Here is a 140,155-nt window from a genome sequence, read left to right on the forward strand (position 1 = left end):
CTCCTCCTCTGCTCTCTCTCCCGTCCAGGAGTCACGGCAACATTATCCTTTCTCCCCAGAAGTCAGGCTCAGTCCGGCCGGCGCACCGGACGTGTGGCGTTTGGTGGGAAGTGTCTGTGAGACATAATCCTAGAAAATAAAGGGACAGATAATGAGAAGTCAGCCCTTCAGGTCACTGCAAAGCACTGTTGAAACTAAAGGAAACTGTGTATCTGAGCTCTGAAGTGGAAATACAGTCGCCGTGCCCTGAGACGCACAGCATGGCCGATGAGCTCTTTTTCTCCATTAGGAAAACATATCGCCCTGGCTGTTTGGCTCAGTGGTAGAGCATCGGCCTGGCGTGCGGGAGTCCCAGGTTCGATTCCCGGCCAGGGCACACAGGAGAAGCGCCCATCTGCTTCTCCACCCCTCCCCCCTCCTTCTTCTCTGTCTCTCTCTTCCCCTCCCGCAGCCAAGGCTCCATTGAAACAAAGATGGCCCGGGCGCTGGGGATGGCTCTGTGGCCTCTGCCTCAGGCGCTGGAGTGGCTCTGGTTGCAACAGAGCAACGCCCCGGATGGGCAGAGCATCGCCCCCTGGTGGGCGTGCTGGGTGGATCCCGGTTGGGCACATGTGGGAATCTGTCTGCCTCCCCGCTTCCAACTTCAGAAAAATACCAAAAAAAAAAACAAAAAAAAAAAAAAAAAAAAAAAGGAAAACATATCGACAAGGAAGGAAGAAGAATAGGATGAGAAAATATTAAAAGGGTACATATCTATCGGACTGTGAGGAGCCACAGAATGTGCCGTATCTTTAAATAACTCTAACTCACCTGTTGAGAGACAACAAAAACAAACTGATTCCAGACCTTACTAAATTATGACCTGTTTCTCGTCTTACAGACAAAAAAAAAGAGATATCAACTCGCTTAGGATCATTGTCTCACACAACCCGAACAGGATCAGGGAAAGTTCATTAGGATTCGGAAGCGCTGCCTTTTTTTTAAATGGCGCTTTGCTTCCTTGTTGGAGAATCACTTGAGAGAGGGGCTGGTGCGTGTACCAGGACAGGGCGGACTCAGCTGCCAACTTTCCCACAGCCCCCAAGAAGGGGCGAGAGGCGGAACGTTCCGGACCGAAGCCCTCCCTGCTGAGAGCGCAGGAAGCAGGTGCTCAGGAGCTCTGTGACGTGCTGGACCTCACAGGTCCGGACGAGGGGAAGGACGGAAAGGGAGGCACCTCCTTCCAGCTCGAAGGCTGGGGACAAGGGAAACGCAGATCCCACACAGACTGAAAACCTTGTCCCCTGACGTGAAACGAAACCATTCTGTCTCAGTTGAGAAACGTCAGACCCCCCCCCACCCTTCACACGTCAGACTAGTGAACAAAACCATTCCACCCTTCACACGTCGGACCAGTGAGCAAAACCATCTGGGGCGTGTCCAGATTCCGGGCGTGGAGGGGACACATCAAGCCAAACAAAACAATCTCTAACTTCACAGGAAGTCCACAACACACCGTTCATTCTACAGGACATTGAGGGGTGCTATGTGCTGTGAGGAAACTAAAGAAAAGGGGGTGCAGGGGGACGCTTGGGTCGGGGTGGGGTTGTTGCACCTTCCAGAGGGTGAGCAGCGCCAGTCTCAGAGGCGAGATGGCAGCAGGACAGACTTGGAAACAGCTAAGGGGGCGGGCAGGTGACAGTGAGCAGTGAGCTGTCCCTGGTGCTTGAGGACCAGCAAAGCAGAGCGACCTGGCCGGACAACCGTGAGCAAGGGGGCAGTAGCTGGGCGGGAGTCCTGGGGAGACAGGCAGAGGACGAGGGGGACGAGGGGACAACCTCATGTCCTGCCAGGATTTGGGCAGACACTGGGGTGTGCTGGCCGCCCTCCAGCAGACGGCACGATGCTACCTGGATTATTCCTCAGGCTCCCGTGCTGGGAGGCGCAGGGACGGGAGGTGTGCCAGCGAGAGGGGACGTCTGCTCGGACCAGGGTGGTGGCAGCGGAGACCGGCGGAGGCTGGCTTGTGGGGACCCGCTGGGGACTGAGATGGCAGGAGGTCCTGAGGGACTGAGGGGGGCGGAGAGACAGGCGTCCAAGGGCGTCCGAAGTTTCTGGCCTCAGCGGTTTCCAGTGGCTGTTGGAGGAGGCGAAGAAGGCCACCCTGAGGCCGGTGTGAGGGAGAGACCTGGGGTTCAGCTCGGGCACACCGTCAACAGGGGGTCAGAGATCTGGGGTTCAGCTCGGGCACACTGTAGACAGGGGGTCAGAGATCTGGGGTTCAGCTCGGGCACACCGTAGACAGGGGGTCAGAGATCTGGGGTTCAGCTCGGGCACACCGTAGACAGAGGGTCAGAGATCTGGGGTTCAGCTCGGGCACACCGTAGACAGGGGGTCAGAGATCTGGGGTTCAGCTCGGGCACACCGTAGACAGGGGGTCAGAGATCTGGGGTTCAGCTCGGGCACACCGTAGACAGGGGGTCAGAGATCTGGGGTTCAGCTCGGGCACACCATAGACAGGGGTCAGAGATCTGGGGTTCAGCTTGGGCACACCGTAGACAGGGGGTCAAAGATCTGGGGTTCAGCTCGGGCACACCATAGACAGGGGTCAGAGATCTGGGGTTCAGCTTGGGCACACCTAGACAGGGGGTCAGAGATCTGGGGTTCAGCTCGGGCACACTATAGACAGGGGTCAGAGATCTGGGGTTCAGCTTGGGCACAAGTAGACAGGGGGTCAGAGATCTGGGGTTCAGCTCGGGCACACCATAGACAGGGGTCAGAGACCTGGGGTTCAGCTCGGGCACACTGTAGACAGGGGGTCAGAGATCTGGGGTTCAGCTTGGGCACACCGTAGACAGGGGTCAGAGACCTGGGGTTCAGCTCGGGCACACCGTAAACAGGGGGTCAGAGATCTGGGGTTCAGCTCGGGCACACCGTAGACAGGGGGTCAGAGATCTGGGGTTCAGCTCGGGCACACCGTAGACCGGGGGTCAGAGATCTGGGGTTCAGCTCGGGCACACCGTAAACCGGGGGTCAGAGATCTGGGGTTCAGCTCGGGCACACCGTAGACAGGGGGTCAGAGATCTGGGGTTCAGCTCGGACACACCGTAGACAGAGGGTCAGAGATCTGGGGTTCAGCTCGGGCACACCGTAGACAGGGGGTCAGAGATCTGGGGTTCAGCTCGGGCACACCGTAGACAGGGGGTCAGAGATCTGGGGTTCAGCTCGGGCACACCGTAGACAGGGGGTCAGAGATCTGGGGTTCAGCTCGGGCACACCATAGACAGGGGTCAGAGATCTGGGGTTCAGCTTGGGCACACCGTAGACAGGGGGTCAAAGATCTGGGGTTCAGCTCGGGCACACCATAGACAGGGGTCAGAGATCTGGGGTTCAGCTTGGGCACACCTAGACAGGGGGTCAGAGATCTGGGGTTCAGCTCGGGCACACTATAGACAGGGGTCAGAGATCTGGGGTTCAGCTTGGGCACACCGTAGACAGGGGGTCAGAGATCTGGGGTTCAGCTCGGGCACACCATAGACAGGGGTCAGAGACCTGGGGTTCAGCTCGGGCACACTGTAGACAGGGGGTCAGAGATCTGGGGTTCAGCTTGGGCACACCGTAGACAGGGGGTCAGAGATCTGGGGTTCAGCTCGGGCACACTGTAGACAGAGGGTCAGAGATCTGGGGTTCAGCTCGGGCACACCGTAAACCGGGGGTCAGAGATCTGGGGTTCAGCTCGGGCACACCGTAGACAGGGGGTCAGAGATCTGGGGTTCAGCTCGGGCACACCGTAAACCGGGGGTCAGAGATCTGGGGTTCAGCTCGGGCACACCGTAAACCGGGGGTCAGAGATCTGGGGTTCAGCTCGGGCACACCTAGACAGGGGGTCAGAGATCTGGGGTTCAGCTCGGGCACACCGTAAACCGGGGGTCAGAGATCTGGGGTTCAGCTCGGGCACACCTAGACAGGGGGTCAGGCAGACCTCCGGGCAGAGGAGTCGAGGAGGCAGTAAACACACGAGCCTTCATTTCCGACAGAGGTCTGAGTTGCAGACGTCGGGACGTACTGACGACGTGGAAAAGGACGTCCAGGGACTCGTTGGGGGGGGCCCAGCACTGGGACACCGAGAAGGAGCTGCCAGTGACACCGGGGACAACCAGGCCATCGTGGTCTCCTGAGGGGTCGGGGACCTCTTTGGCTGAGAGAGCCATGAACGCCACATACTTTAAATTGTAATCCCGTGAGAGCCGTACAACGACCCGTGTACGTGACGCATTATCCAATAAAAATGTGTTGTTGTCCCGGAGGACAGCTGTGATTGGCTCCAGCCACCCGCAACCATGAACATGAATGGATTGTAATACCTGAGAATGTTTTATATTTTTAATGTTATTATTTTTTTTTATTAAAGATCTGTCTGTGAGCCAGATGCAGCCATCAGAAGAGCCACATCTGGCTCACAAGCCATAGGTTCCCGACCCCTGGTCTACCTACTGACATCCTCAGGCTCAAATGAAATGTCTGTGGAAGTGTTTTTTGTAAACGTTTAAAGCCCTGGATAAATGTTCCTAGAATTCTTGGGACTTTGTGCCAACCTTTGAGGGATGATTCTTCCCCAGATAAAGAAACTGCCCACAGGTGACCCTCGAGCCACCCACGTTTGAACCTCACAGGTCCATCTCGACACGGACTTTTTTCATCTTCTAAACCAATGACATCAATTTACAGTCTTGATTTAAAGACAGTACTGTAAATGCATTTTCTTTCAGTCATGGTTTTTTTGTTTTTTTTAACATTTTATTTTCTCTAGCTCACATTATCGTAAGAATACAGTATGTCCTACCCATAACAGACAGCCTATGTCCTGATGGGCTGGGTATGTCATCGGTGAGGCTCCTAGTCAACGGTAGGTTTTTTGCAGTTAAGTTGTGGGGAGTCAGAAGTCCTATGCAGACTTTCCACTGCCAGGGGGCCAGCGCCCCTGACCCCTTTGTGGTTCAAGAGTCACCCGTCTGTGCAACAAAGTCAAGGTTGCCCCCAACTGGGAATCTGTCAACAGTTCACATGCATGCTGCCGTCTTCCTCATCTGCTCTCGGCTGGATGTCACCATCTGAGAATCTTCCTGGGGAAAGAAGGGAGAGAGAAACAAACACTAATTAGCACGGGTTCCCATTGAAGAATTCTCACATCATCTTGACCTCACCGCCACGCGGCACAATCTACTTCCCTGTTGTAGACACAGATGAGAAGGTGATGCTCAGAGAGGTGAAGTGACTCAACCACGTTCCCACACGGACCTTGTGTGGGCCTGGGACAGACACCCAGATAGTTTGGATGCTTCTGACCACAGAGTCCTACAGCTCGACCCTGTCTCCAAAGCTGCCCTACTGCCTTCCAGGCTGGGCCGGTGAGATGTATGGTTTATCAACATTGCAAAGAGAGAGATGCTGTAACAGTCCAAAAAAACCACCCAGACTAACGCTCTACGCACTTTCCTGGTTGGAAAGCCTGCTCACAATACTCTGTCCCGGATGTGCCGATCTGAAAATCCCTTTATGAAGACTGGTGCGTGCCACCGGGATTGGCGACTTGGTCCGAAGGAGGAGCACACACTTGACAGAGAATCCGGGGAAGGACGTGTCAGGGGAGGGAGACCGCGGAGGGAGCTTAGTTCTCCGCTGGAAAACGGGGCGTCCGCAGGGAGCCCAGCCACCTGACAGCGGACACTTAGTCAGAGCTGGGCGCTAGCCCCGGATGCACGTACACACGCGTGACCCACACCGAGTCCTTCGGATTGACCGTGCCTGAGGCAGGTGCTATTACTGCTGCTGCCGTTATGGCGATTGCTAATGTGATCATCCCCACGTGACAGGAGAGAAACATGAGGCGTGTGGAACCCTGGAACGTGCCGGGCCACCAAGCCCAAACGCTTTGTCACCCAACCTGTGCCCCCAGGCGACTCCCTTGTGTAAAACTGGGACCCCGAATACTGGCCTTGCTGCCTTCTGAGACACGACCGGCCATGTCTGGAAACACTGAGCCCTGCACGGAGCTGGGGTGCTCATTAGAATATTACTGTTAGTCTCTGGTGGCTAATTCTCCCTTTTGAGGAAGAGCTGTTGAGCCCCCACTCCACCCCATGTGTCCTTACTCCGCCCCCCACCCCACGTTCTTCCCACCCCCTCCCCCCCAGGGAGTCCACAGAGCCCTCCCCCACATCTACCACCCACCCCGCAGAGTCCCTCCCTGCATCGCACAGGCCGCCTGTGTGAAGTCGCCACAATGTGTTTCACATCGCAATGCAACTGTTTCTCCTTCGCTCCACTGGAAACCCCTGCGGGGCTCGGTCCCCATCTGGAGACCTCCTGTCTCTGAAACACCACCTGCAACGCTAGACGCTTGACGGATACATGCTCCTTGAATGGATGGACGGATGGATGGATGGATGGATGGATGGATGGACGGACGGACGGATGGATGGATGGACGGATGGATGGATGGACGGATGGACGGATGGATGGATGGATGGACGGATGGACGGATGGATGGATGGATGGATGGACGGATGGATGGATGGATGGATGGACGCATGCCACCAGCCGTTGTGAACCTGCAGGCACGGTGCTCCGACCTCGTCCCTGCACCGCGCAGCCACTGGGCGGCGGAGGCTGGTTCTTCTTGCTCTTCTTTCTTCCCGTCTGCCAGAGTCGGCCAGTGGCCACGGCTCCTTCGCTCACCTGAAACACTTCCAAGGCCTCTTCTTTCTCAGCAAGACATCGTCCCCAAGTCACCGCCTCTGATTCAGCTCATTTTTCAGCCGCCTCTACCCAAACGATGTTGAGACTCCAAGTGTATTTATTCTTCTCACATTCGTTCCAAAGGGAACACAGGGACAGGGTTATCACAGCGTGGCAGGGGTTGGTGACCAGCCACAGCGCATCCTGGAATTCGGGATCTAGAGGCAAGGGCGGGAGTGGTCAGCAGACCGGTGGCATTCTGGCGGGTTTCAAAGCCAGGAGCCAGGAGGCTCCGGACAGGAAGTGGGTGGTCTCCGTCAGGGCTCCGGGGCACAGTCAGCGGACACCCCCGGCCTCCCCGGAGCGCCCGCCAGCCCCTGGGTCCTGCTCCTCTACTTGCAGAACAGGGGAAGCCCGTGGTCAGTCCTGACAGCCAGACCCAAGGAGTGAGCTCCAAGAAGGGTTAAGAACTCTGCCCTGGGCTGGAAACTGTTAATGGTTTTTTTTTGAAACCAGAAGAGGCTTTTCCAGTTGTGAAAACTGGGAAAAGAAACCAAAGGAACAAAGTACTTGTTGCAAAAGTTTCCTCTAAGTCCGGGCGGGGTCTTTCCCCTTATGGCCCTGTTGCTTTTCCAAAGGGACTGATGAGTTCTGGATTTGTTTAACCAAGTAGAACAATAATGGCTACATTTAGAAATAGACTCGCTGTTTCCCAGCCTCAGGGGGGAGAAAAAAGATGCTCATTTTTTTGAAGCTACACAGATTTTTTTTTTTTTTTGTAATGGAAGAAAATGCAATTTTAATCATCACTAGTTATAGATATCATCTCATTCACTTCCACCTAATTCTGTCAACACCGTTGGAAAGGAGGTATGCTCTGCAGATGACCAACCGAAGCTCAGAGAGGTTAAGTAACTTGCCGAGACTCACACAGCTGGTGAGAAACGACTCGATAGACCATGCTGTATCATATCCTCTCAGCCCAGTCTCCGCCAGAAGGGAAGTTCTGGTAGCTTACTATGTGAACTGGTTACCAGGGGGGGAGGGGGTCAAGGGGAGGGCAGTCAAGAGGGACAAATATACGGTGACGGAAAACCATTCCACTCTGGGTGACGGGCACAGAACTCCATCAACAGTTCAGATGCTATGGAGATGTTCACCGGAAACCTTTGTCCTCTTACCGATCAATGTCACACACACCCCCTCCCGTTAAATTAATTTTTTTTTAACTTAAAAAAAATTAAAAGGAAGCTCAGAGTAAGTCGCCTTTGATCAGCTCCACAGGTACTCTTCATCATTTCGGTCACATCCCCTCCCAAGAAGAAAACTTGGTAATTGTAGCAATTATTGTGTCAGTAAACTAAGCTATCCTTGTTACATTTGCTAACCGTAAGGAGACAACAGCGTCTAACGTGTACACATTCCTAAAGGAATCAGATGACTGTCGACCTGTAATTTGTTTTAAAGTAACGCAGATGTTTTCTATTCCCGCTCCCCCCCCCCCATTTGTCTTCCCCTCCGACGTGCTTTTCTCGTTGTTGTTTATTGTGAATCCTCTCTGGGTCCACCCTGTGTGCCCACAAACCCCAGGCTGCAACCTGAGTTCCTTCTGCCCCCTCAACCCCCCCGCCCCCCTCCCCGGGAGCAGGGGTCAGGGGAGTGGGACTCAGAGCCTCACTCGAAGCCCGCTGCCCGTCTCAGCAGATCACGGGTCAGCGTGAGGTCACTAGGCGAGGAATAGTTCCGACTCCCCGAGTCCTCCTCTCCGCTAGGCACGTAGCAAGAGCTTCCAGAGGTGGCCTCTATGATCCACAAACATTCCTGTGAGGTAGCTGATCTCATTGCCACCCTTCTAGAGGTGGGGAAACTGAGGCTCCAAGAGGTGAGGGACCTCGCTCAAGATGATACGGCCCCCACTGTCGGGGCCCTTGTCTCGTGCTCTTCTAAGTTAGGGAGATTTACCGTGGCCGGGCGACCAGGTCTGAGTCCTCGGTCCCCACTGCCAGGAACCATGCACACGTTTAAAGACACACTCCAGGCGGAGGGTGCTGCGAGCCTCCTGGAAACAGAAGGTCCCCCAGTCCCTCTGGGCCTTCTGCGCATCACCTCCCTACATCCTGACCAGAACTCTTTAGGATGCAATGGTATTTATTTCTTTTCTTTTTTTTTTTTTTTTCAGATCAGGACGAGGAGGCCGTGGGCCATTCAATCACTTGCCCAAGGTCGTGCAGGAAAGGGAGGGGTTAGGAATGACATCCCTGAGCCTGTCACGGGGCCCTGTCTCCTCTGGGCTGGGAGCTGGGAGCCAACTCCACTGGGGCCCAGCAGGGTTTCTTTGAGGAGTGATCAGCGGGTATAATGCACGGGTGGCCCGGGAACCATCCGGACAGATGCTGTTTGCATTCATGGAGGGTGGCAGAGATTTCCTGGTGGCACTGGGCAAAGCTGGTCACCGCGGTGCCTGGGCCCGGCCACCAGCAGCCTCGTCAGCCAAGCAGAGCCTCCCCTGACCTCAGTCATCCCTGCCACACTCAGCCGCCCTGCGGGGACAGTTCTGGCATGGCAGCCTCGCCCACTGTCCTCTCCACCTGGGAGACCGGCACACCCTGTCCCCCAGGAGGCCTGCAGCGCCCGGCCTCACTCTCCCCCCAGGAGGGCAGGGAGGCATTCCGCCTTGCCGGGGCGGCCCAGGGGGGCAAGGCTGTCCTGCACACAGGTGCTCCCGCTGGCTTGCATCTCGTGCCTTCTTCTCTGTCCAGCAAGTCCAGAAGGGCATTCATCTCAGTCCCACCCCTGGCGCCTGAGGAGCCTCCGGATAGATTGGTTGAATTCAGGATTATTCCTTTTCTGCTCAGATTGCGCACTTGCCTGGCTCTTGACCGGGTGGAGCCTGGCTCGTCAGACTGATGGGCTCCTGGCAGAGCAGAAGGAGACGCGCCGTCAGAGCGCACCCCCTGCTCTAACCGAGACCCTCCGCGCCCGGCGCGCGCGCTGCGGGCTCGGGGAGGGTGCGTCTGAGGCGCACAGAGCCACGAGCGGGATCGCCGCCGCCGCCACCTCCTCCGCTCCCGCCTTTTCACACCTGCGTGTGCTCACGGGCCAAGATGGAAGGCGCGATCCTAACTTCTGCCGCGAGCAGGTGGGAGGGCAGAGAGCCGAGAGGTATTCCATTGGTTGTCTGGGAAAAGGAAGTGCACCTTCCCTCCCCAGCGGGGGATCAACTCTCCCTCCCCCTCGGGTGGGCACTCAGAACTTGGGGTCGCAGCCAGAACCTGGGAGCCCAGTGGCCCCCGCCCCAGGGCAGTGGAGCAGGGCGGGCAGGGGACACCCTCAGCCACTCCGGAAAGTGCTTCCTGGTATCCCGAGCCCCGCGAGTTCCCCCAGCCGGGCGAGCATGCAGGGCCCGAGAAGAGCGGCCCCAGGCGCCGGGTGGCGGGGCCAGAAAGCGTGCGTCTCTTCCTTCCGCCGCCCCGCATGCGTCGCCCGCGCCGGGCCCCCAAGGGTTAAACGCAGGTCCCGCCGCGCCGCGGGCGATCCCGCCGCCGGCTTCCCGGTGCTGAGCGCCGGCCACCGCCTGCAGCACGGGCCGCGGGGCGATGCGGCGCTGGAACGAGGAAGCGCGGCGGCGAGGGGCGGGCCGGCCGAGGCGAGCGAGGAGGGCGCTAGCAGGTATGGCCCGCGCCGCCGCCGCCCGTGGCCCGAGGGGTCTGGACCCAGCCCGGCGCCGCGACAAAGTTTGTGCGCGCGGCCCCGGAGTTGCGGCCGGGACAGTGGCCGCGCGAGCCAGAGACCCGGCGGCGGGGCGCAGGCGGGGCGTTCGGCTCTGTGCCGCGCTCCGAGTCCCGCTCCGTGTCCCGCTCGGTGCCCCGCGCGTGTCCTGTTCCGTGTTCCCGAGCGAGGGCCGGGGCAGCTGTGGGGCTGGTCGAGCCGGGACCGGCGCGCGCACAGCCCCGAAGTTTGCGGGGCGCGGGGCAGCGGCCGCCTGTGGCTGGGCGCCCAGGGCCAAGTGCGCGGCCCGTGGGCGGCGCTGTGCGCGCGGGCCAGCGGCGGGCCCGCAGCTGGGAAGCCGGGTCCTGGCCGGCGGGGGGGTGGGGAGTGTGGCGGAGAAATGGGGAACAATGTGAGCGAGCAACTCCAGGAAGTCATTGTGAAAGAAAGCAGGGAAGAGCGCGGTGGCTGAGGGCACTCGAACAAGTGCCTGCGCGGCCCGCGCCGGGGCGGCGACTGAAGCGACAGTCCCTGGGTCCCCACGGAGCGCAGTGGAGCCGGCCGACTCGCTGAGCCCCGCAGGGCGGACGGAGCCCCGGCCCCGAGGTTGCTCTTCGAGCCTGAGGATTAATCTTGGCCCCCAAAGTGCGACGCACAAATCCACGTGAGTGTTTTCCATTGAATTTCAAAAAGAAACCTTGGGGTAGCCGGTGGAGGAGAGAGAGAGAAAGGGAGAGAGAGAGAAGGCAGTAAGATTCCTAACCCCTGGTTCCCTCTGGTCAGGTCAGCCTCTCCTTTCTGGGGACAGTGAGAGAGCAGGTGCCTGGCCTGGTCTGCGGGCGGTGGAACAGCTCCGAGCCACCCGCTGTCACCTTGAGGACTGTCTAGCTCCAGTCACGCCTAAATTGACATATATATACTTACACAGCGAGATCAGGAGGTCAGCCGTTATGAAGTCATTCATAAAGAGCTCCTGTGTGTGTTTGTTTTTGTTTTTTTTTCTTAATTTTGGGGTGGGAAATTTTGCTTGTACAGTACAATACACAAGACCCAGTCTGAACTACTTGCTTTCTACCAAAAAGAATACACGTCGTCGGTTAAAAAAGTTAGTAGGACTTCTGCCGTCTGCGATTTTGGCTCTCGGGTTAGGAAAACGCCTGGGCAATCAATCCGGCATCGGGTTACTTGCGACTGAATTTGAAATGTTTTAAAGACAAGACAGACATGTCAGGGATAATTGGTGTTTCCTAAGGAATGTCAGGAAGGTGTGAATTTTTTGTTTGTTTGCTTGTTTGCATCGGGAAGCACGGAGCACTGGCATCTAGGACCTCATAAGGGTCTGATCAGTGTACAGCTTTCCAATTCAGGTGCCAGGCTCTCCCAGGGTACAGCGGCCCAGCGTGAGTCCAGGGCCGAATGCCCTCCCAGGGTGGACACTCCCTTCCCCACCTGGCACCCCTCCGAGTACTTCAGTCCTGAGGTACCTTGTTTTGATCCTGGAGAGGCAAACTGCTGTGGAAGAAAGGCTTCCTTACTAGTCCAATCTTCTTCTGTTCATCAAGGGGAAGAAGAATTTTTTCTTTTTATGGAAGTTGAAAATATTTAATAGGCATGCTGTTTAAACATTGGTGGAAATTGGAGTCATTTTAAAGATTGGTTCACTTTGGTGGGTGAGTTGAGAGTGGGGGGAGCCCTGAAGGGAACGGTTGGAGCCTCTTGAATTTCTTTCTTTTGTTTTAAGCTGTTTGGTGTGGTGAGGTGGATGGAGCTGATCGCCTTTTGCTGAGCTTCTGAAAGTAACAATTGAAGCGTTATTTATATTAAGGGTGTCAGAATTGTTTCAGTGACAAATCAGATTATTTGGTTTGCGGCTTAAAATTTAAAGTGACAAATAGCCGTGACAGGAGGATTACCTGCTTACATCACAGAATATGCAGAACATGTTCAAAAATAACTTGTATACACAGACAGAAATAATGATGTCACATTTTAGAGTCCTGTGCTTTTTCTGGTTTGATACAATGTATCTGATTGCATGTTTATGCCCCCCCCCTTTTTGTTAAAACATGAAAAAGAAAATGTGCTTCCCGATCTAACAGTCTACCACCAGAGCTGATTGCTAACACATTTTATTGAGTTAAATGGTCTTATTTTCTTCCCCTTTTGTTCTATGGCGACACTGGAAGACAGGAGTTTTAGAAACTCCACCATGCCTGTTTGTGTAACTCCTCAGTGTTTTAATCAGAGTGCTACATGTTGAAAAAGGACACACCCTGCAAAATTCAGGAACACTGTAGCAATCCTTAGCCGCCATTCCGGGAAGAGCCCACGTGGTCTGTAAATAAAAGTATGCCTCTGTCACAGCTCGACCCCCTGAGAAGTTGGTTCCTCAGTCTCCTGAGAGAGAAGGTTGACGGTGGCTGTCCTTGCAGACACTTCCCATGTTGAAAAATTAAGATAGCAAATTTCCTGGCCGGAGGTCTGAAGGCCACGAGTGCTGGGGGCCGTCGCTGGCGTCTTCCTCACTTGACTTAAGAGACTCGGAGTTTGATGACGGTATCGTTCTCTAGTTTGGGGATTTTTTTTTTTTCTGCACTTGAGTCGGATTTGTATATTTTGCATTCAGCTTATGTAACAACACATTGTCACCATAAATGACAGGCTTTTGGAATTTGAGAGGACACTATGTGTAAGACTGCCTATTGCATGCCACGGAACACCCACACCCACATCCGTATTGCATGGGAACTTTGAGATTCTGCGTGCATTAATAGATACGGGCTATAGACACGCACACACGTAGGCGCACGCGCACACACGCGCACACACGCGTATGCAGACAGAGGCTGGGGGGGGGCAGGTGGGAAAGAGTGTTAACATCTAATGACCCAACCCGAGTAATGTAGCACCTCCTTTTTTTAATTTTTGGTTTTTTTTGTGGGGTTGTGTTGTTGTTGTTGTTTTTTTAACCTTGTACTAAAACAGATGTCTCTTTCGATCTAGCCTGGTGAGTCTAGTTGTAAATGATGTGAGTGCCTTGGGTGTCGTCTGCCTGACGCCGCTCGGTCATGTAATGTGAGGCAGTGAGCCCAGAATTAGTCACGGGTGACACCGTTCGTTCAGCGACGCCTTCGGCTCTCCTCTCCCCTGGTCTGTGTGGCTGTGAAATGCGGATCGGTTTGGCAGCCTCGCTCCAAGTGAGGGCAGGTCCGTGGCCGTGACAGCCATGCCCGTGACACCCTGGCTGCTTCTCAGACCCACAGCGAGCGCTCAGGGTGTTGTGGCGTCTGCTTCCTGCCCTGGACGCTGTGCTTCCCGCCCCAGCCCTGAGCTTTATTCCCAGCCCCCTCTCGGCCTATCCAGAGCTGCCGGACACGTGGCTCATGGTCCATGTCATGCACGGAGAACACAGAGATGTGAAAGAGACAAGTGACCCATTCCTTGCAAGAACAGAACCAGAACCACTCCCTGGGCCAGGTTACACCTTGAAAATAAAAATATTCTGTTCGGCTCCAAACAAGCACACACACTTTGGGGGGGGGGGAGGGGGAGGGATGCAGGTCCTAGCAAAGCTAGCTTGCAGGGTATCAGCCTTGTGCACACTTTTCAAATTCAGACGAGGAGAGAGGTAGGAATAGCGTCCACCAGGGCTCTGGGAAGCCAAGACCAGACTTTTTATGTATTTATTTTATCGTGCTGGCGCCTCACCGTGCCCACTGTTTCTTTGTGGGGACCTATGGGTGTTCCTGATGTTGCTCTTTGCAACTTAATAAATGACTTCCCACCTGGGCTTATCTTTCTGTAATATAGGTTCACGGCCCTCAATTTCCCATGCTGCGGCTTTCGATAGCTTACGTTTGACGTCGTTTTTTAAATGTTCGGCAATAGTCTAACAAAATATTTTTTTGAGATGTTACGTAATGCTAGGAGTCAAGTGAAACAGCACCCAGATGCCCTGCGGACATTTCTGAGCGGAGAGGGGGCGGCTGGCCCACCCTGTGGTGGCGTGCCTGTCCCTGCCCCTGTCCCCGTGTCCCTGTCCCCGTCCCAGAGGACCTGGAGGGAAGAGGCTGAGGCTGGGGCTGGGGCTGGGGCAGCCGCCCACGGGTCCAGTGGCTGCCTTTCCCTCCTCACATTCACTGTGATAAGTGGGGTGGACGCCCCGGCCCGCCTGCAGGGACCCAGCAGGTAGTAAACTGTTAGGGAGGGTGACAGCCCAGAGCTCTTCCCGCTGCAGGCCTGGCCCCATCTCCCTCCTCCCGTGGCCACTTCTGGGGGAGAACGCGAGATTGATTCCCCGTTGGCTGACGGAGCCCCCCGTCCCACCGCAGCCTGTGAAGTCAGACGACCCAATAATCTCTGAACCCGCCTCGGTCGGGACAGGAAGCCCCGGCTCCCTTCCTGCCTCTGTTTTCCTGACAGAAAACTATCTTCCCTCCTTTTTTGCATATTTGGCACATGGTTCCACCTTTCTCTCCGCCCCGGGGGAGTGTGAAGGCGGCAGTGAGGAGAAGGCCTCCCAGCGGGACAGCAGGGTCCCTCCCGGGTGGCTGAGTAGAGGGCACTGTGTGGTCCAAGGACCCCAGTCGTCCACGTCGGGACGCGTGTGTGGGAGGCACAGGCTCGCTGGTGAGTGCTCCCCTCCCACCCCGGGGCGGGTTGTTCGCTGGGCTCCCCTGGAAAGGGGTGGCCGGTGTCTCCCGTGCCCAGCGCCTGCCCACCCTCCTGGCCGACTGATTGTCTAGGTGAGAGAGGGAGACTCAGGGAGCTCTCTGCTTCCCGGTGGTCCCACGGGCCACCTGCTGAGATCTCTTGGTGCAAGGCCACCGCCTGACGAATGGCTGAAAACAGGCCCTAATTAGTGAGAACGTGGGTTCCATGATTCACTTTCCTGCATCAGCTCAGCTCTCGGCGGCGGAGGGAAATCTTGACTCTCTTCCTGCCCTTTTCGCGCCAGAAGTTGGCTCTAATGGCCAGACAGCGGGTGGCAGAGCTTCTAGGGGTGCTGAGGGAGGCAGGGGGGGGGCCACGCAGGTGGACCCAGCATCACTCTGTGGGCCTTCTCTTCCCTCCCCTCCCCACCCCACCCCCTTTCTTTCCCGTGTGGGGTTCTTGCGGAGACGATTAAAACAACTAGAAATGGCATCGGAGTCTCTTTAAATGGCCTTATACATATTGAAATAGATTTTTACGCTTCATTTCTGAGATCACACACTCAACTCCGACCCTCCAGAGCCTCTTCTGTTCATCGGGAACTGTTTTTAAAATGAACAGCGCGGTGTGGGTGGGAGTCCCTGTCTATAGAGGTAGGGGTTCCACGATGAACGCGGAGTCGTCAGCGTGGGGGTGCGTTTTCTGCGGTTAGATCAGATCAGATTCTCTTCCTGGCCCGTCTTGGAGCAACGAAAGTAAGCCATGAGATTCCCTCTCTGGAACGAATGGGGGAAAAAATGTTAAATTTAGAATCTTTAGGAGAAATGAAAAAGAGGAATTGATCTTTCGTAAGCTTCCTCAGGAGGCCTTCTGAAATGTCCTCAGGGCTTCTGATGGCACCAGAGAGAGCCAGCGACCCCCCTGGCCGCAGCCCACTCCTCCCCGGGAAAAGAGCTGTCTCCTGGCTCCCAGTTTTGCCAGGGGCAGAAGAAAATGAAGGTGATACATTCAGAGAGATCCACAGTGAAAAACATATTGATACACGGAGGATCCCACCTCATTAAATTGAAACCGTGCTGCTCATTATCTCAAGTTGTTAGAGATAAGGCCACTAATTACCATGTGGAAATGATGGGGATCAGTCCAGCTTTTTTTTTTCTTTTTTCTTTTTTTTCCCTTCTTCTGTGTGTGTGTTTTCCTGGTTCTGCCCGGGGTTGTTTGTGTACATTTTCCTGAATGTAAAGAATTTTCAGATTGATTTAGAGCAGACAGGCGTTTGTAGAAGAAGTGTAATTGACTAAAACAAACAAACAAACAAAAAAAACAACTTAAAAGTAGCGCCTTGGAAATAAATAATTTAAGCGGGTGTAAGTAAGGGCCGCGGGGAAATCTGACGACAGAGTTTAAAAGGAGCTTTTCCTCTGTTTTGCTCTCTGAGGGACGTGAACGTTTTCTGCCAGATTATAAATAAAGACGAGCCGGTATTTGTAGCCGTCCACGAATGAGGAAGTTGTACCTTCTCTGAGGCTCCGCTGCTCGCACCCTCACCCCCCACCCCCACCCCAACCCGGGTTTACATGGAGACAGTGTAGGCGAAAGGTTGGGGATTGCAGAACGGGCTCCCGGCGATCCTGCCGGGGCCTGGGACCCACTGGGCGTTGCGTTCCTGCGGACCCGCTCTCTGTTCCGTGGGGGTGGGTGGTCGTCCCCAGAGGCTCTGAGGTTTGGGGGCTAGTGCTGAGCTGTTCACAGACTCAAGCAAGTGGAGCTCTCTGTAAAACTTTTCTTGCTGATTTGATTCAACTCAAGAGCCAGTCAGATCATCAAGCGGATGTCCTTCTCTCATTATTTGATTTCTTGCCCCTAGCAACTCTTGTTGCCAAATAATGGATCAGTGTATCAACTGGTGAGACACTGTAGCGATGGAGATATACTGTATCACCAGTTCCCTCCGCCTCCTCAGACACAGGGTCACTGGACTTGAGCTTAAATGGTGTGAAGCTGGGGTGAACGAGGAGAGTGTTCTGAGTACAAACCGTTGTCCAGACCACGGTGGACCTAGATTTAAAGGGATCTACCCGCATTCTGTCGACTGTGGACGTAACTGAAAATGTGAGCGCAGGTCATTTCTTAAATAATAGTTATGAAAAGTGACCTCAGGTTCACTGATGATCGTTGATCATTTTGTTGTGGGTGTTGTAAAAGAACTGAGCCCAGAATGCAAGCTAGACTCTAAGGAGGATTTTTTTCCATTAGCCCGGAAACCGTGTGGCCTCGACAGTTGGGAGAGAGTCAGACTGTGACCGGAAGGCTGCACCCCTCCTCCTCTCCGGAGCTCCGACAAAAGACTCCGCATCAGAGGTCGAGCCAGGCGGCCTTTTATAGCACAGAGGGCAGGAGGGAAAAGTTACCTGGGTGACGGTGCTCCCCGGGATGTGTTAGCTGTAGAACACCTTCTCCCCTCTGTGTCTGCGTCCAGATGTGCATGTATGTAGGCTTTGTCTCACCACCCGCCGGGCGGTGGAGACGTATCAACACAAAATGAAAAAAAAAAAAAAAATAGAAAAGGTTTTTAAAAAGTTTCTAGTTCCTAAGACGATGTCCTCCGTGGGCAAGTGGGCTTCCCGGTTATTGTTACCAAACACACGTCTGTGAATGTGCCTGGTTGAAGCAACTGGAGATTTCTTGTGAGAATCTGCATGATTTTAACTTCTTTGGGTCTAAAGAACACAGAGCTTTCGCCTGAGAAACTTCTGCAAACACTTCTCTGCGAACGGAAGTCAGATGGCCTTGTGGAAACCTCAGGCTCGGTGACAGGTGCATTCTGGAGAATGTAATGGGTGGGTAAGGACGGCTTCCTACACCCGGCTCAGTTTCCATTTTGAGTTTTAACGTGTCCCCGGAAAAAATCATCTCCTGACGGGTGAAGATAACCTCCCCGCTGAGCAGGCCCCACGAGATCCTGTTCTCTGGGGTGATGGCCCACGGCCTCTCTGAGGAAATACCTTCGTTAAACGGGGAGACTGTATTTATCTAGTTTTAAAATGGGAAAAGAAATTAAAAAAAAAAAATTAAAAACTCTTTGAAAAGAGTCAGAACACCGAATTGTCCGTGTGGGTCCCCTCTGCCTCTTCAGTTTATAAGAATAAATGACACAAAGACATCAGCCCTTGGGGGTAGGCCCATATAAATCATCGTTCAGGGCAGTTGTTTTTTTTAATCATTTTTAAGATGGAGGCCTGTCGCACCACGCTGTTGCTGGCCGCACAGGAAGGCCATCTGAAATTGAGAAGAAGGTGGGAGAAAATCAGTCTAATCTTATTCCTATAATATATATATTATATATATTATTATATATATTATATATTATATATATATTCAACTGAAGTGGTGAAATGTAGAGAGAGCCATTTATATTTGAGGAAGCTACTTAGGAAGTGGGTGAGAATCAGGAAAAGTCCTAAACAGCGTATGTAAATTTTGAGCGCAGTCGCTGTGTAAACAGTAGTTAGGGTGGGTGGTTTGAAGGCCAGGGAGGCAGAAGGTCCCCACCAGGGAGCCTGTCCTGCCCGCCGGAAGGGCCACCATGGGACAGGGGCCCAGGCTCAGGAGGTGCGCGATGCAAGGAAGGGCAGCCCCCCCCCCCCCGCCCCTGACCGCAGCTCTGCACCTGCCCACCTGCCCGCACGGCACTGTGTCCCCAACTCCATTTTCTCTTATCTTTTTAGAATTCTTGCTATAATACCTCGCATCTTGTTGTTGTTATTCCCCCCCCCCCCACCATGTCCCTTTGAGAAAGGCGGCTTCCTCATGGCATTTATAAATGTCTCTGTGTTGTTGTTGTTTTTTTCCTTCTGCACCAAAAAAACCTGTTGCTAAGAACGTTTCCCGACTGCTGGGCTCTTAGCCGTAGTGGAGAGGTCCCCTGGCCCCCTGGCCCCCTCTAGGCTGTTCCTCGTTTGCATTCTCGTTCCTGCCTCAGGGAAAGAAAGGTGAGCCAGGGAAGCAGGTTCACAGCTGAGCAAACCGCCACCGGCAGCATGATCTGTGGCTCGGTTAAATATGGGGGGACCAGGGGGGGTGGGAGAGGGGTAAGAGCCGAATGGGATCCCTGCTGTCCTGTGTGCGTCTTGGTCTTCATTGTTACAACGCCAGCAATCCTCTGTGGAATAATCATGAAAAGGTGTGGATTGGCAGCTCATTTTTGGAAAAAAAAATTGAAAAGCAGCCGAAATGAAATGAGTGCGCTGAAGTTTTCACGTCCTCCCGACCTGCACTGTCAGGTTGTGGGAGAAACCTGCTAGGTTCCCCCCCCACACCACCACCACCACTCGACACAAAAGCCCCACAGACAGACGCAGACGGCCTGGGCCCCTGCCTCCTGCAACATTTCTTCACAGCGATGTGATAGACTGGCAAAAATAAAATCTCCCCGTCGGAAAAGGAAGGGACCTTCTTCCGGGCTGGACGAACGGCTTCTCCGACTCAGGGCTGTGACCTGAGGCATTTGACACAGACTCTGGTCCCGGCCCCTGTCCTTCCCCCCCCCCAAAAAAAACCCCGCCCCCTTCAGAAGAAGCGTCATGGTCACTGAGTGCCTCAGGAAGTCACCCCAAATGTGAGCACCGAGCACCGTCACTGGTCAGGGAGGGAGCTGCAGTCGTGTGCAGTGGAGCAAATAACCAGCGTTTCCATGTAGCGTAGAAGTTCAGGGGTGGGGGCGGGAGGAGGTGTGTGTTCTTTGGGGAGTCCCGTAGAGAACACGGCTGTTTGCTGCTGGGGTGCAGCAAACGCCCCAGGTTTTAAATGTGGGGTGACTGTGCTGGACTTGGAAGTTCTGGTGGGCAGGACAAGTAGAGCAGAGAGGGGTCACCGGTGCATGAACGGTGGGTTCAAATCTCAGCTCTCTTGTCTGTGAGGTGTATACCCTTCGGGCTGGGAACTTCTTTTGTAGCCTCAGTTTTCCCGTATATAAAATGGAAATAGTAAGATGTATTATAGATAATAATAATAATAATAATAATAATAATAAATGTCCTGACTAGGTGGTAGCACAGTGGATAGAGCATTGGACTGGGATGCAGAGGACCCAGTTTCAAAACCCCGAGGTCGCCAGCTTGAGCATGGGTTCATCTGGCTTGAGCATGGGATCCTAGACATGACCTCATGATCGCTGGCTTGAGCCCAGAGGTCGCCGACTTGAAGCCCAAGGTTACTGGCTTGAGCCCAAGGTTGCTGGCTTTAGCAAGGGGTCACTGGCTCTGCTGTAGCCCCCTGGGTCAAAGCACATATGAGAAAGCAATCAATGAACAATTAAGGAGCCGCAACAAAGAATTGATGCTTTTCATCTCTCTCCCTTCCTGTCTGTCTGTCCCTCTCTCTGTCTCTGTCACAAAAATAAATAAATAATAATAATAATAAAATAACATGGCTTAATTTTGAAGATGAAAGACAGACATTTAACAATGGGTGTTGGATACTGGACCTGTGTTGGACACCACACCAGACACGCAAAGGAAATGGTGGGCAAGGGGGGTGATGCTCGTGGTCCTGGGGCCTGAGCCATTTCCCTGGGAAATGCACACCGGTACGTAGTAGGTTGTTTGAACAAAGCTACCTAACACCAGTACCCTCCCCGTGTCCAAGCTCTTCTGACGTATATAAGATAGCCCAGAAATGTCATGAAATACTACTGGGCAGACAATTTCCTAGATGGGATGGGAGAGGGGAAGCAATTGTTTGCAGGTACGTGTGTGTGTATATGTGCATTTATGTGTGTATGTGTGTGCATCTATGTATGTGTGTATGTGCATCTAGTATATGTATATGTGCACCTATGTATGTGTGTGCATCTATGTATATATGTATATATGTGCATCTATGTATGTGTGTATGTGCATCTATGTATATGTGTATATGTGCATCTATGTATGTGTGTATGTGCATCTATGTATATGTATATGTGCACCTATGTATGTGTGTGCATCTATGTATATATGTATATATGTGCATTTATGTGTGTATGTGTGTGCATCTAGTATGTGTATATGTGCATCTATGTATGTGTGTATGTGCATCTATTTATATGTGTATATATGTGCATCTATGTATGTGTGTATGTGCATCTATGTATGTGTATATGTGCACCTATGTATGTGTGTGCATCTATGTATATATGTTTATATGTGCATCTGTGTGTGTATGTGCATCTAGTATATGTGTATATGTGCATCTATGTATGTGTGTATGTGCAACTATGTATGTGTGTGTATATGTGCATTTATGTATGTGTATATGTGCATCTATGTATGTGTGCATATATGTGTATCTATATATGTGTGTATGTGCATGTATGTATGTGGGTATGTGCATCTGTGTATATGTGTGTATGTATGCATCTATGCATGTGTGTATATGCATCTGTGTATATGTGTGTGTGCATCTATGTATATGTGCATCTGTGTATATGTGTGTATATGTGCATCTATGCATGTGTGTATATGCATCTGTGTATATGTGTGTGTGCATCTATGTATATGTGCATCTGTGTATATGTGTGTATATGTGCATCTATGCATGTGTGTATGTGCTTCTATGTGTGTACATGTATATCTATGTATATGTGTGTATATGTATATGTGTGTATGTACATCTATGTATGTATATCTGTGTGTATATGTATGTACCTCTTTTTTGTGTCTTATTATTGAGGCATAATTGACATATAGCATAATATTCCAGGTGCACAATGTAACGACTTATTTATATACTTTTTATGTATTGCAAAATGATTGCCACAACCTGACACCACACAAAGTTGCAAACACCTTTTTTAAAATTATTATTATTCCTTGTGATGAAATTGTTACAGTTTGCTTTCTTAGCAGCTCTTCAGAATATGGTGTATTCACAGGTTTTGACTATGGTCCTTATGCTGTGTGTGGCATTTTGGGGGCAAAAAAAAGATTTGTGTTGTTTGACCCTCAGAAAACTAAGGCTTGAAGCCTGTGGCCGCGCGGCGTGCCCCGTGAGCACTCGTCCCCGTGATGGCTGACGGTTCCTCCCGGACAGCTGGCAGGCTGCGGACTCCACACTTTAAGAGCCTGAGTTTGGGCAGCTTCAAAGGGGATCAAGCTGCCGTCTGTGACAAGCACCTTCTACTTCGACGTCGCGAATTCTGACCCCCGATTGCAGGATTCTGGAAGCCCGGCGACTCAGAGCAAACACTCCCGAGGGAGGTGTTCCCCTGGGGACAAGAGTGGGCCCGAGAGGACCCTGCAGAGGCTCTGAGGACCGCCACCAGCCCTGCCCCTGGCGGGGCCCTCGCCGTCCCTTGTGCTTTGGAGCCGGCTCCTCCTAGGGCCGCGTGGTCACTCTCAGGCAGGAATGAGGACACTCCTCCTGGAGCCGTGCCCAACCCTCTCTTGGAAGCCGCCGCCGCCTGGGGCCCTTGGCTGCTCCTCCCCAGGCGGGAGGCAGCCAGGTTCTAGTCCCTCGTGGTGAGCAAGGAGGAAAGACAGGAAGGTCAGGAGGGTGTTTCCAGAAAGTCTATTTGTCCACGTGGGAAGCTCCTTGGAAGACCCGACGTGAGCCACAAGACCACGTTCCCCTGGTCCGGCCTCTGAGGCAGCAGCGGGGCCGGCCGTGGGCATGGACGCTCCTGCTTCTCAGGGCGTCGGCCTGAAGCTCCACGTCCGCTCAAGTCATCGCAACGCCAACTCTGTCGGCCTGAAGCTGGGAGAGTCTCGTTGGATCCTGTTTACTCAGAAGGACCAGAGAGAGACACAGAGATGGAGAGACAGAGAGAGGGAGAGGGAGGGAGAGACGGAGAGGCTCCCAGATCAGTGACCCCTCCGGATTCGGAGGAGAGGGTGGACGGAGACAGCAGGCTGCATCTCCACGATGGACGGCCGGCCATCTGTCTGCAGCCTCTGTCCCCTTGTCCTTGCACAGTTCCAGTCCTCTGGTTGAGTGTCATCGGCTCCGTCCCACGCCCCTGCCTCCCCATCTGCAGGGGTCCCACCTGCTTGCCCCCAGGAAACCACGGAAGCGTTCACGTTGCCAGCACGACCCAGGTGGGCCGCCCACTGGGCTGCTGCGCTTTCCACCGTTCGGGGGTCGGTCTCTGGCCTGAGGTCGTTTGGGCAGCATCACAGCGTGTTTCTGTGAGGGGGGGGTGACTCCCTGGGGCACCTCCCGTCCCAGGCCCCCAGGTCTCGCGTCCCGTTCAGGTGACGGTTAGCGAAAATAAGCTCTTCGTTTGCTTTTGGGCAAACTCCTCCTCCTGGCTGTCGACTCCTTTCCGGCCGAGGGCGTGTGGAGCCTGAGTCCGGTTTTCTCCCTGATGCTGGGCTTTGCTTCCGTGGGGGGGGGGAGGCTCATTCGGCTCAGAGAGGGTGCTGCCTGAGCTCCGGGGGGTGGGGTGGGGTCTCACTGCCGTCCTGAGATCCCCAGGGCTGCCCTGTGGTCTTGAATGGAGTCCCTTTCCTCTTCCTCAGTTTCCCACTCTTGGATTATTAGCCCTTTGGTCTTTGTCTAAAAGCAAAGTCACCGTTACCAAATAAATAAAAAGAAAGAAAGAAAAAAAAGTACTTTTTTTTTTTTTTATCCCAAGAGATGCACATTTGGAGTTTGGGGACATGTGAGGGAAGGAGGCGGTCACGTCGGCCATGGCGTGATGTCAGGCAGGACGGGCCACAGAGTTTGCGGGGTCCAGAGCCGACAGGACCCCTGTGCGCTGTTCCTCAGTTACTCAGAATGCCAGGTGGTGGGGACATCCAAACACGGGTCCACGCAAGGACCCCCCCCCCCCCCGCAGGCCCAGGACGGCCCTGGCCGCACGCCCCTGGAGCAGCCGTGACGTCCACGCGGGCTGGACGAGCCCGGGGGGGGGGGCGAGGATCTGAGTGAGGCTCATGACGCTGTAAGCTCCGTGTGCCGTGTATTGGGGGGGGCGGTGAGGGAGGCGCGGACATTTAGGGACATGGAAACGGCCCGGTGGCCACAGTTCCAGTCCCCTGGTTGAGTGTCATCGGCTCCGTCCCACGTCCTCGTCCTGAGTGTGTCAGTGTGTGCAGACGGCTGCGGGGGAAGGGCTGTTCCAGGAAGGGGCCCTCACCCGTCCCCCCCCCGGGGGGGGACACTCTGAACACCACGGTGAGGTGACTGCCCAGGGTGAGGGCTTCCCCCACAGAGCAGACTCTGACCTGGGCCTCAGCCTTGGGCACGGAGCTTTGGTTTTCTCTTTCCTGATGTGTCCTCACTTCCGTCCTCCTGGATGATGGATGGATGGATGGATGGATGGATGGATGATGGATGGATGGATGGATGGATGGATGATGGATGGATGGATGGATGGTTGAATGATGGATGGATGGGATGATGGATGGATAGATGGATGGGATGATGGATGGATGGATGGATGGATGGATGATGGATGGATGATGGATGGATGGATGGATGGATGGATGGATGGATGGATGGATGATGGATGGATGGGATGATGGATGGATGGATGGATGGATGATGGATGGATAGATGGATGGATGATGGATGGATGGATGGATGGGATGATGGATGGATAGATGGATGGATGATGGATGAATGGATGGATGGATGGATGATGGATGGATGGGATGATGGATGGATGGATGATGGATGGATGGATGGTTGAATGATGGATGGATGGGATGATGGATGGATAGATGGATGGATGATGGATGGATGGATGGATGGGATGATGGATGGATGGATGGATGATGGATGGATGGATGGATGGATGGATGATGGATGGTTGGATGATGGATGGATGGGATGATGGATGGATGGATGGATGGATGGATGATGGATGATGGTTGGATGGATGGTTGAATGATGGATGGATGGGATGATGGATGGATAGATGGATGGATGATGGATGGATGGATGGATGGATGGTTGGATGATGGATGGATGGGATGATGGATGGATAGATGGATGGATGATGGATGGATGGATGGATGGTTGGATGATGGTGGATGGGATGATGGATGGATAGATGGATGGATGGATGATGGATGGATGGATGAAGGGGACCTCAGTGTTGAACTTGGTGCCAACGTACTCTGCCCCTGAGAGCTAAATTGAAAGCCCCCCCCCCCAGGCACGCTGGCACGTGCGCTGGTGGCAAACCATCAGCTGAGCCTTAGGAAACATATTTTTTTTTTCTTTTAATTAGAAATAACTTGAGTATGCAGTGCAGTGTTGGTTAGATCACTTCCTACTACTGCGTAGCATACAGTCAGTGAGAGGAAGGTGTTGCTGTACGTTTGTAAGATGAAAGAACACGGGTGGTAGTCAGTGGAAAACGGATTCACAACAGTACGTTTGGAACGCGTTTGATACTCTGTTTCCCTCAAAATCTCCGGGTGTGCGTGCGCACGGAAGAAAATAAGGACTCCTTAGTGGTGGATGTTGTGGGCCTCGTCTGGCCTGTATAATAAAAAAAACAAAAACTAATTTGTAAGGAACGTATCACTTACATGTTGGCAAAGCTCAACGTCACCGTCCTCACGGTGCCGTGTTAGAGACCCACTGGTCGCAGAAGGACTGGAGGACTCACGCAGGCCTCAGAGATCAATTCCGGGATGTTCCAGACCCGGGCTGTGACATGCTCTTCTCGTCCTGGGGAATACCAGCCCCTTACCGACAGTCCGTCCGGTTCCTTTGTCCATGTTTTGACACTTACTAAAGGACCATCGATTTTATTTTATTTTATTTATTTGCTTTTCTTTCAGTAGAAGTTTGGGAAGCTTTGGACACACTGCTCTGGAGAGCCCGGTGCTCTGCTGGTGTCCAGCTCGCTTCTGGGGCTGGTGTGTCCAGCTCTGGTGGCTCTGGGACACACCCCCCCTTTCCCGGGGCTGAAGCACTTGTGGGCCACAGAGCCTTGTCCCTTCTGTGGTCACACACTGTGCTCCGAGCCACCCAGCAGCCTTGGGACCTCGTGGCGCCACTCAGATTCCCCTTTGGTGGCTTTCAGAAATAGGTGAAGGCCCCTCCCCACGCAGAACAAGGGACAGTCACTCATGTCTTCACACCCAGCGCTGGTCCCCCCGAGTCAGGAAATAGTATACCCCACGTGCTCCGCGGATGCACGGAGCCTGCACGGGCGTCAGCCCGACCGCGCAGGGAAAGGTCGCCCGAGACGCTCCGCCCGTCCACTCTGCTCGGACCCACACCTCTGAACCAAAGAGACAGGGGTGTCCCTCACCCCCGAGAGAAACGTGACCCCACTCAGATTCCGTGAACAGACCCAGGCTGAGAGCTCTTCCACGGGTTGTCCGGCGAGCACAGGGGAGCAGAAGTGTCGAGGTCACCTTCAGCGTTCATCGGCCGGAGGGCCACCGGACACCTCCCAGGCGCAGGCCAGGACCCTCGGCGCACAGCTGAGCACGCCCTGCTCACCCACGGGCGCCGGCTTCTCCCTGGGGTCCCCCTGGGGTCGGGGTGGCCGGCGGGACCGCCCGAGAGGTCGTTCTGTCGCCTCCCAAGGGCAGCTCTTCCCGGCTGGCTTCCTCTCTTCTCTTCCTTATCGCCCAACCTGAGGAGCCAGACACGGGCCGGCGAAACGGGAAGGTCTGCGCCTCTCCCGGCCTCGTGTGGCCGCGGCGGGCGGTGGCTCCACTTCTCCCCACGCGAAGAGCGCGGCAGAGCCTGAGGCAAGGGCCCCCCCCCACCCCGAGAGCTTGGGGACAGGGACGGGCACGCCCGCGGGGCCCGGCCAGCTGCCAGGCTGGAGGTGCATTTATTATTGATGGACAGAGCACGCCAGCCGCTCAGATCTGCCGCCTGCCCGGGTAAATGAGACATTCTTCAGCAAATTGCTTCGTTTTTTTTTTGATTGCTGATTGTACGCGTGTCACCGGGCTGACTCAAGGTTCATCGATGCATGCTCAGTCAATTAGAAAGAACATAACTATGGATCAGCCAAGAGAATGAATTCTAAGCCTACAATGACCCTGGGCCATTTAATTTTCTGCTTAATTTTGTTGCAGTCAGTTTGCATTTTGGGTTATTATGCAGTAGAAAATTAACAATAAATAACAAATTTGGTCCTCCTGTGCTGGTAATGATATTTTTATAAATCTTTGTGATGCTGGGTTTTTAAAAAAAAAAAAAAAAAAAGTAAAAGGATCGAGGCTCGTGCCCGTCTGATACTCTGGCAGCATGTGCAGAAGAAAACGCTTTATTCTTGGTAGATAACCTTGATGCTGTTAAATACACAGGGCTTCCTTATCTTCTCTCTCTCTCTCTCTTCTCTCTGTCTCTCTATCTCTCACTAGTACATGGCTTTAAACAAAAATCCCTTTTTCTCTTTCTCAGATCACCTGAGGACAATGGATGGTGATGAGAGTCAAGACATGTCCCAAGTTTCAGGTGAGACTCTTGTGAGATCCTGTTCGGGCTCCCTGAGGCCGACGTCCCCTGGCATCCCCTGGGTGCCAGACATCATGGTGGTGTTCATGGGGGGGGGCTGTCGTGCAGAAGAATAAAAACCAAGACCTCAGAGTTTGTGTCCGTGGCCCACGGTGACTCCTGGAGGTGCTCCCCGCTGGAAACCCTGGGTGGGAGGGTCTTCAAGTTAAGATGAGTTTGCTATGACATCTGAGAGCCACTTGGAAAGGGTCCTGGATATGCTGGTGCTCTTGGGGCAGGGGGTGACTGAGGGATCTGCTCTAGACCCCGGACATGTGCCCATGACCTTGTTGACAGAGAGAGACATGGTGATAAGGGAGGGAGGGAGGGTGGGAGAGAGAGAGAGAGAGAGAGAGAAGGGGGAAGGGGGAGGGGGAGAAGAAGGAGGAGGAAGAAGAGGAGGAGGAGGAGGAGGAGGAAGAGGAGGAGGAGGAAGAGGAGGAGGAGGAGGAAGAAGAGGAGGAGGAGGAGGAAGAAGAAGAAGAAGAAGAAGAAGAAGAGGAGGAGGAGGAGGAGGAAGAAAAGGAGGAGGAGGAGGAGGAGGAGGAGGAGGAAGAAGAAGAAGAAAAGGAAGAAGAAGAAAAAGGAGGAGGAGGAGGAGGAGGAGAGAAGAAGTTTCTTACAAAACACTTGGGGGGCACAGTTCAGAATATTGGCTAAGCGTGGAAACAGCATTGCTCCCTTGACTGAGTGTTTGTTTCAAGCCACCTTGGATGTCGCTCTGCTCATCACAGGGCCCCAGGAAGTGGAGGGGTAGGCAGTGGGGGGGGGAGGCCCGTGGGCAGATCACAGACCGTCCCGTTGGGCAACGCTAGCCCAGCCCGCCAGCTCCCAAGTTCCTAGGTGAGGAAACCCCGCTTCTGTCCACGCTGCACTCAGGAGGGGGGGCATGAGGGGTACGCAGCCAAAACAGCCTCCAGGGTTCTTGGGGTTTATCCCTCAGAGCCTCACAGATTCAGGGTCAACCCCAAGTCGGCCTCTAGGGGGAATAGCCTGTCCTGGTCTGCTGGGGGCGTGGCCGACCTGCCCCCTCCGGTTTCCGAGTTTTTATTGATCTCGACCTCTGGGTCTGAGTCAGTCCTCGTGACGGAGGCCAGGCCCGAGGATGTGGGGGCTGCCCGGCCAGGCGGCCGCTCTGAAACGTGCAGGAGGGAAGATTCAAGTCGTGCCACCCGGAGCGTCGTGCCCCCCGCTGCCTGTCCCTGACGAGCGGCTTCCCCTCCTCTGTGCCGGCGGCTCTGGTCACCCGCAGGGTTTGAACTTGGACCGGAGTACGTGTGGACTCCCCACCGTGGCACGTGGGCCCTGGAAGGCTGGTGAGTGCGGAGAAGGGCAGCGCGTGTGGCCTCCTTCGTCTAGACGGGCGTCGTCCCGGAGGACTCGACCCGGGAGAGACACTGTCACAGTGCCCGGGGTGCTCAAGCAGATGCTGCTGGGACGCTGGGACCGACAGTGGAAACCCACGGTCCATCCGTGTGCGTAACCGTGTACACACACCTCTTAGCACCGAGGACGGCGCGAGGGTGCTGCTGGGCTGCGGCCGAGGGACATGTGACCATGTGACCATGTGCGATCTGTGACCCGTTCCTTAACAGTAAACAAGCCACACACACACGCACACGCACACGCACGCACACACGCGCGCACACACACACATACACACGCGCGCACACACACACATACACACACGCTCACACACGCACACGCGCGCGCACACACACGCACACACACGTGCGCAGGGAAATGCTGGAGGATGTCTATTCGTTCTGGGCTTTCTCCTGGGAGATTGACAGCGGAAGGAAGGGTGGGGTTATGGGAAAACCCTGGGCACGCTTCACCTGCTTCTACCTTCCAGCATGATTCGAATTCTTTTCCCTTAAGCACACACTTTATTTGGGGTATTTTTGTGTGATTTTGTTTTTTTTTTAAAGGTTTTATTTATTCATTATAGAGAGGAGAGAGAGAGAGAGAGAGAGAGAGAGAGAGAGAAAGGGGGAGGAGCAGGAAGCATCAACTCCCATATGTGCCTTGACCAGGCAAGCCCAGGGTTTTGAACCGGCAACCTCAGCGTTTCCAGGTTGACGCTTTATCCACTGCGCCACCACAGGTCAGGCCTGCTTTATTTTGTGAATGGAACTACAACCACCACCACAATGCAAGCTGTGTCAGTGAAGACGAGCAGCTTTGAGTTCTCTGTGTGTGTGTGTGGGGGGTCTGGTTCCTGCGGGGGGGGGGTCTGGTTCCTGTGGGGGGGGTCTGGTTCCTGCGGGGGGGGGTAAGCCTGCAGAGAAGAGGATGGGAGGCCCTCCCTCCCTCCCCCACCACCAGGCAGGGTCCCCTCCTCCAGCTGCGGCTGGAGGTGAGGAAGGTGTCAGAGACACAGGATGTTAAAACCCCAGAGGCGAGAAGGCACCCTTTTCATTGCTTCTGCCCCTCCGCCTCCCCTCCCTGCTCCCTCCCGGGGCGGCTTCTAAACTGGGGGTTCGCACAATGGTGCACTTGAAGAGCAGGAGACCCCCCCCCGGGCTCACCCACGCCCCAACTGAGGCTCCAGCGGGGAGGGGGGGGCAGCGTCTCCAGAATGTTCTGTGTGAGGAGCCGCTGGTCAGCATTCCGACCTCGTCTCGGTAACAAAAACAGCAAAACCCTCGTTTCATTTTTCCTCTCCTATTTTTTTCTCACCTGTAACGTTCTGCTAAACACCCCGTTTGTCATGGCGGGGGGTCTGTCTACTTCAAAGGGCGGCTTTCTAGAGGTGCGGGGACTTCAGGACACAGGACTGCCCCGAAGGGGAAACTCTTGGTTGAAAAGGTTTAAGGTCTGGTCTGGAACCTAGTTTGTGTCCCCTGAGCCGAGGAAATACCTCTGAAACAGGAGTACGTAGCCCTGCAGGTTGCGGTTGACCTGGGAGCTTTCCGTCCGGCGGTCACGGCATTTTCACCAAAGATCCGGAGGATGCTTTTCTGGTACTCTTGGCTGGATCTCCAGTTAAACCTCCTGACGCCAACTCTCTCCTCGCTTCGAACACTGAGGGACGTGGCCGTTCGTTACGGAACAAGGGTGGACGTGGAGCCAGACGGCGGTACACGTCCTTGATGTGAAATCCGAGGAAGTTGTTCCAGAATCATCCTCGGGTCCCATAAAGTTACTTCGTGTTCTGTTCCGTCCGCAGGAAAGAGAGAGAGAGAGAGAGAGAGAGAGAGAGAGGTGTTTCTAAGTTGCACCCTGTAAACACTGCTACTCTCATAGGTAAAACAACGTTCTAACAGGTCAACAATTTCAGAGCAATCAACTCAATAGATCTGACTACTCAACAAAACAGGAAATATATATTTTTTTAAAAAACAGAGAAACACTTAACTCTCCTGACTGCCTCCCCGGAGGACGGCCACAGTAAGGAACCGGAGCTGGCTCCCACGGCCCTGAAGTCTACGCTGGATAATTTCTGAGTGGCGATTGCAACATTTGCTGGGACGCAGACGTGAGAAAGGGTCCCGTAGACACACACAACCTCCTTCGGACGCGAGGCTGGTCGCTACGTAAGTGTCGCTAAGGAAAATCAATGACGTTGATTGAATGGACCGACCAGATGTCGTTCATGTTTCGGCCCAAGGAGAACCCAGTGAAGACGGCGCGGGCGCCGTCTTCCACAAGCGGAAAGCTGAGACCCAGAGAAAGAATTTCCAGAACCAAACAGAAGCCCCACAGGGAACCGGACACACGCTGGGGGCGAGCCCCGGTCTGAACCCTGGCCGGGAGGCGTCCCCACTCTTCTGTAGAGCTGAGGGGGCCCACGGTCGGAGTACTCACTTACCTCCAGGAATCGTGGTCAGCTGGGTGATCCTGCGTCATAAAAACTCAAGCATTTGGGAAACCAGACAAAAATCATCAAGACTTCATTGGGTGAAGTAGTCTACTTGAGAAAGCATTTGCCTGCCGCTGATGAGCTAATGATACAATTTTCTCATTTAATTTGCCCCCGAACACTCTTCATAGGTCATGCTTTATGTGACATGGGGCAGGAGGTAGATTAAATAGAGATGAATGACAAGGTTGTTTGTTTGTTTTTTTCTCCCATGTTTCTAGATAAGTGAAATTATATCTCACCTCCTAAATTATTCCTGAAGGAAGTTAAATACTTGATTTCTTGGTGTCCACACTGGGTAGGTGTCTACGTGACGTTTACATGCACTTTGGGGGGCTGTGGATGCTCTCGCTACACATGCCTTGTGTTTCTATGGTTACTGGTTACAAAATAACCCCATACGCTTGGTTAGCATATTAGCATTCACGCACGTGACTGTTACTTCATCCTCACAACCACCCGGCGAGCTAAGCCAAAACCATCAGGTTTGTTTGATTGCTTGTTTGCTTGTTTGTTTGTGTTTTCTGCGTTGGGCCTCATTTTACTCTTGAAAGGCTTTTTTTTTTTTTTTTTTTTTTTTTTTTTTTCATTTTTCTGAAGCTGGAAACAGGGAGAGACAGTCAGATAGACTCCCGCATGCGCCCGACCGGGATCCACCCGGCACGCCCACCATGGGGCGGCGCTCTGCCCACCAGGGGGCCGATGCTCTGCCCATCCTGGGCGTCGCCATATTGCGACCAGAGCCACTCTAGCGCCTGAGGCAGAGGCCACAGAGCCATCCCCAGCGCCCGGGCCATCTTTGCTCCAGTGGAGCCTTGGCTGCGGGAGGGGAAGAGAGAGACAGAGAGGAAAGCGCGGCGGAGGGGTGGAGAAGCAAATGGGCGCTTCTCCTATGTGCCCTGGCCGGGAATCGAACCCGGGTCCTCCGCACGCTAGGCCGACGCTCTACCGCTGAGCCAACCGGCCAGGGCTTGAAAGGCTCTTAAAGAGGTGACTGATCCTAGGTTCCCCTCAGTCTCAGGATTGGTGGAACCAGAACTCTCCCCCAGGTCAGTCAACGTCCAGCCAGGTCAGTCAGCGTCCAGCCAGGTCAGTCAGCGTCCAGCCAGGTCAGTCAGCGTCCAGCCAGGTCAGTCAGCGTCCAGCCAGGTCAGTCAGCGTCCAGCCAGGTCAGTCAACGTCCAGCCAGGTCAGTCAGCATCCAGCCAGGTCAGTCAACATCCAGCCAGGTCAGTCAGCATCCAGCCAGGTCAGTCAACGTCCAGCCAGGTCAGTCAGCGTCCAGCCAGGTCAGTCAGCGTCCAGCCAGGTCAGTCAACGTCCAGCCAGGTCAGTCAGCATCCAGCCAGGTCAGTCAACATCCAGCCAGGTCAGTCAGCGTCCAGCCAGGTCAGTCAACGTCCAGCCACCGTGTGTTGATATTTGGGACGTCTGGGCTTGATTGAAGAACTCTTATCTTTGTATCTCTCGTCTCCCTTCCATGGTTTTGCATTTTAAAGGGTTAACTGGGCCAACGTGTGTAACATCCCCACACAGAGATATTTTTTGCCTGATAATCACGGAGGTTTCACGAAGGGCGAATTTGCACGTCCGTCCGTCCGGCGTGGAAACCCCCTGCCCGGCAGAGAAAGCACCCTGGGTGGCGGAGGACAGGCTCATGGACGTGTGATGGACGTCTCAGCAGCCGCCACTCAAACGCCAGGGGCTTTTAGTCAAATCAGATGGCCTCTTAAAAAGCATCCCCGAGGGAGGGACGGGTGAGGCTGGCTCACAGCAGAGCCCCCCTCCCGAGTGCACGGGAAGCTCTCCCCTCGCTCGACCCCCCCCCCCGTTCTGAGTCCTTTCCACGGCCCCCCCGTGCGTGCTAAACACTTCCCTTCTGTCCTCCCTGCTCCCGGCGGGTGGGCCTTCCTGTGCGTGAGCGCTCCGATCGATCAGCCTGGGCCTTGGTATTTGAGAACCGTGATCCCCGCTGTGTTCATTAACCCTGGGCCTCCCCCACGAAGAACACAGTGACAGCTTGATCTGGAAGGTGAGAAGGTGAGGGGCCCCCGGGGAGCCGGCCCTCAGTGTCCCACCGGAGCCGAGGGGGCATTCTCCATCCGTCCCGGCTGGTCCTGGTCCCCAGGGAGATCGGCGAGGTGTTTTCCAAGGAGCCGCCGGCCAGGGATTATCTGGACCTCGGTGAGCTTGAGCGGTGCACAGACACAACACGCCTTCCTCGGAGAAGGGCTGATGTCTTGTGGCCCCCGCCCATTCCCCCAGCCTCCAGCCCTGGCATCTAAACGAGTCCCCTGAGCATCATGGGGACGAGGGGGTGCCCCAGTGTTCTCTCAGAGAGGAGCGGAATGAGAAAACGATGTCATGAAGAAGTTGAATTTCTCAACTTCCCACTCCCCCGTTCTAAAGGCAACACCCCTCACTCAACAACGTGCATTCCATCGTGGGTCAGTTTGTTAGAGCAGGGAGGGGTCTCCACTCCCAGTCCTGGGGCGGAGGGGGGGCCTTCTGAGCAAGCATGTGGCGAGGACCTCATCCCTCAGACCCCCCCACCCCCACCCTGCAGCGCCCCCACTGTACACAGCAGCCTGGTTTCATTTACCGGAATTCTGTTCTAAGGTTATTATTTGTTCCACATTATAAGAGAAAGCTTACGTGTGTAAGATGATTCTTACCGTAAGATGAAATAAAATAGAAAAAAAAACAAAAAACAAAAAACGATTTCTCTGAGCCCCTCCCCAAAGTTCTCAAAGTTTGAAAGCCATGACTCTGAACAGTCCAAAAGAAATACAAAATGTGGCCTGACCAGGCAGTGGTGCAGTGGATAGAGTGTCAGACTGGGATGCAGAGGACTCAGGTTCGAGACCCCAAGGTTGCCAGCTTGAGCGCGGGCTCATCTGGTTTGAGCAAAGCTCACTAGCTTGGACCCAAGGTCGCTGGCTTGAGCAAGGGGTTACTTGGTCTGCTGAAGGCCCGTGGTCAAGGCACATATGAGAAAGCAATCAATGAACAACTAAGGTGTCGCAACGAAAAACTAATGATTGATGCTTCTCATCTCTCTCTGTTCCTGTCTGTCCCTATCTATCCCTCTCTCTGACTCTCTCTCTGTTCCTGTAAAAAAAAAAAAAAAGGAAAAAGAAATATAAAATGTCAGGTTCACAGACCACCTGCATTCTCATGTTCAGAGAGCTTTCTCCCCTTTTCTGGACTAAGTGAAAAACAACCTGGGTACGTTTAACTCCTGTTACCTTTTTATTTAGGGGCGCTGACGTTATGCACATTCACGGGGCAGCATGAAGGGAGGACAGGAGCCCTTTCGTTCCAATGTCTCTCTGGCCTTTGGCTTTTCCGGGGGAAATTTCCCGTAATCACACCCATCCTCGTTCCTCTATTCCTCTTGTATCGGCGCTCTGAAAATACCGTGTGCCCATCACGCTCTTTCTGACGAGGGGCCCGTCGCAGTCATTGCTGCAGGGCTGGCCTGTTCCACGTCGATGTCCGTTCCCTCGAGAAGGCAGTGCTGGCTGCTCCCCAAAGCGGGTGCCCGGGCAGCGTCCGTGGTAAGGTACCTGGGCACGGCCGGGTCTCACGTGTGAGGGTGCTTGCTGGGGTCTTGCCCGTCCTCGCAAGGGTCAGACAGACAAGGACACTGGACGCTCCTCCCGTCTGTGTGTTCCGGGCCTGTCAACATGTCCCTAATCGTTCGTTCGTGCTGGGCACCCTCCCTCGCCCGTTGGGCCCGGCCGGGTCTCACGTGTGAGGGTGCTTGCTGGGGTCTTGCCTGTCCTCGCAAGGGTCAGACAGACAAGGAGACTGGACGCTGCTCCCATCTGTGTGTTCCGGGCCTGTCAACATGTCCCTAATCGTTCGTTCGTGCTGGGCACCCTCCCTCGCCCGTGGGGCCCGGTGGCCGGTCTGTCTCTGTCCTGTGCCCCTTCCTGTGGGGTCTTGACCTCACCTCCTCTTCTCCCTGACGGTCCTTTCGCATCAACGTGGCACCTCCCTCCCCAGCCGTTCCGAGCCTATGGTTTTTGTCTCCTAAGTCAAGTTAGGTCTGGAAGGTTAGAAGATACAGGGGTCTCTGTGTCAAAGGGAAAAGAGCATTTCTTATGGACCAGGGTCTCCCCGTGTTGGGGTCTGGGAGTGGGAGTGGGTCCCCACAGCTGGGCCCTCGGGCTGAACTTTGTTCTTATCCAGTCGGCATGGATACGTGCAGAACCCATCTCCTGAGATAGAGCCTACTTTGTGCGGATGACGCTTCATGTTCGCGTTTCCAAGCTGAGGATTCGTCCTGGCCGACGCCAGTGTGTGTACGGGGGAGACACTCGGGGACCAGGGCATGGAGCTCCCCGCACACCCCCTTCCCGGGCGCCCCCTTCCCACCGGGTGGAATCAAGTCAGGCAGCCGCCAAGCTGTCCCCTGACAAGGGAAGGGGCAGACCCGGGTAGCGTGGCTCTGAGCAGGGTGCCCAGTCTGCTGACCTTACAGCAAGGTCACGTGAGGGTGTGTGACGCGGGCTTGCAAGAGGGTGACTCGGGACCAGCTGCAGGGACATCAGCATAGTTTACGAAGAGCCTCAGGACAGAACGCGGCTGCCTGTCAACCCAGGGATCGACTTCTGGGGAGTCATTCTTGGCTGAGGGAGGGAGGGAGGGAGGGAGGGAGGGAGGGAAGGAAGGAAGGAAGGAAGGAAGGAAGGAAGGAAGGAAGGAAGGAAGGAAGGAAGGAAGGAAGGAAGGAAGGAAAAAGAAAAAAAAGAAAGAAGGAAAGGAAAGGGAAGGAAAGGGAAGGAAGGAAGGAAGGAAGGAAGGAGAAAAAAGAAAGAAAGAAAGAAGGAAATGGAAGGGAAGGGAAGGGAAAGAAGGAAGGAAGGAAGGAAGGAAGGAAGGAAGGAAGGAAGGAAGGAAAAAGAAAAAAAGAAAGAAAGAAGGAAAGGGAAGGGAAGGAAAGGGAAGGAAGGAAGGAAGGAAGGAAGGAAGGAAGGAAGGAGAAAAAAAGAAAGAAAGAAAGAAGGGAAGGGAAGGGAAAGAAGGAAGGAAGGAAGGAAGGAAGGAAGGAAGGAAAAAGAAAAAAAGAAAGAAGGAAAGGAAAGGGAAGGGAAGGAAAGGGAAGGAAGGAAGGAAGGAAGAAGAAAAAAAGAAAAAAAGAAAGAAAGAAAGAAGGAAAGGGAAGGGAAGGGAAGGGAAGGAAGAAATATGGAAGTCGAAAACACAATGTAAGTTCCAAAAGAGGAGAAGGATTTAAGTCGATCCTCGCGCCCCCCCGTCCAGTGGGGAGGACACAGACAACATGATAATGCCGTGGTCACTAGGCATGGAAAGATGTCCACAACAATGTCTAAAGAAAACAGTGCGTTTTGGTAAAGAACGTGCATCAGGCCCTATTATCTACGATACTCAAGTGTGCAGGCGCGTGTAGACACACGCATGGTGGCAATGGTCATCTCTGGGACGGCAGGTGGTTGATATCTTTGCCTCCTCACGCTCCTCAGAAGCCAAGCCAAGGTAAGGTCCAGGCACCCTGGGCTTCCCTGCTGGCTGGTCCCTGGTGACCGCCGCCCCCAGCGGTGACCTCCGCCCCCAGCAATGACCGCCGCCCCCAGAAACTCATGCTCCTCCCCTTTCTTCTCAGGGAAGGAGAGCCCTCCGGTAAGTGACACCCCAGATGACAGTGACGAGCCCATGCCAGTCCCCGAGGACCTGTCCACCACGTCTGGAGGACAGCAGAACTCCAAGAGTGACAGAGGAGTGGGTGAGTCGGGTCCTTCTGCTGGTCGGTTGTCACTCCGTCTACCCCTGGGAACCTTTGTCCCTCTGTCCTGCCAGAGCCAGGGAAGAGGTGACGTCACGGGAGCCGTTTTCCCCGCTGGTCCCCTCGGCCACCAGGCCTGGGAAGCACAGAATAAAGACCAGGAGGGTGGGGCCCTCTTGTCTAGGGGAGGAGGGGCGCTCACAGGTCCACGCGGTCCCGAGGCCCGCATGCGCAGCAAAGGGCAGCGTTGGGGAGCACCCACCGTGGAGGGGGGGGCACGACACCAGCACTGTCCTCCCCGCGCTGTGGGACCCCCCCATTTTATGGATTGTCGATAATGAAAATGACCCTTGTCACGTGTCGTGACTACAGGGCTATTTATTTGTAGAGTTTGGGGGTCAGAGGGGACGAATCTGGCCGTTCGATGTCATCCTTCTCATCTCTGTTCTTGCGGTGTTCACTTGAGCTGAAAATGGAAAATTTGATACGTAGAACTAACTAAGTGATAGAAACAATGGTGGGTGGTCTCGGCGGGGACCCATTCCTGTACCTATCTGGGCCTTTTCCATGCCAGGTTGGGACCTGCGGTCTCCCCCGGGGTTAACTGGCCTGTCCCTCCTCTTCATCCCAAGAAAACAGACGCAGTCGTCCAGGGACTGGACCGAGCTCAAATATAGCGAAGTCAGAATTAGACTCAGTTTCTGACTCAGAGGCTGGGTTTTGACTCCGCTATGCTCTGTTCTCATACGCTGAATGAGTCAGCAGTTCTTGGAACACCTGTGCTCTTGCTTTTCTAAAGGGAGACAAAACTGGGATAGTGAAGGCCATTTATTTGCACAAAAGAATGTCATAAAGGGTCCTCGGGTAGCCATGACCAGAACAGACCCCCGGGTGGGTCACCTGCCTGCCTGAGCCCCACAGCCAAATTGGGACGTCTGCAGAGGTCTCTTGAAGGGGTAAAATCAGCACAACTATCTTCCTATAGGACGTCCTGACTTAGGAGCTGGGCACATGGCTTCTTGTGTCTTCGCAACCAAGTGGACTTTAGGTATAACTGTCCCTTCTGTTCATTCAAACCATGAATTGTACAAACAGACAAGGGCAGTGACTAAAGCCACTGGGTGTAGGTGAGTCAAGAAGGGAAGGAGTTTAATGATTTCTCTCTCCCTGTGAGAAAAGGGCTACAGGAGGCGACTTTGGGGGGACCTCGCAGTCTGTTCCACACACGTCACACCCGGGCGTCCCGAGGCCGGGTCACAGAAGGGCATGCTTTCGTTGCAAATGATCTACATCTCATGTTGAGATCGTCTACTGTTCATTCCAAGTGATGCTGTTTTTTATCATATACCGTATTGCGACCCGGGTTCCTTTTAGAACACATAGAATAGGTTAAAAAGTCAAATTTAAATAAAGGTAAGCCGCTGAGGGTGCGTCTCCAGGAGACAGGGTCGCAGAGCTGACGTCCGAGTAGCTCCTGCTGGGTGCTGGGGCGGCCCTGCTTGGTCTCGTCTGTTCAGTCCTGGGGACAGTCAGTGGGACAGATCCTGGCCCCTGCACTGTGGACATCAACAGACATGCTGAGAACTCACCCGGGACCCAGGAACAGGGGCTCAGGGACCAAGGACCAGGGATACCGTGTGGCTTCGTACCCGCTAACCGTCGGAATGAACCGAGTGCCCGGACAGGAGAGTTGGTGGCCCCGGGGGTCATGACGTCCCCTGCAGCCTGGCGGTCAGGAGTGGCCGTGACACCCCTCAGGGAGCTGGACGCCCGGCCTGAGTCCCAGGGAGGAGAGGACGGCACACAGGTCCGCGGGGACAGGTGACCACCCCGGTTAGCAACGCCTCCACAAGGCTCTATAAACGCGTCACCCCTTAGGGACAAGCGTCAGGTGGTTGGTGATTTGTCCCCAGTCCGAGGCTCCCCTGGGCCTGGTGGGTGCCCCTGACTGTCCCCAGACTGCGTCCCCTAGGTGAGGGGCTCAGCAGCAGGTCCACACGCACCCCGGCAGGCGTGGCTGCGGAGCGGGAGGGGGCGGGGGCTGGTCTGCCATCGCCCGCTGTCCCCTCCTGGGGCGCCCTGGCTGCGTGGGACATCCTACTTCTCCTTTCCCCGCCAAGTCTATAGAAAGTGAACTTCAGAGTTTAAAACTTGAAACCCCTGAAAACCCTCTGTTGGTCTGGCCCAGCCGACCCTCGGTCATGGCAGGGAAGCCAGAAATGGGAGAAGCAGAGGGGACCCTGGGCCCGCCGTGAGGGGACAGGTGTCCGGAGAGAGGTCGTGGGGGCGAGGACCCGGCGAGCGAGTCCATACTTTCCCAGCATCCACCTTGGTTCCTGACAATGTTGGACGGGAATCGGCGTCCCTGCGTGGAAGCGTGTCACGTGTTTAACGTGCGGGGGGGGGGGGGGGGGGGGTGTCGCAGGAGGCCGGCCGAGTGTGTGAGGGTGTCGGGGGGGGGGGTGTGAGGAGTGTGGGGGGCGGTAGGTGGGGAGCCCCCCCCCCCCAGCTCCCGGGGGCAGGAGTCAAAGAGCAGAGGGTGTCAGGGGACCAACAACAGGAAGCGAGAGGGGCCCCGCCCGGCGCGGAAGGGGCGGGCGCAGCTGGAAGAGGAAGCACCCTGGGGACTGTGGCTGGGACGCGGCGGGACGTGCTGGCGGGCCTGGCAGAGCTGGAGGGCGGAGGGGCGCCCGGACCCCAGGACCGGGGCCGGGTCCTCTGAGCCTCGGTCTCCTCGCTTGACCGGGGCAGGAGCGACAAAATGCATCCCGCCGAACGGCTGCAGGGGGTTCAATGAGAAAATAAAATTTTAAAAAATGGAACGAGCTTCTTGCCGCCGACAGTGTGGCGCAGACACGGCGGGAACAGGACAGCTCGGGGCAGGAGAGACGGCAGCTCACGCCAGAGCGGAGGGCGGAGGAGCCTGACGTGGGGGGGCTTCACTCGAGAGAAGGGGGGCAGGGCCTAGGCCATGCGTGGGAGTGGGAGTGGGAGCCCCCAGCATGGCAGTGACCCACAGAACCGGCAGACTGAAAGCAAGAGGCCGGAAGACAAGGAAGGGGTGACTCAGAACCAGCAAGCCTGAGAGAGAGAGGGAGAGAGGGAGATGGAGGGAGATGGAGGGAGAGAGAGGGAGGGAGGGAGATGGAGGGAGATGGAGGGAGAGAGAGGGAGGGAGGGAGGGAGGAGGAAGGTGCCAGCCGCCTCCACACCCACGTGCAGGTCAGGGGTGCGTGCAGTTTCTGTTGAACGGGCAGGAGAAAGGGCGAGGGGCGGCCAGTGGGAACACGCTTGGGGAGATAATGGACCCTGAGGTGTCTGCTGGAGAAAGAGACAAGGGTTGCTTCCGCCCAGCTGTGAGCTAGAGACCGATCTAATCTCACCCGGAGCAGCCCGTCCTTATGAACTAACTGCTGGGAGAGGGTGAAGCTCAGACCCCCTGAGGTGGGGGAGGCGATGTTCACACGGAAGGGCAGGTCTTCCCCGGAAGCAGAGACCAGAGCAGGGGTTTCTCACCTCCTGCTTCACCCCGTGTGGAAGGAGCATTGACCGGGCTGTGGACATGTGGCTCCCTAGATTCAGAAACAAACTAACTAAAAAACCCACACACGCAGGAGAGCCGGTGCCAGGGAAGGACAGCCGGGTCGGACCCCCTCCGTGGGCGGCGAGGCTTCCCCGGGCTCCGTTTCCTCCTGGGCCTGACCGGGAGGGAGTGAGGACAGGAAGGCAGCTGGGAGGACTTGAGTTAGACACTGAAGGGACCGTCCTCCTGGGCCTGACCGGGAGGGAGTGAGGACGGGAAGGCAGCTGGGAGGACTTGAGTTAGACACTGGAGGGACCGTCCTCCTGGGCCTGACTGGGAGTGAGGACAGGAAGGCAGCTGGGAGGACTTGAGTTAGACACTGGAGGGACCGTCCTCCTGGGCCTGACCGGGAGGGAGCAGGGACAGGAAGGCAGCTGGGAGGACTTGAGTTAGACACTGGAGGGACTGTCCTCCTGGGCCTGACCGGGAGGGAGTGAGGACAGGAAGGCAGCTGGGAGGACTTGAGTTAGACACTGGAGGGACTGTCCTCCTGGGCCTGACCAGGAGGGAGCGAGGACAGGAAGGCAGCTGGGAGGACTTGAGTTAGACACTGAAGGGACCGTCCTCCTGGGCCTGACCGGGAGGGAGTGAGGACGGGAAGGCAGCTGGGAGGACTTGAGTTAGACACTGGAGGGACCGTCCTCCTGGGCCTGACCGGGAGGGAGTGAGGACGGGAAGGCAGCTGGGAGGACTTGAGTTAGACACTGGAGGGACCGTCCTCCTGGGCCTGACCGGGAGGGAGTGAGGACAGGAAGGCAGCTGGGAGGACTTGAGTTAGACACTGGAGGGACCGTCCTCCTGGGCCTGACCGGGAGGGAGTGAGGACAGGAAGGCAGCTGGGAGGACTTGAGTTAGACACTGAAGGGACCGTCCTCCTGGGCCTGACCGGGAGGGAGTGAGGACGGGAAGGCAGCTGGGAGGACTTGAGTTAGACACTGGAGGGACCGTCCCGGCATTTGCACAGCCGTGGCACAGTCTAGCTCATGAGACAATAGCTTGTTCTTCAGAAGTGGTCTCTCTAAAAACGAGAGGAGTCTCACCTCTCTGAAGTGGTTGTGGACGAAACTGCGCGGGGGAGAGGGCGTCCTCAGTGACCCCCCCCCCCCTCCGGCAACCCCACGCCGACGCGGGAGGCCCAGCGTGCGCCTGCGCAGGCAGAGGTGAAAGCCCGTCGGGATCTTCGTCCTGACAGCCGCTGACCGGCTCTCAGGAGTGGTCCGTGGCTGTAGCAATACGTCACGACTGGGTGGATAAAGGACAGACGAGCATTTGGTATTAAAAAAAAAAAAATAGAAATAAAAAAAAAACCCAAAACTAAAAGACGCAGGAATGCGCTGCTTAGATTCAGGAACCCGCCCGTTGATCCCTGACCCACAGCGTGGACTTTGGCCCGTTACTGCCCTGCCCTCCCTTGGTGGTGGGCGTTCCAGGTCCTGACATTGAGCCGGGACCCGGGGTGCCTGGCCCGCTCTGGGAGGAGAGGCCGGGGCTGAGGGCTGGGGCGGAGGAGAGGGGGCGCGGCAGGCAGAGTGAGGATCGGAAGCAGGCACCGAGCAGGCCCTCCAGAGAGAGACGAGCATTTAGAGCAGGGGCGAAAGGGAGACCCTGGCAGAAACCCAGTGACGCAGGGGCCGGGGGGGGTGTCTGACCTGGGAGGGACCCCCTGGGTCTCCGTGGCGGCGACACCAGCCAGCACAGCCCAGCACCTGAGACCCCGGAGGGCTTGGACGGGCCTCAGCAGATGGCGTGTTTGCCTGAGCAGATAATGGGGAGCCCCGTGCAGGGGTGACCCTTCCAGATAATGGGGAGCCCCGTGCAGGGGTGACCCTTCCAGATAATGGGGAGCCCCGTGCAGGGGTGACCCTTCCAGATAATGGGGAGCCCCGTGCAGGGGTGACCCTTCCAGATAATGGGGAGCCCCGTGCAGGGGTGACCCTTCCAGATAATGGGGAGCCCCGTGCAGGGGTGACTCTTCCAGATAATGGGGAGCCCCGTGCAGGGGTGACTCTTCCGCAGAGGCCAGCGGGAGGGTGGGCGCGAGTCTCAGTGAGGGGGCCGGCGGAGACATCTCTGTTGGTCATTCTAGAACGTGCTTTGGCCTCTGCTCACGTAGGTGGCCACTTGCCCAGCTTGGTCACCAGCAGGTCGTGTGAGGACTTCCTCACCGCAGGCCGCAGTCTGCAACTAGGTGAGCTCTCCTGAAGCTGGACCCACTCAGCCGGGGTCCTGCCCGTCGAACGCTTTGACCAGGTTCAGTTCACCCTGGAAAGGACAGGGCTTGGGGAGGGAGGAGTAGGAAAAAAAAAAGTCTTGGTATTTTTTCCCCTTTTGGAATCCATAAAAATGATGAGGTGTGGGAAAACAAATTTTCCTTTCCTGGGGGTGGGGCAGGGCTGCGGGCTCTCCACCGCCTGGGGGTGGGGCAGGGTGGATGGGACAGTTCTCCACCTCGGAAGGAGAAAGGACTGGGTCTGGGTCTGCTGGGAGCCCGGCAGCGGTGGTGTTAGAATACGGATGCTGAGCCTGCTTATCTCATCAGCAGTTAGAGGAAGTTGCTCTTATCTGTGCAATGCATCGCAGCTGAGCTGATAAACCCCCTCAGCTCGGGAGAGCTATTATCTGGCAGCATCTGAGCCGGAGCTGCAGCAGAAGTCCTCTCCCCGCGCGCAGAGGGGACGCTCTGGAGGCCGCCTCCGCGCAGAGCACGGCGCGCCGGACCTCAGGGAGGGCTCGGCCCCGGTATCAGGCTTCTTCTTTTCCTTTGAGGAATAACGGCCGGCTTATCGCTCGGCTGCCTGGGCACCTCCCCAGCGGGGGGCCCTGTTCCCCTTCGGAGCCCAAGGGGGTTGAGCCACGGTTTGGGCAGGGCGCGGTTTTAAAAGCCTTCAGTCCTCCTCTTGCAAGGCGCCGTCTCTCTTTGGGAATGCCGGTGGAGAGAGCAGAAGTCGTCCCCGGGATATGTAGCCGCACCAGGCGAGGCTGGCTGGAGGAAGCCTCGTTCTCCTGACTTTCCAAACACACGAGGCACAGCATGAAAACATATATATATATATATGTATTGCTTTACTTGTACGTCTTCCAACTTTTGAAAACAGAGGTTACGTTGTAACACAGTGGTCCCCAACCCCCCGGGCCACGGTCCGTGGGCCATTTGGTACCGGTCCACAGAGAAAGAATAAATAACTTACATTATTTCCGTGTTATTTATATTTAAGTCTGAACGATGTTTTATTTTTAAAAAATGACCAGATTCCCTCTGTTCCATCCATCTAAGACTCACTCTTGACGCTTGTCTCGGTCACGTGATACATGTATCCGTCCCACACCTTAAAGGCCAGTCCGTGAAAATATTTTCTGATGTTAAACCGGTCCGTGGCCCAAAAACAGGTTGGGGACCACTGATGTAACAGGTTGGCGGCGTCCCCTGTCACAGTCCAGGCTGAGTTTTGTGTTCCTGCCTCTTCGTCCGTCACTGCGAGACATTCAGGAGTCATGGTCTTCGGGGAACACCCCGGCGTGTTGGTGCACCGACATTAAATCAGTGATGGCGGGCGTGTCGGGGAGCTGGCGGGGCCCCTGTGTGGAATGGTCTGGAAGGGACAGTGAGGATGGAGGTGGAGAATGTGTTGTCTCATTTGGGGAAAGGTCTAGAAGGAAAACCACCGGGGAAGCCAGCCCCTGAGGAAGAGGAAGAAGAGGGAGACAGGGTAGGGAGGACAGTCCCGGAGGAAGGGGCCCTCGGAGACCGGTGGTCCGCCTCCTGGGAGCAGCTCCGTAGGGGCGGGGGCCCGGGTTGAACGTGGAAGACGATGGTGAGGGTCGTGGACGGCAGTGCGGGGGGGGGGGCCCAGGGGATGTCCAGGTGTGGGAAGGGGACCGAGAAGCAGCCGGGGCTGGGAGCAGGGTGGCGGGGTGCACAGCCAGGGAGAATTTCCGGGTTTACTTCTGTAAGAGAAGAAGGTTGATGTATGTTTGAAGGCCATTAGGAGGCAGCTGATGGAGAGAAAGGATGAACAGGGAACAGCCCAAGTGGGTCCCCGGAGCTGGCTGCGGTTCTTCCTTGGACCAGAACGCGTTCCCATTGACCACGAGTGTCCACGTGGCCCTCTCCCTCCCTGCATTCAGTCTCCACAGAGAAGTTCCACAGAGAGAGGTCCCCCTGGGTCCCCCGGGCCACGTGGCAGTGCCACCTCCTCGCCCCCCACCCTACAGTCCCCTCCTGGCCACACCTGTCACCACCGGCCCGGGACGCGCTCCTCTGGGACTGGCTCCCTGCTGTCCCGGCATCCAGAAGTGTCCGAGACCCGTGGCCAGAATGAGGGGATGAGTGAGAGAGTGACCGTGGGGGGCGGTGGCCCTCCTGGCTCAGGCAGACAGCGGAGGACGGTCGAGGGGGGCTCCCAGTGGAGGCGAAGGGAAGTAAGCTCGTCGTGCAGGGGGCACTCGGGGCAGAGACCGCCCTTCCCGTGGTGGGGTGTTTAGCCACCCACGTCACCCCTCACCCTGGACACCAGGACCCCACAGACGCCCCACGTCCTTCCCGGGTGAGAACCCAATTCGCGCCCCACGGTTGAACCTCAGCGCCTCTGCCGACCACACGCGGTTCAGCCCGTCTCACGCGGGAGAGCGTTGCACGCGGGGGGGGGGGGGGGACAATTTGTAGCTGATAATTAAGATTTTTTTTTTTTAAATACAGACATTGTGTTCCAAAACCTGACATAGGCATTATATATATATGTGTGTGTGTGTGTGTGTGTGTGTGTGTTTGTATATATATAGATAGATAGATAGATAGATAATATCTGTAGAAAAACTGAGCTCAGAAAAAGTTGGTCAAAGCTCAGATCCTGGCGTTTCTAACTGTACTTCCAGTTTTAACTTCCTGCCTCGGAAGATGTTAACTGAAGAGGTGTTTATTTTTACGCCCAGAAACCAGGGTTCATCTTATCTTCGTTCCATTCTGCCAGCCCGCCTGCGGGGGGTCCCCGGGGCACCTGGCTGGCCGACGGAGGAAGATGCGGACCCTTATATCCCCCCGCCGGGGCCGAGAGGTTAGGCGGGCTGGTCCCGGTGCTCTTTGCTTCCTTTGCTCCATCTGTGTTGAGAGAAGAGTTTAGCGCCCTGTCTAAAGCAACCAACCGACATCATTTCGTTAACTTTCCTTCGACTTGGGGTTTCAGAAAGAAATGGAAAAAAAAAAAAAAAGGTTTTGCGCTGTGGTTGCTGTTTGCCACCTGTCCTATCTGGTTAGGACATTTGGGAAGTGTAAATATAACCCTAGAGAAAAAAAAAAAAGAAAGCTTCCCCTGCTTTTATGCAAAAGCAAAAAAAAAAAAAAAAAAAAAAAAGGTTGAGGCAGAGCCGAGCCGACTGGTGTCCCGCAGTTTCCACAGAACCAGGTCCGTCGGGTGGCATCGTGGTCCAGGGGAAGCTGGCCTCCCAAGAGGCTGCCTGCTGGCTAACCCCCCGTCTGACTAAGGCCAGGCCTGCGCCTTCCAGATAAGCCCGGCAGGAACCACGGTTCACACATCACCGCAGCTCCGGCCCGAGCTGTAAACCCTTCTCCTGTTAGGATTTTTGGGGCAATGACAGAAGGCTTGTCGGGAGCTCAGGACAGGCGTCCAAGTGGGTGGCACGCTCGAGCCAGGGAGGACCAGGGGGGACCGGGACAGATCCAGGGAGGACCAGGGGGGACCAGGGGGGACCGGGACAGATCCAGGGAGGACCAGGGGGGACCGGGACAGATCCAGGGAGGACCAGGGGGGACCAGGGGGGACCGGGACAGATCCAGGGAGGACCAGGGGGGGACCGGGACAGATCCGGGGAGGACCAGGGGGGACCGGGACAGATCCAGAGAGGACTAGGGGGGACCAGGACAGATCCAGGGGGGACCAGGGGGGACCGGGACAGATCCAGGGAGGACCAGGGGGGACCAGGGGGGACCGGGACAGATCCAGGGAGGACCAGGGGGGACCGGGACAGATCCAGGGAGGACCAGGGGGGACCGGGACAGATCCAGGGAGGACCAGGGGGGACCAGGGGGGACCGGGACAGATCCAGGGAGGACCAGGGGGGACCGGGACAGATCCGGGGAGGACCAGGGGGGACCGGGACAGATCCAGAGAGGACTAGGGGGGACCAGGACAGATCCAGGGGGGACCAGGGGGGACCGGGACAGATCCAGGGAGGACCAGGGGGGACCAGGGGGGACCGGGACAGATCCAGGGAGGACCAGGGGGGACCGGGACAGATCCAGAGAGGACTAGGGGGGACCGGGACAGATCCAGGGGGGACCAGGGGGGACCGGGACAGATCCAGGGAGGACCAGGGGGACCAGGGGGGACCGGGACAGATCCAGGGAGGACCAGGGGGGACCGGGACAGATCCAGAGAGGACTAGGGGGGACCGGGACAGATCCAGGGGGGACCAGGGGGGACCGGGACAGATCCAGGGAGGACCAGGGGGGACCAGGGGGGACCAGGACAGATCCAGGGAGGACCAGGGGGGACCGGGACAGATCCAGAGAGGACCAGGGGGGACCGGGACAGATCCAGGGAGGACCAGGGGGGACCGGGACAGATCCAGGGAGGACCAGGGGGGACCGGGACAGATCCAGGGAGGACCAGGGGGGACCGGGACAGATCCAGAGAGGACCAGGGGGGACCGGGACAGATCCAGAGAGGACCAGGGGGGACCGGGACAGATCCAGGGAGGACCAGGGGGGACCGGGACAGATCCAGGGAGGACCAGGGAGGACCAGGACAGATCCAGGGAGGACCAGGGGGACCGGGACAGATCCAGAGAGGACCAGGGGGAACCAGGACAGATCCAGGGAGGACCAGGGGGGACCGGGACAGATCCAGGGAGGACCAGGGGGGACCGGGACAGATCCAGGGAGGACCAGGGAGGACCAGGGGGGACCGGGACAGATCCAGGGAGGACCAGGGGGGACCGGGACAGATCCAGAGAGGACCAGGGGGGACCAGGGGGGACCGGGACAGATCCAGAGAGGACCAGGGGGGACCAGGGGGGACCGGGACAGATCCAGAGAGGACTAGGGGGGACCGGGACAGATCCAGAGAGGACCAGGGGGGACCGGGACAGATCCAGGGAGGACCAGGGGGGACCGGGACAGATCCAGAGAGGACTAGGGGGGACCGGGACAGATCCAGAGAGGACCAGGGGGGACCGGGACAGATCCAGGGAGGACCAGGGGGGACCGGGACAGATCCAGAGAGGCTGGGCTCTGGTTCAGCTGCTGGCGGCTCAAGGCAACTGCGGTTGGAAGAATTTACACCACAGAAAGCGGCAATGGCCGCCATTCAGGGTATTTTTGTTGCTTTGCTTTATGAGAGCTGGTTTGCCCGCCTGCGTGGCACTGGCTTAGGGTCTTGGTGTCTTGACAAAGCTACCACGGAGAGCAGGAATTGTGGGGGTGGGGGAGGGTGTTACCCCAGAGTGAGCCTGTCGGGGAGCCCGTGGAAAGTCAGGCTGTGCACAGGTGGTCCGACGGGAGCTGATCACAGATGACTCTCGGCTGTTATGTCACAAACTGGAAATGTCTAACCAACTAGGCTCTTTTTTTTTTTTTTTTTTTTTTTTTTTTGGTAAACAGAAGACTTCTTGAGCATTTTGGTTTTGTTGCTGGGAAGAGTGTCATTAGAAAAGGATCCGTTGTCCTCATAGTAATACTACCGCTGTTAGTTTGGTGTGAAGAACGTGGCACCATGCAAAACAAGAGCTGTCTGTATTCCGTTAATATGTTCTTTTCCCAGGAAAGGGATTGTTGTTATTATTAGCCTGGTGCTGTTCTTGAAAACGGGATGGGACCTGGTGTTCTCCAAACAATTGGATTTCCTGGGTCTCCACAGAACCCTGGGACGTGTGTCCGGATCTAGGAGAGGCAGCCTCTTTGGTGGTGGCCCCCAGGTCGGCAGTGGCTCTGGCAGGGCACTTTCTCCGCAGGGGCCTAGCGGCACGGAGGTGGCCGGGGGGCCGTCAGAAGCTGGTGACCGTGGGATGGGGACTCTCCACCCGTTCCCGCTCGAGGCAGCTGGCGTCGGCGGCCGTCTCTGCCCTCCTCTCAGGGCTGAGCTCAGCTCGCAGGGATCTCTGGGTGGCAGGTCCCGGGCGTGTCTCTGCGAGACTGCCAGCCAGGGGAGAACTTCCCCCACCAGGGACATGGCTGCAGGCTGTCGATTTCCACTGAAGCCACCCGGGCGTGATTCCTGCGAATCGTGTGTGAAGACGTGTGTCTTTCCCCACTGGGTAGGGGTGATGGAGCCCCGGAATCCAGGGTTCAGGCGGCGGTTACGGCGTGCCAGGCAGGCAAAGGCCCACCGCCGTCTTTTTCAGCATGAAGGACTCTTGTCACACGAAAGGTGAAATCCTGCTAAAATGAGAAAAAGAAGTTTTATAGGGCCCTGCAGGCACCTCTGTGATTATTTTTATGATGCTTAGAATCCAGCAGAATTTTGCTGCTTCTGCCCTACCTCCACACTCCCCAGTTACGCAGGATCGCAATAAAAATAAGACCCTGCCGGCACCCCCAGGGCGCTGTTTGCCTCTGTCCCCCTCATAACGTTAAATCATGACAATTAACTATGAGCTGCTGAAGCCACCCCTTGACTGAAGCTTAGCAGTCCAGTGTCTGCCAGTTTGGGCCAGGCTCAGGCTCCGTGAAGAATGCTGTGGTCATTTCAGTGAAGTGCTTTAAATCCTGAGAAGGCAACAGTTATTTTCTCATTCCAAACCCTGCTGTTGACTCATAACGTTCAAGTAGCGGCCGTTAAAGTAGTGGCTGTTATTACGGATACACAGTCTCAATACTGATTTCTATATTTGACTTTGTAGCCGAGGGTGATAATTACGAACACACAGTCTCAATACTGTTTTCTATATTTGACTTTGTAGCCGAGGGCGATAAAAATTCTGTTCGGGGTTATACTTGTTCATGGGTTTGTTTCTTTCCCATTTCAACAACTGTTTTGTTTGTTTGTTTGCTTGCTTGTGTGTGTGTGTGTGTGTGTCTGTGTGTGTGTGTGTGTGTTTTAAATTACGGACAGATAGCGTGACTTCTGAAACTCACCCGGAAGGCATCCTGCCCTGTGTGTGCAGAGTGTGAAGCCCGGGGCCCTGGGCAGGCAGCCCTCAGGAGACATGGCCACTTCAAACAGCCCTTGTTTGGGAGCGAGGCTTCATGGATGAATGACAGCCCGCATTTCTGTGCTGTGGACTATGTAAACCAAATGCTCTAGGGCAGGGGTCCCCAAACTACGGCCTGTGGGCCGCATGCGGCCCCCTGAGGCCATTTATCCGGCCCCTGCCGCACTTCGGAAGGGGCACCTCTTTCATTGGTGGTCAGTGAGAGGGGCATAGTTCCCATTGAAATACTGGTCAGTTTGTTGATTTAAATTTACTTGTTCTTTATTTAAATATTGTATTTGTTCCCGTTTTGTTTTTTTACTTTAAAATAAGATATGTGCAGTGTGCATAGGGATTTGTTCATAGTTTTTTTTTTATAGTCTGGCCCTCCAACGGTCTGAGGGACAGTGAACTGGCCCCCTGTGAAAAAAGTTTGGGGACCCCTGCTCTAGGGGAGCGCGGTCCCCGGAAAATATAGTAAACCTGCCTAGGCGATTCTCCGTCTTCATGCACCCACATTCCAGAAGAGAAACAGGACAAGTGGGATGAATTTTTTTTTTTTTTTGTATTTTTCTGAAGTTGGAAATGGGGAGGCAGTCAGACAGACTCCCGTATGCGCCCGACCGGGATCCACCCGGCATGCCCACCAGGGGGTGATGCTCTGCCCCTCCGGGGCGTTGCTCTGTTGCAACCAGAGCCATTCTAGCGCCTGAGGCACAGGCCACAGAGCCATCCCCAGCGCCCGGGCCAACTTTGCTCCAATGGATCCTTGGCTGCAGGAGGGGAAGAGAGAGAGAGACAGAGAGGAAGGAGAGGGGGAGGGGTGGAGAAGCAGATGGGTGCTTCTCCTGTGTGCCCTGGCCGGGAATCGAACCCGGGACTCCTGCACGCCAGGCCGACGCTCTACCACTGAGCCAACCGGCCAGGGTCAAGTAGGATGAATTTTCATGTGTTTTATTAACTCAATTAAACATGCAATCGACAGCAACAATCCTTGGGTAGTTTATTCGTTTGGTTTTTTTGGGGGGGGGTGTTTTGTTTTTTGTCTTTGGAACCCAGTGAACCTCTTGCCCTCACAGTGCACCCCAGTTCCACCTGGCCGCACGGCAAGTGCTCGGAAGCTGCCTGCCAGCCGGGTTACCTGTGGAGGCCACATCGTGGGTTGTGGAGAAGAGGGTGTCGTTGTACGAGAGGAAAGGTTTTAAGATGAATCCTTGCTGACGTTTAGCCCAGACCTAGTTGATTTATCAACTCACTAAAGTGGTTTTGTATGTGTGTGTGTTTTTAATCAGTTTCTCTTTAAAAGCGCCTCTCAATTGTCACCACCGATGAATACGAACACTTGTCTTTAGTCCTCCCATTTGCCACCACAGTTGATTTCAAGAAAAATCTAGAGATCCCAATCCCCTCTTCACCTCGTTCGGATCTGTTTTCCGTGGGTCTGCCGGAGCTACAGGTCCGGTCGGCGTTTGAATAATAGCGCAAAGTCGTGAGAGTAGGCGGAATGCTATGGTCTGAGACAGATCAGTTTGCCAAAGCTTCGCAGCTGAGTTGGATACAGAAAGATATTCTAGTCAGTCTAAGATTTCAGCCATTCATATTACTCTGGCACACGGAGACCCTGTGGTCATAGGTGGGGTGGGACATCCCTTTGAGTTTGTGAAACCAGGCGATGGCTCCGTGGATGCAAGTTTCATTCCAGCAGAGGAAGGAAAAGAGGAAGGAAAGAAGGAAGAAAGGAAGGGGGAGAAGAAGAGGTGGTCGGGGAGAGAAAGAGAAAGAGAGAGGGAGAAACATAGAAAGAAGGAAATAAGAAAGGAAAGAAAGAGGAAAAAAAGGGAAGGAAAGAAGAAAGGAGGAGAGGGAATGGGGAGAGATAGAAAAAGAAAATGGGAAGAAAAGAAGGAAAAAAGAAAACAAAGGAGAGAAGGAAGGAAGAAAGGAAAGAAGAAAAGCTGAGAGGGAGAGGGAGGGAGGAAGTCAGGAAGGGGGCAGAAGACAAACAGGAAGGAAACCGTCCCGTGGGTGAAGTTCTCTGCAGAAATATGCAGGATGAAACTCCTTGACAACTTCTTAAAAGACGTTGCTGCAACCTGGTGAAGCAACACATCAGGTGGCCAAAGAGAGGCTCTTTTTAATTTGGGGGGGGAGGGGGGAGCAGCCTGGGCTTCATCTGAGCACCTGTGTCCCGATGGACCAGGCAGGGCACCCCAGCCCCGGCCAAGCTGAGCTGTGCACAGCCCCGCCCCAGCCTTCCTGTGCAGGGGACATCGTGACAGCCCCAGCCCCAGCCTTCCTGTGCAGGGGACACCATGACAGCCCCAGCCCCAGCCTTCCTGTGCAGGGGACACCGTGACAGCCCCAGCCCCAGCCTTCCTGTGCAGGGGACGCCGTGTGCTCATGGGCTGGTGCCCCTGCGTTCCAGGAGACAGTGTGTGCCCATGCGGCTGCTGTTTCCCGAGCACGCTGTGGTCCAGGGTCACACCGGCAGCCCGGGGCACGGCCGCTGCCCACTGCCCATGCTGCTGTGTCTGTGATCCTCTGTCTTCTTCCTGTCTTCCTGTGTGTCTTCTGCCCCCTTCCCGACTTTCTCCCTCCCTCTCCCTCTCAGCTTTCCTTCTTTCCTTTCTTCCTTCCTTTTCTCCTTTGTTTTCTTTTTTCCTTCTTTTCTTCCCATTTTCTTTTTCTATCTCTCCCCATTCCCTCTCCTCCTTTCTTCTTTCCTTCCCTTTTTTCTCTATTTCCTTCTTTCTATGTTTCTCCCTCTCTCTTTCTCTTTCTCTCCTCGTCCACCTCTTCTTTTCCCCCTTCCTTCCTTCCTTCCTTCCTTCTTTCCCTCTTTCCTTCCTTCCTTCCTTCCTTCCTTCCTTCCTTCCTTCCTTCCCTCTTTCCTTCCTTCCTTCCTTCCTCCTTTCCTTCCTTCCTTCCTTCCTTCCTTCCTTCCTTCCTTCCTTCCTTCCCTTTCCTTCCTTCCTTCCTTCCTTCCCTCTTTCCTTCCCTCTTTCCTTCCTTCCCTCTTTCCTTCCTTCCTTCCCTCTTTCCTTCCTTCCTTCCCTCCTTCCTTCCTTCCTTCCTTCCTTCCTTCCTTCCTTCCTTCCTTCCTTCCTTCCCTCTTTCCTTCCTTCTTTCCTTCCTTGCTTCCCTCCCTCCCTGCCTGTGTTTCTTCCTTCCATTCTTTTAAAATTGATCTCAGATACAGTTCCATCAAGGTTCTATTATTTGGCCCAGGAATAAGCCCTTTTAGAAGGCAGAGCGGAAAGGCTGTCCCGGCACCCTCAGGTATGGCTCACCTGCGCAGTTGGTAACCTCGAGTCCCAGGGCGGGTGGCGGAATGAAGAGAGACAGAGTCACACAGATCTCAAGGTCCCTGGCTCTTGCTTTTCGCTGCTTGCTGAGAGCGCTGGACAGGGCTCCCCTGGTGCAGGAGTCGTTGACAAGAACGACGTCTCTGTCCAGAGGGCCGTGCCGGGAAGCGGTTGCTGGCTGTAGCCGTGGAGGATGCAGGTTCCTCCGGGAAGTGTACATGGCGTGTGACGCTGTTCTCGGGACTGGGTTCCAGGACCCACCTCCTGAGAGCGTGGGGGGGCCAGGACTGGTTTGTGGGGGCCGACTTCTCCCATCACTCACCTAATCAGCAGCCCCTCCCTGCTGTGCCCTTCAGAGCCCCGAGCTCACTCTCTCTAGACCACTGGACGCTAGGTTTTCCTTCTCTTTCAGAGACGGTCACCAGTCCATTGGGAATTAGACCTTTACATAAGTCATTGAACTAACCTGGCAGACGCTATCATTGTTTTGTTCAGAAAGAAGTTCTGATTATAAAGTAGGGAGAATGACTTTCTGGGATGACTTATAACTTCACCCTGAAGAGACCCCTGCCCGGGAGGAGTCCGGCCCGCGTGGAGGGTTTGACGCAGCCCCAGGTGTGAGCGGCGGCTGTGGCCCCGCCCTCCGCGCGGCTGGGCCCCAGAGCTCGGCCGCCCCCCCTGCAGAGCCCGCGGAAGGGACCCCCCCTCTCCCCCAAATGTTACCCTCAAACCTCGTTCTTTTGCCTGACCGTGTCGGGAAGGATCGACATTTTTTTTTTTCACGTGTTTTCTGCGAGCGTCTCCTCACGTCCAGACAGACGGACGGGCCACCTCCCTCGTTGACCTCTGCGTTCCTTTCTCTGTCCCTTTCACCCTGGATGTGGTCACTCTGCAGCCTTCCCGAGTCCTTTCTCTCTCCTCATGGCCGGCCCGGGAGGGCCAGCCGTCCGTGTCTCCTCTCGACCTGCTCTTCCCCCTTCCCGCCTCCCACCTGGGTTCACCTGCGCTCACCTGGGAACCTCCCGCTCCGGGGGGCCGGCCCCGGCCGTGCGGCAGCAGCGTTAGACCCCGGGGGCCACGGTGTCACCCCGTCCCTGCGGCCAGACTGCGACATCCTGGCGGGCGGGGGCCCCTCCTCTCCTCGCGGGACGGGTGGTGCCCGCGGACCCTCTCCGGAGGGAGCTGAGGGTCGGGAAGCAGCGTCTCACCCGCCCGTCCGTCCGTCCGGGGGAAACTGAGCAGAGACGGGCAGGGGGCGGCAGCCATTCGCACTAAGGAAGGGAGACGACACGTCGCCCGCCCGTGCAGGGCAGACCTCGCCCGGAGAGTCAGGGAAGAGAGTGTCTGAGGGTCTTCTGCACGGTCAGGACCGGCTCACTGTCTGGAGGCCGTCAGGGCGGCCCTGCTGGTCTTCCCCCTGACTCTGACCCTGACCCTGACCGGGACCCCGACCCCGACCCTGACCCCGACCCCGACCCTGACCCTGACCCTGACCCTGACCCCGACCCCGACCCTGACCCCGACCCCGACCCTGACCCTGACCCCGACCGGGACCCCGACCCAGACCCCGACCCCGACCCGGACCCCGACCCCGACCCTGACCCTGACCCCGACCGGGACCCCGACCCTGACCCTGACCCCGACCCCGACCCCGACCCTGACCCCGACCCCGACCCTGACCTTGACCCCGACCGGGACCCCGACCCAGACCCCGACCCCGACCCGGACCCCGACCCCGACCCCGACCCTGACCGGGACCCCGACCCTGACCAGGACCCCGACCCCGACCCTGACCAGGACCCCGACCCTGACCGGGACCCCGACCCTGACCCTGACCCCGACCCTGACCCCGACCCTGACCCCGACGGGACGGGACGGGCCACCTGAAGTAACAGCATCCCGGGATCTCCGAAGCGATCCCTGCGCCCCGAGGTTGAGTCGCCTTCTTACTAAGCTGTGCCCAGGTGGTTATTCTGACTTTGCTGTATCCTCTCCGGCCTCCAAAGCTGAGGAGAAATCGGAATGCTTATTGACATGGAAATCAAGCCATGGGGTCTTCAAAGAGCAGCCCCTGAGTCCAGTGCCAGCTCCTGGACCAGGGGTCCCGGGAACCACAGCTGATAAGAGCTGGTTCCCTCAGGAAGCTCAGTGAGCTGCCCACACACACGCACACGCATGCATGCACACACACACACGCACACGCATGCACACGCACGCACACGCATGCATGCACGCATGCACACACACGCACACGCACGCACACGCAAGCACGCACACACACACAACGACAGGCGACCCTCCCACTGCTTTCGAGGTGGGTTTGGGGGTCGTCATTCCAGAAGGCAGAGAGCACTTTGAGGGGGGCTGAGCTGACTTAAGGGGGGGTTAATTTGTGACACGGATGCTTGTGAAGGGCCTCCTGTGTCCCAGGCACATTGCTTGGCGTGGGGTGACCAGGAAACGTAAGATTCGGAGGCTCAGAGTTTGCCTTCCGGAGGGAGAGCTGAGCAGAGCGAGAACAACGGCTGGAAAGGGAGAAAACAACGAGGAAAGTTAGACGAAACCCCCTTCCTGGGCCCCCGAGTGTTCTGCCTGGTTCTGAACATCGGCCGGCTGGTTTTCCATTGACCTTTGTAACTCGAGGCGTGGAAGTGCGTGGCTGCCGACACGGAGCACGGTCACCACGGTATGACCCCCCCCTCCCCCCCAGTGAGAGGCTGAATCGTAGCTTCTGTCTGCACGTGAATGAAACAATGTAACAGTTACAACAGCTTCCAGCACCGATTCCTCCGCCGCCCACGCCCCCCACGCAGCCAGCCCCGCCCACGGCTCCTGAGCTCACGGCTGTGTCACTGCGCAGACGATTCCCGCTCCCCTGAGACGTCCCAGACGCACACCGCTGAGCGCTCAGGAGCCCCCGGGCGTGAGTCCCGCAGCCTCCCTGGCAGGTGATGGGCCAGCGCCAGCCGGGGTGGACCCGCCCGTGGGACGCCCTGTGGTGCAGGCTGCAAGAGACACCGATGATCAGAACCTTGGACAACACGTGCTTCTACCCCGAGCCAGCCCTGCAGCCGCTGTGGGGTCCGTGCTTGCTTGTGCGAGCGAGAGCCCTTCTCGCCCCACGCTGGTCCTCTGGACAGTCCCTTCCGCTGGCCGACGCACGTCCGCGCTGTCCCCGGCACAGGGACGTAAGCACGTCTTTACCTTGGCTTTGCCGCTTCTCTCTGTCCTCGCTCTACCTGGGCTTTGCTCAGGGTGCCGGCGTCCTTCCTGAAAACGCACGCCCGGCAGAGAAAGCCCAGCCTGGCCGCACGCAGCCTTCGACGGGGCCGCCTCTGTCCGCACCCCCTTCTGTCCTCGGGGACGGGGGAAATGGCGTGCCCCAGTGATCCTATAATCCTGCCCGTTCACCTGTGTCACCTCTAAAGCACGGGCGGTAAACAGATCTTACGCGCTTTGGAACTTCATCCCCGATTCTGGTCCGAAGGGCGGAGAGCCGAGGGGGACGGGAGCTTCGCTGACCCACGCTGGCCCCACGCAGCACGTGGCCCGCGGGCAGCTGCAGCCTGGCCCCACGGCCACCGTCCACAGAGGACGCGGGTGTCAGCCTCGCAGGGCCGGCCCTGGAGGTGGGTCCCCCCGCCCCCCGTCCTGGGTCTGTGCCTCCGCTGTCTGGACCTCAGGACGGGATCTAACAGTGGTCGCTGCCTCGCGGGCGCCGTGTGTCACTTCACCTGGTTACACTGCGCGCAGCCGGGCGCAGGTGCCGTCGAGAAGGAGAGAACGTCCTCCCTGGAGATGCTGCTGCCCCAGCAACTTTGCAAGGTGCCTGGCTAAAAACATAGGCTTTAAAAAAAAATTCAGATACGTCTGCTATTTTTTTTTTTTTTTTAATGAAATCGGCACACCTGGGCCGTGGAGGCCTCCGCCTGGTCCCTGCACCGATTCCCGGGCTTGCTCTCACTGCGAGTGTGTGTGCAAGTGTGTGTGCGAGTGTGTGTGCGAGTGTGTGTGCCAGTGTGAGCACAAGGAAGCGAGCAGTTCGGAGCAGTCGTCAGCGACCCGGCCGAAGGTCAAAGCCAGGCTTTTGAAACCATTGAACACTCTTTTGCAAGTTCCCTAAAATGAGCAAAACTCACACCGTGCCTCAGAGCGAAAGCAGAAAAATGGGCCGTCGTCCCCGCTGGAATATTTCTCCGTCCCCCTGTGTTCCAGGTGACGCTAGCCAGGCAGGTAGCTGTGTCTGCCGCATTTCTAACTGAGTTTGATGTTTTACTGTTGTAAGCGAAAATATTTCCCTTAAGCAAACCGGCCCTTCCTTACATTCAAAATTTCCGGAGCTCGGTGTCAACGGTCAGCGTAGACCACCTCACATCATGGCCCCTCCGAGTTTCGGAGGGAGGTCCCTGAGGACGCAGAATGGCTCCTGAGACAGCTTCGGGGAACGGGCGCTCGGGAAGGCAGCGTGCTGGGCTGCGAGAGACGGGCGTGTGGGCAGCTCCCCGCGGGGCAGTGTGTGCGGCCCCCCAGAGCTTCCACGACGGGGTTTGTCGAATTCTTAGTCCCGCTTTCCCGAGTCCTCGGACCCGGAAGGCTCCCCTCCCAACATCCACAGAACTAACAGAGGGAGAGACGTTTCACCACAATAGAAATACAAAGTATCTTCTCTCTTTTACTTGGGAAGAAGACAGAACAATCCCAAGATGTTCTTCCCCACCCTGGACCGGGGGTGTTTCGGGAACGCCCATTCCAGAAAGACGCCTCCGGTCAGTGGGTCAGTGGGTCAGTGGGTCAGTGGGTGATGCTTTCCAAAGGGCTCACTCAGAGATAAGGGAAGAGGTTCAACGTTTTCCTGAGTTTGTCAGAAAAACAGATTCTTTGAGGTCTTCCCTGTGCTGCCAGCCCCTCGCCGGCAGGGACGTGTCTGGCGTTTCGGAAGCCATGGGAAGCGCCCGAGTCCTGGCCAAGAAAAACAATAAAATGACTGCTGATAGTGATCTCACGGGAGGGCCCACACACGTGGGCTGTCAACAAAATCCTCACCTCGAGAGGAGAGCACGAGAGCCGGATACCTACGTTGAGCAAGTTATTTTTGGCAGGTCCTTTGAGGTGAGACACCTCTGTGAGGTGCCGCGTCCTGGTTACCACGGCACCGAGATCAGAACCAGCGTCTGGCGGCTTTGAACCCCGTGGACGCCATCGTCATTGCCACAACTGCAGAGGCTCTCTGCCCAGGGGACCCGCGGGCCCGGGTCCCGATTGGTGTCAGGGATGGACCGATGGAACCGCCGGCTTAGATGTGGTTACAGGCAGGCAGCGTTTCTGAAGGTGGACACGCACCCCAGAACTCGAGGCAGCCGGTAGAAAGCAGGTCTATCGCCGCGCTGTTATTTTTATGCGAGAGCGGCTCCCGCCCGTTTAATCAGATGCGCAGGGTCGTGCGCTGAGGATGCTGGGACGCTACGACCGACTGGCGGGGGCGCTGGTCCTGGCGTTCCGTGGGTCCAACCTAGTCCTCACAGAGGAGGACGCTCAGGCCGGCCACGCCCACGCCGTCACACTGCCTGTAGAAATGGCGGCCGGGCTTAGAGTCATAACGCTGCCTTCTTGGGTCCGTGGTTGGTTCTACAGCTCTCGAGGCTAATGGACTCCTCTTCCCATCACACCACCAGCGTGAACCCGCCGTTCTCCATTCTAAACCTGCTGCTCTCTGGGATCTTGGCTGCTCCCGCTTGCTGACGTTAGACCTACGTCTCTGAGCTCTGTCACCGTCCCGAGAGCAATGGCACTGGGAAAGGCTGGCGCTGTCCTCTCGGTGGCGCGAGGCGCTGGCAGGAGACGGGCTCGTGGTGTCCCTGGTGCAGTCTGGCTCTCCACGGGCACTCCTTGTGGGGGACACGACAAAGACAGAGGCTTCCCCGAGGGAGGGCACAGGACACGCAGGTGCTTCACAGGAGGGGTGTCACAGAACAGGCAGGGGACCACGTCGGTTCCGATGAAGCAGTGTCGGCTGTTTAGAGGACATGACCCATCCTGTTCCTTCAAGAAGGGGTAGGATTCTAAGAGATTGGCAGGAGAAGGGGCCAGGTGGCGAGACGTACCCCCGGTCAGAGGAGTGACACAGTAGCTCTGGTTTCTGCGTGGGCCAAGGGGAAGGTCCTGGTCTGACCTCAGAGCAGGCCCCCCCGGTACACACGTCCCCCGGGCAGCCGGGTGTGGCTGTGGAGGCACCGGGTGGGGAACATCGGCGGAGCTCAGCCCCGAGAACACCAGCCGGTCTGTCCGTTCTGGTGACTTCTCCCGAGATCTTGTGGATGTTTCACTCTAACCTTGCTAGAAGTAGGGGCGAGGTCCTCTCTCTTAGGTAACGGGACAGGATCTGTGAGAAGCAAGTTTGGGGCCGAGGGGGAACCCTCCACGCAGAGTTTGAGAAAGGCTTTTATGGAAAAAGAAGGCGGCCTGTCTTGGTGACGCATTCAGCCGGGCTCGGAAATCCCGAGAACCCACGTGGGAACCGAAAGACGTCATCCCCAGCGAGGTCGGCCGAGGTGTTTGAGCTGAGAGGTGCGTGGGGGAGTGGCCCTCAGCAGGCCTGGGTCTGAGTCACCGGGAGTGACCGTGTGGCTGGGAGCCAGGTTGCCCTCCGCCCCAGCGGCCATGTGCCCACAGCTGCTCGCCCGGAGGGGCAGGTGGGGGAGACACTGGGATCCACGCGGAGCTCTGTCTCTCAGGAGGGCGGTGCCACCTCGCCCGTCTCGTGGATGCTCCCCGTGCACACGGCAGGTGGCATTGACAGCCGCTCGCCCAGAGGGGCACGTGGGGGAGACACTGGGCTCCACGCGGGGCTCTGTCTCTCAGGAGGGTGGTGCCACCCTCGCCCGTCTTGGGGGCGCTCTCCGTGCACACGGCAGGTGGCACTGTCGGGCCCCTGGGGGAAGTGACTGATCCAGACGGGTGAGACGGGTAGAGTGTCTGAATCCACCAGCAGCTCCCCTCCCCGAGGGGGAGAGACGGCGTGTGGGCAGGCGACTGACTGCCCCCGGGCGGACACCCCTCTGGCCGGATTCGGAGGCAGACAGACGGAGACAGATCGGGCTCTGCTCTGCTCTGCTCGTGTGCAACGCCAGCCGGTCCCTCGCCGCCTTACCTCCCGCGCCCGACACTGCCTCCCGCTGAACCGGGAGAGACAGGCCACTCAGGTGTGAACGTGTTTGTGCTGCGAGGTTTCCCCTCGGGTCTCGGCTCTCGGTCCCTCTCGTTTGCATCAGTTACTCATCAAGGTAGATTGTCGGTGGGACTGGTGCAGCCACCCCGGGTGTTGATCGGTGCAAGGACATCTCCGGTCAGACCGAGCGGCCGAAGCCTCCCTGTCCCTGCGTGCTGGGGTGCAGCAGTGACCTCGCGCTGGGGTGCAGTAGTGACCTCGCGCTGGGGTGCAGTAGTGACCTCGCGCTGGGGTGCAGTAGTGACCTCGCGCTGGGGTGCAGCAGTGACCTCGCGCTGGGGTGCAGTAGTGACCTCGCGCTGGGGTGCAGCAGTGACCTCGCGCTGGGGTGCAGTAGTGACCTCGCGCTGGGGCGCAGCAGTGACCTCGCGCTGGGGTGCAGTAGTGACCTCGCGCTGGGGTGCAGCAGTGACCTCGCGCTGGGGTGCAGCAGTGACCTCGCGCTGGGGTGCAGCAGTGACCTCGCGCTGGGGTGCAGCAGTGACCTCGCGCTGGGGCGCAGCAGTGACCTCGCGCTGGGGTGCAGTAGTGACCTCGCGCTGGGGTGCAGTAGTGACCTCGCGCTGGGGTGCAGTAGTGACCTCGCGCTGGGGTGCAGCAGTGACCTCGCGCTGGGGCGCAGCAGTGACCTGGACAATGCTGTCCCTTGAGAACCCTGCCGGGGCCACGGAGCCTCCGTGAGCAGAGAACGCAAGGCTGCTGGTTTGCACACTTACGATTGAACACCTGCCTCTGGAGGTCCTAGCTGTCCAGCCTTCTAGTTGTCCAGCCTTCTCACACAAGCGGTTGGTTTTAACACAGCAGTCCCGGTAGTTTAGTGAGTCTCTGAGGGACATCTCTGAACAAGACCCATCGACGACAAACCTTGTGAATTCTGATCTGAGATCGCTGGAGTCCTCAGCACCTCACCATTGTCCACATGGCTCTCTCTCTCTCTCTCTCTCTCTCTCTCTCTCTATCTATCTATCTATCTTTGTTGTTGTCTATTAATAGAAAACACCCAAACATCCAGGTCCTTATAGTTTTATGATACAGGAGGGGAGTGGATGGAACCATTTCATCAGTTGGGTTTTTTGTTTTTCGTTGTTGTTTTTTTTACATTTTAAAAAGTCATTTATCACGAGGAGACATCATCTGTCTTAAGAACCTTGATAAACTCGGCTTTGCATGATCACACCTTGGGGTTGAAACACATTTCATTTCATCATTTCCCAGAAGGGGCACCGAATTCACCCGTTTCCTGTTTTTCGTCTCAGCAGCACACCCTTGGTTTCCTCCCTGTCTGCTCTCCTGCCGGCAGGACCGGGAAGCAGTCGACACCCAAACGCTTCAAGCCGGACCTAAGATGTGTGCCCTGTGCCCGTCGTGGCCGTCGGATCTGCGAGGTCTCCGCAGAGAAGTGGACGTGGGAGGGGCGCGTCGATTGTCCCGATTATGCATGAGACCGCTCACGTGCGGCTGGCCGGTCGGTGAGCCCGGTGGACGCTGGGCCCCACATCAAGGCTCGAGTGCACAGACAGCCCACCTTAGCCAAGGTCTCATCACGTAGCCCTGGGGGGGGGGAAGGGGGCACATTTCTTCACAATGAAACTTTCCAAACTGCGCGTGCCTGCCCCGTTTTATTTTGGGTGGATTTTAATTAACCTCTTTGGATAAGGACTCCTTCTAGAACCTACTAGATACCCTGGGATTCTTTCAAGAATAGCTTAAAAATACTTGGACCTTTTCTTCTTAAGTCAAGTGTACTCTCGTGAGCACCGACTCTGGTGTAATGGAGAGATCGCCCGTGGGCACACACTCGGCACCGGCAGCCCCGTAAGCCGGGAGGGCTGTGTCCTCGTTCCTTTCCCTGGTTCATTCCTTCATTCTCTTGCAAACTTCTCTCCTGCCTCCCATGGAGCTGGGTTTTTCTGTTTCCAGACTTTCCCGTAAGGGTTCAGAGTGCAACTATGTTGCCAGAAAGCACACCCAGCGCTTGTCTGACCAGATGGGTCCTGAACTTAATTTCGGAAAAAGTCATGATGCGTGGAGAGCGTCTCATTGTCCCTCGGGGACCCTGACTTTGAATTCTCTCATCTCATTGGGAGAGTAGCTTCAGCCTCTCTCTCTCTCTCTCTGCTGGGTGTGAGGAGAGAGCCCTTGTGCGCTCTCTGCAGCTGGGCGTCAGGTGAAGACACAGAGCTCCTGTGGAGGTGGGGGGACTCGCCCGTTTTAGCTCAGAGGCCTTTTACTTCTCTTTTCCTGGCTGTCCCCAAAGCCAGACCGGTTTTGCTTTCCTTCTCGTCCTTGACCTGCTGCTGCCACTGCCGGGGGTGCCTGGGGAGCGTCACTTTCGAGTCTGCACAGTGTCACCGGGCGAGACCAGACGGGACACTTGGGAAGAGCTCCGTGTTCCCCAGGTTGCGTGTTCACGTCCTGCAGCTCAGGCGGAGGCCAAGGGTCCCCTCTCCCACCCCTTTGACCACCGGCATGCCTCCCAGGTCGGGCCCCACGGCTGGCTGCCCACTGAGCGGCCTCGGCTGACCTGTTCTGCCTTCTTTGCATTTGAACCTGAGGCCTGACTTCTGCGGGGTTTGTGCCCACGCTGGCGAGGGGGAATGGTACAAGCAGGTGGTCTCCTCCTTGTTGTCTCAGCTCCCGCCAGGAGGGCAGCGGCTCTCTGAAGTCACCAACCAGAGTGACCGACTGCGGAAGCCCGTCTTCCCGTGGGGACACTGAGGCCGGGAGGGTTGGAGCTACGATGTGAGACCAGGCCTTCGGGCCCCAGGGCTGCGGGAAGCCCCATGGCCAGGCTCTCGGGGGGTCTTCCACTGTGTTACGGGTATTGGAGGCCCTCTCTTGTTAGCGAATCTCTAAATCTACCAACAAGTGACTGAAGCTTTCACTGATTGGACCCTGTCAGCGACCCCGTCCCATGTCACTCCCAGGGCTCAGGTCCCAACGTGGGGGACCGTCTGGAGCTGGGAACCGGGACTGTGCCAACACTCCACGGCCCCTGGCGCGTCTTCTCAGGAGAAGCGTCTGTTCAGGTCCTCTGCCTATGTTTTGTTTTGTTTTGTTTTTTTGTATTTTTCTGAAGCTGGAAACGGGGAGGCAGTCAGACAGACTCCTGCATGCGCCCGACCAGGATCCACCCGGCATGTCCACCAGGGGGCGATGCTCTGCCCATCTGGGGTGCCGCTCTGTCGCAACCAGAGTCATTCTAGTGCCTGAGGCAGAGGCCACAGAGCCATCCTCAGCGCCCGGGCCAATTTTGCTCCAATGGAGCCTCGGCTGCGGGAGGGGAAGAGAGAGACAGAGAGGAAGGAGAGGGGGAGACTGCTTATGTTTGATCTGGCTGTGTGTGTGTTTGCTGTTGAGTAGTCTGTATAGGTTTTGGGTAGTAACCCTGGGTCGAGCTGTGGTTTGCAAACAGCTTCTCCCGCTGGGTTGGCTGCACTTGTGGCAAGAGGCTCAAATATACGGTGACGGAGGGAGACTGGACTTGGAGGGCTGGGTGCACTGTGCAGCGTACAGACGGTGTGTCGTAGAATGGCACTCTCGAAAGCTGTATGATCTTATTAACCAGCGTCACCCAATAAACTAAAACAACTCAATAGCAAAAAAAAAAAAAAAAAAAAAAACAATGCAGAGAGAGCAGCACCCCCCCCCGTGCCCCCCCCCCCGAGGTTATCTGTGGTGCAGGTGCTCTGTGTGGAAGAGGCTGGTGCTCCTCCTGGCCTGGGGTCCCTGCCCAGCAGGACACTGTGAGTGGATAGTTCATTTCTTTTAAAAGGTCACCCTCTGAGGGGGCAGGAATGACGGACAGATTCAGAGACGAGAAACTAATTTGCCGAAAGCAAAGAGGGGAGAAATAAACCTCGGAGGTTTGAGAGTCACGGGCCTTGCCCCCCCCCCCGGACCCCACTCGAGCGTGTCTGCTCTTTCCCGGGGATTGGAGAGGATTTTAACAGTCAGGAATGGGTGCCCTTGGCTTCGGGCCTCTGGCCACAGAGGTGGACGCGACAGTCTCAGCAGGCCAGGTGCTTGGGGGAAGCCCGCGAAGCCACCTACAGTCTGTCTCTGGAGGAAATGTCACGTGACTCGGTTTTATGTGTGACGAGAGGCGTCTGCAGCACTGTCCCAGGAAGCCTACGGGTGTGGTCACCCAGTGTGGAAGAAGGCAGGGTCTGTGGTGGGGATGGAGCCCCCTCCCAAGCAGCCCTGACCCTGGGCCTCTGCCCAGCGAAACCTGCCCACCCTCCTGGACCCTGGGGGCCGCGGGGGGGCCGCGGAGAGCTCTCCTCTGGGATCTGTGCCGTCGGTGGGCAGGGGCAGGGGGTTGAAGACACAAGGAGGGGGCAGGGCGCTGTGTGACCACCACCTGGGAGGCCGGACAGACAGCAGGACGGGCGGGTGGACACGCAGGACAGTTCCTCCGGCCCGCAGTCCCACCCCTGAGTGGATTTTGAACCCAAGGGCTTGCAGAGAATAAGTGGAAAGAAATACTTCTGTGAAGGGACCACCCCAATGTCCAGTTTCAGGACACCGTCCGGTGTTTCCCTGGGGCCGCCAGCGAGTCTGGGGGAAAGAGGCAGGAGGGGAGGTTGGGTGTGAATTTGAATCCCGTGCCTGGGAGGGAACTTCCCATCTGAACGGGGAGACCCGGGAGGCTGTGGGGGCCGGCCCCCGCCCCCGCCCCAGGCCCCTGGAAAGGCGAGATAAGGGCCTCTCCCTCCCAGCGACCCCCCGGCGGCTCCGGTGGGAATGCCCGGCCGAGCTCTGCGGCGTCTTATCTCCACACGCAGGACCTGGGCCGACGGTCAGGTCACAGTGTCTGTCTCAGCTTTCCTTAGGCTCCAGGCTTTTCCCGCCTTGCCGGGCCTCACTTTTAGAAACGACATTTAGAGGTCCCCACGGGGGTATCCCTGGGCAGACGCAGATGCTTTTTCTGTCCCCTTTGTCCGAGTTTTGGTTTCAGCCCTAAGATGACATATCTGATGGTGATGCAAGGACAGGTTACCATGTTTCTACTCTGGCTTTTCCAACGCCGGAGGAATAGACCCGAGTGGCTTCCCGGGATGATTGGGGGCTTCTGGAACTGGTGCCGGGCGCGGCCGACGTGCAGGGGACGCGACCTCGTCCCTTCAGCCAGCGGGGTCGCAAAGCCGACGTGTCACTGTCCCTCCACAGCCAGAGCTCGGCCACCAGGCCCCTTTCAGGAGTCAGACTCAGAGGCTGGAAAGGCTGTGTGTGTGTGAGAGAGGGAGAGAGAAAGTGTATCAGTGAGTGCAAGTGTATCATTGCGAGTGTGTATGTCTGGGAAGCAAGTGTGATTACGTGTGTCTGTGAGTATGAGTGTTAATGTGAATGTGTGTGTATTTGAGAGTGTGTCTGAATGTGCATTGTATACTTGAGTGTGTTTGTGTATACTGTCAGTGTGTATACTTGAGTGTGAGTGTGTACTGTGTGTATACTTGAGTGTATGTCTGAGTGTGTACTGTCAGTGTGTATACTTGAGAGTGTGTGTACTGTCAGTGTGTATACTTGAGTGTGAGAGTGTACTGTCAGTGTGTAAACTTGAGTGTGAGTGTGTACTGTGTGTATACTTGAGAGTATGTCTGAGTGTGTACTGTCAGTGTGTATACTTGAGTGTATGTCTGAGTGTGTACTGTCAGTGTGTATACTTGAGAGTGTGTGTACTGTCAGTGTGTATACTTGAGTGTGAGTGTATACTGTGTGTATACTTCAGAGTGTGTCTGAGTGTGTACTGTCAGTGTGTATACTTGAGAGTGTGAGTGTGCAGAGCGAGTCTGAGTACTTGAGTATCTGTCAGTGTGAGTCTGTATACTTGAGAGTATCTGAGTGTATTGTGAATGTGTATCTGAGAGTGTGTCTGAGTGTGCAGTGTGTATACTTGAGTGTGTCTGTGTACTGTGAGTGCGTGTACTTGGGAGTGAGTCTGGTGTGCACTCAGAGTGTGTGTACTTGGGAGTGTGTCTGAGTGTGTACTCTGTGTGTCCATCCTTGGGAGTGAGTCTGAGTGTGCACTCTGTGTGTACTTGGGAGTGTGTCTGAGTGTGTACTATGAGTGTGTGTACTTGGGAGTGAGTCTGAGTGTGCACTCTGAGTGTGTAGACTTGGGGGTGTGTCTAAGTGTGTACTATCAGCGTGTAGACTTGGGAGTGTGTCTGAGTGTGTACTGCGAGTGTGTGTACTTGGGAGTGTATCTGAGTGCACTGTATTTGAGTGAGTGTGCACTGTGAGTGTATTTGAGTATCTGAGTGTGCACTTGTGTATTTGAGTGAGTGTGCACTGAGTGTGTATTTGAGAGTGAGTGTGCACTGAGTGTATGTACTTGGGAGTGTATCTGAGTGTGCACTGTGTATTTGAGAGTGAGTGTGCACTGTGTATTTGAGAGAGTATCTGAGTGTGTACTGTTAGTGTGTATTTGAGAGTATCTGAGTGTGCACTGTGTGTATTTGAGAATGTCTGAGTGTGCACTGTCAGTGTGTATTTGAGAGTGAGTGTGCACTGTATGTACTTGAGTGTGCACTGTGTGTGTACTTGGAAGTGTCTGAGTGTGTACTGTGTGTGTACTTGGGAGTGTCTGAGTGTGCACTGTGAGTGTGTATACTTGAGAGTGTGAGTGTGTACTGTGTGTGTACTTGGGAGTGGCATGAGTGCATTGTGAGTGTGTGTACTTAGGAGTGTCTGAGTGTGTACTGTGTGTGTACTTGGGAGTGGTATGAGTGCACTGTGAGTATATTGGAGAATGAGTGTGCACTGAGTGTGTATTGGAGAGTGTCTGAGTGTGCACTCTGAGTGTGTATTAGAGAGTCTGAGTGTGCACTGTCAGTGTGTATTGGAGAGTGTCTGAGTGTGCACCCTGAGTGTGTACTTGAGAGTGTCTGAGTGTGCACCCTGAGTGTGTATTGGAGAGTGTCTGAGTGTGCACTCTGAGTGTGTACTTGAGAGTGTCTGAGTGTGCACCGTGAGTGTGTATTGGAGAGGGTCTGAGTGTGCACTCTGTGTATTGGAGAGTGAGTGTGCACCCTGAGTGTGTATTGGAGAGTGTCTGAGTGTGCACTCTGAGTGTGCATTGGAGTGTCTGAGTGTGCACTCTGAGTGTGTACTTGAGAGTATCTGAGTGTGCACTCTGAGTGTGTACTTGAGAGTGTCTGAGTGTGCACTGTCAGTGTGTATTGGAGTGTCTGAGTGTGCACCCTGGGTGTGTATCGGAGTGTCTGAGTGTGCACTCTGTGTATTGGAGAGTGTCTGAGTGTGCACCGTGAGTGTGTATTGGAGTGGTATGAGTGTGCATCCTGAGTGTGTATTGGAGAGTGTCTGAGCGTGCACCCTGAGTGTGTATTGGAGAGTGTCTGAGCGTGCACCCTGAGTGTGCATTGGAGAGTGAGCGTGCACTCTGAGTGTGCATTGGAGAGTGTCTGAGTGTGCACTCTGAGTGTGTATTGGAGAGTGTCTGAGTGTGCACCCTGAGTGTGCATTGGAGTGTCTGAGCGTGCACTCTGAGTGTGTATTGGAGAGTGTCTGAGTGTGCACTCTGAGTGTGTATTGGAGAGTGTCTGAGCGTGCACTCTGAGTGTGCATTGGAGAGTGTCTGAGCGTGCACTCTGAGTGTGTGTACTTGGGAGTGGTATGAGTGTGCACCCTGAGTGTGCATTGGAGAGTGAGCGTGCACTCTGAGTGTGCATTGGAGAGTGTCTGAGTGTGCACTCTGAGTGTGTATTGGAGAGTGTCTGAGTGTGCACCCTGAGTGTGCATTGGAGTGTCTGAGCGTGCACTCTGAGTGTGTATTGGAGAGTGGTATGAGTGTGCACTCTGAGTGTGTATTGGAGAGTGGTATGAGTGTGCGCTCTGAGTGTGCATTGGAGAGTGTCTGAGCGTGCACTCTGAGTGTGCATTGGAGAGTGTCTGAGCGTGCACTCTGAGTGTGTGTACTTGGGAGTGGTATGAGTGTGCACCCTGAGTGTGTATTGGAGAGTCTGAGTGTGCACCCTGAGTGTGCATTGGAGAGTGAGTGTGCACCCTGAGTGTGTATTGGAGAGTGAGCGTGCACCCTGAGTGTGTATTGGAGAGTGTCTGAGCGTGCACCCTGAGTGTGTATTGGAGAGTGTCTGAGTGTGCACCCTGTGTATTGGAGAGTGAGTGTGCACTCTGAGTGTGTATTGGAGAGTGTCTGAGCGTGCACCCTGAGTGTGTATTGGAGAGTGTCTGAGCGTGCACCCTGAGTGTGTATTGGAGAGGGTCTAAGCATGCACCCTGAGTGTGTATTGGAGAGGGTCTGAGCGTGCACCCTGAGTGTGTATTGGAGAGTGAGTGTGCACCCTGAGTGTGTATTGGAGAGGGTCTGAGCGTGCACCCTGAGTGTGTATTGGAGAGGGTCTGAGCGTGCACCCTGAGTGTGTATTGGAGAGGGTCTAAGCGTGCACCCTGAGTGTGTATTGGAGAGGGTCTGAGCGTGCACCCTGAGTGTGTATTGGAGAGTGAGCGTGCACTCTGAGTGTGTATTGGAGAGTGTCTGAGTGTGCACCGTGAGTGTGTATTGGAGAGTGTCTGAGTGTGCACTCTGAGTGTGTGTACTTGGGAGTGGTATGAGTGTGCACCCTGAGTGTGTATTGGAGAGTCTGAGTGTGCACCCTGAGTGTGCATTGGAGAGTGAGTGTGCACCCTGAGTGTGTATTGGAGAGTGAGCGTGCACCCTGAGTGTGTATTGGAGAGGGTCTGAGCGTGCACCCTGAGTGTGTATTGGAGAGTGTCTGAGCGTGCACCCTGAGTGTGTATTGGAGAGTGAGTGTGCACTCTGAGTGTGTATTGGAGAGTGTCTGAGTGTGCACCCTGAGTGTGTATTGGAGAGTGAGTGTGCACTCTGAGTGTGTATTGGAGAGTGTCTGAGTGTGCACCCTGAGTGTGTATTGGAGAGTGAGTGTGCACTCTGAGTGTGTATTGGAGAGGGTCTAAGCATGCACCCTGAGTGTGTATTGGAGAGTGTCTGAGCGTGCACCCTGAGTGTGTATTGGAGAGTGAGTGTGCACTCTGAGTGTGTATTGGAGAGTGTCTGAGTGTGCACTCTGAGTGTGTACTGGAGAGTGTCTGAGTGTGCACCGTGAGTGTGTATTGGAGAGTGTCTGAGTGTGCACTCTGAGTGTGTATTGGAGAGGGTCTGAGTGTGCACTCTGAGTGTGTACTGGAGAGTGTCTGAGTGTGCACCCTGAGTGTGTATTGGAGAGGGTCTGAGTGTGTACTGGAGAGTGTCTGAGTGTGCACTCTGAGTGTGCATTGGAGAGTGTCTGAGTGTGCACCGTGAGTGTGTATTGGAGAGTGTCTGAGTGTGCACTCTGAGTGTGCACTCTGAGTGTGTATTGGAGTGTGTCTGAGCGGGCGCATCCCTGCTCCGCTTCCCTCTGTCACTTCTCCGTCCCTCGGCGTTTCGGCTGGGCTGCTGTGGCTTCCCCTTTCCCTGCATCCCTGTATCTCACGACTCGCCTGTTCCTCTTCTGAGCCAGGGGGATGTGGAAACCCAGTTACAGTATGACACAGGCCGGCCATGTCACAATCGCGCTCCGCAGGCCCCCGGGAGGCATCTGGACTAGGGGGGGGGTGGCTGGAGAGGGAAGAGGACAGAATGCGGAAGTTGGGGCCTCGGGAAACCGGGGTCTGGCGAGAGCTGGGACAGGGTTCCTCCAGGCGGGAGGTGGTGGGGTGCCTGTCTGCTTGGGGGGCCCAGAGCCTCACAGGCCCCCTCCCCAGACCACCACCGGCTCCCAGCGCAGGCGGGAGGTGGTGGGGAGCCTGTTCTGCTTGGGGGGCCCAGAGCCTCACAGGCCCCCCTCCCCAGACCACCACCGGCTCCCAGCGCAGGCGGGAGGTGGTGGGGAGCCTGTTCTGCTTGGGGGGCCCAGAGCCTCACAGGCCCCCCTCCCCAGACTGCCACCGGCTCCCAGCGCCCCTTCCTGTCTGCGGGGCGTCGGAATCACCACCTCTGTGTGCCCCCTCCGCCAGCCCTCGCTCTCCTGACGCCTAGCCCGGTTCCCACCATGAGCCCCCCGGGGCTGAGCCGTCCTCTCTGCCTCCCCGGGGGTCTCCAGGCCCCCTGCACCGCCCTGTGCCTGCAGGCCCGTGTGCCTCCTTCCCACCGGGCACTCCCTGCCCCCACCTCTCACCCGCTGTGGCCCCCCTGGGAGGCCAGCCTGTCTTGTCACTTCTCCTGCCCCCCCCCCAGGTAGGGCTGGGGTGAGCCAGGTCTTTCTGCTTCTGCCCCTCACACTCCCTGCACTCAGAGACCGAGTTTTTCTTCGATGCTTTCCTGGGGACGCCTTGGGCTTTGCACCCACAGTTGTGCACAAGCCGGTGATCACAAAACAAGCTGGGTGATCGCTCGTGTGCAAAGTGGGGTCACCTTTTCCACCACGGCTGTGTGAGGAGTGATAGGAGCTGCTGGGGACGGCTTGTGTTTCTGGGATTCGACCCGGGACCTGTCGTGGTCTAAACTGGTTCTTTTCGCTGCCTTTCCCGGGAAACGGTGTTGAATCATCAGACTCCAGAGAGCGGAGCAGGGAGGCCGGCACCACCCTGATTTCAAAGAAAAAGTGGCTCAAGTGAAGGACAGGACTTTTTGACAGACGCTAATCCTAAGAACAGCTGCTACCTTCCAGGAAAACAGAACAGAACAAAACTGTGACATGGGAAGGTTCTTCCCAAGAAGTGTGAGATGTTGACAGACCCGGTGTGACCCGGGGGCTGAGTAATGGGCAATCCCGGAGCAGGCAGGAGGGTGTGGTCCACACTGGCCGGCGTCCCTGCTCTGCGACGGCCACGTAAGGAGATGTGAGCCGGACAGGTGTCCTGGAGGAGGGGGGGACTTGGGGAGACACAGACTCCGGAGTCCTGAAGCCCCTCAGAGGCGCAAGGAGGGGACGATCCTTCCCGACGTCCACCTGCACCGTCCCGCTAGGTGGTCGGAACGGCAGCCCAGAGCCTCCCGGAGGGGGAGGGGGAGGGCGCACGGAGCCCCCTGCGGTCAGCCTCTGCCCCGGCTCGAGCGGACAGTGAGGAAATAACAAGACGGAGGCGAGAGAGGGAAGAGGGAGGAGGAAGCCTTACAGAGTTCTTCTGCTCAGGAGCCGCCAAATGCAAAGTAGCTTGCCTGTCTCTCCCCCAGTGACCACCTTGTATTGTCAGGAAGTCAAGTTTTATTGGAAACCACGATCCCTTCCCCAGAAATCTCTGCCCGAGTGCTCCCCGTTAGGAAGGAGGGATGGGCTTGGTGGTGACTCCTCGGTGCCCTGGGGGCCGGCTCTGAGTCCCCCTCTGCCCCCTGTGGGGGGGAGCAGCTCTGGGGACCGGCTCTGAGTCCCCCTCTGCCCCCTGTGGGGGGGGGAGCAGCTCTGGGGACCGGCTCTGAGTCCCCCTCTGCCCCCTGTGGGGGGGAGCAGCTCTGGGGACCGGCTCTGAGTCCCCCTCTGCCCCCTGCGGGGGGGGAGCAGCTCTGGGGACCGGCTCTGAGTCCCCCTCTGCCCCCTGTGGGGGGGGAGCAGCTCTGGGGACCGGCTCTGAGTCCCCCTCTGCCCCCTGTGGGGGGGGGGAGCAGCTCTGGGGACCGGCTCTGAGTCCTGGGCGTCCCTCTGCCCCCTGTGGGGGGGGGAGCAGCTCTGGGGACTGGGCGTCCCTCTCCCCCTGGGGGGGGGAGCAGCTCTGGGGACCGGCTCTGAGTCCCCCTCTGCCCCCTGTGGGCAGGGCGGGGCCCCAGACGTGTCCAGGGTGGTGGGGAGGGGAGCAGCTCGGGTGCTCAGCGCCCGGGAGACCTCTGTCTATCCGTCTTTACCGCCGTCCTTGCGAGCCACCGTGAGTGACGGGCTCCTGGCCTTGGAGTCTGTGTACGGAGCTGCCGTTGCAAACATGTGAGCAGGGAAAGTGTCCCTTGTGTGCCCTGTACACGTGCATGTACATGCCCACGTGTGCGCCTAGCACACAGGCAGGTGCACCCCACACACACACACGCCCCGGCCACGGCTCCCACCTCAGCCCTGCCCGTCTGCAGACAGAGCGAGGCGTCTTGTACACTCTGCTCCTTCCGACCCCGACCCCCAGCTGGCTGCCCGAGAAACACACCTTGGGGAGGGGAACAGGAAGAAGTGGGAGAGGCAGGGACGAAGGCTTCGTCTCCACAGCCTGTGGTGAAGTCCCCAGCGGCCGGCTGAACGCCACAGAGGTTCCAACACCACGGCTCCCTGACACTTCCCTGAAAACTCAGGGCCGGTCTGAGGACAGGGTGCTGCTCCTATGTGGGTCCTGGGACCAGGGACCAGGAACCAGGGATGCTGAGCTGTGGGTCCCGGGACCAGGGACCAGGGACGCTGAGCTGTGGGTCCCGGGACCAGGGACCAGGGACGCTGAGCTGTGGGTCCCGGGACCAGGGACGCTGAGCTGTGGACCCAGGGACCAGGGACCAGGGACACTGAGCTGTGGGACCAGGGACCAGGGACGCTGAGCTGTGGGACCAGGGACCAGGGACACTGAGCTGTGGGACCAGGGACCAGGGACGCTGAGCTGTGGGACCAGGGACCAGGGACCAGGGACGCTGAGCTGTGGGCCCCGGGACCAGGGACGCTGAGCTGTGGGCTCAGGGACCAGGGACGCTGAGCTGTGGGTCCCGGGACCAGGGACCAGGGACGCTGAGCTGTGGGACCAGGGACCAGGGACACTGAGCTGTGGGACCAGGGACGCTGAGCTGTGGGCCTCGGGACCAGGGACGCTGAGCTGTGGGCTCAGGGACCAGGGACTGTAAGCTGAAGGCTCAGGGACACTGAGACAGGAGTTACTTCTCTTCCTTTGCTGAGTCACCGTTTGCTTGGAATTCTGGCAGGGAACCCCCGTGAGCCTCTGGAAGGGAGGGACAGTGGGGACCCACCCTCTGTGTGACCTGGTGGAGATTACTTTATCTCTGGCCTCCCTGAGCAGGGCCTGGGCTCCTGGAATCTTTAGGGCTTGACCCAGTGCCAGCCGTGGGGACGGGAGGGAAGAGGAGGGGTGCCCACAGAGCCCAGGGCGGGGCGGGACCGCTGGCATCTGGAGGAGGGAGACAGGCCGGTGTGCGGTGTGCGTCCCCACCCCGCCCTCCGCCTCTCTTCCCCATTTCTGTCGGGAGCAGCCTGTCTGGGGCTCCTCTGCCAGGGGCTCCTCTGCCAGGGGTGGGGGGCGAGAAGGCACGGGGGGGGGGCACCCACACAGCATCACACTTGGGGAGCGGGGGCAAGTCCGAAGGGCTCCTTTTGTCCTCAGCGCTTCCTTTGCCAAACTCCTGCTTCCATGCCAGCAGCTCCCCGTTGCCCAGGAAGGCTGTGCCACCCGAGAGCCACCTCTGAGCACGTGCAGTCCCAGCAGCTGGGGCGCCGGCCCCGCTGGGAGGCCCACACTGGGTGCCAACACCAGACGGTGGGCGAGTGTGTGGTCCCACAGCCCTCCGCGGCCCTCCTCCTCCTCCTCCTCCTCCTCCTCCTCCTTCTCCTCCTCCTCCTCCTCCTCCTCCTCCTCCTTCTCCTCCTCCTCCTCCTCCTCCTCCTCCTCCTCCTCCCTCCTCCTCCTCCTCCTCCTCCTCCTCCTCCTCCTTCTCCTCCTCCTCCTCCTCCTCCTCTTCCTCTTCTTCCTTCTTCCTCCTCCTTCTTTTCCTCCTCCTCCTCTTCCTCCTCCTCCTCCTCCTCCTCCTTCTCCTCATCCTCATCCTCCTCCTCTTCCTCTTCTTCCTTCTTCCTCCTCCTTCTTTTCCTCCTCCTCCTCTTCCTCTTCTTCCTTCTTCCTCCTCCTTCTTTTCCTCCTCCTCCTCCTCCTCCTCCTCCTCCTCCTCCTCCTCATCCTCCTCCTCCTCCTCCTCCTTTTCCTCCTTCTTCCTCCTCCTTCTTTTCCTCCTCTTCCTTTCTTCCTCCTCCTTCTTCCTCCTCTTCCTCTTCCTCCTTCTTTTCCTCCTCCTTCTTCCTCCTCCTTCTTTTCCTCCTCTTCCTTTCTTCCTCCTCCTTCTTCCTCCTCCTCCTCTTCCTCCTTCTACTCTTCCTCTTCCTCCTCCTCTTCCTCCTCGTCCTCTTCCTCCTCGTCCTCTTCCTCCTTCTACTCTTCCTCCTCTTCCTCCTCTTCTTCCTCTTCCTCTTCTTCCTCCTTCTCCTCCTCCTCTTCCTCCTCCTCCTCCTCCTCCTCTTCCTCCTCCTCTTCCTCCTCCTCCTCAGTGCCACAAACAAGCATAGCACCGTCACATGGGGACATGCCCGGTCCCCTTCCTGTCCGCACTGCAGGGCCTGCATGTGGCAGGTGGCCTCCACACACCTCTGGCCACCAGAGCCACCAGAGACACCCCACCAGTAAGCACGTCCACACTCCTGTGTGTGCTGACTTGTGTGGTGGGGTTTTCCTCTCTTACTTCTGTGATCAGTATCAATTTCCCTCATCAGAATAAGATTTGGAATAGAAAAGCAAAAAAAAAAAATTCTCTTGTCACTGACGTCCAGGACCTCACACCTCTGCTGGCTCCGGACAAGGCTTTCCTGTCGTGTTGAGTCCTCCTGCCCACAGTTTCTGCCCAGAACGCCTGCTCTCTTTTTATAGCTCAACCGCCCCCCCCCCCACACACACACACACACTCTGTTGTTACAGTATCGGTTTTCATTTTCTCCTCTTCACGCTTCTCCTTAGAGGCTGGGAGTTGGAGGTGAATTTTACAAATTTCACCTTGATTCTTTGGTACACTTGCTGTCTTTAGAACAGATAAATGCTATTTTTTTTTTAATTTGAAGCTGGAAATGGGGAGAGACAGTCAGACAGACTCCCGCATGCGCCCGACCGGGATCCACCTGGCATGCCCACCAGGGGCGAAGCTCTGCCCACCAGGGGGTGATGCTCTGCCCCTCCGGGGCGTCGCTCTGCCGCAACCAGAGCCACTCTAGCGCCTGGGGCAGAGGCCAAGGAGCCATCCCCAGCACCCGGGCCATCTTTGCTCCAATGGAGCCTTGGCTGCGGGAGGGGAAGAGAGAGACAGAGAGGAAGGAGGGGAGGGGGGGTGGAGAAGCAGATGGGCGCTTCTCCTGTGTGCCCTGGCCGGGAATTGAACCTGGGTCCCCCGCACGCCAGGCCGACGCTCTACCACTGAGCCAACCGGCCAGGACCCAGATAAATGCTATTTTTACACACACACACACACACACACACACACACACACACACGCACACAAAGGTAATTTTCCTCCAGAACAATGAAAAAGCAAGGAGACCCCATCCAGGAACTGTCCCTAAGCCTGTTCCTTAGTGTCACCAGGGTGCCATATGTAAGCCTGACTTGTGGGCATGACAGTGCCTATGGGAAGGAGGCATGAGGAAACTGAGGCTCAGAGTAGGTGGTGCTTGACCTGTCCACACCGCCAGCAGGGAGCAGAGCGCATGCCCACACTGCCCTGGGGCCTGCGGCCGCCCCTCCCCCATGCGCCACTGTGACCAGGACAGAAGGAGGAGGCCCGGACAGCAGAGAGCTGGCCACCCGCGGGAGCGCGGTTTCTATAAGACACGACGTGGACGTGCGACCCGCTCCTGGTGCCCCGGTTCCCAGGGGCCTCGCGCGTCTCCGACTTACAGAACAGCGTGCTCCGGGCCCCTGGCTTTACAAACTCTCATTTAATGTCAGTGGGTTTCTGCTGATGCTCAGATAGGACAGTCACCCTCAGAAAGCGGGAGTGAGGGGACTGTGGGGTCCGAGACCCCGTGGCGAGCGCCCGGCATGTGCCAGGAGGGGGGCAGCAGAGTCAAGTGCCCACGGCCTCCCTCTGAACCACATCAAGTCCAGAAAGGGGCCACAGCCGGAGGGCTCTGGAGAGGAGACAGCTGGCCCGGTGCTGGGGGCAGGCAGGCCCCAGTGCTGACTGAACCGCCAGAAACTGCCAGCTGGGACCCTGGGCGTGGGAGGGCCGTGGAGCAGCTCAGCAGGGACTCGGTTTAGGTGTGACGCTCACAGGGACACCCCTGAGCTCCTCTGCCACCTCTTCCCTGCTCCCACGGTGACAGCTTCTAGGACCAGTGACAGGGCTGCTTTGAGGACAGCGTGCAGGGAACCCTATTGGTAAATGCGCCGTAACACGCCCCTGTGTGTGAATGTGAGTGCGTGTGCATGCTGCTGCTGTGACTTGCACACTTGCAGGTGTGATGAGAGAGAAACTCTGCTTCCTGAAGGCCCTCCCTGCATGGGGACAAGGGGCATTGGGAATCTTGACTCTCACCTGTTGATTGGATACGGTCTCGGGTTTGCATATTTACATGCTCACCACCAAGAAGGCAAAATTCCAGAACTTTCCGGGAGCGCCAGTCTCCTCCCTGGGAAATGGGCGGTGTCCCTGCCTCGTAGGACCACGGTGAGGATGGGAGGCAGCTCGCGAGAAGGGCCTCAGGGCTCCCTGGGAATGCCTTCCCCAGGTGCTGGGCCGACCAGAGGACAGGAGAGTCACTGGACAGGGCAGCGCAGGACAGGGCAGCGCAGGACAGGACAGCGCAGGACAGGGCAGCGCCGGACAGGGCAGCGCAGGACAGGGCAGCACCGGACAGGGCAGCGCAGGGCAGGGCAGCACCGGACAGGGCAGCGCAGGACAGGGCAGCGCAGGACAGGGCAGCGCAGGACAGGACAGCACCAGACTGGGCAGCGCAGGACAGGGCAGCGCAGGACAGGGCAGCGCAGGACAGGACAGCACCAGACTGGGCAGCGCAGGACAGGGCAGCGCAGGACAGGACAGCGCAGGACAGGGCAGCACCGGACAGGGCAGCGCAGGACAGGGCAGCGCAGGACAGGACAGCGCAGGACAGGGCAGTGCAGGACAGGGCAGCACTGGACAGGGCAGCACAGGACAGGGCAGCGCAGGACAGGACAGCGCAGGACAGGGCAGCGCAGGACAGGGCAGCACCGGACAGGGCAGCGCAGGACAGGACAGCGCAGGACAGGGCAGCGCAGGACAGGGCAGCACCGGACAGGGCAGCGCAGGACAGGGCAGCGCAGGACAGGACAGCGCAGGACAGGGCAGCGCAGGACAGGGCAGCACCGGACAGGGCAGCGCAGGACAGGGCAGCGCAGGACAGGGCAGCACCGGACAGGGCAGCGCAGGACAGGGCAGCGCAGGACAGGGCAGCACCGGACAGGGCAGCGCAGGACAGGGCAGCACCGGACAGGGCAGCGCCGGACAGGGCAGAGCGAGACACTACAAGTTGTCACATGCTCCTGTGGTTTCAGGCACCCATCCACAAGAACCAGCCTGCCCTTCTGTTAGGAACCCGGGAACCGAAGTGCGTGAGCGTCCGTGGTGCGTGGGCGTCTGTGGTGCGTGGGCGTCCGTGGTGCGTGGGCGCCCGTGGTGCGTGAGCGCGCTTGGTGCGTGAGCGTCCGTGGTGCGTGAGCCCTGCTGGGACGGTAGACGGGCTCGGTAGCTACAGCTATGTTTTGTTTCTTAGACTTTTTTGTTGTAATTTTTAGAGACTCGAGTATTAAGGACAAAAACTTCAGAGTTAATTGGAATGACACTAGGCAAACAAACCGACTCTCTTGAAGAGGGTTCGCACTCGGCATCTAACAGAAGCGTTTGATACCCGTCGTGGTCAATGGTCCTGGGCCCCTGGAAGCGTCCAGACAACATTGGGGACTTAGTTCAAGGGTTACGCTTGGACTGCCCGGGACCCACCCCCAGTCTGCATTTCTCTCGGGGTTGGGAGTTCTCAGATACATTGTGTCAGCTCTCAAACCCTCACCCCCCAACCCCCACCCCCACCCCGCGGCTCCAGTCCAGCAGTGACCGTGAGCTCACCCCTTCCAGACTCAGCATCACACACAAGCCAGGGCCTCGGGGCTGGAGGGATGTGTGAGGACCCTGACTTCCACCTCAAGTCCTAGAACCTGCCTGCAAACTGTGCGTCAGAGGGTTTTATACCCGTTTTGAATCATATCACGCAGTGTGATGTCCTCGTTTTAAAGGGAAGTACTTACCTTAAAACATCTTTGCCTTCCCCCCGCGTCCCCCTGTTATCTGAGATGGCTGTGTGTCCAGGACAGAGAGCCACGAAGGTTCAGGAAGTTGTGTAAAGGGTTAGAGCTCCGTGACAATGACCAATCGCCCAGGCCACGGGCAGTCAGCACCCCACCGATGACCGCCCGTCGGCCATCGAGCATGTAGGCGCCAGGCAGACCACGGGGCGACAGGTCTGTGTGACCGGATGTGTGACGGCGACTCTCTCTGTTAGATTCGGACGCCCAGGGAACAGTGTGAGACGAGAAAGACTAAGCGTTTGTGAGGAAATGACAAAGCTAGCCGGTTCAGGCAGCAGCTTTGGAAGTGCCTCTCAGATGGTGTTTGCCTGGTATCCTGATATTCCAATGAACTTTTCACGGGTGGGGGTTGGGGGTCTGTGGTCAGATACGTCCGGCAAACCCGGGTTTCCGCCAGGTTCTAGAGGTCTGCTTCCCGCGGGACAGCGCGTTCTGGGCTCTGCTGACTCAGCGGACCGTCCAACAAGCTGAATGTGGCAGCTTTTCTGTGCCCTAACGGATGGTCACTGGGCTGGCGCTCTGGGAGAGAGTCTCGGGGGGGGGGGGACAAGATGGGGCTGCTGAGTCTTAAGACACAGGCACCCCTGGGGAAGCTCTGACCCACAGCGCAGGACGAGAACTTGATGAGCTGAGGCGGTGATAATCCTAAGGAGGCCAGCCAATAAGGAATGCCCACAGAAACTTGGTCTCTCTTTTTGAAGTCGGGGAGATCACTAATCCTACAGTCCCCCCCACACACACACACACCGCCTTTCGGCGTGTGGCATGCCCACATCTACTCTCCTGTGGACGCTTTCTAAGCACAAGCTGAATGAAGAACGTCCGCTCGCGTGACCAGCCGGTTCAGGAGCGCGCTGCCCTGGGGAAGATGAGTGATGACCCGGCAGATGCTCGGCTAAGGGGCCAGCATCTCGGAAGGGTCCGGCATCCATCTGGGTTGGGAGTTCTCAGATACATTGTATCAGCTCTCAACCCCCCACCCCCCACCCCCAGGATGTCAGCACGGGTCGGCCCCTCGGTGTTCCTAACGGTTTAGGTTAGACACCCCACCCCGAAACGTCCCACACCAGAGGCGCCTCCCGAACGTGGCCTGTGACATCATCCCGTGAGCCCCGACCCCTGGGAATGGCGGTCCTGTTTCTGAGCAGGACCTTGACTCGTTGTTACTTCTCGCTGTCTGTCTGAGGGGCTCGCAAGGACAGACAGACAGCATGTGGGGAGCAAAGGCATAGTGTTGGGTGATGACACTTTTTTTTTTTTTTTCAAAAGTAACGCTTTCTTTTGAACTCTTACGGCATCTGCTACACGGTATCACAACCCAGCTTTCTCTCTGTGCTTCTCTGTTGCAGTTTCATATGGGGCTGATGGCTTTAGGGATTTTCATGCAATAATTCCCAATGCTTTCTCTCGTAAGTATACACTTTTCTTCTAAAAAAAAACAAACAAAAATGGAAGTGTGTGTTCATGTCATCCTCAGTTCAGTTCCCATGGTGCAGACACTGTGAGTGCATGCTTTTTCTCATCACGTTCCCTCATGCTCGACCTAGTGGGATCAATTAAACCTTGACCACCCTGCTCCCTAAGCAGCTACCATCAGGAACCTCACCGAACCACGCAAAGGACACTGGGACCCATTCGGTGTCTATACAGAGGTGCCACGGAGCGTTACTCTAAGCGGCAGCTGAATAAGGAAGAAGAAAGGGGAGGGGGAGTAGCAGTGGTATCCGTGAACCGTTACTGTATCCGTGCTGGTCAACTGTTTTGTTACCGACCTCTGCTTCTCCCCTTTTACTTGAGCGGAAACAGCCCAGCCTGTGTTCAAGACCATGTTTCCCATTTTTGTAGGACGGGAGGGGGACCCAGGCTACCCTTCGGTGGCTCTGAGGTGCTCATTTCAGAACTGAGAGGAGCCGGGGGCCCCACAGGCTGAGCGGCACATCAGAACCCGCCGCCCCCGGGGAGCCCCTCTTGATCTGAGCTGTCCGACCCCAAGCAGCAGGTGTTCATGGCTTTCCTTTTTAAGTCACGGAGAGACGAGAGATGCTAAGAACATGTGAGCGACACCCTTGACGGTGTATTGTAAGGAATAGAGAGTGCTTTTTAAAAGCTGTAGAGACAGCTGACTATTCGAAGGGATGCAGGTCGGAGGTCCCCTTAGGACCGCAGTGTCGAGAGCCTGTCTGAGTTAAGTCCCCGGATGGTGCGGCATCAGAAGACAGGGCAGGCAGGCTAACAGTCTAGCAAGTACAATGTAACCTAGGCTGTGGCCCCCGCGCTGCCGGGAGCAGGGGAAAGACGGGTTTCTGATCTCCTGGTTATCAGGAGCTCTTCTGATATCTTAAAGGAGTTGGTATCAGTGTCCATGCCCACGTGAGACCCCTTCTCTCGCCGCCTTGGTGGGCTGCCTTTCCGGCTTACAAGGTGATCGAGACCTTTCTCTCACCCGCGTTCCTGAGGTGCCACTTTTAAACACTCGCGTGGCACGTATTTCTGTGGGAGGGAGATGTCTGTTATCGGTAAATGTTCGCGGGTGTCTATCTGCCTCCGTGATTGTGTAAAGCAGGGGGGCACCAGGACAGGGAGCCCATACTCATTCCAAGATGGGCAGTCCCGTTGCTGACGTGTTAAGGAGCCGGGTGCCCTTTGAGGCAAGATCGTATAACCTGAGACGGGCCTCCTGGCCTCTCAGGCCGTATAGACAGGCTCAAGCACCTTGCAGGACTGAAGCAGGCTCCCTGCTGAGGACCTCAGTAGAGAGGAAATGTCTGCATGTAAATGTAACACATGAGACTGGAACTTTGATAGGATGCATGATCCATGTTGCGATGCGTTGCCTGTCTATAAAATAGAGCCGACGGGGATAGTATTTCCCTCTCTCTCTTCCGCCCTCCCCCATGGGCCCAAACGGTCACTCTGTCTCCCTGGTACCAAGGCTGTTGACTTTGATGCCGTCCCCACCTGAATAGCAACCAAACTGCTCTGGGCCGACATCGCCACCCGGTGGTCACAGTGGGGAACTGCCCTCACCCTCACCGCTCGGCACCCACTTTTGCTTCTTCGACGTGAGAACCGTCACCTGTTTGAGCCCCTGCACCTTCCCAGTCCCCCCGGGGTGCGCCCCTCGGTCACCGGAGGAAGTGTCAGTATGCTTGCAACGCACTGTCCTTCCACACTTCCTCTTCTCTCTCTTTCCCCACCTCCTTCCCTTTTAAAGGCCTAACACGTTCAGGTAAGGATGGAAATGTTCCGAGTCACGCACGCTTCTCGACCAGGAAAAGGGAAAGGAAAACCCTGCACTTTAAATGGTGTCCGTTATAGTCAGTGGTTTTGTTCCCCTCGGAGACCACTGCGTAACCCCCCCCCCCATCTCCACGTCTCGCGGGCGTGCCCTCGGTCCAGACCCATCGCAGGGACCATCCTTCTGTCCGGTGGCCAGCGTCGCCGGGGTGTTTCTGTCCTCCGCGTTTTCATTTAGAACACGTCAAGCTCCCGGGGCCTCCACGCGGGCCATCGCGGCCATTGCGGAACAGCTTTTCCGGAGAAAAGTGCAGCCCGGGCAGCAGCCGTTTACCTGACCAGTAAACGTCCAGACAGGTGCTCGAAGGGAGCCGGAGACGAAGAGGAGGCGGAAACCCCTTGTCAGGTGGGGGCTCTGCTCACTCGTGACAGCGCAGGACGCTGGGCCGCAGAGCAGGCCCGGGCCCCACTGACCCGGGGCCCCCTGGACTGTGCAGACTGACCCTGCACTGCTGCCGCGTCTGTGCAGAGTCCACCCGACGTCCGGACGCCCTGGGTCGCTCTCGGCACCTCTGCGGATGACGTAGGAGGCCTGTGACGTAGGAGCCAGAAGATTCTAACTGTTCCCCATCTCAAATAGCCTCTGGGAAGGAAAACAGCTTTGGACTCGGGGCTGAAGGCATCCGCCCTGGATCCGAGCCACGCTTGCGAAGCAAGGAGAGCGAGCTCCCACCCACTGCCTTGCGGGGTCGGCGGACAAGACGTGAAAGGCAGGTTGAGCCGGGGTCCCGCGGGGAAGACACGCCCAGTCCCGGCCCGTGTTCCCGCGGGGAAGACACGCCCAGTCCCGGCCCGTGTTCCCGCGGGGAAGACACGCCCAGTCCCGGCCCGTGGTCCCGCGGGGAAGACACGCCCAGTCCGGCCCGTGTTCCCGCGGTGAAGACACGCCCAGTCCCGGCCCGTGTTCCGGCGGGGAAGACACGCCCAGTCCCGGCCCGTGTTCCGGCGGGGAAGACACGCCCAGTCCCGGCCCGTGTTCCCGCGGGGAAGACACGCCCAGTCCCGGCCCGTGTTCCCGCGGGGAAGACACGCCCAGTCCCGGCCCGTGTTCCCGCGGGGAAGACACGCCCAGTCCGGCCCGTGGTCCCGCGGAGAAGACACGCCCAGTCCGGCCCGTGTTCCCGCGGGGAAGACACGCCCAGTCCCCCAGTCCCTGCCCGTGTTCCCGTGGAGAAGACACGCCCAGTCCGGCCTGTGGTCCCGCGGGGAAGACACGCCCAGTCCGGCCCGTGGTCCCGCGGGGAAGACACGCCCAGTCCGGCCCGTGGTCCGCGGGGAAGACACGCCCAGTCCGGCCCGTGTTCCCGCGGGGAAGACACGCCCAGTCCGGCCCGTGGTCCCGCGGGGAAGACACGCCCAGTCCCGGCCCGTGTTCCCGCGGTGAAGACACGCCCAGTCCGGCCCGTGTTCCCGTGGAGAAGACACGCCCAGTCCCGGCCCGTGGTCCCGCGGGGAAGACACGCCCAGTCCCGGCCCGTGTTCCCGCGGGGAAGACACGCCCAGTCCCGGCCCGTGGTCCGCGGGGAAGACACGCCCAGTCCGGCCCGTGTTCTGTATTGATCAGTTCAGTTCAGCACCTCATGGAGGTCGACATGTCTCTGAGTGGTGGGAGATGGCGTGTCCAACATCAGGGTTACAGTCTGAGCCTGTCACGGGCAGAGGACAGCATGTCCTGCCAGCCACACCGGGAAGTGCCGCAGGTGCGGGGGTTAGGAGGTCAGAGCAGGGTTTGGCTGGCCGGCCTGAGCCAGGTCAGTTTCCAGGCAGACAGCGCCCACACGGCAGACCCGAGGACAGTAAACGCGGTTAGGGAGACCAACTGTGTCCTCGTGGAAACTGGTCACAGTCCCCCGCGGACTCCCTCTGACCATTCCAAGCTGTACTTGTCCTTTGATGGAGGCGGACAGGGGCCTGCTCAGGGCAGGGGACCCCGACCTCGGGTCAGGACCCCAGCTCTGCCCCTGGGGCTCCCTTTTCTCCCGGACATCTCGCTCACCAAGCTTGCCACCAGCTAGACCCCCAAAAGCCTTTTCCGCACTCACACAAATGAAGCCGAGACGCCCCCACCTCGAGCTGGCGCTTCAGCATGTGCGCGTTGACATGTGCACACGTGTCTGCAAGGGATTGGGTCCACGTTTGCCACTTAGTGGGTAGTTTTCTGCCCTGACATCTGTCATCTGCAAAAATAATAAACAAGTTGCCTAAATTCTCGTTCCGGCCGGACGAGAGACCGTTTTCATAGCCGCCATCCTCGGTGGGCAGAGATCGCCCATCTCCTGTGCGGCCAGCAGCGGTCAGCACCTGTCCATCACGGGTGAGAGGACCTTCCCCATTTCAGGGAGGATTCACACGGGCTTGAATGGGACACGGCCCACGGCTGACAGGGTTACCTGCCGTGTTCTCAGCTGTGCCCCCACCCCAGGCTCAGCAGCCACCCTTACCCCGCGCTTAGTCCCCGGAGACGATTCTGGGCACACGGAGGCTGGGACTCGGTCCCCAGAGTGTGAGCGAGCTCGCAGCTCTGACTCCTGCTTCACGACGCGTGTGGCGTTCGCTCAGGCAGACCCCGCCCCTGCCCAGTTCCCACCACTTACGCTTCCTCGTCCTCGGTGGTCTCGGGGTCATTCAGAGGCCGCTCTCGTGCCTGTTAAGCCCCAGTTTGCTTTGTGACGGCTCTCGGACACAGTGTCCCCTGGCACAGTCGTGAGAGAGTCCCTCGCTCATGAGCCCCTGCTCCCCTGGCTTGGGGACCTCTGTGCTGTGACGGGGACGTCCGTGCCTGCTTTTCCTCACGGTCCCCCCCCCCCGTCCTGACACGGGGTCCCCTGCGGCACAGGCAGCCTGTCCCCATCACAGCATGTGCTCCTGGTGTCCGAGACCAGGCGCCCCCCCCACCACTCCCGTGCTGTCCTGCTCTGCTGTGCCCCCCGCTGCCACCAAACACACAAGCCACGGAGCGGAGCACACCATGGGGTGGCCCAGAGCAAGGGGGCGTTTCTGACAGGTGCAACCAGCCCTCTGCCGACGTGGACCCTGGGAAGGCCAGAGTCGGCTCCTTGAACGGGTGGGAGGGGATGAGCCCCCCGCTGTCCGTCCGTGGGCCTCCGTCTCCCGGCCGCAGGTCTGCAGGGTCTCGCCCCGCTTTGGAGAACTGGCTGCACCCACACCCTCCCCTGCTCCGCTGTGCTCTGGGGTCCCCGTCTCAGTTTAAAAGCCACAGATGAGGGTTAGAACCCGTCTCAGGTCTAGGTCAGAGGTCTCAGGTCTAGGTCAGAGGTCTCAGGTCTAGGTCAGAGCTCTCAGGTCTAGGTCAGAGGTCTCAGGTCTAGGTCAGAGGTCTCGGTGCTTTCTGGTCGCGTCCCCCGTGCAGACACCGGCGGGCAGTGAGACCAGGGCATGAGGTCGCTTCCTCCTGGTGAGACTCACGGCACGCGCCCAATGCCAGGGTTTCCAGGCAGCGCGGAGGTCACGGGGCACCGGGAGCGCCCGCGCCTCGTACACGCCATCTCCTGGCCCAGCCCGTCTCCTCACTCGCTGAGCGGGTAGGGCTGGGTCCCTTCTCTGGTGGCTGGGCAGGGTCGGCAGGAGGCAGCAGGGACACAGGGTCCTTCTGAGCCCCGGTCTCTGCAATCGTGCAGACTCCCACCTGCGGAGACTTGGGTGGTGCCAGGATCTCACGGGGAGAGCCACCCCGTTACTTCCGGGGTCTCAGAGTCCCTGTGGCCCATTAGCGGTGGCCGGTCTTCCAGCTGGTTCATCCCACTGGCTGACTGTGCATCTGTCTTCTTCCCCAGAAGCTAATGGAAAGCCAGGTGGGACAGTGGTTAGGGAGCCGGGCATCTGTGGCCCCTGCCAGGGCGGCCACTTGGTAGCTGTGTGACCTTATGCCTCTCTGTGGCTGGGCTTCTTCCCTTGTAAAATAGGACGATGACTGCACCTCCCATACAGGGTTGCTGTGAGGGTCAAAGGCCGCGGTGCAATCACAGGGCTGTGAGTCTGGCGTAGGGAAATGCCGTGACATTACTGGGGTGAGGTGGGGCCCCCCGACACGGTGGCTCTGCTGGGAACATGCTTCCACTGGCCCAGTTACGGTGCTGAGCTCATTTCTCAGATGGTCATCCAGCAGAGCCCCTGGTGTTCCTGCTGGGCCACTACAGTGACCCTGGATGTCAGAGTCAGGGCTCCAGACTTCCAAACCCAGAGGACGCACCTGATAAAATAAACCCGATGCGCCCTGAACTCGGGTGATGGTTGGAAACGGCGGTTCTCAGACTTGAGGGCACATCAGCGGCCCCTGTTGGGTCCAGCCCAGAGCTGCTGGCTCAGTGGGTCTGGGGTGGACCCAAGGACTTGCTGTTCTAACCGGTTCTCAGGGGGGTGTGGGTGCGGCCGGCCCAGGGGCCTCACTCGGAGAACAGCTGATTCTGAACCTGCGCCAAAGACGTTGCCATCATCATCGTCATCATCATCTGTCTCACCAGTTGCGTTCCTCGGCGAAGTTTACCTCCTGCTCGTACGAATCTGGGGAGACGGGTGGAGACAGTGGCTTTCGGGGTGACTGGTCATGACGAGGTTGACGGTCATCCACTCCCCAGCAGTTCATCTCTCAGAAGAATGCAAACAAAAGTCCTCTCAGTTTCTTTACCAAGAAAAACATGTGATGCTTAATTAAAATAGTGACAATAACTACCCAGAACGTGACTGAAAGGGCAGGACAGTTACCGTGTTGATCAACCCCCCCCCCCACACACACACACACACACGTCGATTTCTCTTTGAAACACGAGTGAGTGGCGGTCTCTTCAATTCGCAAGGACCCCCGACGGGCCCTCCAGCCGCCGGGACAGATCTGAGATCGTGGCTCTGCGTTAGCGCTGAGCTCCCATGACCACCGCAGGATAAAGGGCAGTTGGCACGGTCACCTCCCAGGAGAACAAACAGGAGCCCTGTCGGGAGCCTGTGGGCAGAGGTCTGAGCGTGCGCACGTCCGCGGGGTCCCGTCCCCACGCTGACGAATACACGGGACACGGGAAGGCCGCACGAGGGCGGGGGAGGGGCTTCTCAAGCTTGATAAGAATCGGCGCGAGAATCCCCCAAACAGAGTCCCAGCCCCTGGAGAGCTGGTGTTGCGATCAGTACTCACCACGTTGGGGAGAGGGCGCAGGATCAGGCCTCCGGTGACCCCAGAGGTGCCACAGGCTGTCACTGCGGATCCAGGGACCCCCCCCCCCCGTCTGCTTGGAGCGAGCCCCCCCCCCCCCCCCGCTCTAATGCGGGAGTTCAGGAATACCTTCTTCACACACGTGCAGAAAGAGCCAGTGGGACCTGCGGAGAGGGTGGGCGGGTCATCCCCACGCCCCCTGCGGCCCCGGGCGTTGGCGGCGCCCCCTCCCCCAGCCCCGCCCCCGGCAGTGGAAGCCGCTGCTGAGAACCTCTGCCCGGGAGGGCGCTCTGGGCTCCCGCCTGCTGGGTTGCTCTTGCTCTGTTTTCTGCGATGACACTGAGTGGCCCCTGTGTTGTGTCTTTCAGCCGGTAATGTTAAAGTAGAGACTCAGAGTGATGAAGAGAATGGGCGTGCCTGTGAGGTGAATGGGGAAGCATGTGCCCAGGACTTGCGCGTGCTCGGCGCCCCGGGAGAGGACATGAATGGCTCCCACGGTGGCCCGGGCGGCAGAGCTCTGTCGGGAGCTGGCGGCATCCGACTTCCTAACGGCAAACTAAAGTGTGATGTCTGTGGGATCGTTTGCATCGGCCCCAATGTGCTCATGGTCCACAAGAGAAGCCACACCGGTAAGACCCGGCGGCGTGCCTCCCCTGCGGGGGCCTCAGCGGAGGTCCGGGGGCGCAGCAGGAGGACGTGTCCGACCGCTGGGTGGGCGGGGCCGCGGAGGCGCCAGGTCGTTCGGGGCGGGCGGATGGGTGGGCGTGCGTCCTTCTCCAGACACGGACACGGGAAGGGGGCTTCCGGCATGGTGACCACTTCGACCCGAGAGGTCAGGGCAGTCCCCAGGAGAGCGGGCATCCTCAGAGGCAAGGCGGTGCTGTGGACGGCCGGGAGCCGGGGTGGGGGTGGGGGTGGGGGTGGCACCCTCTCCCGGGGGGCAGCGGGTGCTGTTAGGTTGCATGTGCCAAGCGGTTCCCCCAGATAAGCAAGACCAAACCAGACGGGAAGAGATGAACACACCAGCAGGGACACCCCACGCTGCTCACCGAGGCACCCAGAGTCCGCCCTGCGTGGTTTAAATTCACACAGAAAGGGCTGGATTCCTGGAAACATGAGCATGTGGTGGAATACCAGCAAATCGTCATCTTGCAGAAAGAGTTCGAGTCCGGTTTCAGACGGCTGACCCTCCCAACAGAGGACACCCCGGACACGATGACGGGTTGTCAGTGGTTTTTCACGTCAAAATGGGTTTAAAAAAATATTGTACCCCAACGCCCTGTCTGTTGGAGGCTTTGAGGTGTAAGAGAATGTAACAGCCCGTGTCCAAAAGTAGAGAAATGAGGACAGACAGTCCGGTGACCGCGACAAGGTTGTCGCCTTGGGGAGGGAGAGGGAGAGTCTGGGCTCTGCCCCCTGGGTCCTGGGGATCAGCCAGTCACCTGTTTCCACCGGGACTGACCGGTCACCACTAATGGCACCGGACAGTCTACAGAGTCTCCTGCTAATGGGGTGCGTTTTACCTGTGACTGCGTGCATCACCTATTGCTTGAAGAGGAGCTTGATTCTCCTGCCGTAAAGGTCATTACAACAATACGTCACCCACTCTAGTGGCCACCGGAAGGCGGGCAGGCTACACAGAGGGCGGACAGGCTGTGGGGACAGGCAGAGTCCAGCAGGTAACTCAGGGAGGGAGGGAGTCTCTGGAGAGTCCAGCCCATTGAAGAGTCCCGACCGGGAAGGAAGCAGGCATTCTGCACACTCCACGGGCAGCAAAGCAGGGGTCATCAGGACAAGGAGATTTCTGTGGCGTTGTGACGTTTATACTCGAATCAGGGCAGTATCTATTCTAAAACGATGTCTTCCATGTGTAGCAGTGCCTCTGTGGGGGGCGGGGAGAATGTAAGTTATGTTTTATTTTCAATAAGCATTCGTGTTCTGTAAAAAAAAAAAGCCTGACCAGGCAGTGGCGCAGTGGATGGAGCGTCGGACTGGGATGTGGAGGACCCAGGTTCAGGACCCTGAGGTCTCCAGCTTGAGCGCGGGCTCATCTGGTTTGAGCAAGGCTCACCAGCTTGGACCCAAGATCGCTGGCTCCAGTTGGGGGTTACTCGGTCTGCTGAAGCCCCCCGTCAAGGCACATATGAGGGGGTAATCAATGAATAACTAAGATGTTGCAATGTACAACAAAAAACTAATAATTGATGCTTCTCATCTCTCCGTTCCTGTCTGTCCCTGTCTATCCCTCATTCTGACTCTCTCTCTGTCTCTGTAAAAAAAAAAAAAAAAATGTATCTTCTAAAATTGAGCACACTCTGCTCTTCCTGCTGGGCCCCTTCCCCTCAAGTTAGCCAGTGAAATAAACCTGTCCACCCCGCTGTGAGGGAAGCACCCAGACCGTCCACCGCTTTGGAGCGAGGCGGAAATTAACAGTGAAGGTGGGTTCCCTCACGCCAGACACTCCACAGAACACACAGGGACCGTGCCGGGACGCCCCTGAGGCAGGAGGACCCCCCTCAGATGAGTTACCTCCCTGCCGGTACAGCGAGAATCCTCTCAGATCAGTGTACGAGGTACGGATCGAATCCCGGCATGCTAACCCGCCGAAATAGAACGGCTCCTGCCCCGATCAAGGGAATAATTGCACTTCATGAAGAAGCCTGCCCAGTGGGGCTCTGAGGAGCAGGACGGCGGTCAGCTGTCCACCTCCCCCCACAGGCGGGGCGGCAGCGAAGGGCCGAGTCCTTCGCTTGCAGAACAAGACGTGTTCCAGGAACAAGAGCTTGCCTGCCGGCAGTTTTATGGTTCCTGCATTGTCTTTAAAAAAATAAAAGGAAAAAAAGGCTGAAACGGTAAACTCACGGACGGCTGCCACCTGCACAGAGTAGGTTGTCACCGGTAGCGACGGCAATACGTCGGCAAAGCAGGTGTGGTCACGAGACAAGCGAGAAAAGGTTCCCTGCTCCTGGGGCCTGAGTAGAATGTGCTAGAAAAGGCCCTCTTCGCTGGTCACCGGCCCTGCCCTGGATTCTCTAGGTTTGTGCATTTCTAGAGCGGTGCTGGTCCCAGGAGAAGACCCTCGGCGTCACTCAGGGCTCCTGGGAAAATGCGGAGTCTGGTTCAGCCCCAGCGGATGCCCAGGGGCTGCGCGGGGACCCTGAGCCTCCATAGATGGCCGCTGAGGAGCGGACTGTCAATGTGACGGGTCACAGGGCCCTTCATCCGGGAGCCGAGGTGCATGTCCCCCCCCCCCCCCAGGAGCCAGGTCTCACACCTGCCCTTGACCGAGGTGCCCGTGTGCCCAAACGAACTGCCGGTCTCACCGGCTCTCTCCCATGGTCCAGCCTCCACCCGGGTCACTCCGCAGGGCGGCGCCTCGATGCCCCGTCTGTACGGTTTATTGAGACCCGCATGTCACTGCCTGAGTTTTGTTGCTGTTCCAATTTTTTTTAATGCAAGTGTGCAACAGCCATGTCTCCCCTGCAGCACCCCAAGTCCGGGTGAGCATTGGGGGGGCCGAAGGGGGTGGGAGAGACACACAGTGCAGGAGAAGCCCCCAGCCACCCACCCACCTGTACCCAGGCCATGGGGCCGCAAGGTTATTCCACATGGTGGGGTTTTTAACAAGAAGGGTCAAGAAAAGTGCCCAAATTATGTCGACAGCACAGCCTGCGCTCACTCTGTTCCCGGCTGGGGGGGTATCCGGGCGGCCCAGCAGATTTACCTCACTTCCCGCAATTCGGTGTATTTTTTAAATCCGCCTTCTCCTGAGACACTGCAGAGGTTTTATAATGTAGCATCCGGGAGTACCTTCCCTCTCTGTCTCTCTTTTTTTTACCCAGTGAAGTGATTAAAGGGGGCTCAAACATTCTTACAGAAAGTCACTGAGGTGTCAAAGTAACTTTGGAATTACGGATATGAACGTCCTCATCCCGGGGCATGCAGGGAAGCGGGACCTTGGAGAACCCTGAGCTGACTTAGCTTCAGTGAGCAAGCCGTCCACCTGCAGGACACACAGGGCCAACCTGGGCCAGCAGGGCAGCCCACAGACACGGTGCGTGTTCTGTCGGCCGATGCCAGGGCCTGGCCCCTCTCCGCTGACCCCTGCGGAGGGAGAGAGGTGACCTGAAGTCCAGCGCTCTGCGCCGTCACTCTGGGAGTGCGCTCTCCGAGAGGGCCCAGGCCTCGTGCGAGGCGTCCACTCAGTACGGGCGGCCGGGAAGAACTATGTGGATTTCCGGGAAGGCTTGCGTGCGGGCGGGGCTGAGACATCAGCCACGGCAGGCGCCTGAGCTCCGGTGACTCAGATCAGAAGTCAGACTTCACTCGTGAAGAAACGGCCGCCTCTCTCTCCTTCCTGCCCTGTTCCGCAGACAGGGAGACACGGGGTCCGCGGTCCGTCCTTCCTGTCCCCGCCGAGACGCTGGCTCCCCTGCCGGGTCCCACCTGGCCTTGCCCCTTGCGCCCTGCAGACTTCCCGAGCTCTGGGGCCTCCTCCGCTGCCAGGGGCTCTGGCTTGGGGACATGCACACACACGCGTGTCACCAGGTGTGTCCCACGTCCGTGTCACAAGCATTTCTGTAGCATGAGACCTCCCTACGGACTGGCTTTCAGAACCCCCAATCTCAGGGCCACCCCCGCCTCTCTCTCCTGGGAGTCGAACACGTACATTCCCACGCGCGTGTAAGAGGAGGGCCCGGGGGTGTTTCTAACGGGCCACGGGGTGGGCTCTTCCTCGTGGGCGCGCCTCTCGCTGCCCGGCCACCCCCCTTTTCCCCGCCTCGTGGGCTGGTGACCGGACGCTCTGAGCAGTTCGCTGACCCTCGGCTTCCCGCCCGCTGGACATCGGCCCTTTCTCAGCTCGGCCGAGTCCAGTCCTGGGGAGATTCGGACAAACACCGAGCGCATCCCCGTCAGTGTCAGGGCCCCTGCAGCTGGTCCGGAATCGAGTACCGTCGTGACGTCACGTGCGTTTTTGCAGCAGCACCCCTGGCTCCTCAGAGATAAAAAGGACGATCTTGGCGAAGTTCAGGTGCCCACACGGCCTCTGTGTTAAAACCGGGGTCGCTTTTCCTAGGACCCGGCAGACTGCGATGGTGCAGCCCCTTTTAATCAGCGGTGTCTTGTTTGCCAAACGCATAGGATAGGAATCGATTCCGGGAAGACTGTGAAAGACACATGTTCACCTGTTCTTTTTTTTTTTTTAATTGTTCTTAAGAAGCGTATTTTCCTGGTCTCTCAGCACCAGATACTCTGGTCCCAAAGAGCAATTCTTCTAAGACAAAACTGACAAACATTTGTTTTTTGAGAGGGCTGTCTAGTTACTTAAAAGTGACCGATACCCACCTTCTCCCCACCCCTTGGAAGTGAGCGTTAAATGACGTGTCTGTCCACTACCCTGAACTCCAAGCCCTGTGACTGCCCTGTGGGATAGTCTTCACAGATGTCCCCCTTGCAGCCCCCCGTCGGGTCCCGTTTGCAGGGGTGCGTGCTGCCACACACGGCCGGCCGAGGCGGGGCGGGTTCTTGGTCACCACCTGGATAGCCACACCCCCTACCCCCCCCCCCCCCCCCCCGGGAGAGAGTGCCTAGTGATACCTAAACCACATTTAGGATATCTGTGGCGAGAACATCGCTTCTCTCGTGTGGACACGCCTGGTCGCAGCGTGAAGGTTTTTAGGGTGCGGGAGGAAAGCTGGGAGTGGGGTGTGGTGGGTGAGTTGGTGGGGGGCAGGGGGCTGCCCAGACCACAGGGAGACTCGGGACATTTTAGACGGCAGAGTTTCCTCTCACTTTCTTCACTTTTCCGCTCCGTTCCGCTCCGCCCCACCCCGCGCTCTGTCTGTTTCCCTTCCCGACCCGCCCCGTGTCGGGACAGACAGGTAATGGGGAAGAAATTGAAAGGGAAATGCAGGAGGATGTAAATGAAAAGAAGTTATTATAACTGTTATAATGAACTGCCTTTCATTTAAATATAAGAATGTAACGCTGAAATGAACTTGTGATCCTGAAATGCATTTTTAATGAGTTTCCTTTTTTATTTTGCTGCTTCAGTGGCATATTTTAAAGACCCTTTTGAAGAAAGCCGCATTAAAGCTTCCCCCACCAAATGCCACAACACGCGGAATTGGATATTGGTTTATTCCAAAACTGCTGATCAGGAAGAGTGGCTCTTCATCACAAAATGTTGCAGTCACTTTATTTAAATGAGTTTGAATTTGCATTGTGATGCGCCGTTCTGATTTAGGAGGGGAGAGGAAAAAAAAAAATTAGATTTTCAGATCAAATTGACCCGACCAGCGAAGCGTTAAGGGAACTGGCAGGTTCGGTCTGAAAGCCCCTGGGCCTCCTGGTCTGAATCCAAACCTGCCGCCAGCGGAAGCCACCGGGGCCCGCGGGAAGCAACTTTCTTGCCGGCTTCCCCCCCCAGGTCGGGGGTCGGGGGTCGGCCGCGCTCACAACTCCCTGTCTCTCCCCCCACCCAGGCGAGCGGCCCTTCCAATGTAACCAGTGCGGGGCCTCCTTCACGCAGAAAGGGAACCTGCTTCGGCACATCAAGCTGCACTCGGGGGAGAAGCCCTTCAAGTGTCACCTGTGCAACTACGCCTGCCGCCGGAGGGACGCCCTCACGGGCCACCTGCGCACGCACTCCGGTAGGTGCTCGCTCCGGGCGGGCGGGCGGGTGGGCGCAGGCCGGGGCTCGGGGACCCGCAGGCCGCCCCTGCCCTTGGTGTTGTGTCAGCCAGGGAGCCTCATCTGTCTGCTGGGTGGCCCGGCCCCTGGGCGCAGCCCTCTGTCGGGCGTGGGCACCCCGGTGACAGGGATGGTGTCCGGGGTCCTGCCATCCTGGGTTTCCCCCCCGGGGGACCCCTGGGTAGTGGATGGAGGGAAAACTCACACGCTAGTCCCCCCTTAGGCGGGGGCGTTTCAACAGAGGCCTCTGGTCCCCCTCGGTCGGGTAAGCGGGCCCTGTGAGAGGGCTCTGTAGCCGACCTTCATGGGCGTCAGGCTGATGCCCAGAAGAGCCACACACACACACACACACACACACACACACACACACACACACACACACCGCGTTTCTCCGTGGTGACTGTGGAGCCGCACGCATTGCTGGGCTGCGCAGAGCACGTCACAGTCGTCACTGCAGAGACGGGTGACGCCTCCTCAGGGCCTGTCCTGGCCAGAGGACACGCCCCTCCCAAGGGCACGCTGCCCCCACTGGGCCCGAGTGGAACCCACACAGCGGGAGCCGGTCATACCTCAGCTGGAGGGGCCCGTCCCAGAGTGCGGGGAACGCGCCCCGTAACTGGTGCCGGCCGACTCACTGAGCACGAAGCCCCCCCCCGGCCCCCCCAGCCTGGTGGCCCCCTGATCTTCCCGGTCAGAGGAGGAAGGTGCAAGCCTGCATGGTGTTTCTGAGTCCGGCGGGAGGACTTGGGGCAGGAGGTGACAGACCCTCACCCCTGCCCGCACGCACGGACTCCCCCCCCCAAACCACCCTGTCGCGGTGGCCCCTGTCGCACGGGCTGCTGGGGGACAGGGAGACGTTTCAGACCAGCTCCTTCCCAGTGTCCCCAGGGCAGCACGACAAGGAGGTGCCTCCCCTTAGAGCAGGGACGCTCTGTCCCCGGGAAGGTTGTCCTGGGCTCAGGCCTCCTTCTTCCCAGACGCCATGAGTGCACTTAGTGTCGGATTCCATAATCCTCTGGCTGGGCCCACGTCTCTGTCACCCACAGGCCGAGCGCCCCGGGGGCACCATTCTCCAGCAGGGGAGACAAGGACCAAGCGTAAAAGCACCAGTACTTCCCACGTGCTGTGACAGGGTGTCCGAAGAGGAGGGGGCGGGAGCTCAGAGAGGGGGCGGGAGCTCAGAGAGGGGGGCGGCCGGTCTCGGGGGCGGGAGCTCAGAGAGGGGGGCGGCCGGTCTCGGGGGCGGGAGCTCAGAGAGGGGGGCGGCCGGTCTCGGGGGGGCGGGAGCTCAGAGAGGGGGGCGGCTGGTCTCGGGGGCGGGAGACGGCAGGAGAGCCTCCAGGAGGACGAAGGTCCAGGTGGGAAGGCGAGTTTCTAATGTTTCCTTTAAGAGACATTCCATCTGAATGTGTGCGGTTCTGTCCGCGAGCCCAGAAAGGGGCCCGGGCTGCGGGTTAACACAAGCGGTGGGGAACTTGTCATCCTCCTCCTGCAAGGGGCACCTGCAAGGGTTTGTGCAGCGGCAAGGGGGCAGGGCCGGCCAGCGTCCTGGCGTCCTGCTGGTCAGCCACGCCATCCCCTCTCCATCCGGACTTCCTTCCTTCCTGCTTGTGAACGTGGCAGAAGCTCCCGAAACGCTCCTTGTTATGAACCCGGGAGGATGATTGGGGTGAGGGTCTTCCAGTCTTCCAAGAAAGGAGCCGTACGAAGCCAAGGAGGTCCTTCCTCTCTGCACAGTGGGCAGGCCAGACAGGGAGGCCAGGACCACCACGGCCTCCCCCATCAGGGACAGGGCGTGTGCTGAAGGCCGGGGAGGCTGTTGCTGCCGTGGGCAGGAAGCACCCGGGCGTGCCTCAAAGTGGGGCAGTGACAGTGTGAGACTGAGTGGGTTTTCTTCCATGTTTCCACGTGTCAGTAATGAGAGGCGTGTGTTTCCCATGTGGAGGTGAAGATGTGCAGGGACAGAAAGGACAACAAGGTCCACGTCAGCTCCAGCTGTGGGCCCTGGGCGGTCTGCGTACAGGCGACGGAGGCCCAAGGACCTCGGCAGACGTTACTTGTCAGGTGCCACGTGGGCGTCAACGCAGGCGACCGTGACCCAGCATGGGGTCGGCGGAAGGCACAGCATGCCACCCCACAGGCGTCCTCAGCTCAGTGCCAACCGTGTCACCGTCACCCCCCAGAGTGCTCCGGTGGGCAGCAGACGTCACTCCTGCATTTCCGCCAGCCCTAACGCTGACAGTGGGGCTGCGCTCTCTCTCTCTTCCCGCTGTGACGTGAGGAGCGTCTCACGCAGAACGTTAGAGGACTCTGCCTCCATGTTCGCTTCGAGGCGTGGCCGCCGTGTCCAGCCCCGAGTGACCCGAGTCATTCTCCGTGACAGGGCCAGGCTCTGGGCGGCTCGTTCCTCTTACAGGTCCCTCGATGAGCAAGTGGGTAACACTCTTGTGAGAAAGCTGTCCCTGACCCAGGGCTGCCGGAGACTTGGATGTCTCACAGGTGCTGTTGACACACAGCTCCTGGCAGGGGGAAAAGAAAGAAAGAGAGAGAGAGAGAGAGAGGGAGGGAGGGAGGGGGGGAAGGAGGGAGGGAGAAAGAAAAAGAAAGAGAGAGAGAGAAAGAAAGAAAGAAAAAGGAAAGAAAGAAAGAAAGAAGAAAGAAAGAAAGAGAAAGGAAGGAAGGAAAGGGAAGGGAAGGGAAGGGAAGGGAAGGGAAGGGAAGGGAAGGGAGAATGAAAGAAAGAGATTCACGTTCACTTTCCCTAGACTGAGACGAAGACCTCAGTCCGTGTCCCCAAACTCACAGGCGGCCACGTTCTAACCCGTTGTGAAATGACCATTCCCCATTCTGCCAAAACACCATCCGGCTCATAGCTTTCCCAACAGCTGCTGGTGGCCTGAGGTTCCCGAGATCAACCTGTCAGGGGCGATGTACCCTGTGGGGTGGCACAGTAACGCAGCGTCCCATGCTGATAACAGGAGGGGCTTGGGCGGTCCGGCAGGCGAGGAAGGAACCCCCCCCCCTTCTTTACCGTTGTCTTTGGAAGTTGCCAGATTAGCCAGAGATGTTCTTTCTTGAAGAATATTGGGCGGTGCTCCAAGGTAGTTTTCAGTTCTGTTGTTTGCAGTGAACGTATTCTCTCAAGTTTCCAAGTTACAATCAATCACATACTCAGAAAAAAATAAATAAAAATGGGTATTCGGGCACCATGCCGTAGATACAGGAATTCGCTAAAATTATAGCTTCTTCAGGAAAGGACATTGAGGGGTTACCTATATAAGTCCATCAGTTTCAAAAGGGCAACACTCAATAAAATGTGGAGTTTTAGGCCACGTGGCATATTTCAGTGTTGCTTCCCTAATGTTAGGGATACAACACCTTCTCCAGATACAAAGGTCCCTGTCTTCCTCTATTAAATTTAGTTCCAGAACTCAGACTCTCTGTGTTTGTCCTTCGTTTTCTTTGAACCATCGCTCCTGGGCACCCGAGGAAGAGACTGAAACCAACACGAGCTTCGGTTCAACTCTCTCACCAGACGCCCCTCTTCGGCGGGGTCTCAGTTTTTTACACGATACTCTCAAGTCTGTAACATCGAACACGGTGACGAGGAAGGAGAAGATGATGCTGACCACAGAATGGAAACTCCCAGTCTTGACACACGTGATTGAAGATCCTTTGATCCATCCCGTCCCTTAAAATGCTGTGTGAAGTCTGCAAACTCTCCTACGCTTCCGCGCAGTAAAACTCAGGAAAACCCCAGTCGGCTCCTTGTACAGGACTGGATGGCTCAATACAGTCGCCACCAGCCCTCTGCGGCCATCAAATTTTAATTTTAATCCGTGTTAAAGTTGAACAACGTGAAGACGTCAGTCCTCAGTGCCATTAGCTACATATATATATATATATATATATATATATATATACACACACACACACACACATACATATATATATATATACACACACACATACATATATATATATACACACACACACACACACACACACACACACACCATGCCCGTCAGCCATGGCTCTTCTTTCTCTGGAGGAAGTTCTGTTGGTCAGGACTGGTCTAGAAACCACCCCACCCCATGGTTCTTTGGGGAGGGGGCGGGGGGGAAGAACCTCTTTCTAAGTTAGAGCAAGAAAATTGCATTTTGGAAAGCCACTGCTCACGGCATTGAAGATAGTGACCTTTGTGGTTTCTTAGAGACCTCCCAGTATCAGCTTGCTCCCCTGGACTGGGACTTGCTACGTTGGTTGCGTTAGATCCGGCACCACGGTCTTGCCCGACCTGTCCCCAATGCAGACGAGGACGAGAGCGCTTCCGGGGGTGGGGGTTGGGGGGGGTTGAATCCGTGTGGTACCCAGCCAGCCCACGTCCTTCCAACCAGCCCACGTCCGTCCTTCCTTCCTCCCACCTCTGCCCGGGGGACCCAGCCACGCTGTAGCCCTGCGGTGGGTGGTTCAGGCCCTCCGGGGTTGAGCAGGACAGCTGTGCTGGTCAGGAGAGGGGACAAAGGACGGAGGAGTCCGGACCCACCCACGTTCTCCGTGCGATCAGGCAAACTCCTCGCTCGGTGTTGCCATTTTTAAAGTCAGCGGTCACCTTGGCCAGGTCCATGACGAGGCTTCGGGCTCTCAAGGGGAGAGTTCTGGTTGTTTTTTCTGGGGGGGGTTTTAGGGGGTTTTTGTTTGTTTGTTTGTTTTGATCTTTTGGTAATAAGTGTGTTGCATGCGTTCCCCTCCCACGTAAGGCCGGCGTTTAATGGGGGTCTTGAACTCCATTCTGTTTTCTGCAGTTGGTAAACCTCACAAATGTGGATATTGTGGCCGGAGCTATAAGCAGCGCAGCTCTTTAGAGGAACATAAAGAGCGTTGCCACAACTACTTGCAAACCATGGGCCTCCCAGGCACGCTGTACCCAGGTAAGCGCCACCCACCTGAGCCCGGGTGCCCGCCCGCCGGCCGCCTGCCCGCCCGCCAGGACCCAGGGAAGGCTGGCCACTGAGACCACCCGGCTCCTCCTCTCCCCCTAGGGGGCTCGACCTTTAACACCCATCCCTCTCAAAATCGGGGAGACGCTTCTAAGATACCAGTGACCCCTGACAGTTTGGGTTTGTTTTTGTTTTTGTTTGTTTTTGGGGTTGTTTTTTTTTGTATTTTTCTGAAACTGGAAACGGGGAGAGACAATCAGACAGACTCCCGCATGCGCCCGACCGGGATCCACCCGGCACGCCCACCAGGGGCAATGCTCTGCCCACCAGGGGGTGATGCTCTGCCCCTCCGGGGCGTCGCTCTGCCACAACCAGAGCCACTCTAGCGCCTGGGGCAGAGGCCAAGGAGCCATCCCCAGTGCCCGGGCCATCTTTGCTCCAATGGAGCCTTGGCTGCAGGAGGGGAAGAGAGAGACAGAGAGGAAGGAGGGGTTGGTGGAGAAGCAAATGGGCACTTCTCCTGTGTGCCCTGGCCAGGAATCAAACCTGGGTCCCCCGCACACCAGGCCGACGCTCTACCACTGAGCCAACTGGCCAGGGCCTGGTTTTTTTTTTTTTTTTTAAACCTGGAGTATCGATTGTTTCCTTATGCCTGGTCATCAAGACAGGGTGTGAAGTCTTGTTGGAAAAAAAAAAAAATGTTTTCCTAAAGTTTATCCGGTGAGAGGGTCAGGCTGTGGGCAGTCACGGATGTGGGCGCTGGCCGGAGAGGCGAGGGCAAGTTTGATTTCACCCCGAGAGCCCGCAGCGTGGCCCCGTCACGGGGCTCGGGCAGCCTCTTCCTCGTGGGCACGGGGCTTCGTGCCGCCTGGTGCCTCCTCTGGAGCACGTTGACTCCGGAGTTAGATGATTTAATGAGAAAGGCGTTGGAGACAGCGACAGGCAGGGGGCGGAGTTTACTCAGAAGGACAGCGGTGTCAGAAAAGGCACCTTCCAGTTCCCTGAAGGGGGAAGGAATTCATGACTAGCTCGCCCAAAGTTGCCTTGTTCGGGGCTTGACCGCCGGACAGTCGCTGGGCCGAGGGGCAGCGGCCGTGGGAGCAGCCGGGAGCTTACGGCGCTCTGTTCGGCTTCCTGACCTCAGTGGACAGCTCGTAAAGGAAATACAGCAAGGGACGCGTGATTTATTTTTGTTTAATTTTCATTGATTACTGTATTTTATTTTTTCAATCATGGTAGATCAAACATATAAAACTCAAGATCATAGCCTTTGCTTGTGGACGGTTCAGGGGCACCAGGACAGGCAGGGGTCACGGCAGGCAGGGGAGAGGGTCCGATGAGGAGGAAAGTCCCGGGTCTCGGCACCGGGGTGCAGCGTGTGACGGCACACAGGCATCCCCGGAGCCGTCTCCCCGCCGCCCAGCAGGTCTCGGCCTGAGGTGGACGGTTGCTGCGTCCACGCCTTTGCTCTTCTCACCTGTAAAATGGGCAGATTCTGTGGGATGCGTCCATCGGAGTCTAAGGCGCGTTTCCAGAGAGGAGAGTTCCTGCAGGCGGGTGAAAGAAGGGAGCCCGAAGTTACAAAACAGCAACACTGTACCCCAAGGTGGGCAACAAAGGAGGCAAAACAGCAACAGTGTACCCCAAGGTGGGCAACAAAGGAGGCAAAACAGCAACACTGTACCCCAAGGTGGGCAACAAAGGAGACAAAACAGCAACACTGTACCCCGAGGTGGGCAACAAAGGAGGCAAAACAGCAACACTGTACCCCGAGGTGGGCAACAAAGGAGACAAAACAGCAACACTGTATCCCAAGGTGGGCAACAAAGGAGACAAAACAGCAACACTGTACCCCAAGGTGGGCAACAAAGGAGGCAAAACAGCAACACTGTACCCCAAGGTGGGCAACAAAGGAGACAAAACAGCAACACTGTATCCCAAGGTGGGCAACAAAGGAGGCAAAGACGATGTGCACTCCTTTAAAACACAACGTGAATGCCCAGATATTGTGTTTTTCTACAGAAAAAGAAAATGTAATGGATCTTAGAGATAAGTGCAGCTGATTAATGTTTAAATAGCCATTTATCTTCTCAGCCAATGTCTACCAAGGACTTGCTGTCTCTAATACCAAGCCTGATTAAATCCAGTAATAAGAATTTCCCTTTAACACCCTGCACACGGAATGGGGAACACCCCGCGAGCGAGACAGGCACGGAATATGTTGGCTTCTCCACTGTCCTCACTGCTGAAGAAATGGCCGCCCGGTCCCAGCACAGTGGGACCGTCCCCCAGGTCCTGGGGACGAGCAGGTCTTCGCTCCGCTCGGGCCCGGGGTTCAGCGTCCAGTTCTGCGTCTTTGGTTGAATGTGACTCTTACGTGGCAGGGATACCTCCTGCCCAGCCAGCCACACAGGAAGAAAGAGGAGAGGGGGGACAGGTGTGACAGCGTGGAGTGTCTGTGTGTGCACACACTTGCCTGGACGCACAAGGGCAGGTCACCAAAATACTGCCACCGAGCACCTAGCTCCTGTCACCAGTGTTAATGAGCTGATATGTCAGCGGCACACACACACACACACACACACACACACACGTATATATTAAATATCGCCCTATGGCCAGAAGCAATCCATCCAGTCCTAAAATGCTCGTGAATCAGTAACCTTTGGCGCTCCCGTTGTTCAGAATACAGCGATGTGCTGGGGAGAGAAGCAGTCTTCTCGTCTTCTCCCAGGCCTGGTGCAGGGGAAGGAACTCGGGAAGCCTTCGAGCAGCGGTTCTCAACCTGTGGGTCGCGACCCCCGGCGGGGTCGCCTAAAGCCATCGGAAAATACATAACGCATATCAGGTATTTACATTTCGAATCGTAACTGTAGCAAAATTACAGTTATGAAGTAGCCACCAAAATTATTTTTTAGTTTGGGGTCACCGCAACATGAGGAACTGTTATTGCAGGGTCACGGCATGAGAAAGGTTGAGAACCACTGCCCTAGAGAGAGGCATTCTGACACAAATCCCCCGGGGCAGCATCAGGGACAGGAGCGCGGGCAGTGGGCTGGGCTGGGGGCTTCTGGCCGCTCGGTGTTGCTGTGTCCTCCGGCCTCTTCCCGCTCCTGTCGGCCGCATGCCCCCCCCGAGACCAGCGCCCAGCAGCGTCCAGATGGACGGCCATGCGGGCTCTTAGCTCCCCTTAGCTGGGGGCGTGCTTCTGGCTGAGATCCAAACAGACCTCAGCTTCCAGGAGAAGATGAATTTGTGCGCCGATGGTGTCTTTGCGTCAAACAGCGTTTGGGTCATCTGTTAACAACTTCCTAACGTCTGTGTGGCACGCGACAGTTTCCCTCGAGCCTTAGGTGCACACGTGCTGTTGCAAGACCTTAGGCAGAGTGGGCAGCGGCCGGGAGCTGTGGGCCGAGTGTCCCTCGCTGTGGCAACGCGGAAGGTCAGAGGGGAAGGTCAGAGGGGAAGGTCAGAGGGGAAGGTCAGAGGAGAAGGCAGAGGGGAAGGTCAGAGGGGAAGGTCAGAGGGGAAGGTCAGAGGGGAAGGTCAGAGGAGAAGGCAGAGGGGAAGGTCAGAGGGAAGGTCAGAGGGGAAGGTCAGAGGGGAAGGTCAGAGAGGAAGGCAGAGGGGAAGGTCAGAGGGGAAGGTCAGAGGGGAAGGCAGAGGGGAAGGCAGAGGGGAAGGTCAGAGGGGAAGGTCAGAGGAGAAGGCAGAGGGGAAGGTCAGAGGGAAGGTCAGAGAGGAAGGCAGAGGGGAAGGTCAGAGGGGAAGGTCAGAGGGGAAGGTCAGAGGGGAAGGCAGAGGGGAAGGTCAGAGGGGAAGGCAGAGGGGAAGGCAGAGGGGAAGGTCAGAGGGGAAGGTCAGAGGGGAAGGTCAGAGGGGAAGGTCAGAGGGGAAGGTCAGAGGGGAAGGCAGAGGGGAAGGTCAGAGGGGAAGGTCAGAGGGGAAGGTCAGAGAGGAAGGCAGAGGGGAAGCCCGGCGTGCTGCGGCCCCAGGGCCCTGCTCTCGGAGTAGGATGGACACCGAGGGACGCCCGTTAGCCCCACAGGTCAAAGGTGTGACCGGTGACATTCAACTTCAGGACTTGACCTGCATCCCTCCTAGAAATCAGAGTATTTGTGTTTGCCCATTTCATAAGAAACACACACTATCTGACGTAAAAAACTACATATACTGTGACAACAGCCGCTTTGAAATACACATGATCAAAGTGGCATTCGTGATGTTGCGATGAAGACGTGAAACAACTAGGAAAAAAATAACAACCTTAGCGGGTAACGCGCAAGTCGTGAGGAAGAACGCTTCGGAGGCGAGAAAGAGAAGGTGGCTGGTGCCGGGGTGGGGGTGGGAGTGGGGGTGGGGGTGGGGGTGGGGGTGGGCACGGCACATGTGTGTCTGCGTCTCCCCAGTCCAGGCGTGGCTTAACCTCGGGTGGCTTTGGACATCTCATTGGAACCTGGAAACCGTATATCGTGAAGTATCATATACCTGGAAAAGTCAGTGAGGGGATGGGCCGTGTTGTGAAGGAACAGTAACTTTGTTGCCGTGTTAAGATGTAGCCGTTGTCGTCCGGGACTCCTTGAAGAGTAGACGGGTCAGGAATGGGAACAGATGAGCTTCGCAGAGACCCTGGGACAGATCTGTAGTGGGATTTATAGGATTTACAGGGACTTTTCAGACGCTGCGTGGGAAGAATCGATTATCTCGCCGGAGGGAGGGCGGTCAGTTTACATTTTCAGCTTCGCATCCGTGAGGATAAATTGCAGGGAGAGGGAAGAGTTCGATTTCCAAAATATCCCACTGGAAAAACACTAACTAGAGCAGTGGTCCCAAACCCCCGGGCTGCGGACCGGTTCCGGTCCGTGGGCCATTTGGTATCGGTCCGCAGAGAAAGAGTAAATAACTTACATTATTTCCGTTTTATTTATATTTAAGTCTGAACGATGTTTTATTTTTTTAAATGACCAGATTCCCTCTGTGACATCCGTCTAAGACTCACTCTTGCCGCTTGTCTCGGTCACGTGATACATTTATCCGTCCCACACCCTAAAGGCCGGTCCGTGAAAATATTTTCTGACATTAAACCGGTCCGTGGCCCAAAAACAGGTTGGGGACCACTGGTCTAGAACTACTGTGAGAGGAAGCAGGAGGCAAAGCTGCAGCCGCAGTTGCGGAAAGAAAGAGACTCCGTGAAAAAAACAAAGGCGGGCTGGAAAGTACCCCCCACAGCCACCGCCGCCGCCACGGTCCCGAGGAGTCCGGCCCCGAGCTGTCCGGTCCCAGAGTGTCCAGTCCCGAGCTGTCCGGTCCCAGAGTGTCCGGTCCCGAGCTGTCCGGTCCCGAGGAGTCCGGCCCCGAGGTGTCCGGTCCCAGGGTGTCCGGTCCCGAGCTGTCCAGCCCCGAGGAGTCCGGCCCCGAGCTGTCCGGTCCCGAGGTGTCCGGCCCCGAGCTGTCCGGCCCCGAGCTGTCCGGCCCCGAGGTGTCCGGTCCCGAGGTGTCCGGCCCCGAGCTGTCCGGCCCCGAGGTGTCCGGTCCCGAGGAGTCCGGCCCCGAGGAGTCCGGCCCCGAGGTGTCCGGCCCCGAGGTGTCCGGTCCCAGGGTGTCCGGTCCCGAGCTGTCCGGTCCCGAGGTGCCCGGTCCCGAGCTGTCCGGTCCCAGGGTGTCCGGTTCCTAGGTGCCCGGTCCCGAGCTGTCCGGTCCCGAGCTGTCCGGTCCCGAGCTGTCCGGCCCCGAGGTGCCCGGTCCCGAGGTGTCCGGTCCCGAGGTGTCCGGTCCCGAGCTGTCCGGTCCCGAGGAGTCCGGTCCCGAGGTGTCCGGTCCCGAGGTGTCCGGCCCCGAGCTGTCCGGCCCCGAGGTGTCCGGTCCCGAGCTGTCCGGCCCCGGGGTGTCCGGCCCCGAGGTGTCCGGCCCCGAGCTGTCCGGCCCCGAGGAGTCCGGCCCCGAGGTGTCTGGTCCCGAGGAGTCCGGCCCCGGGGTATCCGGCCCCGAGGTGACCCGCAGTCCTTTGGTTTTCCTGAGTGTGCTGAGTGCTCAGGGTCAGGTGCTCAGGATTCTCTCACCGTGGTGCCCGGGGATGGAGCTGGACCCTTATTTGGGTCGTCGCTGGCTCTGAGAGGACTTTCATTCTCAGAGGTCTGATGTCAGGACTGACTGAGCTGGTGCGTTTAGGAGTATCTGAAGAGTTAAGAGGATGTGTCCCAGGGACACGTTTCATCACAGTCCACTCAGGCCTTGGGTCTTGGGCGGAGGGCATCCTGGGCAGTCAGCAGGTGTCTCTAGCAGGTGGCTCTGGTCAGCTCTGCCCACCTGCCAGGATTGTGTGTGTGTGTGTGTGGGGGGGAGATTAGAAATAAGCCCCTCCGAGGACCCGGCTTGGGCAGGCGTTGAACACGTGTCAGGTTAACAATGGAGACGACTGAATCCTTTCCCCACAAGTGTTTCTGAACGGGCCTCTCTCCCTGTCTTTGACTTTAGTCATTAAAGAAGAAACTAACCACAGCGAAATGGCGGAAGACCTGTGCAAGACAGGAGCGGAGCGGTCCCTCGTCCTGGACAGGCTGGCGAGCAACGTCGCCAAGCGGAAGAGCTGTATGCCGCAGAAGTTTGTTGGTAAGAGTCAAACCTTTGCTGTCTCTTCAAAAAAAAATCAGACAATTGGGTGGGAGTTTTAGACGTTCAGACTCAGGTGGTGACTAGTGGAGGGTAGGAGAAAGAAAGGGTGTTTTTTGGTGGTTTTGTTTTTTTAGAAAGCAAAAATGGGCAAGCTTAACATTTCTTGAATATCTTGGCATTTTTTTCCCAATGGACCTGGACAATGTGACAGATTCTCCCCCAGGAGTTTTGTTGGTTTTTTTCCCCCTAGACATGAGGTTGCCGTCTCCTGGGAGTGGGTGGGAGCTGCCTGTGGACACTTCGTGGGCTCGGGGGTGGTGGGTACATGTGCACAGGGTCATGGGTGTGGGCGTGGCTTGGCCAGAGGCCCCCACACACAGCCCAGAGGCCCCCACCTGAGCTGACGTGGTCCATTTTCAACACGAAGCTCCCACTGCCCCGGACATGGGCTGCTTTGAGGGTGTCACAGGCAGACACCTGGCCCAGAGGGGAAGTGCCCGGGGGAGAGGGACACAGCCCCGGTGGTTATGTTCACAGGCGACTCGCCACCTGTGACAGGTGTTGTGAGGGGTCAACAGCAGCCTCTCCTCCAGGAGCCTGCTGTCCAGTATGGATGACAGACAGACAGACAGATGCGGGCGTAGCCAGCGTCTGGGCGGGACGCGGAAGGGCGGGAGGGAGGGCCCGGGCAGGTGTGAGAGTGTGGGTGCCCGCAGATGCCCTGGGGCCCACCTGAGGTTGCGGCCACAGCCACACACAGGAACACGGTCCCCTGCGTGAAATCGTTTGACCTCCCGGCCTTGGGTTTACTCCTTACGCATCTCACAGGCTCTCGCGATCGTCATAAAGGAACGCCAGGGGTGAGAGCGCATTGGGCATCTGTTCAGTATGAAAACCAGCTGTTTTCCCTGGGAAGGTGTGAGACAGAGGATACCTGGGGGAGGGCGCCCTCCGGGGAAGAGGACCGTGTGTGTGTGGGGGGGAGTCCTGTCCAGGAAGGGGGCTCAGGACACGCTCCTGCAGCCGACAGTGATCCTGATGGAGGCAGAGTAAGTCTGAGCCCCCCGCTGCTGAGGGCGGACCAATGGGAGAGGGTTCTCAGCAGACAGATAAAAACAGAGAGAGGTGGGGGGGGCGGACGTGTGAGATACCGTCGGGGCGCAGCCACGGTCTGGGTAGCCCCTGTCCCTCAGGGGACAGTAAAAATAAAGTCCCCGTGAGCTCTGGCCGTGCAATGAGGCCTTGAAGGCCAAGGTGAGAAAATAGCCTAATTCGACAGGACAAAGCTTTGACGTGTCATGAACACTGCGTCAGCCCAGGGACTCCGTGAAGGAAACCGTGAGTCATGGGGACTCCGGTGCAGGGTCTGCCCCTTACAGAAAAATGCCCGAGCCAGGCTCGGGGGGGGGGGGGGGGGGTATCAAGTTCCATTTTTAATCTGCGACTTCTCGAGGACTTCCGGGTACAGATGCCGTGTGGACACGGGGCGTTGGGAGAGAGGAAGGGCCTCACGGGGGTCGTGGTCAATGCGGCCGGGGTTCCGGAGGGTGCCAGCTGTCCCTCAGGACAGACAGGACGGCGGGAGCGGGCAGGACGGAGCAGAGGCCACGTTCTTGGGGCTCTGGTCTCCCTGCCGCACGGAAAATAGGCTTCATTTTGATCAGGTTCCGAGTGGAGGTTTGTCCCGGGTTGGGGAAGGAAATGAGACGTTTCTTACACACCGCCGGCTGGAGACACCGGGTGGGGAGGCGCCCACGTGCGTGAACGGTCTGACTGCGATGGGGGAGACACCTTGCCCTTCCTGAGCAGAGTGGGGGCGCAGCGAGGGGCGCAGAGGAGGGTCCCAGGTCCCCCTGGGCTGAGGGGAGGGGCTGGGATGGCTCCGTGCTGGTGTGGACCGGGGGTGGGGTGGGTGGACACGCGGCAGAAACGGTGCAGCTGGGTGTCCGGAGACTGTGGACGGTCACTGACCGCGGGGAGACGGGGCCCACTTCCTCCTTCGGGACGCGGCCCAGGGCTGTGTCGGGGGGTCTGCGGGGCCCGTGGGAGCTTCTGGGGACGTCTGACCAGCTGAGACTCCATGACTGACCACTGCAGTCGCCTCTGAGACACCACAGCTTCGGGGCTGTCCGGAGATAGAGGCGCTTTCCCTGCTGAAAATAAACCAGAAAGAGAGAGAGAGAGAGGAGAGAGAGAGAGAGGGAGAGAGAGAGAGAGTAAAAGAGAGAGAGGAGAGAGAGACAGAGAGAGAGAGACAGAGAGAGAGAGAGGAGAGAGAGAGAGAGAGAGACAGAGAGAGAGAGAGGAGAGAGAGAGGAGAGAGAGAGGAGAGAGAGAGAGAGAGGAGAGAGAGGAGAGAGAGAGAGAGGGAGAGAGAGGAGAGAGAGAGGGGGAGAGAGAGAGGAGAGAGAGGAGAGAGAGAAGAGAGAGAGAGAGAGAGGGAGAGAGAGAGAGTAAAAGAGAGGAGAGAGAGACAGAGAGAGAGAGAGGAGAGAGAGAGACAGAGAGAGAGGAGAGAGAGAGGAGAGAGAGAGGAGAGAGAGAGAGAGGAGAGAGAGAGAGAGAGAGGAGAGAGGGAGAGAGAGAGGAGAGAGAGAGAGGAGAGAGAGAGAGGAGAGAGAGAGAGAGAGAGAGAGAGAGAGAGTAAAAGAGAGAGGAGAGAGAGACAGAGAGAGAGAGGAGAGAGAGAGGAGAGAGAGAGAGACAGAGAGAGAGAAGAGAGAGAGAGGAGAGAGAGAGGAGAGAGTAAAAGAGAGAGAGGAGAGAGAGAGGAGAGAGAGACGGAGAGAGAGAGAGGAGAGAGAGAGGAGAGAGAGAGAGAGAGGCAAGCAGAGCCCTGCTCCCTGACCAGTCAGAGCTTAGGGTGGCCAGTCCGCGCGGCAGAGGGACGCCCGGCAGACAGAAGGGGGCATCTGGCAGCAGCTACACGTCCCCTCTGTGGGGTCCCCCCCCGCCCCGGAGACGGCTGACTGGCAGTTTATTTCTGGAACAGTGGTCCTCGTGGTCCCCGGAGGCCTGCTTCCAGGGGAAGGGAGTCCAGTTAACCGCTCCTAGCTTGTCAGCGGGTCTCCTTGTCTAAAGTCAGAAGGAAGATGTGTCCCTGGGCCACTCCGGTCCCTCTCAGCTTCTGTACAGACGCCCCGTGTCTCCTTCGTGTGCAGGGAGGAGCTGTTGTCACAGGCGCCAGCTGGGTGCGGAGCGTGGACAGGGCACCAGGTGTGCGGTCAAGGGGCCGGCCGGGGGCGGAGCGTGGAGAGCGCACCAGGTGTGCGGTCAAGGGGCCAGCCGGCCAGCTGGAAGGAGCCCCTGCCTGGACTCTGTCCCCCCCCCCCGTGCAGCGGCCTCCGGCCCAGGGCTGTTATTCTGAGGACTGGACGGCGTGGTGGGTGAGACGTTGCTCCCCACACTGGGAGGCGCCTTAGACCCGACCCGGGAGCTGCTGGTATTTTCATGTTGAGTGTGGCTCAGAATTTTTGCTTAATGGCCATGTGACCTGTGGTTAAAAATTCTTTCATTGAACTTTGACATGAGTGTCAACAGGAATTTATTTGGTGGGCGACCTCCCCTTCCTCCACTGTCGTGGGTGATCTCGTTGCCCCTGAGAGAGTCAGACAGGTAAATGGGACGAGGGACCACGTCAGAAAGGGTTTGATGTCACATAGCCGTGCTCACCACTGTTTTCCATCTGTCTGGTGATTGTGGTGAGGAAAAAAAAAAAGGTTTTTGAAATCGGAGAAGGGGAAAGAGAAGAGAGAAATAACAATGATGAATATTCCTGCCACCCCGTTATAATCATCTCAGTCGATGTCCAAATGTATGTTTCTTCTTTTGTAATTAATGATAAAAAACCTTATTGTATTATTACAATGACCTATGGTTAATACAGAGACTTTTAATGCAAAGATGAATATTTTCAAATCACCACAAAACCCAGCATCCAGAAGTGAGCGGATACTAAGCGTCGCCGAGACTCCGTCTCAGTATCTTTTTCTTTTCTTTTCTTTTATTTCTTGTATGTGTCTGTGAGCAGAGAGGAGGAGGAGGAGGGGGAGGATTGAGAGAGGTGGAAATGAAAGGAAGATTCGGTCCTGGGGTAGGCGCTACTTCAGATGAAACATCACCCTGATAAAGTCTTAAATTTACGAGGTAAACCTGAACTGAACCGGCTCATCGGCAAACAAACGTTTTCCCACAAAAAGAAGAAAGATCGTCTTAAAGCCTTTCTCTGAGATTAAAAAGATAGATTACAGGAAAACGTTCAAACCTGACGTCACGTTTGACTCATCTGTATCGCGGTAGCCCCGTGTCTGCTGACCCTCTGAGAAGTGAGGACCGCCTGCCCCCTGCTCCCCACTCATCAGTGAGGCTTCTGTGCTTACCTGGCCCAGAGCGGCGTCACTTCAAACTGTATCCTGTGAACGGTTCTCAGAGGTCAGCGGTGTGTTAGTGACTCTGTATCTACGTTCCTCAAGGGCTCAGACCCACTCCAGAGTTCTCAGAGGTCAGCGGTGTCTTAGTGACTCTGTATCTACGTTCCTCAAGGGCTCAGACCCACTCCAGAGTTCTCAGAGGTCAGCGGTGTGTTAGTGACTCTATCTACGTTCCTCAAGGGCTCAGACCCACTCCAGAGTTCTCAGAGGTCAGCAGTGTGTTAGTGACTCTGTATTTACGTTCCTCAAAGGCTCAGACCCACTCCAGAGTTCTCAGAGGTCAGCGGTGTGTTAGTGACTCTATCTACGTTCCTCAAGGGCTCAGACCCACTCCCGTTACTGTGAGTTTGTTTGTTTTATTTTATTTATTTTTTCAGTGGCAGCTGACCTTTTGCCATCGGATGAGTTTCAGGTGTCTCTGGTTCTCTTTACCTCAGTCATCTCTTCAGTGATTGAACTTGACAGTCATGCAAATTGTTTTCGAGAAGGTCCGCTGGGCCCTCCAGCCCACAGCTGTTTTGTGTCTGAGGGAGGATGCCTGTGCTTCTCTACCTGCAGGGACTCCTGGCCGAGAGTTAGGGTCACCCCTTTTGGGCCCCCCGACCCCGAGAGCGTAGGGTCACCCCTTTTGGGCCCCCCGACCCCGAGAGCGTAGGGTCACCCCTTTTGGGGCCCCCCACCCCGAGAGCGTAGGGTCACCCCTTTTGGGCCCCCCGACCCCGAGAGCGTAGGGTCACCCCTTTTGGGGCCCCCCACCCCGAGAGCGTAGGGTCACCCCTTTTGGGCCCCCCCACCCCCACACCCCCCACCACTTTTCAGAGCTTGTCGTGAGGAGGAGGATGGTGAGATTTTTTCACTTTCTGCCTAAATGCCTGAAGAGTTCTCTTACTATTTTTTTTGTAACCTTTAAATTAACCCTCCCTAGGATGTGACTTGGGGTTTTGCGTGCTGAGTAAAAATTTCCTGCCATTTTAACGTGGGGGATTCCTCTTTTCTTTCTTTTCTTTTCTTTTTTTTTTTTTTTTTTATTTCTGGGAAATTCTCTTTTCTATAAAGGCACCTGTTGTCCCATCTAATTGTGGTCTCAAGGGTACCAGAGGTCCTATGTGGGATCATTGGTCTTCTTTGTCAGTTAACATTTCCTGTGTGTTTGTTTTTTCCTTTCTCACATTTAGTCACACTGTTACTATCTTGTGTGTTTCTCTTCCATGTCAGTAACTCCGTGTTTAGTGGTTTCTGTTCTATTCCTTGCTGCCTCGGATCCATGGATTCATTCTGTAATAATGAATTCATTCTGTTTGGACATTTTGTTTCCTGAGATCTGTAGTCTCCCCCCCCCCCTTTTTTTTTATCTCGTTCTATTGTTCTACCACGCTGCCTTTTAGGGATTCTTTTTGTTGTTGTTGTTGTTGTTTTGTTTTGGTTTTGGGGTGTTTTTTTTTTTACTGAGTCCATATCACGAAGCCGTCATAAGCTATTTCCGCTCTTCTTTGAATTGAGCAGTCCTCCTAGGACGGCTCAGTGGTTTGCCTTACTTCCTTTCCGTCTTGGTACCGCGAGCAAATATTTTCACAGTAACCAAGACATGGCTTTTCATCTCGCTCGCCCTACTTGGGCTGATAATAGCTTGATTGATGTTTCAACATCCTTCCTACTGTATCTGAGACCATTTTTTCCCCTTGTGAGACTTTTCTAAATCTTGAAAGAACACCCAGGATGGTGGGGGGGGGGGGTCAGGTGAGGCTGAGGGTAGCCTTTGTTGAAAGACGATCTCTCTCTCTCTCTCTCTCTCTCTCTCTCTCTCGGGTTCTCATTCACACGTGCTGATTTTGGGTGTCATGCCCTGAATTCCTCACTGTCCCTGGTTGGGGAGTGCTGCCCATCGCCAGGGGATGTGCTGATGCTTTGGGCAGTGTCCCCTCAAGTTAGAACACAGAGGACGTCACTCCTGTAGAGAGAGACAACCTCAGGTGCCGCTCATCCAGTGTTGCCTGGTTCTCACTAGCAGAAGTTTCAGCTGTTTTTGATCAGAAGTGGGGGGAAAAAAAACACCTATTTCATTAACGCTCTCCAGATACGAGGGTATTAGGGCCGACGCGGAGGAGGGCGCTGCTTCACACTCACGGTTTTGGGGAGCGAGATCCCCCCGCGGTATCCACGCGCTGCCGTCTGTCCCGGGCCGGAACACCTCGCTTGGCCCTTGACGCCTTCCGCGTTGCGACAGAACACGCTTTTCTCTTCGTTACCTGCTTGCCAAAGCGAGTGCGCTGTGTGGGCGTTTATTTCTCTCACTTGGCGGGATATCGGGGAAGAAGAGGAATCCCCGTGGGCGGTTTCAATATGCCGCGGTGACCTGAAACATATTTTTCCCCCCCGACATCCATTTGTTGTTGATACTAAGCTTCGAAAACAACAGATTTCAGCTAGGTTGCTCGGGAAACCGCAGAACCCTGGCTTGGGGGAGGGACAGGATTGGTCTGTGGGAAAGCGTCATTCCTGGCGGCGCTGTATGCTCTGCCACACTTACTGCAGTCGTCCACAAAGTCATGCTCCCCGGCCCTCCACACACACACACACACACGTACACACATACACACACATGCACACACACACGCAGGCACGCACGCACACACACACGTACACACATACACACACACACACGCAAGCATACACACACACACATACACACACACATACACACAAGCGCACGCAAGCATGCACACACACACATACACACACACATACACACAAGCGCACGCAAGCATGCACACACACACATACACACACGCGCACACCACTCGCACACATGCACGTGCACATACACACAGAGATGCACACACGCGTGCACAGCATGCACACATACAACGCACACATATGCACACAGGTATGCACACACATGCACACAGGCACGCGCACAGACACACTCGCACACGCACGCACGACACATACACACACACATACACACACGCGCACGCACACTCGCACACATGCACGTGCACACACATACAACATGTGCACATACACACAGGCATGCACACACACTCACATAGGTGCGCACAACACGCACACACACAACATGCACACAGGCACGCACACACATATGCACACAGGCACGCACACGCACGTGCGCACACACACAACACACATACACACACTGGTTTCTGTGCTACTGCCCAGGGCCCCTCCGCTGACCTTCGACGGAGAGAAGCTGCATTTCCGCGCCGCCCGCCTTCCTCAGAAAGTTCCTCCTGGGCGGCGTCCGTCTGAGGACCACGTGGGCCATTATCAGGGTGCGCCCCCCACTGATGGAAGAACTGAGTGGGAGCCGGGCTGTTATGTGATAAAATATTCACTACAAAGTGAGAAGTGGGACCTGGAGATCCTTCCTAGGGTGACGGCTCCTTCTCCTGGGCTGTTATCGACGGTCGCAGACGTTTTTCTTCTCATTGTTAATAAGTCGAGGAACGATGGGGAGTTGGTCCCTCTGTGGCTGAGGTCCAGCAGTTACCTGGATGGCTGGGGTCAGCGTGGGAGGTGGGGGGGCCGCCTCTGCCGCCACACGTCCACCGGCCACCATCAGCTGTCCAGGGCAGCCTGGAAGTAATTCCTTTTCCTTTGTCCCCTCCCCAGTCTGGTCTTCCCCTCGGTGACGTGAGCAGGGCCCCTCCCTCCAAGCCCTGCAGTGGCTTCTGTTTCCCTTCGGACAAAGCCGCCACCACTGCTGGGTCTAGCCCTGCCCACCGACCCGCCCCTGAACCCCACCCACCCGCCCTGCGCCCAGGGCCCCGGCCCCACCACCCTCACCCGTCCCGCCTGGCTCCCTCTTACCCGTTTCCTCTTCCTGCTCTCACTGGGGGGCACGGAAGCCCCTCCTCTGGCTGACCTGCCTTCCGCCTGCGTCTGTAGCCGGGGGGACGCCGCCCCAGCTAGCCCTCTTTGTCCTCGCAGGATGTGGGACGCACTGCGTGGGCAAGCTTCGGGCTCCACCCCCTGTCCGCTCTGGGCTGCTGAGGAAGGGCTCCGTTTCTACTTGCCCACCTCTCTGTCCCCACTGTCTGGCCCGTGGCAGGGGCTCAGTGACGATGTGTAGAAGTTAAGGACAGAGACAGAGTGAGGGATGAGACGTGAACGCGTCCGCCCCCGCCCTGGGATGGCCTCACGCACTCTGACTGACTGACTAGCCACCCCTGAGAGTAGACCAGGTCGGTAGTCCCGGCAGAGACCGCCAACCCGACCAGTGGCTGTGCCTGTGAAGCCCAGCTTTCCTCCTGAACCCTGAACCGCTACCTCGCAGAGGTGTATCGGCGAGGACATTCGTTTTATTTCTTTACGGCAACGTTCCCTCGAAAGCTAATCGCAAAGAGCCCAAGCGAGTCCCTGGAGAGTTCAGCCTCCCCGGGGAGGAGAGCTTCCTGCGAGCCGTGGGAGCAGACCGAGAGTGTGTCTGTGGGCAGGGGGTCCTCGCTGGCCAGTCCTAGGCACGCCCTCTCTGGGCCCCCTTCATGCGCAGTTTCTGAAAGGACAGGAACGACACCCCCGTTCCCCTGGAGCTCGGTCTGCTCCGGGCTCTCCACCGCGCCGTCACTCTGTGGCACCCCGTCTCCCTGCCGCTAACGAGCGGAGGCGGTGGGCTGCAGGTGCGGGGGACGTGGCCAGCAGCCGCTGCGTCTGAACATCCTCTTTCCCCCGAGTCAGAACCCCTCCAGCCGGGTGCCAGGGGATAAGGATGCTGTCATTCTGTCACACAGAATAACCAGTCCTCACAGACGGTGATCACAAGGTACTGCAGAATCTGGAAGCTGCGATCTTAAAATACAGTATTCCAAGATGTTATTTTAAATAAATACGTTGCAGGCTTCGGTGCCTCATCACATCGTTCACGTAGTTTCGTCACCTCAGTTTCTGACAAATTATAAATTGCTTAGCACACTGAGTCAGATAGACCTCCTCTCAGATGTTAAGCTTAAACACAGTCACGTTTAATTATGTATGAAATTATATGTAGCAAAGACACGCCCCTTCACTTAGTCCATTTGGATGTCTGCTCTTCCGTGGACCGGGACCACCTCGGTCTCACTGATTCACTGTAGTCAGTTGTCCACCGGAATTTCTTTACATGGCGGCTCTGAGCCTGCCGCCATGTGAGGTGCCCATGGGCAGAGCTCTCTCAAGCTTGCCCTGTGTTGGGGGGTGTCCATGGTGCTGCCTGCGGACACCCCGGGGTCGGGTGGCCCTGGGTGACACCCCGGGGTCAGGTCGGGTGGCCCTGGGTGACACCCCGGGGTCGGGTGGCCCCGGGTGACACGCCGGGGTAGGGTGGCCCCGGGTGACACGCCGGGGTCGGGTGACACCCCGGGGTCGGGTGGCCCTGGGTGACACACCGGGGTTGGGTGGCCCTGGGTGACACCCCGGGGTCGGGTCGGGTGGCCCTGGGGGGACACCCCGGGGTCGGGTGGCCCTGGGTGACACCCCGGGGTCGGGTCGGGTGGCCCTGGGTGACACCCCGGGGTCGGGTGGCCCCGGGTGACACGCCGGGGTAGGGTGGCCCCAGGTGACACGCCGGGGTCGGGTGACACCCCGGGGTCGGGTGGCCCTGGGTGACGATTTCAGCCGTTGCTGCCCAGGCAGAGGTGACCGGCTTCACTGACTGTGCCCTGCTTCCCACAGGGGACAAGTGCCTGTCGGACGTGCCCTACGACGGCAGCACCAGCTACGAGAAGGAGAACGAGATGATGCAGAGTCACGTGATGGACCAGGCCATCAACAACGCCATCAGCTACCTGGGGGCCGAGTCCCTGCGCCCGCTGGTGCAGACGCCCCCCGGCGGCCCCGAGGTGGTCCCGGTCGTCAGCCCGCTGTACCAGCTGCACAAGCCGCACGGGGAGGGCCTGGGGCGGTCCAGCCACGCCGCCCAGGACAGCGCCGTGGAGAACCTGCTGCTGCTGTCCAAGGCCAAGTCCCTGTCCTCCGAGAGGGAGGCGTCGCCGAGCAACAGCTGCCAGGACTCCACGGACACGGAGAGCAACGCCGAGGACCAGCAGCGCGGCGGCCTCATCTACCTGACCAACCACATCAACCCCCACGCCCGCAACGGCCTGTCCATCAAGGAGGAGCACGCCGCCTACGACCTGCTGCGGGCGGCCTCCGACGGCTCCCAGGACGCCTTCCGCGTGGTCGGCAGCGGCGGGGAGCCCCTGAAGGCCTACAAGTGCGAACACTGCCGCGTGCTCTTCCTGGACCACGTCATGTACACCATCCACATGGGCTGCCACGGCTTCCGGGATCCCTTCGAGTGTAACATGTGCGGCTACCACAGCCAGGACAGGTACGAGTTCTCGTCCCACATCACGCGGGGGGAGCACCGTTTCCACCTGAGCTAAGCCCCCCCCCCCCCCCCCGCGGCGTGGACTGGACCTGAACCGGGACCGGGACGCTGTGCTTCCATTTCTCCGAGGTTTTTCCCTTCTGGTTAATTTTTTTCTTTCTTTTCTTTCTTTTTTTTTTATTACGTCGGATGGCAGAGAATTTGATTTGCTTTTGGAAACGGGATTTTTATTGTTAGACACGGGGCCAGATGGGGAACTCCCCACCCCCCACCCCCAAACTGCTATATTGGGAGACTGCTAGCTGAAACTCCTTCCCCTGTTGTTCCTTGAGCCCCCTTTCTCCAAACCATGCGTCATTTTCCGAGAGCATTTTGTAAAAAAAAAGAAAAAGAAAAAACAAACAAACAAAAAAAGAAAAACAGGCCAAAAGCCAAGAAGGAACAAGCTGGTCCCACAGGGTTAGTTAAGCCCGGGATGCGCACCCCGGGTTCTGTTTTCCGAGACCCCAGAAGCAGTGGACTCGGCCCCCCGAGGTGTGGCCGTGCAGGTGGGCATGAGCAGGGGAGCCCAGCGGGAGGGGCCCCCGACCCAGCAGGGCCTCTGCCGTGTGTCCTCCCATGTGTCCTCCCGTATGTGGGACACGGGGCAGCCTCACCCAGTCGATGGAAGTCGCCCTCCCATTGAGTAGCAACAACTCAACTTCTGTCCAGGCTCTGCCCAGCGTGCCCTGGCGGAGGGGACAGATCGCCCCTCGTCGAGAACCCCCGCTCTGAATGACTTCTAGACCGCCGACGGTCTAGGCAACAGCGCCGGGAGAACTTCCCAGTCCGCCGTGTGGAGTCTGACGCCTGGCCCCTCCGGAATCATTACAAATTCTGTGAACAGAATTGACGCCTTTCGGAGACAAACCTTCTCGTCTGTTTCGTGGAAAGGACGGAACCCAGAGAGAGGGGCCTTCTCGAGCCAGGGGTGTCTTGGCTCCCAGAAGATGGTGGCGTTCTGAACCTGGAGATGAAGCCCGCTGTCCCCCCTTTAGACCGAGGCAGGCTGGTCCACCTAACAAAGGGACAGAGGACCTGGGGCTGTGTCCCCCTTTAGACCGAGGCACGCTGGTCCACCTAACAAAGGGACAGAGGACCTGGGGCTGTGTCCCCCTTTAGACCGAGGCACGCTGGTCCACCTAACAAAGGGACAGAGGACCTGGGGCTGTGGGCAGCTTCGATTCCGTGTCCAACTACAAGAGAAAGAGGCGCCCGTCCCAGGGAGCCTGTTCACGCAGAGAGACGCCTCCGTCCGGTTCCTGGTGTGCTGGCCAGTGTCACATGCCCCTGGGCTGCCCAAACCGGCCCACAGGGTCAAGTCGGTCGACGGGAGTCCTTTTTAGAGGCTTCACGTCTCGGACGCCGGAACTGTACATAGTGGCTGCAGGAATTCTTTCCGGAACCGCTCTCCCCCCGTTTCCTCTCTCACTGCCTTTTGTAACCAACGTGGCCGTCACTTCCCACACGGGTTCTGTTGGGGTTTGGCCCGGGACCGCCCATTTTCTTCTTCTTCGGAACATTGTATTTAAATAAGGTTTCCTATCATTAAATTATGTTGCAAAGGTTGCCGTCCTCTCGTGCCCAGAGCTGTAACCTGTCTCTCCCAGACGGTAGCAGGAAGACTGCATGCCCTCTCTGCCTTTCTGTTCTGCGGTCGGTCGCTGCCGCTGTGGGAGTGGGGGGCTGTGCGTCTTTGGGGACCACTGTGGACAGAAGAAGTGCTCCCGGGGTTTCTCATCCACGCTCCCCGTGTGGAAAGCAGATCTCCGAGGGAGGAGGGTGACGAGGAGCGGGTCGAGCTGCTGCTGATGATGACTGGGGAATTCTGCCACTTAGCCTTCCCTGCCTGCAGCTTCCCCGGGGCTGCAGAAGGCGGGGACGTCTGCTTCCCGAGCCAGGTCCCTTCTGTCCTGTCCGTGAGAAGAGGCACTTCTGCGCATGTGTCCACGCTGAAGACTCATTCGGAAGAACCGCATTCCCGCGGCTTTATCACCGAAGGGCTGTCCCGGAAACCTTCCTTTCAGACACCAGCGTGCTCCGCCCCCAGTGGAGTCACACCCGCAGCGTGACACCTGAGCGCGTCTGTTCGGAAACAGAGCTATCCGCCACGGAGACGTTCTGTTGCGGGCGGGGGTTTTCTTTTCTCCCTATTTGTGTGTGTGTGCATGTGTGTGCGTGCTTCTTGTTTTGTTTTAACTGAGATGGTCTCATGGTTTTGCCCCGAGGGAGATGAAACGAACGTGTGTAGACAAGTCACAAAGCAAAACAGTCTTCCTCTGTCCTTCACGTCTTAGGCTCCAGCAATAAGGAAAGGTCAGAGCAACTGAAACCCTATCGTTCTCCCCACCTGTGTTTTTTTTTTTATTATTACTTTACTTTAAAATGAACCGAAATCAGACTTATTTAAGATGTACAGGCACCCCAAGGGAAGTTCAGGTGCAGCTGGTATGTGCGCATTCACTGTGAAGACATGTAAGCAGGTAATAAAATGCACTGTCGCTCCCGACCCAGCCCTCCTGGATGACACGTGTACACGGATGTAAACGAGTAAATGCTGTTCTGTTTCCACTCGGCCTCGACCGTGATGTTAAGTTATTTCCGTCAGGTGGCGAACGAGGGGTGGGCCCCTGGCGGACCAGAACGCCCTTTCGTGTGTTCCTGCGGTGTTCCTTCTGTAGTCCCAGAACAAATAAATGTCAGAACGCCCTCTGCCCTCTCCCGGCACGTCCGCTTGGTCTCAGAGAAGGCGCCACGGGGCGGCGGTCCCTGCGGACTCCGCAGGTGTGCGATGTCTCCAGCGCAGGGCGTGTCTCCCGTGCCCATCGGAGGGTGTGCGCGGGTAGTGGGCTCTGCCCAGCGCAGTGGATGCCCCTGGAGCAGTGGGGCGCTCCCTGTTGGTGTGCAATCCCACTGCACACTCCCCGCCCCGCAAGGTCCCATGTACAAGCTGCTCGCTGCGTGCGGAGGGGGGCGGGGCAGTCCTGGAGGGCCCATCTCCATTCTGCCCCAGAAGTGCACGCACGCCACCACGCCATGGCTGCACATCCTCCCTCCCCTTTGGAGGAACAGCCAGGCGTCCTGTGTGCACACGCACGCACGCGCTCAGCTCCAGCCAGTCAGGGGAGGCGAGTGACTGGTTGACCCAGACGACGTGACGCTTCAGCGAGACCCACAGACTGCGGCGGCATCAGCTCCGATTGAGGGGCTTTCAGAGCGTCCCTCCGGCAGGGCAGACCCTGTCACTTCCAGAGCTGACGCACCCCAAGGACAAATCGGGTTCCCCGGTCCGGAGCCACACCTTGTCCTTTGTCCGGGATCGGGTCCAAAGGACAAAGCCCCCACGTCCCTCAGCCGGGCTCCCACCAAGGGGAGAAGGTGACCGGACAGGGTGGGGTCTGCCGGGAGAGTGGGGACCGAGCTTGCACGGATGTTCGCAGCTCCGCGCTTTACGCAGCTTCGTACGCGTGTGCTGCAGGAGTGGTGGGCAAAGGAGCGGGGTCCACGGGTCCCTTCCCAGCCCCCGGCTCACCAGGAGTCCGTCCCGGAAGAGCCCCCAGGGTGCAGCCACCGGGCAGGGGGTGGGGGTGTCCATCTCAGGTTCAGCAGTCACCAGGAGTTTGACGGATTTCATTCCTCGGTTTCAATTTATTTTATGTCATCACAAGAATGACTGTCCCCAGCATTGCCTCTCGGCGCTGTCAACCTGTGGTCTCCACTCAGCTTCCTCTGGGTCCCCCGGGGAACCGTGGGTACGCGGGTGACGCAGCCGCTCAGCGCGCCCTACGCGGCGGGCCCCGTGCTGGGGAGGCTGGCCCGGAGGGGGTGCCCCCATGCCTGGGATGATGGAGGGGACTGGAGCTGTTCACGTGCTCACCTGGGAGGGGGCAGTCAGACATGGTCCTGGTTGGCCCAGGGGGACAGGCGGGCACAACAAGGTGAGAAGGTCCGAGAAGCGCTGGGACCCTGCCCCTGTCCCCAGCACAGCTGGACCAGGAGCCCCCGACCACGCCATCCCCCCGGGTTCCCCGTGGGGCGGCCCCGGAGGCGTCCTGCATGGGATGTGTTCCCCAGAACCGGCTGCTGTGTGCCTTTCTCCTCTCCTGGTGAATGCCGTACTTGTTAAAATACAAGTGCCGTGTGTCAGATGTCGGTGTGAAATCTGAGGAACGAAAGATCCCGTTTCCAATTAATACCGATGTCAGTCACTGTTTCTATCCGCACCGAGTGTCTAGGAGGCTTGGCGGCTCCTGGCTGAAGCCTCCTCGCTGCGCGGAGCATGTGGATTCCCGAGGCACAGAAGCCTCTCTGCTGTTTCCGAGGTCTACGCTCTGGGTGTGACCTCCGACCTCCAAACCCCGAGCCAGGCACAGAAGTCGGGACGCTCAGGGGACCGAGAAGCGGACTCAAGACTCAGGAAGCTCTCAGACCACCAGGCAGGAGTCCCCCCGCCCTTCTCCGCCCTTCTCCGCCTTCTCCGCCCTTCTCCGCCCTTCTCCGCCCCAGAGTCCAGAGCCCGGTTCCCTCGGCTCCTAGAATGGCCACTCTGCCTCACGACGCAGGTCCTCTGCTCCCCTTGGCCTGTGCCCCCCTGCACCCCAGATCCCAGTCCTCAGGGAGAGGCCGCTTTGAGCCTCTTTCACCCACCCCAGGTTTCCCAGCCACGGCGTCTCCGGTCGTGCCCCAGGACCCTGGTTCTCACCCAGCTCACAATCGTCTGGGTGCGGGGTTAGAAATGCACTTCCCAGAGAGCCGCACCTGACCCCCCAGAGGTCTGCACGGGGCCCACCCTCCAGTGTGGGACCAGTGACCCCAGGCTCAGGTTCAGGTGACCCCAGTTCTGTTCCCCCTCAAAGCAGTGACGGCCTCAACCCTCCCCTCCACCACCAGCCCCCTTTCTGAGGGAGGGGTGAGCAAGGCCTCTCTCTTCCCCTCGTGGGTTTTGTAAAGCGACTCGGACGTAGAGGAGAGAGGCTCAGAGAGCAGGAAACCAGAGCGCCGGCTGCGTCACCCCCAAAGCCTGGCTGAGCGGACGCAGCCTCAGTGTGTGACCGCGGAGGGCCCGCAGACCCTTGCCCTGGGCACCTGAACTCAGGCACCCCTGGAAAGTGCAGCCCTGCTCGCCAACACGCGCAGGGGGACGAGCCCACCCCTGCCGTCAGCAGACCCCAGCAAGCGTGCTCCCTTCCCGAGCCCAGAGGAGCGGGGACGAGCAGGGGAGAGCCCCCCACCCCCCACCCACTGGACCGGAGAGTGAGGTCGCGAGAACGGGGGAGGGGCGTGGCGGACGCGGGCGGTAGTCCTGAGTGCAGACCAGGCTCTCTGACCGGTGCGGGGGCTGAGAGGAGAGGGCGGGACCCCCTGCTGCGAGACAGTCACCCCGCAAACGGGGCGTGTGTGCTCCTCCCGCTCCGTCCTCCGTGGGCGGCGAAGCGGCACCCAGCATGGCGGGAGCGCGCTAAGGCGAGGGGGGGTGTGTGCCCCCAAATTCACACGTGGAAACCCTGACTCCCGGGTAGGAGGAGCGGGACTTTGGGGTGACCAGGTCTTGAAAGTGGAGCCCTCCTGAGGGGATTAGTGGGCATGTCCTTGGAAAAGGGACCCCCAGGGGCTCCCTAGGCCCGTCCACCACGTGAGGGCGCAGGGGGGCGTCTGCACCCCGGAGGACTCCTCGCCTGGCGCAGAGCTTGGCCTTCCAGCCCGCAGAGCCGGGAGAAGCTCGTGTCTGCTGTTTCTAAGTCCCCTGGTCTCATATTTTCTTAGTTACAACAGCCCCAAAGGACGAAGACAGCGATCAGCAAATGCCTGGTGCGTAATCGTCTCTTTAAGTGGTTCCATCGGTTGCCCTTGAAGCGATTAGCGAGGCCTTGACCCCAAGCCCCATACGGAAGCTGCTGAGAGGCAGAGGGGAGGGGAGCACAGGGTTTCAAGAAGGGAGCTCGGTGTGGTTTAATTGGAGCAACCAGGTGAGGAGCCGAAGGTCACCTGTCCAGAGAGTTGAGGGGGTGAGTCACACATAGCACAGGGACAGGTATAGGAGGGTGCCCAGGGACGGACAGCAGGGCAGGGGGCAGACAGAGCAGCAGAGGGAAGAAAGCATCCCCAGACCCTCCTCCGCCAAAGCCAGAGGAATGAGGGGGAGGAGGGAGGAGGAGGAGGGAGGAGCAGGAGGAGGAGGAGGAGGAGGAGGAGGAGGGTGGAGGAGGGAGGAGGGAGGAGGAGGAGGAGGAGGAGGAGGAGGAAGAGGAGGGAGGAGGAGGAGGAAGAGGAGGGAGGAGGAGGAGGGAGGAGGAGGAGGAGGGAGGAGGAGGAGGAGGGAGGAGGAGGAGGAGGGTGGAGGAGGAGGAGGGAGGAGGAGGAGGGAGGAGGAGGAGGAGGAGGGTGGAGGAGGAGGAGGGTGGAGGAGGAGGAGGGAGGAGGAGGAGGAAGAGGAGGGAGGAGGAGGAGGGAGGAGGAGGAGGAGGGAGGAGGGAGGAGGAGGAGGATGGAGGAGGAGGAGGGAGGAGGAGGAGGGAGGAGGAGGAGGAGGAGGAGGGTGGAGGAGGAGGAGGGAGGAGGAGGAGGAGGGTGGAGGAGGAGGAGGAGGAGGGAGGAGGAGGAGGAGGAGGAGGGAGGAGGAGGAGGGGGAGGGGGAGGAGGAGGAGGGAGGAGGAGGAGGGGGGAGGAGAAGGGGGAGGGGAAGGAGGGAGGAGGTGGAGGAGGAGGAGGGAGGAGGAGGAGGGGGAGGGGGAGGAGGGGGAAGAGGAGGAGGGAGGAGGAGGGGGAGGAGGGGGAGGAGGAGGAGGGAGGAGGAGGGGGAGGGGGAGGAGGGAGGAGGGAGGAGGAGGAGGGAGGAGGAGGAGAAGGAGGAGGGAGGAGGAGGAGGAGGGGGAGGAGGAGGAGGGAGGAGGGAGGAGGGAGGAGGAGGAGGAGGAGGGGGAGGAGGAGGAGGGAGGAGGAGAAGGAGGAGGAGGAGGGGGGAGGAGAAGGAGGAGGAGGGAGGAGGAGGAGGAGGGGGAGGAGGAGGAGGGAGGAGGGAGGAGGGAGGAGGAGGAGGAGGAGGGGGAGGAGGAGGAGGGAGGAGGAGAAGGAGGAGGAGGAGGGGGGAGGAGAAGGAGGAGGAGGAGGAGGGGGAGGGGGAGGGGGAGGAGGGGGAGGAGGGGGAGGAGGAGGGAGGAGGAGGAGGAGGAGGGGAGTAGGAGGAAGAGCGGGAGGAAGAGGAGAAGGAGGGGGAGGAGGAGGAGGAGGAGGGAGGAGGAGAAGGGAGGAGGAGAAGGGAGGAGGAGAAGGGAGGAGGAGAAGGGAGGAGGAGGGAGGAGGAGAAGGGAGGAGGAGAAGGAGGAGGGAGGAGGAGGAGGGAGGAGGGGGAGGAGGAGGAGGGAGGAGGAGGAGGGGGAGGAGAAGGGAGGAGGGGGAGGAGGAGGAGGAGGAAGAGAAGGCGGCCAAGAAGAAGCCCCTGGCAGAGCGTCTGGGACACGGGCAGTGTGCTTTGGGAGCTGCTCTGAAGGGGGGCGGCCAGTGGGTGCCTGAGGCCACGGTGGGCGGAGGTGGGCCGCTCCCCCCCCCCCTCCCAGAGGAGTTGATGAAGAAACTGAAGAAATGGGGAACTCACTACAGCAGGGTGCCCAGACCTCAGCGGGGACCCGCTGCTGCAGAAGTGCCAAGTCCGGGCTGTATTTTCCAAGGGAGGGAGGTCAAACCTCACTGTGAGGTCCCTTTGCTGCTTCTACTTGGGGCCAGGCCGGGACGGGAACAAGGCGACATCCCTGCGCTCTGTCCCCTGCGGCTGCCCGGCCTCTGTCTGGGGCCAGTGGGGGCCCCTGTAGCGGGGGGAGCTCACCTCCTCTCTGCTCTGGGAACCAGTCCCCCGGCCCCTCCTCCTGGGCAGCAGGGCCCCACCCAGCCGGGCAGATGGGCTGCAGCCACCTGGTGAGTGGAGGCCGGGGACAGGAAGCAGAGGCACCCACCCCGGTCCCCACGCTCAACCGGGACGCAGCCGCTTGGGGCAGAGATTTGCATATCAGGATAATCTGGTGCCAGCGCTGTCCCCTGGAGTGAACTGCTGCGTGGATCTCGGTAAAGATGACACTTTCACTTCTTCTTCCCCTGTGCTGTCAGACCGACCCCGGGGTGACGCTGAGCGTGTGAATCGTCCCCGAGACGTCCTGGTTCTCCCGTCCTGAGTCCTCCTGGGGCCTCAGTTCACACTCCCGGGGGGCCACCCACCCCCACCCCCGGCTTGTTCTTGAGCAGGGGCTCCCGGGCCAGCAACGCCGCCCGCCCGCCGGCAGCCCGCTCTTGGGGAGCACACGGTTGTCCAGAGGCCTGCTTGCCATGCCTCCTGGGCCGTGTCACCTCCTGTGACATCGCAGCCTGCAGCTCCTGCACCTGTGGCAGTTTCCTCAGGGCCACCATCCCTCTGCTTCCTGTGGGGAGGGCGGGCCCAGGCCCCACGGTGGTTTCAGGGTCCTCCCCCCTCCCCACCCTGGCTGGGCTCTGGGCACCACCCTTCATCACGAAACCCGCCTGGGCCCCTTGCCCGCACCCAGCTCCCACCCCTTCAAGCCTCCCAGTGCCTGTTCCTAATAAGCAATTTCACCATCCCTGGGGGAATTCCTGTCCAGTGTACACCCACGGATAGGAAAATGAACAAGGCTTGTCCGTGAGCTCAGGGGTGTCGGACGCCAGCCCCGGGGACTCGGAAAGGTCAGGGCACCCGGCCGACGGTTGGAGTCCACAGACTCCACAGGAGCACCCAGGCCCACCGAGCCCGGACCCCCAAGCCCTGGGCGAGCTCCCCGGCCTCCTTCCGAGTGTGAGGTCTGGCCTGTCTCCACCACCTGCCCCTGTGACCCAGCGGCTGAGGGCAGTCCTGCCGCTGAGCTGGCTCGAGAGGGCCCTGCCACAGGTCCCTGGGCAGGGGAGGGCGCTCACATCCCCCCTCGCTCGGCGGGGACTCGGGGGGAGAAGCAGAAAGCGGCCCCGTCCTGCCCCTTGTCCCCACAGCTGCCAACTGAGAGGTGACCTCCCCGCGGGAGTGGGAGGAAGGGCGGAGGTGGCTGTGAGCATAGGTTTCAGGTAGTGAAACTGAAGCCAGGGGAAGAGAGTAACCTTCTCAAGGTCGTGGAGTCACAGAGAGTCACCCTCGAGCCTCATGTCCTGAAGCCCTCTGCCCAGCACAGAGGAACGGGGGACGGAAAAGCCACACCCTTTGCCCCAGGAGGCTGGCACGGTGGCCCCTGAGCACTGGGGGGGCTGGCACGGTGGCCCCTGAGCGCTGGGGGGGCTGGCACGGTGGCCCCTGAGCGCTGGGGGGGCTGGCACGGTGGCCCCTGAGCGCTGGGGGGGCTGGCACGGTGGCCCCTGAGCGCTGGGGGGGCTGGCACGGTGGCCCCTGAGCGCTGGGGGGGCTGGCACGGTGGCCCCTGAGCACTGGGAGGCGGGCGCGGCGGCCCCTGAGCGCTGGGGAGGCTGGCGCGGCGGCCCCTGAGCGCTGGGGAGGTGGGCACGGTGGCCCCTGAGCGCTGGGGGGGCGGGCACGGTGGCCCCTGAGCGCTGGGGGGGCTGGCACGGTGGCCCCTGAGCGCTGGGGAGGCGGGCACGGTGGCCCCTGAGCGCTGGGGAGGCGGGCACGGTGGCCCCTGAGCGCTGGGGAGGCTGGCAGAGTGGCCCCTGAGCGCTGGGGGGGCTGGCACGGTGGCCCCTGAGCGCTGGGGGGGCTGGCACGGTGGCCCCTGAGCGCTGGGGAGGCTGGCACGGTGGCCCCTGAGCACTGGGGAGGCGGGCACGGTGGCCCCTGAGTGCTGGGGGGGCTGACAGAGTGGCCCCTGAGCGCTGGGGGGGCGGGCACGGTGGCCCCTGAGTGCTGGGGGGGCTGGCACGGTGGCCCCTGAGCACTGGGGAGGCGGGCACGGTGGCCCCTGAGTGCTGGGGGGGCTGACAGAGTGGCCCCTGAGCACTGGGGGGACTGGCACGGTGGCCCCTGAGTGCTGGGGGGGCTGGCAGAGTGGCCCCTGAGCACTGGGGAGGCGGGCACGGTGGCCCCTGAGTGCTGGGGGGGCTGGCAGAGTGGCCCCTGAGCGCTGGGGAGGCTGGCAGAGTGGCCCCTGAGTGCTGGGGGGGCTGGCAGAGTGGACTGTGGTGCAGATAACCCAGCTTCCCCAACCAACAGCTCAACCCCCACACCCACCACCCCTTATTATTATTTTTTTAAAGACTTTATTCAATGTTCAGAGAAGAGAGGGGGGAAGAGAGGGAAAGAGGGAGAGAGAGAGAGAGAGAGAGAGAGAGAGAAGGAGGAGCAGGAAGCACCAACTCCCATATGTGCCTTGACCAGGCAAGCCCAGAGTTTTGAACTGGCGACCTCAGTGTTCCAGGTCGAGGCTTTATCCCACTGCGCCACCACAGGTCAGGCTCACCACCCCTTCTTATTATGACTAATACACACATCACTGCAGGAGGACTGGGCAGCAGCCGCCTGCCCTGCTCTAGGGGCGGCCCCCGGGGCCCCGCCCAAGTGCTGCGGTCTGGACTGCGGGTCAGGCCGGGTGCCGGGCCCCTACGATGTGTTTCTCACACTGTCCCCTCGCCCCACTGGGACATGGATGGAGCTGAGGGGGGCGGGGGCACAGGGAACCAGGGTCTGAGCCCCAGGGACTCGACCCACGGCTTTGCCACAGAAGAGTCCTCCTGCGAGCTCTTTCCGGCAGCAAGGGAAGCCTTTCCAGGCCCGTGGAACTCTCCGGAGGTCAAGTTCACCCACTGGCAGCAGCAGGGGTTGTAGCCGAGCGGGCCAGAGCCGAGGCTGGGGGGGCAGGCTGGAGCCCCGTCACACACAGCCCCCGCCCCCCAGCCCAGCCTCGACTCGGCCTTTCCAGGCAGGCCCTGATTCGGGCCTGAGTGACTCAGGTGGGACTTGGGTCCTGAGACGGTGCTGACAGACGGAACACACGGGCAACATGCCGTGTCCATGCATGTTTCTGGTTCGGGCCGTGGTAAAGAATATCGTTAGGTTAGCGGTGAAATGCTGGGGGGCCTTGAGGAAAGGAAAAGCGTTCTCATTGGCTGCCTGGCTGTGGACCAGGCCCGGAGCCGGCCTCTCGCGGGGGACACGCTCGTCATGCTCACGGGCTCTGCGACCCCGTCAGCAAACGTGGAGCCCTGAGGCCCAGAGGGGACAGGTGACTTCCCCCAGAGTCACGCGCTACTCACAGACCCAAGACACCCAGGATGACACAATCTGCAAGAATAAAATAAAAGCAATACTCTCGGACTGAGGTGACAACACACCTTAATGACACAGAGATCATGTTATTTTTAATAGAGAAGAAAAGATATCAATTCAGCCACCACCATTATCTTTATTTTCCAAATACAGTGTGTCCGTAAAGTCATGGTGCACTTTTGACTGGTCACAGGAAAGCAACAAAAGACGATAAAAATGTGAAATCTGCACCCAATAAAAGGAAAACGCTCCCAGTTTCTGAAGGATGATGTGGCAGCATGTGCGCATGCGCAGATGATGACGTAACACCGTGTATACAGCGGAGCAGCCCACAGCCATGCCAGTCGAGATGTGGACGGTACAGAGGAAAGTTCAGTGTGTTCTGTGGCTCGCTAAATTCGAATCCATGACCAAAGTGCAACGTGAATATCGGCGCGTTTATAACGAAGCGCCACCACATAGGAATAACATGACTCGGTGGGATGAGCAGTTGAAGGAAACCGGCAGTTTGGTGGAGAAACCCCGTTCTGGTAGGCCATCAGTCAGTGACGAGTCTGTAGAGGCTATACGGGATAGCTACCTAAGGAGCCCTAAAAAATCTGTGCGTGAGCCCACATCGAACTGCACTGAATAGGTATGTAACTGGGAGAGTTTTCCTTTTATTTGGTGCAGATTTCACATTTCTATCATCTTTTGTTGCTTTCCTGTGACCGGTCAAAAGTGCACCATGACTTTACGGACACACTGGAGTTCCCTGTGCCCCGGATGCCGGGGGGCGCTCATGGTGTTTGACAGTTGACAAGGTTTTTGGTTGAGACTCAGTCATTTGGTGTCACAAGGAAGAACTCTCACATCTGTCTCAACGTGGGAGGGGTGCCCCTGCCCACCACACTGCATGTTGGGAATTGGGGGGGTGGGGTGGGGGGCAGGGAACATGATAAAGGAATCTGAAACTCCTAACTTGTGTGCCTGCGTTTTAATGATGGGAGGGAGACATGCCGAGCAAGCTGGTGATTCAGAAGGAAAATCAAAAAGCTGGGTGGGAAAGAAATAGCACAAAAAAGAAAAATGCAGCAATAGAGTGTCGGCCCAGCATATGGAAGTCCCAGGTTCGAATCCCGGTCAGGACACACAGGAGAAGCACCCATCTGCTTCTCCACCCCTCCCCCTCTCCTTCCTCTCTGTCTCTCTTTCCCTCCTGAAGCCAAGGCTCCATTGGAGCAAAGATGGCCCGGGCGCTGAGGATGGCTCCATGGCCTCTGCCTCAGGCGCTACAATGGCTCCGGTTGCAACAGAGCGATGCCCCAGATGGGCAGAGCATCGCCCCCTGGTGGGCATGCCGGGTGGATCCCAGTTGGGCGCATGCGGGAGTCTGTCTCTCTGCCTCCCTGCTTCTAACTTCAGAAAAATACAAAAAATAAAAAAATAAATGCTGAGCTCACCCAGGGGTCAAGGTGAGACACAAAGGAGGTCAAGTCCAGCTTCCAGGGTAAAGTGGGCCCGGAAGGAATTTCTCCGACAGACCCTGCTTCTTGTGACACAAAATCTGAGCTGACCTCAGGATAAAGTCAGTTCTTCCCGTGGTGACAACCCAGGTCTTATGAAGCATGTTGATGATAAGCCACGACTGATCACAGGGTCTGACCCCCGCCCCTGGTGCGTCACACATGCTAGCACGTAGTAGGTGTCCAATAAACATTTGCAGAATGACCGTGGTCTCCCTCGCCACATTCTAACATCAGCTTTTCCGTTGATCTGAACGTTTCCTAATACAGAGAGTTGCTGCAGGCCGGACGTGATAAACGGGTCCCTTCTTGTCTCCACGGGGGCAGGGACATGCAACCCTGGACTCCCCAGCCTCCTCCAGCACTTCCTCCCCGAGGACATGGACACAGGGTCACTGAATGGATGCGTCCACGGGTCAGACACACAGAACAAGGAAGCCTGCGGCCAGCAATCCCGCAGCCAGGGTGTCCTTACCCGCTCATCTTACGGACAATGCTTAGCGAGCCACAGGCCTCGTCCGGGGTCCCGCGGGGGACCCCAGGGGCCGGTGGGGGCTGCACCTGTCACCACACCATGAGGCTGGGGGTGGGGCGTAGCTCAGACTCCTGATGACGCGGCCGGAGCTTGTGTACAGCAGGGTCACGTGGAGCAGCCAGAAAGGAAAGCTGGTTTACCTGTAGGACCCCTGGGTCACTGGCACACTCTCTCTGGGCCATATAACCCACCCCATCTCGAGATTAAGAACAGAGTAGCTGAAAGAGCTGTATACACCCCGTCTGCCTGGAGAAGCAGCCTCCGTGTTCACACCTGTTGCGTGGAGACGCGGGGGCGGGGCACAAACAAGTTCATACGTGCCCCCAAACAGAGGTCCCGTGACCAGGAGCCCCAGGAGGCTATTTACATTTAAATTCATCAAAATGAAATAAAATAGGAAATTCTGCTCCACTACGAGATAGCCACACCCCAGGTGCTCCATCAGTCAGCGTGCCTGGCTCTGACCACCATGTTGGACAGCACAGGCTGTGACAGCTCCCATCCCGGACGGCTCTGTCGCGGCTGGCGTGCTGAGGAGCCGCCGTACCTGCCTTGCTGCCCGGTCCCCGGGGTCCAGCACAGCAGCTGGGACGGGACGGGACGGGACGGGGACGGGACGGGGACAGGACGGGACGGGACGGGGATGGGACGGGACAGGGACTGGACGGGGACTGGACGGGGACGGGGACAGGGACGGGACGGGACTGGACGGGGACAGGATGGGGACGGGACGGGACGGGGACAGGACGGGACGGGATGGGGACGGGATGGGGACAGGGACAAGACAGGATGGGACGGGGACGGGACGGGACGGGGACAGGACGGGACGGGACGGGGACTGGACGGGACGGGACAAGACAGGATGGGACGGGGACGGGACGGGACGGGGATGGGACGGGGACTGGACGGGACGGGACGGGACGGGACGGGACGGGGACGGGACGGGGACGGGACGGGACGGGACGGGGACGGGATGGGGACGGGACGGGACGGGACGGGACGGGACGGGGACTGGACGGGGACGGGATGGGGACGGGGACGGGGACGGGGACGGGATGGGGACGGGGACTGGACGGGGACGGGATGGGGACGGGACGGGACTGGACGGGGACAGGATGGGGACGGGACGGGACGGGGACAGGACGGGACGGGATGGGGACGGGATGGGGACAGGGACAAGACAGGATGGGACGGGGACGGGACGGGACGGGGACAGGACGGGACGGGACGGGGACTGGACGGGACGGGACAAGACAGGATGGGACGGGGACGGGACGGGACGGGGATGGGACGGGGACTGGACGGGACGGGACGGGACGGGACGGGACGGGGACGGGACGGGGACGGGACGGGACGGGACGGGGACGGGATGGGGACGGGACGGGACGGGACGGGACGGGACGGGACAGGGACTGGACGGGGACTGGACGGGACGGGGACGGGACGGGGACAGGACGGGGACTGGACGGGACGGGACAGGGACGGGACGGGGACGGGACGGGACGGGACGGGACGGGACAGGGACTGGACGGGGACTGGACGGGACGGGGACGGGACGGGGACAGGACGGGGACTGGACGGGACGGGACAGGGACGGGACGGGGACGGGACGGGACGGGACGGGACGGGGACGGGACGGGACGGGACAGGGACGGGACGGGGACGGGACGGGACGGGACGGGGACGGGATGGGGACGGGGACGGGGACGGGGACGGGATGGGGACGGGGACTGGACGGGGACGGGATGGGGACGGGATGGGGACGGGATGGGGACGGGGACGGGACGGGGACGGGATGGGGACGGGATGGGGACGGGACGGGACGGGGACGGGACGGGGACGGGATGGGGACGGGACGGGACGGGACGGGACGGGGACGGGACGGGGACGGGACAGGGACGGGGACGGGATGGGGACGGGATGGGGACGGGATGGGGACGGGATGGGGACGGGGACGGGACGGGGACGGGATGGGGACGGGACGGGACGGGACGGGGACGGGGACTGGACGGGGACGGGGACGGGGACGGGATGGGGACGGGACGGGACTGGACGGGGACAGGACGGGGACGGGGACAGGACGGGACGGGGACGGGATGGGGACGGGATGGGGACGGGATGGGGACGGGATGGGGACGGGGACGGGATGGGGATGGGATGGGGACGGGATGGGGACGGGATGGGGACGGGATGGGGACGGGATGGGGACGGGGACGGGATGGGGACGGGATGGGGACGGGATGGGGACGGGATGGGGACGGGATGGGGACGGGGACGGGATGGGGACGGGATGGGGACGGGATGGGGACGGGATGGGGACGGGATGGGGACGGGGACGGGATGGGGACGGGATGGGGACGGGATGGGGACGGGGACTGGACGGGGACGGGATGGGGACGGGATGGGGACGGGACGGGACGGGGACGGGACGGGGACGGGATGGGGACGGGGACAGGACGGGACGGGATGGGGACGGGACGGGGACGGGGACTGGACGGGACGGGATGGGGACGGGATGGGGACGGGATGGGGACTGGACGGGACGGGACGGGACGGGACGGGGACGGGGACAGGACGGGACGGGGACGGGGACTGGACGGGACGGGATGGGGACGGGACGGGACGGGGACAGGACGGGACGGGGACGGGGACTGGACGGGACGGGATGGGGACGGGACGGGATGGGGACGGGACAGGGACGGGACGGGGACGGGGACGGGACAGGGACAGGACGGGGACTGGATGGGACAGGGACAGGACAGGGACTGGACGGGACAGGGACGGGACGGGACTGGACGGGGACGGGACGGGGACGGGGACGGGGACGGGGACGGGACGGGACGGGGACAGGACGGGACGGGACGGGACGGGGACGGGGACGGGACTGGACGGGGACGGAATGGGGACGGGGACGGGACGGGGACGGGGACGGGGACGGGACGGGACGGGACGGGGACAGGACCGGATGGGATGGTGCCTCAGCACATGGAACTCCCCCCTCCCCCCCCTTAAAGCACAAGGCTCCCAGCTCCCTGGCTCCTTCCTGCCCTGGGGACTGAATCCTGAAGCCTGCCTTCAAATTCAGATTTTGCAACAACTTTCACTTCCCCCCTGGGGGGGGCAGACCTTTCCCAGTGCCAGCAGGGGAATCCCATTTGCCTGAGGACATGAGCTTTCTGTAAAACAGGCAGCCGGTCCTTCCTACGTGGCCCTAACGTGGGAACTGCCCCTTTCCCAGGCTGCAGAGCCCCCGGGGGGGGCGCTCCTCAGAGTCCACACGGTCTCCGGGCCTCCGAGCCCACGGGGGCCGGTCCTCCTGTGACCTCCAGTCCCCTCCCCGAGCAGCAACCTGCGAAACCGAAACCAGGCCGGGTGGGAGGGGGGGTGGGACCTGGGCAAATAGGGAAGGGCTGGGTCCGCCCCGCTGGGGCAGTCTTGCGGGAGCATCCTGCTCTCAGGAGAAAAAGGGGAAAAAAAGGCAAATCACTTCCCTCCAGCTTCCGCTTCTCCTCCATGAACCGCTTGCCTCACGTCCCTGGCAGTTAGAGAAATGTTCCTTGTGAAAGCTGCTATTTCCACACATTCTCACCGTGGGCGGCCTGGGGTGCCAGGAGGTGCCTTTGCATTTCGGGGTCCTGCCCTCCCCTCTGGGCCGAGCACCCGCCCGCCCCTCCCGCGTCTGGGAGTCTGGGGCTGGGGCCTTGCTTCTCCACCTGGAGGCAAACGCCAGCTCAAATCACCGGCTTCTTCTTTCAGGGGTCGGGGAGGGGTGCGTGCTGGTCTCCACTGGACCCCGGGGCAGGGCCGGAGCCCTGAAAGCTTCCCTGGGCGGCTGGAGATCTCCCAGCGTGGCCTGTGGCCACATCAGCTGGCAGCAGCCACCGAGTGGGCGGGCTTCAGGGGGCCCCGGTGGCAAGGCCAGGGCTGGGGTCGCCAGAGCCGGCCCCCGCTCAGGAGCACGTAGCGTGGAGGCAGCGTCCCCCGTGCCGGGGTGGAGGCAGCGTCCCCCGTGCCGGGGTGGAGGCAGCGAGGACCTGGGTAGTTCCTCGCTCAGCCTGGCCTGTCCAGTCTGTAGACAGGGACGTCAGACGCGGGGGGAAGGGCTCCCCTGAGGTGTCGGCTGTGAAGCAAGGACTTGGAAACTGTCCCCCCTGGTCGTCAGGTCCCGAGGGAGGGCCCACGTGGGTGTCTGTGCGGCGGACTCGGGGGCCAGCGCGCGGACTGAGAGAAAGCCAGCGCCTCTGGTCCCCCGGCAGTCCCCCCATGTCTGCAGGGCCCTTCCTGCACGGGACTCACACACCCAGGAAGCTCCCGGCACATGGACACAGTCCAGAGCATTTGGGAAGTCTAATTAATACGCCTGTTATGTACATGAAACTAGATGGAAGGAAAGGAACTTAAAATGTGAGCTTTTAGCCAATGAACTGGCCATTTCCTACCATCTGAGGTGGAGTCCTTGAAAAGGGCATATGACCATGGACAGGGCTGTGTGCGGCTGCCCGGGGGCCCTGCCTGGGGAAGCTGGGAGGCGCTCTCCACCTAGTGGTGAGAGGGGTGTCCGGCAGCAGGGGCCTGACCCGGCCGCCCAGGCCGGCCTTGCTTCCGGAAGACATCTTCCAGTGCCAGGGAGAGCCGTGTCTGACACCCCTGCTGACAGGGGGCAGGCCGAGCCCCGGGGGGGGGGGGGGAACTGAACCCCGTTACTTAGCGGTGAAGGATGGAACAGGCTTACAACCAGCTGGATGTGTTTTATCAGAATTACCTGCCGATGGTTTTATTTTCAAATACCCTTCACATGTGTCATTTCGCTATTACACCTGCTCCTGAGACCAGTCCTGGGGTGCCAAGAGTTGGGGTCTCCCTGCCCCACGGGGCGGCGGGCGCTCCTGCCTCCCACCCAAACTTTTCTAATGGTTGATCAACCCCCCCCCGCCCCACCCCCAGGTCCCACCCTGACCTCTGCTGAGCTTAGCTCCCGCCTGAGCAAAGAGTCCAAAGAGCTCTCCTGCTGCGCCCCCCGCCCCAGCCGGGACCCCCTGGGCCTCCAGCCCCCCAGAGCCCAGCTCTCTGACGTCAGCGCAGGGCAGGAATTCCGCCTGCACCGCCCTGCGTCCAGTGGGTGGGACTGCGGAATAAACTGACAACAGACAGACAGACCAACAGGAGGAGAGGCACGGGGTTCTATCCAAGGTGGGACCGTTTTCCACGGAATGGAGGCCCCTCGCAGACAGAAGAGAAAACCCTCAAAGACGCAGTGAGGCGTGGAGCCTGCTGCAGGCTCAGACAAGGGGTGGGGGTGAGGTTAAGGCTGGTCCCTCTTTGCTGACAGGTAGAGTCTCCCCGTGAGACCCCAGCCCTCCAGATGGCGCGATGCGGCTCTGCGGCCACATTTTGGGGAAGGCTTCGGTGAAGAATAGATTTGCCAGATATTTTTTTATTATTCAAAACACGGTATGTTGCTAGTGCATTGTGGTTGTGTGTGGTGTTATCATAGGAAAGACCAGGAGGGGGCGCTAAAGAGCCTCACCCTAGTTTATGCAGTGTCTCCTGCTCTGAAATTTTTAAATGGAAAATATTTCTAAGGTAATAAAAATAGAATTTATTTATTTATTAGCAAGAGAGAGAGAGACAGGGATGGACAGATGAGAAGCATCAACTTGTTGCAGCACCTTAGTCGTTCATTAATTGTTCTTTCTCATGTGCGTTGTTGATTGGGGGCTTTAGCTGAGCCAGTGACCCCTTGCTCAAGCCAGCGACCTTGGGGTCATGTCTATAATCCCACACTCAAGCCTGCAACCTGCTCAAGCTGGTGAGCCCGCGACCTTGGGGTCTCAAACCTGGGTCCTCAGCATCCCAGGCTGATGCTCTATCCACTGCGCCCCTGCCTGGTCAGGCATTGGGAGATATATTAATCAGACAAAAAAAATGTCAGATCCCAGAGTTTTTAAACAAAGAACAGCTACTAGGAAGGCACTCCGGAACCTGCAACAGCAAACTGCGCCTCTCTTTTTGGCTACAAACGCTCTAGGAGCAAATGCGTAAGTTCGGCAGGGAATGGGGCATACATACTACAGTGTGTTTGAATTTGGGGCCACAAATTCAACTGTGCAAGAAATATCATTTTAGTCATCCACTGCTAGGTTCACTTTAGCCCCAAACTTGGCAGCATCAAACAGGAAACATTTGTTATCTAACCCAGTGGTCCCCAACCTTTTTTGGGCCACAGACCGGTTTAATGTCAGAAAATATTTTCACGGACCGGCCTTTAGGGTGAGAAGGATAAATGTATCACGTGACCGAGACAAGACAAGTGGCAAGAGTGAGTCTTAGGCGGATGTAACAGAGGGAATCTGGTCATTTTTTAAAAATAAAAACATGGTTCAGACTTAACTATAAATAAAATGGAAATAATGTAAGTTATTTATTCTTTCTTTGAGGACCGGTACCAAATGGCCCATGGATCGGTACCGGTCCGCGGCCTGGGGGTTGGGGACCACTGATCTAAGCAGTCCGATGGGTCCGGAATCCGGGCAGGTGCGGCCTCTCTGAGCTTCTAGCTCCAGGTGCCCCATATCTGCGATTAAGGTGCCTGTTGGGGCCGAGGTCTCAGCTGGAGGCTCAGCTGGGGGACTATTCACTTTTAAGCTTCTTGACACGATTGTCAGGGCTCCCTTCCTCTCGGGCTGCTGGGAGGGAACCCCCGTTTCTTGCTGACTGTTGGCAGAGGGCACCCTATGTTCTTGGCAGGTGGTGCTCTCCACGGGGCGGCTCTCAGTGTGGCCGCTGGCTCTCAGCGTGGCAGGATGAGAGCCTCGCCCACAGACCCTGCAGAGACGGTCCTCTGGCCGCCCCCCCCCCAGGGCGTGAGGTGCCAGGGTCTCCCCCGGGGAGCCAACGTTCTGAGCTTCTCATCCTGCTGAGGCATTGCTATACCCTCACCTCCTCTGCTTTTCCCTGAGGCACTTTTCCTGACACTAAGTCTCTTAATTAAAAAAAATAAATAATAATAATAATAAATCCCTTCATTTTAAGACATGTCTCCAATACTACCCAGGAAGCCGTAAAGAATCCGCAAAGGATCCAGAGACGACGATGAGGAGGGGGAGGGGGAGGGAGGGGAGGAGGAAGACAGCCGACGAGAAAAATGTTTCAACACGTATGTGCATACGTGTCACTTCCGTGTACGTGCTTCTCGCTGACGCCTCGTGAGCTCCCGGAGGCATTATCCTCATGAAAAATAAATCACAGGGAACACTGGGTGACAAGGAACACAGACTCCAAACTCCAGGACCTACAGTATCGTACCGGTTTGCACGGAAAATACAATCACGACTCAACAGTAATAAGAACACACCCTGCTTCTGCGTACTCACGCCTGCACACCTCCCCTGCCCACCCTGTACTTTCTACCAGGAGGAGCCCATTTCCGAGGTTCTGCCCTGACCCTGGACCTGCACGCGCACTGCTCACAAATGAGGGGATCGGGGACGTGCTGACACTCCAGGACGTCCAGCCTTCTGTACACGGTGCATTTTCACCAATGAAATCAAGTTGGATTTGCATCTCATTTGCATAATTGAATATTTTAATTTTTTTTGACTTGTCATTTGCTTTTCTGATGCTCTTGTTTAATAAAAATAATAAAAAAGTTTCTAATCACCTCACATTCATTTTGAAACGTCCCCTAATTTTTGTGAGCCGTATACTTTTCTAGTCACTTTAGTGTGTGTTGGGTTTCTCTCACACAAAACGCATCGCCTCCCGTTTAAGGTACTTCCTCCTGCCTCAAGCTGACAACCTCAGAGGGGCTCCTTTGCCTTGAGTTCAGAACACCATGTATCGAGTTACCAGGGAATGGGTGTCTGTGCTTTTTACAGAATGTCCCCTTTTCTCCAGAAGTTATCAGGGGCCCACCGTTTCTCCATAAATTAACACCTTTAATGCTAACAGGAAATGCTACCCCAAATCCCCCATTTCTTATAATACGTGTTTGTGGCTGGATGTCCTCCGCTGGGTAGGACTCTAGAAGCGTCTTAAGTAACTTGTTTACCTTTTGTTCCCCTTGCTAATCCACCTGTTGCGTACGTTCATCAGCTGCAAGAAAGACAAGCCCTGCTCATTACTTCATAACGTTGCTCAATAACCTAAGTTACCAAGGTGGCAGGTGTCACGGCCTTTGAAAGGTGTGTGGTTGTGGGAGCTCATCGCCAATCGCACTTTTTTTTTTTGTATTTTTCTGAAGCTGGAAACGGGGAGGCAGTCAGACAGACTCCCGCATGCACCCGACCGGGATCCACCCGGCATGCCCACCAGGGGGCAATGCTCTGCCCATCTGGGGTGTTGCTCTGTTGTGACCAGAGCCATTCTAGTGCCTGAGGCAGAGGCCACAGAGCCATCCTCAGCGCCCGGGCAAACTTTGCTCCGATGGAGCCTTGGCTGTGGGAGGGGAAGAGAGAGACAGAGGAAGGAGAGGGTGAGGGGTGGAGAAGCAGATGGGTACTTCTCCTGTGTGCCCTGGCCGGGAATCAAACCCGGGACACCCGCACGCCAGGCTGACGCTCTACCACTGAGCTAACTGGCCAGGGCCGCCAATCGCACTTTTTATCTGGCAGGGGTGCCAGGCCCATCACTCCGCCCGAGCTCGCTGACCTAGGTATTGCTAAATGAAAATACCGACCCTAATGACCAATCGTAAGAGCTTGTGAACCCCCTCCTGTGGTGAGCACCTTGATGACTCAGGGCGTGTGGCAGATGTCTGGATCCCATGGCAGAGCTGGGCCAGAGAGCCTCCGAGAGGAACCAGAGCAGGATGCAGTTTTCCCCAAGTATGGATGTGGCCCGTGAGAAACAAGCCTTTTTCATCTCTCAGTGCCTTTTATGCTCCAGATGGTGGAAAGGAACAAATGATGACATACAGACACATTCTGCACCCACGAAGCTTATCCATTAAGATAGATTTATCCGCACCATTTCCCTACAATTACTGTGCCCTAGTTTTACGGCAATTTTCTCTATTTTGTGAAATTATCTTTCCAGGAGCTTAGCACCCGGGTTGCAGCGTTCCACGGGGTCGAAAGTGTGTGCCCGGCTGGGCCGTTTCTCCTGGATACGGGGTCAGCGTCACCTGTGCCCCAGCCTGTGGGAAAGTGGGACTTGTCCAGTCGCAGATGGCGCATCACACGTGCATGTCACCTGCTGGAAGGTCCCTTTGTCAGACGGGTTTCTGACCACTGGGTTTCCTAACGTGAAGATGAAGTCTGTGCCTCGCAGCTACTTTCTAAAGCCATTTTGGGAGCTGTGCTCAAATTGGAGCTGGAGGAGTGACCGTGCCAGGGATTGATTCTGAGCAGTTTACTTCCAACACAATCACATCTACATGCAAAACATCTACTAAAGAAAACGGCTTCTTAAAAGATTTATTATTCGGCCCCCTTTCCGTATGCAATGTATGTATTTTAAGAGGAATTTATCAGGGGGCTCTTCACTCTCGCCCCTTAGTCACTTACTAACAAAGCTACAGGCACCAAAACAAACAAAGCACCCAGTTTAATTATTCAACAATTATATGCTCCATACTTTAAAAATACCATTTCAGAGTCTTTACAAACACAAGAGTGCATTATTGACAATACTGTGTACGTGCTGTCAGGTGTGGAAACGTCCCCCCTCCAGCCCCCAGGGGGCAGAAGTGGTGTCCTCTGGGGCTGGGGCTCCCCTTTCTCCACGCAGAGCCGAGTGAGCTAGTGTGCAGCCTGCCTTGCTGGTGAGCAGGGCCAGGGCCGCTCTCCCCACTGATGTTCACTCCTAACGCCCTCTGGACAGTTCCAAACCCTTTGTGTAAAACCCCATGAAGCCTGAACTGCGCTCCACTGAGGGACATCTGGGTTCTGTTTCTTCACAGTCAGTGTTCCAGTGAACTTCCCTGTGCGGCATGGACAGCTAGAAGTGGGGCACTTTTTGGAAGACATGATCCAACTGCCTCCCAGAAAGGCTGGACTCACCAGACTCTCCACTCCAGGGTCAGGTGATGGCCTCCTCTCCAAATTGCTACTAACACTACAAACTATCAACGTTATCACACTCTGTCCAGTGTTTTAATAATTTCCGCTGTTAAATTTTACATTTGGACGCTTTAGGCTCTGGTACAGAGGTCAGTGACCAGTACAGAAAGCAGTGAAAGACCACTAAGGTAAACAAGCTCGGGTCCGGCTCTACACGCCCTCAACAGAGGACGGCCTGCACCAGCCCACCCCTACCACAGACTACTTACTGGGCACCAGGTCCTATGATGCCAACAGGTCGGTGCCACCAAAGAGGAGACTGAAGACATCCCACCGTGTAGAAAACATCTGGAAGAACAGACGCCCAGATGTTCAGTGCTTCTCCAGTGATGTTTATTCTCTTTCGTCTCTGCTGTCTAATGTCCCTACAATGAACATGCAGTATTTATAAAGCAGAACGGCCCATTACAGAAATCTGAAAACATTTCTGAAAGACACCAATACTCCAGGCTGCCAAGGAGTGCAAATACAACGTTGCTGAACACCAGCTGCCCCTAGGAAACATTCTTCACCTCTCAATTCCACTGTACGTCTCTGCTATTAGATCACACTTTGCTATTTCCGCACATGTTGTCTTCATTAGTCCTGGTAAGGGAGGAGAACAGCGTGAGGTTACAAGCCCAAGTGAAAACTGACACATTCACTCCAGTGAGCAGCGCTTGGTCTCAAACGTGAACAACTGTAGTAGCAATAAAAGACATGCGTAAATCATACATCCTCATACAAGTAAATCATACGTCCTCATACAAATTCACAAATAAATGTAAAGTTTTGCTAATCACCGCATCGCACACCTTGGAAAGAAAGACCGGTTAGAAACAGAAGTTCCTCCGCCTGCGGTGTGAATGCGGGTACACGCGGGTAACGCCTGGAAGGGGGCTCACGCTCCCAC

General features: G+C 57.8%; 2 protein-coding genes across 10 annotated transcripts in view; one reads left to right on the plus strand and one right to left on the minus strand.

Annotated features, from left to right (window-relative positions):
• Positions 1-9,820: 9,820 nt before the first annotated feature.
• Positions 9,821-117,103, plus strand: IKZF1 (IKAROS family zinc finger 1). 7 transcript variants are annotated; one of them, XM_066354060.1, is made up of 8 exons: positions 9,821-9,879; positions 27,442-27,495; positions 37,032-37,151; positions 87,289-87,549; positions 93,406-93,573; positions 98,419-98,544; positions 105,028-105,162; positions 115,263-117,103. In XM_066354060.1, exons 1-8 carry the CDS (start codon positions 9,822-9,824, stop codon positions 115,973-115,975), a joined length of 1,635 nt encoding a protein of 544 aa, XP_066210157.1. In that variant the 5' UTR covers position 9,821; the 3' UTR covers positions 115,976-117,103. The 7 variants fall into 7 exon arrangements, with proteins under 7 accessions (XP_066210157.1, XP_066210160.1, XP_066210159.1 ...); XM_066354062.1 differs by lacking the exon at positions 9,821-9,879 and adding an exon at positions 10,355-10,386; XM_066354061.1 differs by lacking the exon at positions 9,821-9,879 and adding an exon at positions 10,806-11,089.
• A 22,174-nt stretch (positions 117,104-139,277) lies between these two features.
• The window catches only part of FIGNL1 (fidgetin like 1), a 6,607-nt gene continuing 5,729 nt past the window's right edge, over positions 139,278-140,155 (minus strand). For all 3 annotated transcript variants that reach the window (XM_066354222.1, XM_066354220.1, XM_066354221.1), the window contains one exon: positions 139,278-140,155. This exon is cut by the window's right edge and continues 2,130 nt beyond it. The gene's annotated coding sequence lies outside the window, so the exon portion shown is untranslated.

The sequence above is a fragment of the Saccopteryx leptura genome, chromosome 12, assembly GCF_036850995.1.
Source record: "Saccopteryx leptura isolate mSacLep1 chromosome 12, mSacLep1_pri_phased_curated, whole genome shotgun sequence".
Classification (NCBI taxonomy): Eukaryota; Metazoa; Chordata; class Mammalia; order Chiroptera; family Emballonuridae; genus Saccopteryx; species Saccopteryx leptura.

Bases quoted from the DNA above. Each gene is read 5' to 3' on its own strand.
- IKZF1 (XM_066354060.1), top strand. From the start codon at position 9,822: ATGGAAGGCGCGATCCTAACTTCTGCCGCGAGCAGGTGGGAGGGCAGA. The intron at 27,496-37,031 runs GTGAGACTCTTG...CTTTCTTCTCAG, and splicing joins AGACATGTCCCAAGTTTCAG to GGAAGGAGAGCCCTCCGGTA. The intron at 93,574-98,418 runs GTAGGTGCTCGC...TGTTTTCTGCAG, and splicing joins CCACCTGCGCACGCACTCCG to TTGGTAAACCTCACAAATGT.